This window comes from Calonectris borealis, chromosome Z (assembly GCF_964195595.1).
Source record: "Calonectris borealis chromosome Z, bCalBor7.hap1.2, whole genome shotgun sequence".
NCBI classification, from domain to species: Eukaryota; Metazoa; Chordata; class Aves; order Procellariiformes; family Procellariidae; genus Calonectris; species Calonectris borealis.
In genome coordinates, this window is record NC_134352.1 from 47,095,545 (window position 1) to 47,231,806 (window position 136,262).

The 136,262-nt window shown below is 40.0% G+C and overlaps 1 protein-coding gene across 1 annotated transcript; it reads left to right on the forward strand.

Moving 5' to 3' along the window:
* Positions 1–37,722: 37,722 nt before the first annotated feature.
* On the forward strand, positions 37,723–109,327 carry TMC1 (transmembrane channel like 1). Its single transcript, XM_075136329.1, has 20 exons — positions 37,723–37,762; positions 45,298–45,363; positions 45,473–45,845; positions 51,317–51,457; positions 65,355–65,445; positions 66,716–66,797; positions 73,732–73,838; positions 75,080–75,178; positions 78,972–79,114; positions 81,805–81,949; positions 82,484–82,678; positions 89,724–89,903; positions 90,117–90,269; positions 92,210–92,338; positions 98,290–98,357; positions 101,142–101,381; positions 105,993–106,118; positions 107,791–107,869; positions 107,966–108,101; positions 109,059–109,327. The coding sequence occupies exons 1-20, from the start codon at positions 37,723–37,725 to the stop codon at positions 109,325–109,327; spliced, it is 2,862 nt and encodes a 953-aa protein (XP_074992430.1).
* Positions 109,328–136,262: the final 26,935 nt, after the last annotated feature.

A 136,262-nucleotide genomic window follows, 5' to 3' on the forward strand; every position in this document is an offset into this window, starting at 1 on the left:
TTCTTCTAAGAAGTTTTAAGGGAATTTTTTTTTTTTTTTACATTTATGCAGGGCAGTTTCACTGGGCACAGTGCTGTTTTTTCTGCAGTTTTCGCTGAAGTACTCATTTCCAGCAACAAAGACATCAGTGACAAGGTGATAAAGCAACATGAGCAGAGAAGTAAAACAAAGGAGGAAGGAGAGGTGCTGAGGGAGATGAGCGTCCTTCCAATTCCCCTTGTTTCTTTCTCCTTCAGTAGCTGTGAATTTGCAGGAAATAAGTAAATAAATGAGAAACCCCAAAGCAGCCCTCCTTTCCTTGTCTTACTCCTGGGCCAAATGTCTGGTGCGTAAACATGACCTGAGAAGGATGTGCAGGCTGTTCTCCAGGACCATTCCAACCTGCCACCCATGTGTCTCCCAGGGGTTATTGGACAGGTCTCTTTGCTTGGCCATCCCTGTGTCAGCCCCGGGTGGAAAGGTGTGGGAGAGCATGTTGTTTTTTGATGCTGGTAACTAGGGAGTAACCTTCGCCACTTGCATCTGCCTCCAGCTCCGAAGCATTTGACCAGTAGAAACCTGTACGGGGTTCGCAGGGTTCAGATAAACAAGTTTCAGCTCATGCACTATACGTTAGTCAGCTGTCTTGAGGGAAGTTGTTTACAGCTTGTTCTGCCTACCTCTTGGCCTCTCTAGCCTTCTGCCCCCCCTTCCCCAAATTCTTGATTGATTTCCAAGGTATGACTAATGCATTTCTATAAATGCTTCAGGCTTCACACCCCAATTCTTTTACTTTGATGATTTGTTTCATCATATTCCTGTTTACTAATGTTTCAGTCAACAAGAGTTGTTTGCTGCCCGGAGGGAATGCAGGAGAAACAATGGCTTAAATTATTCCTAATCAAGTTCCAACTCCTACCTGATGGGAAAGATGAGAGATTTATTATTGTTAATTTAATCCTTGTGGAACATCAGGTGCTTTGGTGATGGCCATCAAGATAAGAGCTCAACTACATAAACAGTGAATGAGATTAAAGAATGATGGTATTAAGTATTAAAATGAAAGACTGTACCCTTCTGCCAGTGAATGCAAATCGGTTGTCAGAGCAGTCGCAAACACTTTCTGTTGTTTCATTTAGACTTGTCTAAGCCAGCATTTATCAAGAGATCTACCACTGTTACAGCTTCGTTACAGCGAGACTCAAGCTTCATAGTGCAGGAGAAATGATGTTATTTAATCAGTCCTAGCCCTGGTTTAAATACCATTGAATCCTGTCTGGTAAACTGGGCTGCAGGCGGGACAGGAAAGACACCCTCAAGAGACACAAAAGAGAAGCTGCAAACACTGGAAAATGGTCAGGTGTGTATCTCCCATCCGTGTCCAACAGAAAGGGCAGGCTGGGATCTGGCAGGGGTTAGTAGCTGGTAGGAGGCATCTGGGGAAGTGCAAAGGAGCCCTTGAGCTCCTTCTAATCCTTGGGGAGGTTCCTGCGGGTATGGGGTGATGGGTATGACGTGAGTGTGATCTGAGCTGGAGTTCAGGATCAGGGACTGGAAAGGTCACTGGACACTTTATATTCTTCCTCTACTCTCTTGTACTTGGCTGAAGCGGGAATCTTTCTCCATCCAGCATGTGCATGAATATTTGTATTCTTTTTGTGCTCTGTCACCCCAAAAGACATTGAGACCTTGCTGAGTTGTTCACAGAGACACGATCATGCAATCATTAACATCATTGCATGGAGGTCCACAATGTCATGATCAAGATATTGTCCGACAATACAGGCAAACCAAAAGCTTGTAGAAAAATTAATTAATTTCAACACAAATGAATAATGTGTTGAAAGTCATCTATCCAGCTGAGAAAGCAGGTGGGCATAGTCTACTAACAGGACTTCTGCATTGCTTCTCTTTAATCTCACAGTATAGGGAGATGCAATACTCCAGGGAGGATCCGATGAACACAGGAGAGACAGTGACTGAGCGTGGAACCTCAGCTGGGAGGAAAGGGTGCCATTTCCCGTAGAGGAAGATGGAATAAGACTCTCACAGCCTAGTGCATGCAGGCTGATGATGACAACGTGGGCGGTTATCTAGGAAGGTCTGAAGCCTTTGCTGATTTCCAGGCACATAAATTGGATTTGTGCAAGAGCTGTTCTCACATAGTTTTCGAAGTTCTAGCCTGTTTTAAAGACTACACTAATCCATGTAATTAATAAAAAGCACACTTCTGCTCCTGCTGAGATCAAAAAAGATCAGAAAGCAATTGCACCAAGAGTGTTTACCATTCCACCTCCTTTACTGCAGCTGCTGTTTTATCAGTTGTCATTCCCCGATATAAGCAGGTAAATCCTGTCCAATTTTTGCATTGCAATTGAGAAGCCCTAATTGGCTAAACTTTTCAGTTGCTGCTTTGCAGACATCATAGAACTGATAAGTAAAGAACACTGGTAATAGCAAGTGAAGCTTCAGTTGCTTTCTCCAAAAAACATATCGAAAGCCAAACAGTGTTTGCAAAAAAGGAACTATAGTGAAGTCTCTGCCACATCTAACCTAGCTTGTATCTCAGATGCTGATAGCAGTGTCACATCACTTAACAAAAAAAAAGTAAACTATATACTTTGCTTGATATTAATTAGGTGACATTTTATATCTGAAAGCCACCCCAAGATATTTTCAAGCCTGTTTACTGCTTTTGATACTCCTCTGTTTTAGATTAATTTGGAAGTAGTTGTTTTTGTAGCATTTCTCTTGTCAGGGGAAATAATTTTGCTGGTTGGTTGTGTGTTTCAACTGGCATTTAAAATCTCATCTTTTTTTTAAGAATTCCTCCATTAAATTGCACATGTTTATCAACAAAGGAAGTACATATTCTGCCATGTAATGTGCTAAAGTAAAACTAGTATATGCTGCTGCTGAAGGCCTTTATAGTACTCGGCTAAGGAACAAATTGTTCAGTGAGGTTTTGCCTTTTCTGTTCCCAAGCATTATTTAAAAAAAAAAAAAAAAGACAAAAAAAAGGACAAAAAAAAAAAGACTTAATCAGTCACCATGGCTTTTTAGGTTTGTGGCAAGGGTAAGATGTATCCGCACTGGAGTCAATGTGCTCATCAGTTAAGAGTCTGTATCCTTATCGAGCACATTCTTCCTCCGATTAGCACACATTTGCACATGGAAAGATGAAGTTTTCCTCCTGCAAGCCGTTCCCAAATCCCATCAAATATGAGTATGGACAAGTTGGAGTCATCCATGAGTAACCTTTTGCTGAACTCTTGCATGAATCTTCAGTAGTATGTGTATGAGGAGCGAGTGACACCCCCCCCCCACCCCCCCCCCCGTTAGACAGGGACTTCCCCATGGGATTCCCACACAATCCCCTCTATTTTCCAACTGAAGTTATATTGTGTGAGCTGCTCAGAAAATAATGGGTTATAAATGATGTGATAAGAGGCACTGGGTGGGCACTCTAGTCTGCTCCAGAGCTGCTGGCTGCTAGGAGTCCAGCTTGACCTCCTGCTGAGCACCTGGGGCCATTTCAGTCCAGCAGGCAATAGCTGGGGAACTGGCAGGAGCAGGGGACATGAGCAGTGAAAGGACTCCTGTTCTTGTTAGGGGTAGTTGCTAGGAAGTTGCTCAGCTTGTGAGAAGCACTTGCTGGGTTTCTTAAGAAGCTTGGTCTGGTTTTAGAGAGTGGCAGTGTGGCAGGAGAGGGCACCTGGACTTCAATCAAAGGTTTCTCAAATTGCAATCCAGTGACCTTTCCCTGACCTCTACCATGTGTTCCTGCAAGGTCACTGTGGTAGGAGTTCATGTGAAAAGAGATGAGTGCAGATTTTTTATTGTTTGAGGATTCCCTTTCTCAGAACGTCTTGTCTCTCCTGGTTAAACTACTTAAGGTATGAGAAGCCGGAGGGAATTCATGGCTGGTTGCAAACCCCCAAAGAGAAAAGCAAATTGCACAGCTATGCCAGCAAAGCAGACATGATAATTAACCAAACAGACAAATTCAAAGACTGGGAGAGTCAGAAACTTTCACATTTCCTGGTGAAAGTCAAGGGTCAAGAAGCTCAGAGATTTACTCAGGCACATAAAAAGGTTGACAGAAGAACAGGTGACTCTTCGATGAATTTCTTCTAAAGAGCATTTCTGTAGGAGAATAACACGGAATGAGGGAATGGGGAGTTGGGATGTTACTCTCTATTATTAGCAAGGGCTGTTCATACTAGGGATGATCCAAGTTGTTCAATATGGGAAAGCTTTTTTTTGTCCCAAGGATACTGAGGGCCCACAATACCCTCCTAACCCCAAGCCAAAATTCTTCAGTAAAGTCACCTCTGTCTCTGACAGACAGCTATCCTGTTTCCACTAAAGAAACAGTTAGTCACCGTTTCTTGGATGTCATTTGTGAATAGATCTGAATAAAATTAAAATGAAAAATTAGGGCATATCCCTATAGAGCTCTTGATGTTTCTCAGTGCTCTTTGCGTTTGGATACTCTAAACTTAAAAGTGAAATTTTAAAGGGTAGACTCTTGATTTCAAGTGCAGATGGTTATGATACTAATATTTTTATTTGACTGTGACTGAACTTGTTACAAATGTAATTTGTCCTTTATGTGTGTCCCCTGAAATGTTTTAGAGGCTTGACTGGTAAGACTCAGGTGACCACATGATTGTGTAAATTTCAGGAAGTATCATGGCATGATAGTGCATGGGGAATAGATTAAGAAGATTTTTACCTACCAGCAGTGACAACAACATGTTAGGTACTTTCCAGACACACCAGAAGAGTCTCTAGTGCAAGGGGTCGTCGTCTAAGAGGAAGACAAAGTGACAGAGAAGAGGGAAGTAGAACAGAAAAAGCTAATTTCTATTGAAACAGACAAGATTCTCCACAAGAAAAAACAAAACAAACAAAAAACCCCGAAGACCCCAGTCGTGTGTTTGTGTGTGGGGGGGTTGAAGACAGAATTAAAAGTGGAAATAATAATGGCCTATGGAGAAATTAATGCATGGGGTGGGGGATGGCTATCAAAGAAGGCATAGAAATGACTACGTGAAAGACATGGGTGATTGCTTAGCAGAGAGGTGTGCCATGAAAGACAATGAATGTAGAGAGACACTTTTACAGAATCTTGAAAATGAAAACAAGCCAACCCCAAACAATCCCAGAATTTCAGGAAGGAGTGAGGATTGAGCAAAGAAGAGGAAGGCACATTGGAAAGATAAATAGCAAATAAAATCCAGCATTCAGAACCTATATGTTTGTTTCTTCTGTGCCAGATCACATTTCCATTTTGCAGTCCTGTCCCACCAGTAACAGCAACAGCGAGAACACCAACACAAATAATGCACCACCAAAATTGCCCCAAAATTCTTCCTTATTTTCAGAGGCAAATCACCTTCAGATAGGGTACCCAGAACATCAGAAGAGGTGGATTGTATGGTGGGAGGACCCAGAGAGGCCCTGGAATAAAAAAGGCGCAGGAAGTTATAAAGAGAAATAAGCCAGTCACTGGCCACATTGCTGTTCCTATTCTAGCTGAATCATCTTTATTTTCCTCATCTTTACAGGTGATTCTGTGAAGACCTTGCCTATGGAGGAAAGATGTTCCAGTTAAACAACTAGAGACAAGGATCTTAATTTGTTCCAAAGGCTGAGGCTGTTAAATGTACTCTTAGGATGTCTCCAGTCTACTTTTTCCTCCTTCCATTTTGCATCCTTGCTTATTTCTCTTTGAAGTAAGTCTTATTTGATCTAGAGTGAGATGCAGCCTGGATAGAATATGAACCACCTCAATGTTCAGCTGCTTTGGTCCCATTCCCTGTGGCTACACAGCTGCAGGAGCAGACTTGACTTCTGTCCTATTAGTCCTGGCACTTTGTTCCACATGCGTTGTCGTGACTTCTGTGGGAAGTGGGTACTCTTCGGTGTAAGCAGCAGCAGCAGCAGCAGCAGCAGCGCCATTTGGCCCATATCCATGTGTCTGTGGAATAGTGAAGTAAGTGCATTACTTGAAGTTCTTCTGTCTTTGTGACCTTGGCAGCCCATTTTTCCTGTGGCTTTGTTCCTTCCCCTTTATACCAAACGGTGCCTAAACTTGGATTGCTAAAGCAGTGGAAGTGCAGAAAAAAAACAATTAACCCAAACCCCCAAAGGAAACAAAGTGCTGTAGTTCAGCATCACTTGGCTTTTTGCATAACTGTGTGAGGAGATCCCAGAAGATTGCACAGACAAAATGGACAGAGTTAGCCGTTCGCTTCTCACTGACCAATGAACACATGTAGCAGAGTTCCCTGAAGAAAAAAAAAGTGCTTCCAGTTTCTGTAACTGTGTGTTACCATACCCATTACCGCAGCAGCTCTAGAAGATAAGGCCAATCTTGCTGCCTGTATGCTTCTATCTGCTTATGTTATCATGACTGCATATGGCACTTTGACAAAGAAAATAGACAGGATGCCTGGAAAGTAATTTCTTTGGGGTCTAAAACTTATCAGTTGTGTTTTTCCTTTTTTTTTTTTTAATATGGCCACAATCATGGATGCGAGTTGTGAAGAGAAATGCAAAGGTGTAGAGGGTAAGCATGTGAATCAATTCAAGAAGTTGTTCAACAGATCATTAGCGTGGATGAAGGAGTAAAGATTTTCTGTGAGATAAAGTGTTTTGTGCAGCCAGAGGGGGAAGAAGAGCTATCATATTAGTAATATCTTTCTACAGGAGAGGAGATTAAGAAACAGGGCAAAAGCAAATTTGAAAAGGGAACAGAAGGTGAGGGCTGCAAGTACTTGAACTTCACACAGGGAAGCTGGAAAGTTCCAAACAAATGTAACACCAAGATAAAAGACCAGGCAAACAATTTTGCAGTGATGAAGGACAACCTAGGTATAGGAGAGGCTTGGAACAGGTTTGTTGTTCAGACATTACTAGAATGAAATCAACAGTATAATAGTCTGTCTTCCTCCCATAGCTCAAGACAATAGCTCAAGACATAGAAAATGGAGTCTGAGTAGGACGTCATGGGAGATCAGCAGAGAGATGGAAGTGGACATCATGTCAGGGGGTGAGAAGCACTGCCTAAAAAAGAAAACTGAAAACCCTTTGGTGCCTCAGTGAGAGTGGGAGAAGAAGGGGAAAGAAGACCTACTGAAGAATCATTGCAGTGCCTTCACTGCATCTTGCCACGGTGGACTTAGTTCCACTTTTTTCAAAAGTACTACGGAAAGGGATGCCTGGATTAACTGATTGCATCTATGACTAGCCTCATGTTTTTAATTTTTTTATCATAGATTCTGCTAGAAGTATTGAGATATTATTACAAATATATGCTGGATGGAATGATTCTTTTGGAACAAATAATTATGAAGTTGTTGGGGGCGGGGAGGGAGAGACAATGGAGGGAGGAAAAAAAAAAAGACTTCTTCAACTAATTGCACCCTAATAAGAGTCTTACATTTGTGTGAAAATATTTAGTAGTGTTTCTGTGCACCCCATTATATCACTAAGCTATATATCCTAATGGTCAACTCTATTGCTTTCTGGACAAGAAAGGATTGCCAAATCAGCCATTTATTGACTATGGTTAGTAGGATACACATATTTTAAGCTGTGTAAAGAACAGTAGTGTACCACAATTGTTTTCAAGAATAAATGAGCTTACACTGCAGTCTCCTCAGGGCAAGGATTTTGTGGCATATGCTGTGCTTGCCTAAAGAAGCCTTTGTAGAATAACATGTTCACCTGTGGTGCTGCTGAAATGCTTATAAATAATCACCTCTTTGTAGCTTAGTGAACCTTTTTTTATCGAAGACTTCTGGCTATTAAATGACTGAGTTACCTTATAAATATATCTTACTCTAGAGAGGACTTTTTCTTTTCTGAAGTGAATTCAGTGTTCAGGATTCACAGCCTTGAGGACTGCAACTCCCACAGAATAACAGATAATGGAAAACAGTAACTGCTAATCCTACCTGCTTGTATTTTTACATTGTGGTATTTTATGGTAGTGCTCCAACCAGCTTTACTTGATAGCAGGTGACTCTCTGGAGGTGCCTGCAGTATAATGTCCTCTTAATTTCAAGATGCTTGTTCAAGGACTTGGTTAATCTATAAAGATCTGAAAGAAATGGGTTTATATTACCAGGGAGGATCTTTTTTCTGTCAGTGCTTTCTCTTAACATTTGTGGTAGGTAGAGTGCTTTAGCCAGCACCTCCTAGTCCATCATCTGCAGAAGCTCTGCATCATCTAAAATGGAGACTGACCACTTCTGAACATTTCTCTGCCAGATGAGGAGATTATCGTTACCAGCTTTTTGCTACCATCTGCCCAGCAAAGGCTACCATCCAAAGGCTTGTACCAGTAGAAGGGATCCCGTGAGCTGCCAGTTATCCACATTAGGAAAAGTCAGGTAGGTCAACTCAAACCACCTGGCTGGAAAAACCAATTTTGAAATGGACAAGGGAGTGCTTCTGTAATCCCTTTTCCAACACTGGTTATGGCTGGCAGAGGATGTTAACAGCCAACTGTCGACCATAACACTCATTTGCCAGCTAAGCATCTGCCTAACCCCCCAGAATATTTAGTTTATTTGGGTTTTTTGCTTTCCCTGAGGGATCTGTGAGTCAGGTATACCAAACAAGAGCCTTCCGTATACGAACTATGCCCATATGATGTGTATTTTCTGCAGTCTTCATGACAGCTTATTCATACTTAATTGCATTTGCCATATTCAGCCAAGCTGAGAATGAAACCTGAAGTAAAATGCTCAAGTAGCTCATGATGGATTTGTTTGCCAGCACAATGCTTGCATAAATTAAATGCAGGATAATAATTTGTGCTCTTGAAATCTTAGAAGAATGATGAAAAGAGTGATGTAAGAGCTGAAGTTCACATGGAGCCAGACATATGTTTATTAAGCAGCCACGTACCAAAAGACCGTCACTGTCAAGGATGGGTTTGCTGAGAGTCTGGACAGGGCAACAAATAGCAGAAGCAATAGTTTCAGTATGCACCCAAACCAGCTATTCTGAGTTTGACCTTGGGGCCCTTTCTATTACCATTGCTTTTCTTGTCAATGTTAATAAGCAGATGCATTGCCCAACGGGCCTGATAAACAGGCTATCATCAGAAGGAGCTGGTATCGAAAGTATGAGTAAAGACAAGGAAGATAAAGATGATTCATCTAGAACTGGAAGGGCAATGTGGCTGGTGACTGTCATCACTGCACTTCCACTGTACAGCACATCGCCCTGGGCAAAGCATGGCCTTTTGTTATCATTATTAGCCTGTTTCATTCTGCTTAGCTCTGTTGGGTTTTTTTGCTTTGCTGCCCATTTTTATTATGACTTTAAAATATCTCTGAAAACATTGGGGAAAAAAAAAGTCCCATAATCATAACTGTCGCAATCCGGTACCACAAAAGACTTCACCTCATGGAGGAGAAAGAAGGGATACTTGTTACATCTCTCTTTGTTCCATGTTAACCTTCTGTCAGAAGATTGTCTCTCAGAAACCAATCACCATTAGGGAGGGTTTTCTTGGAAGAAGTTCTTTATTTGATGGTATCTTGGGAAAAAATAGGTGTAAGGCACAAGGACATTTTTAACTGCTCTAGATGATTTCACAGACAATAGAAAAACAATTCATTTACATTGTTCCATTTTCTGGGTTACTGGCTATAAGAACCACCCATTTGCTCTGCAGTATGACATTAGGTTCAGTTTCTGAACAGTAGATAGACAGTAAATTGAGGTCAAACCCTCAATTTGTTGTGCCAGTTTGTGTGGCTTTTTTCCTCTTCAAGGTGCTGTTCATTGCTTTATTGCTTTCCTACTGTGATCTTCACCCTTTTTCTTTAACAGTTCTCTTTCCTGCAGGGAAAATAAATAATAGATCATCTGGAGATTATGTTTTCCCTCCATGTCCTATGTGTAATATTTAGAAGAAGCTTAAACATCTCAATAACATACACTTTTTGAAAAAAAAAAATCTGGGTTTTCAGAGAGTCATTTCCTTGAAATCCTTGAGGATATTCAGTTTTGCCACTTGGAAAAACATGTACACATCTTCAGAAGACATGCAGAACAATTTTCAGGGTTGTTGATTGGAATTGATTATAACTGCCGTTATTTTGTGATATGTAGTCAGATTACATTTCAAGTTTTGTACTGCTTTTTTATACCACCAAGTAAACAATAGAAAAAAGAATGTGGTTCTTTAGCCAGTTGATCATGACTACATTTGCATAGCAAAACCTTTTCATAAATAGTCCTTGGAAATGAAGGAAAAAATATAATTTAATGACAGGTAGTTTTCATAAGGAAATTCAAACTATGACTTGATGAGCAGTGGTGCTGTTGTTAGAGGCTCTTACCCCTTGCATTTGTTCTTATCTTGGTGTACTTGAATAACCTTAACTCTGCCCTTTATTGTCACAAGTGAAATGAGTACCAACCCAAATGTTCCTTTATGAATGGGTTTAGTTCAATATAGTTATATACACTCTCAGTTGTAAAGATACAAACTGTTTGTGAGGCCATACAGTGGGTTGGATTAGAGAGCTCATCTGGGACAAAAACCTAAAGAAAGAAGAAAAAAATTCACAGGCATATCAGCTCCATGAGCTGTAAGAACTGAAGAGCTGAAACAAGGATGCTTCAAAAGAAATTGTTATTTTTTTAAGGTCCTTCAGCAGGTTAATTTCCCTGTGGCTGAATTTTGCCTTAACACTTTAGTACGGGGGTTTAAGTGCATTACCAACCCATTTCATACAGTGATTGGGATAATTTCTGCTTCCCTGGTGAAATGTGGTAAAAGTAACCAAGGGGTATCAGATACTGCCTGGAGGCTCAACATGCTTCTGTTGAAATAGTAATTGGCGATGTTTTGACGTACATGGTCATGTAATTTCCTTGCCAGCTTTTTGCTTGTCTGCCCAGCAAAGGTAGTAGACAACGCACACTTCACAGGATTTCAGCAGACCATTCTGGTGTGAGCAGGAGTGAATGGGACCTTGTCCTAACCCTGTCCCAATGTGTCCCATTGCTTCCATGCTGTCTTTGGAAGGGAGGTGTCCTTCACAGGGGCCCGAGTACTTCCATGTCCATGAGAAGAGGACAACGAACGCGCAGAGTCCTACCTGCACGAGAAGCCCCTATTCTTCCCTCTCTTGCAGATTTGCTTGTGATTTCTGTCCTCCTGAAGCTGATTTAGGCCAAGAAAAATGGTGTTACTCCTTGGTGCAACAAGCATAGGCAAATAGTGTGCCAGACTAGCATGATGGAGACAAAGGATATTATACTGATGCACTTCAGTCATTGTAATTATATATATCGATATACTTATTTTATTATTTGGTTTGTGATCCTTGGATGGAAGATACTAAAGAAATATTGAGAAAATGAAGCTATTCTCCATCTATTGGTGAAGACAATTGCTGCCAGGTAACCCTCAACATTCTGTAATGTGTCTCCATAACTTGCTTTTCCCTTTCCAAGGAAAAATAAAGCCTAAAAAAGTTGAACCCACTGAAATATATGCTCAGCAAGCTACAAAATGGGACCTGCTCATTTTCATTTTACCCAGTCCTCTTTGCCATTTCAGTCTGGCATGTAACACACTAAAAGAATTATTAATATAGCTGAGTAGTCCTGTTGTTGTCTCCGACCTTTTCCCCCTTCCATGACTTAATGCCTCATTCTAATAAACTTCTGAAGTAGCTTTGAAACCCTGCCAAGAATTCTTCTGTTCCATGATTAATTAAGTCTATTTTGGCAGGCATACGATGTCATGCAGCATTGCGTTTAGGCTGGATTTATTCAGATTTGATTGTGAGATCATTGCATATCACAGACACAGTGTACAACTCCTTGAGAAAATTTTTTGCTCATTTTGCTATATACTGAAAGAGACACACAAATCTGTATCTGAGATTTTAATAACTGGGATTGCTAAGTGATTCCAGCCATGATAACCAGAAATCATTCTGAGGTCCAGAGAAAGTTCTGAGGGGGTCTACCAAGAGAAGATGCCTCAAACTGCCATCTGAGAGTCATACCTCATTGGCAGATGGTGAAACCTCCAAACACAGCAGGAACTAAGGATTTGCTGAGTAAGACCTCCTATGTTCAAATGGAAAAGAGCTTCTTACTTTGCTTCCTGCCTGCCTATGCTCTACCCACCATAGCAACATGGCTTTGGACATCAGTTAGCATCTCTGCAGCTGTTCAGCACAGGTTTTGAAGGAATTAGTGGAGCTCAGTGACATATTAATTTTCACCTTGACTACTGCATAGAAATTACAGGGAGCAGGATGCGGGGACGAGGTGCTGAAGCAGTTTGTAGCTCTGCCTCAGCTCTTACTGGCATTAACAGCAAGTTGTGTTCCTACAATTGGACAGCAATCTCTCCTTTCTGAGCAGGCACTTCAGTGAGTGGTGCACACCTCTTCCCTCAGGTTGCAAACCGGAGTATGGAGTTTCTGTTAGCTAAAACTGAGACACGTGGTACATAACTGTTTGCAACTCATTATGCAAAGTTAATCAAAACAGATTTCAGCCTGGATTGCAAAGGTCTTTTTTCTGTCCCTGGCTTAACTACTTGAGATTTTGGGCAGGTTTCATGAGGTATGGGAACTGACTATACTAAAACCCCCAACCTGTTGTCTGGGGGTGGGAAAGGAGTGGTGGGAACCACCAGTGTTTTTGTGGACAAACCTGAAGGAACAGGCTTTTGAGAGGGTTTTGGGTTTTTTTTGGTAGCTAATATCCAGTCAATATTGAATATTCAGGATTTGCAACTTTATCTTGTAATAGTTCACTTGTTCTAGTGCTTTTCTTTCTATGACCTGCTTGGACAGTATTTATCAAATATTTCTGTTTCTATTTTAAATGAATTTTACTTCACCTCTCAGCAGATGTGTCTGTTTGATGAAAAGAAAATCAACCAGAAATGTGACATCTGGTGTTTCCAAACACATAATTGAGAGAACCTTTTATAAGATGAAAGTTTGTAAACATCCAACAATACAAGGGGCACAAGTAGTCTGAATCACAGTCTGTCTCCTTGTTCTCTGCTGGCTTAAAAGAATAGCGAAGTGCGTAGATCTTCATCCAGCACTGCTCTTCGCTAAACAATGGTTATGATCTGGTCCTTTTTCATTCTGTACAAGTTTAATTTTTTAAATGCAGTTAGATGCAATGCATAGTTTTGGGTCCCATTTGATGCAACTGCTTTGGCAACAGGACTATGATAGCGAAGAGGTGAGGTGCTTTGATAAGCATACTGTAAGGGTGTGAAAGGCTTCCTTGCTTGTGTTGTGCATTTGTGGCACAGCGAGTTGGAATTGTCATGCAGTATTCCCCAGGTGCACCGTACAGTCAGATGTGCACCGCTTCCCAACTCTGCTGGTGTCCTCGCAAAGTGCGCCTTGTGTGGATAGGGTTACAAAACAGATAAAGCCTTAATGATTACTGTGATTTCAGTGAAATCCACTTTGGGGAACTTTGACAAGTTGTTTGTATGAATATTTTCACACACTGGAGGTTTCCGTGAGCTGCAGCTATAACCAGTTTTAAAACAGGCTTACAGATTGGGGATAATTTCTCCTGCATTAATTCAGACTTGGTAAAAACAAGAAAACAAAGATATAGCTTTGGTCTGTGATATCTGAGTCAGTGGGTGGAGCAGTTTTGTGTATAGGTAGAATATTTTATTTAAGGAGATGACACAAAAAAGACAAAGTTTTTTTGACTAATAGGAGGAATACTTTCCTCCGGAGGCTGACCTGTGTGAGTGAAAGGAAAGCAGAACCCTAACCCTGTTTGCTGGTGGAAGGTGCTTATTAATTTGAAGCCGCAAATTAGTATAGCTTGATAATTTCCATTTTTTTTTGCTTTTATTGAATGTGAAGGAGGTGAAACTCTTAGTATCCTTTTTTCTAGGCTCAGGAATGTCAATCACTGTTCTCACTGTCAGCTCTTCCCACACAGCTGATGAGAGACAACTGGAAACTGTCTGAAGGATAAGGTGGATTCAGAGCTATACAGGTCTCTAGGACATATCTGTGTGCCTCTCATGCTGTGCCTGAGCACCACATGCCATTTTGCTATACTTCTCAGTTTATATCCTTCCCACCACAACATTATCTCAACAATATGGTAAAGGTCTCAGCTCTCCCCCCACATTTTGTTTTGTTTTGTTTTTTTTTTTGTATCTAGTTTGTAGGTGGGAATTTCTTATATGTAACACTACAGTGTAAAATCTGAGCACTCAATCTTCTACCTAAGAATTAAGGGCTTTATCTCAGTGAAAGCAGAAAGTATTTTAAGAACATTATGAGAAGGCTTGCTTCAGGCAGATTTTTAACTGAAGTTTTCTGTGCCCTAACATTGGGCACTATCGCTCCTTTATCTTAGCAAAGAGAGTGCCTAAGTTAGACAGGTGAAGATCTGCTGAATAAAACCAAAAGCATGTGGGTTCTTCAGACATTGTGAAAATCATGTATTGAGTGGCATTAGGCCTCCAAATCAAAGTTGCTAGTCTAAAAAGGTCACACCGAACAGGACAGAAGAACCAAAAGGTGCATCAAATGACCACAGATGTATTAGCCACATTCAGCACGAGTACTTAAAAAGGAAGGAACTGAAAACAGGCTTTTCACAGTGTAGACTTTTCAGGCACAGCTGTATTGAGACCGAGAGCTAGTGCCTGAGCCCTGGTTGCTTGTGGTGTCCTGTCCTGCGGGACCAGGCTTAGTGGAATGAGTGACATATAACTGTACACACAGCATCTTCAGCTCCTGCAAAACGACATAGTTTTGCTGAATTCAGCCAGGCTCGTTTGTCAGCTCATCTAATTCACTCCAAGATTATTGACTTCAGCAGAGCCCTCTTCATGTCCGTGTCGTCTAGTACAGCGTCTTAGCCTTTCCCTTTATTTCAGCTACTAATCAATAACCTGTTTTGGAGGGAGCTCTGCATTCATCATTCAGCTTTCCTTCCTGCTCACCCCCTGATACAAAGCGGAGAGACGCGGCTGGTGTCTTCGCCGTACCCCGTTTGGCAGTGCTGCCTCCTTTCAACGCTCCCGCAGTGCCTGCAGCCAGTGTGGTGGTGTAGAGGGGGAGGGAGGGAGGACGGCAGTTATCATGCTTTTCCTCAGGTTAACACTGAGCTCAGCTTTTGTAATTTAGAACATGAGGAGACATATTTTGCTAGCAAAGACTTAATAGGTAACAAACGGCTGCAAATGGCCCACGATTTTAACGCTGTTCATCCAAACTGCAGAGCTGGTTTTCTTGTTGAAATGAAGAATCCTCACATTGCCTTGATTGAAATCAGCAGAACTACATGGGTGTAAAGCTGGTGTAATGGCAAGAAGAATCAGGCCCACTCTTTAAAGAGGTATATAGCTGCTTTGGGGAGAAGCACTGGCATATTGCTTTTGCAGTCATTCGTAAATAGGAATGCTTTGGCTGTTAGGCAATACATTTAAAGCCAGAGTAGCAGCATGGAAAGCAGACACTTTGAGTGCCCCCCCGCTGTGTTTACTTAATATGCAGGCCAATTGAGAGCATCATCTGATATCTGCTCTGGGAAAAGATTGTTTGAAAATAGGTCAGGAGGAAACCTGGCATTTCCTTGACTACCTGATTGCTGTGCTTGCCAGTCCCGGCAGCCTTACTCAGAATATCTTCTGGGAATGAGAAATGAAAGAAGCGTTAAAGGGGCTGGGAGTCCTTACTCCACTAAATTCATTTACCAGTTTCAGCTTTCTGCTTTTTTTCCCCCCTAGAACAAATGACTCTCAGGCTTTGCAGCCGCAGTGTTGTAAGCATGTGATTAATTTCTTGGGTAATCCAGAGCAGAGAGGGGAAGTGGCTGGTTGGAGAGGGCTGTTTCTTACTGGCTGGGAGATACTGCGAGGTGTGGCTGCGATGACAGCTTCAGGGGTGACTCAGCAGACGCTCCTATTGTCGCTGGGTCGAAAAAGTCGTTCAAAAGCAGCTGGTTCTTCTCCTTCTATTTTTGTTCACTTCATCCAACTGCACCAGTGAAAAACCCTTGAATAACATGAATGAGTAATTTCTTACATTGCTCAATACTTGTTTTGAAATTCTCATGCAGATTTGAGCACCAGGCTACTCCTTCTTCCATGATGACTTGCTTTTAAAAACAAATGCAGAATTTTGAACACTTGGTTTAAGGAGTTACAACAGGCAACAGCTCTGATCAAACAGGAACACGCTTCTGTGTATCTGAGAGTAGGGTTACTCTCTGGGACGGCTCGAGGATTTTTTGTGTGTGGTGCAGCATACACTGGAGTGATACTCTGGTTGGAGTCTCAAAAAGAAGAGTTTTGTGGCCTCCAGGCACACAGAGTTACAGCATCCATGCATACAAGCAGACAGGGAACTTGTTTTTGTACACATACACGTACCTACTTGTGCAGTTGCAACAAGTGCTTTCTTAAAATAGTTAGGCATCAGCAAGCGATTTTGGAAGGCTTGCAAAGTTTCAAACCCCAAGTCCTCAGGGCTACCCACCTACCTTCTACGTAGCAGGAAAAGGAACAAAGTTCAATCTACTTTGTGCGCAAAGGCCATAATAAAAATGGAGCTGCACCCACCAAAAGATGGTTTGAAAGTCTACAGATTAGGGCTGGCCTTTTCCTCTCTGTCTTCTGAGCTTTCTCTGAGCTGACTACTCCATCTCAGATTACTTCCCCTCTCTCTCCCCCCTGCCTGCACTACAAGCAGGTGATACGAGATGATGGATGTGAAAGTCACAGGATGCTAGCAGCTGACTTGTCCAGGTCAGGACAACCCTCGCAGCTGTTTGGCATCTGCGATGTGCTGCCCTGTGTGGACCTGAGGAGTGGGGAGCTGGGACAGCTGCCACCACCCTCTTTTCAGTGCTCCACAGCAAGTCCTGGCAGCCCAAGGGAAGGGGATTAGAGGAAAGGCAGGTGTCTGTGACCATTAATAACACAACAGGGTTTGTTGTGTTGTTAAACTTGCTGGGCCTACTTCTTCCTGCTGAAGGGTGGCTGTTCAGGACAGCTGAGGCACGTGCTGTGGTTTCCTACGGCTGCCCCTGAGGGGATGGAGGCTCATGCGCTAACGTGGTTTCGCCCTGTTGGCGAGGTCTGACTAACCCCACAAGGAAGATGTAATCACTGGTGTGGCTTCGCCTGTATTTGTCTTGCAGTGAATTGGTACTTTCTAGTTACCCCAATCAGTAGCTATAGCTTCCTTTAGGAAGGCGAACCAATCTGGTGCATGCTGCAGCATCACGAATCATGGACTTTGCTGCTCCAAGCTACGTGTATCACGGATGGGTGAATGTGCTTAAAGGGTATAGGGACCCTGTTTAAAACTGCACTGTTCTGCTTTCTGCTTGCAGGACTCTGTATTGAAAGGTTTCAAGATTTGCAAACAGAGAGTGAGTAAATTTTCTGGAATACGGCCCTGTACTGAAGAATTCAGCTGTCCCATAAGGGCTGCCTAAAGCAAGTGACCAGAGATGTTCCCTGAGTGCACTGAGCAATTCCAGTGTCTCCTGCCTCTTTCTCCGAGTGGACCTGTGACTGTTACACAAAAAACACTGGCCAGGTGAACACAAAAGAGTGACAAAGACTTGCTGGACTTGGAGGAGAGACGTGCAGATCAGAGCTCTGTGATGGAGGAATCGCTTATTGCAGGGTAAGAAAAGGAGAGAGGAACTGAAGGGGGGGGAAAAAGGGGGAAGGGTAGTTAAAGATTTAGCCATGTGGTACAGGGTAGTTGAAAAAGGGAGAGAGCCAAGACAAAGAGGAAATACAGGGTGAGGCTGTGTTTCAGTAGTAGCACTTGTGTAAGGTCATTAATTTCCATCCCCATGCTACAGCATGCATAGCATAAACACCGTTACGCTTGGGATAAGGCCCTGCAGGGGTGGAGGGGGCTCAGCCCCATCCCCATCCAGTGAGTCTCAGCTGAGGACACCTGTCCAACTCCTTGGCGTCAACGAGACTTCACAAAATGCTTAACTAACCCTAAGCCTCTGTACCTGCGCCACTGAGTCTCAGCCAGGGAGACCACCCAAGGTCGAGAGAGAGAGGGGCGGGAGTGGGAGAGAGAGAAACCTTGTGGGACTGCAGACAGAGACCCTGGCAGCAGGAGCTTTTCCAGCGCGCACGCTTTAACTCACAGTGTTAAAGTGAGCTTTGAAAAATCACATTGCCAGCACACATGAACGTCGCAGTGTGAAGCAGATTGCTTTAGTCATTTTTTTGGCATGTAAAAAGCCAAACTCCCCCTCGCCCCTTGTAGAAAAAAAGAACATTGTTCATTAGGCTCAGTGGACGCTGGGGTTTTTTCTTCTCTTTTCAGCAATCAGTGAAAGAAAAAAGGCAGCAAGAATGAAAAATAAACAAACAAACAAACAAGAGCCAGCCTTTAAATTCCCAGCGGCAATGTGTGGCTTTTGCTCTGGGAATCATGCTTGTCTCCATACAGAGATCCCAAGATTCCAAATCGCCCCTGCTCCACTTTTCAGTAGGCATCACTGTAACTCGTGGTGACTCATCCCAGTGTGTCCCCACAGGATCTCACTGTTACTGTCTCAGGAAAAACTAGTAGTAGCTCCTTTCTCCTCATGCCATGCCACTATGTTAGTGGTATCAGTCCCATCAGAGGTCTGGATTGAGAATATTTCTTCGACTGATATAAAATCATTTTGTTGATTCACTGCCCAGCACACAAAATTAGCTCAAATTGAATCTTCCAAAAATAAAGCGTTTGAAATTCTTTCACATGTATGCTATTATCTAGCTCTTACCAGTTCTACATGCAAATTAAATAAGCCACTTAGAAAATAAAAGATTTTCAGAAAGCTGATGTTTGCGAAAAAGGGCAGAAAGAAGGGCAGAAAACCACCTTGCCGTGACCATGTTGCGACAGAGCTCCACGGCAACTCAATGGCAAACCTCCCGCTGGCCCATACACAGCAGTATGGCGCATGGCAGGACTTGGCAGAGGCTGTCCGTGTCTGAGATATCAGGCCGGTGTGGCTTGTCCTCAGGGATCTATCAAATCATGAGTGCAATGCATCAGGAAGGGTCATTTGCGGTCTCTTCCAATATGAGTGTTGGGGGGAACCAAAGCGGGCTGGATTTGGCACGAGCAGAGGCACTGGTTCATCAGGTTGATAGGGGTCAGGATGTGGAAGCCCAAAATAATGCATGGGCTGAGGGACAAATTCATGGAAGAGAGGTCCCCTGAGGACTGGATAATGCACAGGAACCACGTCAGGCTCAGGAGGTCTGTGAACTGAAGAGGGTTAGAGGCTGCAAGGTGGGCCCTAGAGGAAAGAGTCAGAGATGCCTGTCTTCCATAGCTTGTGCTTATGGCCACTGTTACAGGCAGGATGGACCTTTGGTCAGGTCCAGAAAAGTTGTTCTTATTTACGTATATGCAAAAGTACACAACATATTCTGAAATAACAAGCCATCAAAAGAATGGTGTGTTACTTTGAAAAATGCCTTAGGAATATTTTTGAAGTTGACAAAAATGACAGAGGAGCTTGATTTTCCTGATTATTTTTTAAAATATTGTTCTCTTGCTCACTCTTCTGAAATGTTTCTGAGATGTTCATACGTAGATGAGGAATAATGACATTGCTGGGGAGGTCTATCATGAGTAGGGATTGACCTTTGTCATGAGGAAACACTTTAACTCAGAATTTTTTATAGGCTTTTAGCATAAGTCATAAGTGTATAGTCGCACATTTTTTAGGAATTCCATGAGTTAGAAGGAAACTACAATACAAAATGTAGGTGGAATGGTTTCCAGAGGCAGTCTCTGTCTTTGCAATAAGCGTTCCCACATTTTAGTACCTGTGACTCACCGTGGAGGCTGATATTAATTGTTAGTGCCAGTGCTTTCATGAAAGCCCACTGATTTAGTGTGGCTCAGTGTTTGGGTGCTCAAATGAAGGTGTCATTGGGAACTGCCTCTAACTGACTAATTCCCACCAGCTCTAGTGGGTGTTAAGTGCCCAACTACATAAACATCCTTTGTGAATCTCACGGGCTATTCTGCATTTTAGTGAGTATCTTCCTTTGTGTGCTATGTTCTGGTTCTGTCCGGGGGAGAAACAAAGGTGTCTAGAGGACTTTATTTGCCCTCACACATGCTTCTGCTGTGGAAACCAACCTTAGAAGACCCCCATAACCTTTGCTCACCAAAAATTGATTTAGCTGAGGTCTTTGGGACGGCATTGATAGTCCAGCACAATGTTTTCTTAGCTCATGAGGCAATGAGTAACCTTGGCATCGTCTACAAGAGTGGCACAACTCTCACATGACAAATCAGTGTGGTTAAAACCAGGAAGGATGACTTCCATTTTTAAATCACGGAGCACTGTATAAACAGTAGCACATGTGAGCTTTTTATAGCTAGCACTGATCAGTGCAGTTAATTAATGTAACTGGCATAATGTCACAAGCTGCTAATTAGCCTGAAGCACATTTCATCATGGTTGTGTTCTTTATATTAACTCACAGTAAATCAGCACAAATAATGAGAGACCCATGATATAAAATTCGTATTTTTTGTTGCGACAAAACAAAACTCACGTGCTGGATTGTTTGCTAAGTCGTGAGAAACGGGAGGCAGAGCACAAATGATAACTCCTGGTTACAATTTTGTTCTGGGGCTTTCTGCCAGTTAGGAAGACATTGCTTTTTCTTGAGCATGCCCTCGATAAGAGCAACTGAGAGTTGGTATAATGTCATCACTGAAAATATTACACTGTCTGTGTGCTCTGCACTGGTTTGACTGCCTTACTGAAAGCAGTGATTTAATTAGTCTGAGACGCACAGAGTCCAGGTGCATACCCTTGCAAACGGTGTGTGTATATGAGTAAGTTCTTTTTTAATGGTGTGGTGGGTTGATCCTGGCTGGACTCCCCCTCCTCAGCTGGACAGGGGAGAGAAAATTGGCTCGTGGGTCGAGATAAGGACAAGGAGATCATTCAGCAATTACCATCATGGGCAAAACAGTCTCGACTTGGGGAAATTAGTTTAATTTATTACCAATCAAAATCGGAGTAGGATAATGAGAAAATAAAAACTAAATCTTAAAACACTTTCCCCCCACCCCTCCCTTCTTCCTGGGCTCAACTTCACTCCTGGCTTCTCTACCTCCTCCCATCCAGCAGTGCAGGGGGACGGGGAATGGGGGTTGTGGTCAGTTCATCACACGTTGTCTCGGCCACTCCTTCCTCCTCACTGTATTCCCCTGCTCCAGCGTGGGGTCCCTCCCACAGGAGACAGTCCTCTATGAACTTCTCCAATGTGGGTCCTTCCCACAGGCTGCAGTTCTTCATGAACTGCTCTGGCGTGGGTCCCTTCCATGGGGCGCAGTCCTTCAGGAACAGACTGCTCCAGCGTGGGTCCCCCCCAGGGCCACAAGCCCTGCCAGCAAACCTGCTCCAGCATGGGCTCCTCTCTCCACGAGTCCACAGGTCCTGCCAGGAGCCTGCTCCAGCATGGGCTTCCCATGGGGTCACAGCCTCCTTCGGGTGCATCCACCTGCTCCAGCATGGGGTCCTCCACAGGCTGCAGGGGAATCTCTGCTCTGGCGCCTGGAGCACCTCCTCCCCTCCTTCTTCATTGACCTTGGTGTCTGCAGAGCTGTTTCTCTCAAATATTCTTACTCCTCTCTCTGGCTGCAGTTCCTGTTGTGCAGCAGGTTTTTTTCCCCTTCTTAAATACGTTACCCCAGAGGTGCTACCACTGCCGCTGATGGGCTCAGCCTTGGCCATCTTGGAGCCAGCTGGCAGTGGCTCTCCTGGACGTGGGGAAGCTTCTGGCATCTTCTTACAGAAGCCACCTCTGTAGCCCCCCCACTACCAAAACCTTGCCACGCAAACCCAATACAAATGATTAGTGTAAAAAAAACCTAATAGAGAAATACACACCAATAGTTATACTAAATCTGACCAATTCAGGGTATACCAATTAGGCTTCTGCTTATGAAGGACCATTTCTGTTCTCTCTCCTTCAGAAAGAACTTAGGGAGATAAACTGATCATGTTAGTTCATTAATATAGATACTGAAATTTGGATGAAATATATACTACAGTATATAAACAGCGTCATCCACAGAAATGGGACTTTGTATGATTTTTTTCTCTTCTGCATTATGTCAATGAAATTTTGAATTTAAAAATGAAATCCAATGAAAAAGTAGCATATTAGTACAAAAGTAGCTTTTGTATTAGTCTGTCTCATTTTAAAATTCTAGCTGTGAAAATCATTTGATATACTGATATTCTGTTTTGGTTATTTGTCTGTCCATGTCCATTGTCCTGCCTGAGTAAATGCAGTAGGCGGCATACATAAAACACAGCACTACAAATTTGCAAGATTCCCCTGGTACATTTTATGATTGAACAGGCTCTACTGTGCAACTTCTTCAGATCTTTCAATAATGAAATCTATTCATATTTCATCTTAGCAAAAATCAATCTTTTGGGTTGAAAATATGTGATCCGTGTAGTATTTTTTAAAATTAAATTATGAGGGCAAGAAAAAGGAGTGAAAACAAAGGGAGCAAGGAGATACCACTCTCTTATAGGAGAATAAGCTGAAAAGAAGGTAAGAGAGAAATTTGAATTAGGTTCATCATTAATTCTAACTGAGTAAAATATTAAGATAAGGCAAAAATTATTCCCATAAAAGTTTTGAGATTTGCTCACTGCTTCACTGCTGAATTACATCACTTTTATAGGTTCAAAACTTGTTTTCAAAGGAGTTACAAATCCAAAACTAGAATAATGAAATGGTGAACTGCAACAGTGCCCTGCCATCTTGGGAAGCGTCCCACAAACCTCCACAGTCTGATTTGGGCACTCTTTGGAGCATGTGGTTGGGCTGATCCCTAGGTACTGACCTTGACGTGCTCTGTTCTTCATGAGGGTTTTGCTATTGTCTTTGCTGAGAATCAAACACCTCATGCTTATGCCATTTGGTAAGTAGGACAAGATTAGTCACTTAAACATCTAATGGCTGATTGTTTTCCTGGATGAGACTGCTCACATGCTTCAGGATAAGCATGTGCTTCAATGTTCACCTGAACCAGGGTCTCCACTAGTCATCTGGGCAACCTCTACTGCAGTCTGCTGGCTCTGATCGACAATGGCTCTTTGTAGCCCATGACAAGGTGGCTACACTTTCTGAAGGTTTCATTTCATGATCACAGAGTCTTAGCATATTTGCTGGTAACTGTACTTTTTATAGTGTTACGGGTCTTTAAGTTTGTGTATAATGAGGAACATGTAGCCCCATCTACTGTGGCAATTAAAATATGACAAGGGAAAGACTCTGGGACATCATAAAACATGACTGAACTTTGGGGTAGAGGTGGATGTTTTCATTTAAAGGCATCACTCTGTGTGCACTCCAGTGACAGACCAGCCTCTGTCTGCTGGGGAGCAAACCCTTTCCATAAATGGACGCATGAAAGAAGTTGCCTCTGTGGTTTTAATGCCAGTGAGGCAGAGCCTCTTGGTTACTTCCCTTCAGTCTGCAGTTCTGTTCTGCAGAAGGGGCAAGCGAAACCTGTGTCTTTTTAAATTTTCAAAACAACTTTTGAAGAACTTGGCCATGATCTGTTAGAAACAGAAATGTGCTGAAATCCCCCAATCAAAGGTCCTTTGTGATTTACGTGGAGAGTATCCTTAAATAGTAATCGCTAAGTGAATTGGAAGCACCTGCAATTGACCATGGCTGTTGCAAACGGCTGTGAAAAAGATTGTGTTTGGCAGACTGACTTGAATCAGCTGCATTTTGTCGTTACTTGTTGGTGTTAGTTTCTATATTAAAGGATCTGTGAGAGCGTCATCTAGGTCAAATGTGCTTTTGTTTACAGTACTGAAATTGAAGACTGTTTTGTATATGGGTGATACTGCAGAGAGCAGAACATGATCCATAAATATACATGCATATCCCCAAGGCAGATTTAAATGAAAATCCTGAATTTGAACATCATAAAAATTTTAGCGATGCTCCAGTGCGGTAACGAACTTCATGTCTTTCCTCCTTATGACAAAAGTCTGATCTCATTTGCACAGTTTACTGGATACGTCCTTTAGGGTAAGTAGGATTTACGCCAGTGAAAATGAAATTACGTTCCCTAGATTTAATACCTTGAACCTTGGAAAGATTTTGACCCTGTTTCAAACACAGACTCATTTAAATGACTTATATTTTGCGAGAGGACAATTTAAGTCTGCTTTGCTTGCAGAACCTTTCCAGAAAGCTCCAGAAAAAAAAGCCTTGTCGCCACACCACCGCTCAGCTTCTCCATCTTAAATTCATGTATTGTGTTTACATGAAGACAATTAAAAATATTCTTCATAATTAAAACAAGATAAAAATTTAAAGGAAATTTAAGCCTTCAGCAAGACCTTATTTAAAAAAAAAAAAAAAGGACAAGATGTGAAATGTTTGTTAAAGGAGCCTGTGGAAGAAACATGATACTTGACAGAAAAACTGATCCCCTCCCCAATTTTTTTATTTAGCTGCTACATGAAGCACAAAATTAAAGAAGTACTTGGATTTTATGAGCATTTTAATGTAAATGTCTTCACTGAAGGTATCAGAGCTCATTGAAATGATTTGGTGAAACCTGGGGCTGCTCCAGTGCTACCTCTCCACCTCTAGGTAGGTATGTGGCCAGGCACTGCAGGCTGCATCCTCAGTGCATTGCTTCTGCCCATTGAGCTATTTTGGTACTGCCCGACCACTGCTGCCCGAAGGGAGAAAAAAACAAGGGAGAAAAAAGCTGTAATTTTGAATTAATTGCTGTTGGTAAAAGAATACCCTTTAAAGCAGCACTACAAAAAGTTGGATCCTGTCAGAAGACAAGAAGGGTCTGTGCATTCAAAGCACAGCTATCCTCTGCTGGTTATTTTTCTAAAACACTTTCCTCTGTTAAGTTAACACCTACTCTGATTTGCATGTTGACTTTGACTAACTGACTTTTGCAGCTTGCCCAGTTGAGGGGTGAAACTTTGGTGATTCAGGGTAGAGGCCACAAGGTCCTTCCAGCACCTTGGAGATCATGGAGGCCTCCAGGAACAGACTTGTACGAACTGGTATGGAGATGCCTCGTTCCTGCGCCTGCATTTGCAACATCCCTAAGAGATTCAGATTTCCTCCTGCGTGTAAAAAGCAGCACACACCAACCCGTAGACATGTACAACAGCAAGTTTTATCTGTCTTCAACAGTCCCAGGAAGAATGCTACATATTCTTGAGTGCCAGCTACTGGCACTTTCCCTATGTCATGTATACAGTCATACTTTTCTTACAAGCACTTTCATATTAGCTCCTTCATAATAGCTTTCACTGCCAGCTTTGGTGGTGGGGGGTTACTTTATCCAGGACTGTAGGGTAAGTTCTTCACCACGCATCCCAAGGAGGACCCTCACATCTCTCACTGCATCCAGGACCCAGATCCCCAGAGACCTGCACCCAGCTCCTAGACCTACAAAGTCTTCATGCTGGTCCTCAGACAAACACCATACGTATTCCAGCATCCTAGTTCTTCACTTGTAATAGTTATTCCCTCTCATCCTTTCTGCTGCCTTTGAAGGTTATCTTGGGACAGAAGCTCAAGTGCCTCCACTGAGACCTATAAACAATGCACACATAGTTAGCTAATGACAAAACAGCTGATCATAGAATGATAGAATATCTCAAGTTGGGAGGGAACCGTAAGGATCATCGAGTCCAAATCCCTGCTCCTCACAGGACTACCTAAGAGCGTCGTCCAGATGCGCCTTGAACTCTGACAGGGTTGGTGGTATGACCACTTCCCTGGGGAGCCTGTTCCAGGGACCGACCACCCTCTCAGTGAAGAACCTTTTCCTAATGTCCAATCTGAACTTCCCCTGATGCAGCTTTATTTTGTGTCCTTGTGAACTATCGCTGGTTACCAGAGAGAGGAGATCAGCACGTCTGTCTCCGCTGCCCCCCTTGAGGCAGTTGTAGACTGCGATGAGGTCACCCCTCAGCCTTCTCTTCTCCAAGCTGGGCAAGCCAAGTGACCTCTGCCACTTCTCATAAGTCTTGCCCTTGAGGCCTTTCACCATTTGGTCGTCCTCCTCTGGACACACTCTAATAGTTTGATGTCCTTCTTATATTGAGGCACCCAAAACTGCACACAGTACTCGAGGTGGGCTGCAGTGCAGTACAGAGTGGGACAATCATCTCCCTCGACTGGCTAGCTATGCTTGATGCACCCCAGGACACGGTTGGCCCTTTTGGCTCATATTCAACCTGGCATCAAGCCAAACTCCCAGATCTCTTTCTGCAGGGCTGCTCTCCAGCCTCTCATCCCCCAATTTGTATGTATAACCATAATTCCCCCATCCTGGATGGAGAATCCGGCACTTGCTCTTTTTAAATTTCATGTGATTGGTGATTGCCCAGCTCTCTAGTCTATCCAGACCTCTCTGTAAGGCGTCTCTACCCTTGAGGGAGTCACAGCTCCTCCTGGTTTAGTATCGTTGGCAAACTTACTCAATTGTAGATTTGATTCCTGTGTCCAGATTATTTATAAAAACATTGAAGAGAACTGGCCCTAAAATAGAGCCCTGGGCAACACCACTGGTGACTGGCCGCCAGCCTGATGTAACGCCATTTGCTATAAGTCTTTAAGCCCGACCCGTCAGCCAATTACTCACCCAACATATTATGGACTTGTATAGCTGTGTGCTGGACATTTTGTCCAGAAGAATACTGTAAGAGATAGTATCAAAAGCTTTGCTAAAATCCAAAAAACCCCACATCTATTGGCTTCGCTTGGTCAACTAGATGGGTGACCTTGTCATAAAAGGAAATTAAGTTGATTAAGCAGGTCTTTCCCCTCGTGAACCCATGCTGGCTATGACCAATGACTGTGTTGTCTCTCAAGTGTTTTTCAGTAACTCCCTGAATAACCTTCTCCATAATTTCACCAGGCACTGAAGTGAGACTGACAGGCCTGTAATTACCAGGGTCTTCGTTCTTTCCCTTCTTGAAAATTGGGACAACGTTTGCCAGTTTTCAGTGGACTGAGACCTCTCCAGACTCCCAAGACCATTAAAAAATAATGGAGAGAGGTCCCGTGATGACATCGGCCAGCTGTACCCTGGAATGAATCCCATCGAGCCCCATAGATTTATGTGCATCCAGCTGGAGCAGCAAGTCTTGAACAAGTTCAGGATTGGCTGGAAATTTATCATCCCCCCAGGCATGGTCTTCCAACACAGAGCTCTGCGGGTTTCAGGGCCCATCATCAATGTTGAAGACAGAGGCGAAGAAGGCATTAAATGTATCTGCTTTGTCTACGTCCCTATTTGTGAGGTGACCTACTTCGTCAAGCAACGTGCCAATGTTATCTCTGATTCTCTTTTTGCTATTAACATATTTGAAAAGCCCTTTTTGTTGTCCTTCACAGTGCTGACCAGCTTGAACTCTAATTGAGCTTTGGCCACATATATTTTCTCCCTACAGCAGCAAACAGCATCTCTATAGTCCTCCTGTGTTGTCTGTCCTTGCTTCCAATGTCCATACACTTTCCTTTTCCACCTAAGCTCTAGAAGAAGAGCCCTGCTCAGCCAACCTGGCCTTCTGCTCCGCTTGCTTGACTTTTGACACTTTGGAATTGCCGGCTCCTGCGCTTTTAAGAGATGGCTTTTAAAAAGTGACCAGCATTCATGTATTCCAGTACCTTTAAAAGCAGATTTCCAGGGGACCTTACTAACTAGCTCCTTCAGCATAAGGAAGTCTGCTCTCCACATATCCAGGGCTGAAGCTTTGCTGGTAATTTTTCTCCTATCACCAACAATTTGAAACTCAACTACTTCATGGTCACTGTGATCAAGACAGCCACCAATCACCACTTTGCCCATGAGTCCCCCTCTGTTTACAAACAACAAATCTAGGAAGGCACCTTTCCTAGTTGCCTAGTTAGTACCTGCACCAAGAAGTTTTCCTCAACATGTTTCAGAAATTTCCTGGACCTCTTTGTGTCCACTGTTTGATATTGCCCGTTGATGTCTGGGAAGTTAAAATCACCCATAAGGACAAGGGCAGTTGATCTAGAGATATCCCTTAATTCCTTGTAGATTAGTTCATTGGTGTGGTCATCCTGGCTGGGTGGTTGATAGTAGGCTCCCACAACAACATTCGCTTTATTTGCTTTCCCCTTTATCCTTATCCAGAGGCTCTCAACTGTGTCATTGTCAGCTGCAAGTGCCATACAATCCAAGCCCTCCCTTACATACAGTGCCTTGCCTGCCCTGCCTATCCCTCCTGCCGACCCTATAACCATTCATCACAGCACCCCAGGCACAGGACTCATCCCACCAGGTTTTGCTTATGCCAATGGTGTCGTAGCTCTAGGACTGGGCCAAAGCTTCTAGCTGCTCTTGCTTATTCCTTATAGATCTATATACTTGAATAGAAATCTTCAAATGTGACAATGAGAATGGGAGTTATAGTCATAGATTTGGGGGGATGATAAATAAATAAAATTTTTAAAATTTATAAAATAAATGAAAAATAAAAAAAAATTAAAGGTAAATAAATTTATGTGACTGATTATTAGAGGAAAACTGGACTTTATTTGAGGGGACAGGTGAATGGCAAGGTCAGTATATTTGAAAATACTTATTTACTGCTGTCCACCTTCCTGTCTTTGTATTTATGTCTGTCTTCTCTGTATGAGGTTGTTGGTGCATGTTGTTCCTGTAAGGATAGGTTCACAAAATCACTGGTAGATGTTTAAGTCTTATAGCCACATTTAGGTTTTTGATTCATGTGTCTTATGAATATGTGGAGATAGAATTATGTTTCTAAACCCGCTTTTTCTCCCAGATGGAAGAAGAGATGGTATAAAGCATATATATCTGCTTGCTTTTCTTTCTAGTCCACTTTGTCGAGTGGTACATTTTGTGCACGTCAGTATGCATTTACTGTTAGAAACAACAGCCAAAGAAATGACGTTTGTGTGTAATACCAAAAATGGACTGTCTTCAGAGCCTTTATCTCCTGTAGATAGCTGCAGTCCCGGTGTCGTTCTGAACTTGTTTTGCTTAAGCCATACAAACACACAGAAACAAAAAAGAACATTGTTTATGTCACTGCCAAATTGACAAAAAATTGTATTTTATCTCTGCCATCCAAATGGTTGATCAATTTAAATCTAACAGGTCATGGAAAGTAGGGGCACAACTGACATGGTGCAAGATTAATGTGGTTTAATTTCGTGCTCTCTCTTTTGCTGCTTCTAAGCAAAACCTCTGTTGAGTGGTCCTCTGCTTTCTTAAGTCATGAGACCGTGATTTGTCTTTGACTGCAGGTTTTGTTGTGAATGGAGCCCTTGCTTTAAGGTGCGACTGACTCACGTGCATTGCCATCTGCTGATAGCAGCTGAAACTGCAGCTTCTCGGAGAGGTCTTCACGGCCAGAGTTTCTACAGCAAATTGTAATACAAACAGTTTAACAAAACCTCTATCTATCTATCTATCTATCTGTCTGTCTATCTATCTATCTATCTATCTATCTATCTATCTATCAATCATCTATCTCTATCTAACGAAAAACTAGAGATAGGAGATATCATTCATCAACACTGCCTATGTTTCTAGTTTTGTATATTTTTACAAACTGAGTGATATGTTTTGAAGACATATGAAGGCTCTTTCCTGACACTTTTCATTATTGTGATAGTCAAAGAATGACAGAAATAATAAACTAATAATCCTTCTCTACTTCTGCAGAAGTTAGGAGTATTAATTAAGTCAATTAATTTAATTTGACAGCTATGCATGTGTGTATGTGGAGAGCTGAAATTAATGAGTGAGTGTTGCATCACATAATAAAAACAAATATGTGCTAATAAAACTGTCATATTCTTTCCCTGAATTTGGCCCAGTGGCTTTGGCCAGGACTGTGCTACATGGTATGTTAGGCCCAGAAAGTGGATACTGAAACCTCCAAAGCATTAAGAAACATTAGGAGGAAAAGAAAAGAAAGCTCTTTCCATGCCTCATGCTCAGCTGCCTCACATCCTCTTGGGGATGGCTGGAAGGATGACCCAGGGTTTGGAGTACCAGGACCGTCACTGATACTAAACCTTTTCTTGTGTCGTCTTTTCGCAGTGGTGTTGGAGTCATCTTTGTTCAGCAATGCGAGGCTATGTTTTTCCCAAGGATCTTCCCTCGATAAAAGATGACACAATGCTGCCATGTTCTGGAAGAGGGACAAGGGTATTCTGCAAAAGCTCTTGCCAAGTTGCCTGTGTCTTTCAGCAACTACCAAAACTTATGCAAAGAAAAGCTCACTTGCAGGTCATAGTGCCGTAGTTTTCTGTAATTTGTTCAGTAGCTGATGATCTGCATTTTGCCCAAGTCATAGTAATTTTAAGATCAGCTTTAGTCTCTGCTACATTTACTGATATTTATTCAAAGGATCTTTGATGTTGCAAATCATTCTTTCAAGGGTGCTTAATTTTATAGCTTTGTTTTTAACGAGAATGTGATTTTATGGTCCCAAGCATATATTTCAAGCCTCAATTTGCGTGTCCAAGGTTGGAGCATACTAGTATTTTTCCAGTCATTGTTGCTTGTACATATGTGTGTATTTTTGCAGGCCTTCATGTTTCATTTTCAAAACATTTTATCTTATTTTATCCTTAGTTTGTTCTGTGTTCACTTGATATAAGCATATTTATTTCCTTCATCAGTTGTATTGCTGGATTTGTGTCTCAAGAGATCATTAATACTCTAGGGAACCCTTAGCCTTGTTAAACCTTTAACCTATTCTATGAGTATGCCAAATAATACAACTTATCACTGTTCAGCAGCTGTTCAAGAGGTCAGTAGCGAATGAGTTAATAGTTTCAAAATCTTTCGTAATGAAGGGATGTCCACGTATCAAAGACTGATATTATCACTGACACTGATTGGCATCCATTCTGGCCCATCAGCTCGCAAAATTAAGGCTGAATGTCTATGGAAGTTAAAAAATAACTTTTCACTTATATGTTCATATTCTCATAACAAACCTGAGGCAAATGGGTTTTATGGGAAGTTTGCCACATGAGTAGATGAAAAGACTGTAAGTAGTATGTTTTTGATTTTTTTTCCCCCTTCACGAAAGCAATATTCTTTTTATTCTTCTAGTACTAATCTTTTCCCAGTACTACAATAAAAACTGCTGGTGTGCTTAGCTTGTTTGATCTTGTTCTCTCAGGACACTTATTATCTCCTAGGAGCAGGCACTGATTGAGTGCATTGGGATACTATAGGCAGTGTTATTAATAATCTTTCATTCAGTGGCTGAAGAATTTGTCATTGAATTGACTGCTTGTTGCACTGTTCTTCCCTGGATGACTGCCTTTTATTTATATTGTATTCACTTGATTTTACAGGTAATGTGAAACGGAGAGGTATGAATAAACTGGTTCCTCTGGCTAGAGGCACCATGCCCTTGGTCTTTCTGCAGAATTTGCTTTTTTATCTCAGGGTTTTGTTATTTTGCTGAAGCTTCACATTCAAGATTTCACTTTCTAACTCCTGACTGTGATGGAATATGATTTCCCTGCAAAAAAATAAAAGAGGGGTCATTGTTGGTTTCATAGCATTTGCCACTTGCCATGACAACAGAGGAACCAGAGTGGTGTACAGATGCTAACTGGGGAATATGTGGAGCTCGTGACGATCCTAGTGCCTTCATGAGATATACTCAGGTCTGCTTCTCCTGGTTTTGACTGCGATAGAGTTAATTTCTTCCATATTAGCTTGTATGGGGCTATGTTTTGGATTTGTGCTAAAAACAGTGTTGATAATACAGTGCCGCTTTCGTTCCTGCTGAGCAGTGCTTACACAGAGTCAAGGCCTTTTCTGCTTCTCACACCACCCCACCAGCGAGTAGGCTGGGGGTGCAGAAGATGTTGGGAGGTGACACGGCTGGGACAGCTGACGCCAACTGACCAAAGGGACATTCCACGCCATATGACATCATGTCAGCAGTATAAAGCTGGTGGAAGAAGAAGGAAGGGGGGGGGCATTCGGAGTGATGGCGGAAGGAGGAAGTCTCAGGATTTTTTTGCTCCCAAGTACATCCTGCCTCAACCAGTCTGTGCAGGCTAAAAGACTTCTGTTCACCCCTTTTTGGCTGCTCCACCTGCACTTACTATACAAATAAGTATTTCAAGACATGTAACAATTAGTGGTTTTTTTAAATCTCATTTTAGAACAAATAAACAATAAACGGTTGCACTGAGAAGTAAATATGGAGTCCCTCCATTGAGTGCAGCCACAGCTAAGCAGCAAATGCAATTATCTGAGCAGTGTGCTCATTTGTCATCATAGCAGGTGCTGCGAGCAGTCAGACATAGCTGGCAGTGTGTGATATTGGATGTTATTAAAGAAAGCAGCTGTATAACGACCATTCAGTCAGCCATTCATTTTGGCTAGGATAAAGTCAAAAATATGATTCTAAGTAGAATTATCTAATTCTAAGTAGCATTATAGTTTGAGGAAATATATATACAGATATCTTCAGATGAGCTTCCCAAATACTTGTGGCTACAAATTTTCAGAAGTGATCTAAAGAACAAAGCATATGGATATATAGAAACTCTGCTAAATATTTCCCTTTCTAATAAAAAACTCATTTAGAAGAATTTTAATGAATATTTAGGAATTTAAAGCTGGTTTTGAGCTGTTAATAAAACATTCTGATTAATCATGGAGCAGGATAAATTCAGTGATCAAAAGCAATTTCAATAAATTCCTCTAAATCATATATATCACCCTAATTTCTTGTGATCCTCATTAATTGACTAGAAAATTTTAAAAAATGGCTTCTTCATGAGACTTTTAATGTTTTTCCTCTGAACCTGGTGATCATGTCTAGCAGGAGAGTGTAAAGCAACTAAGTATAACGAAAATTATATCCCTCTGTACTTTTGGCTTAACTTCCAGTTTTTCAGAGAAACTTGAAATACAGTATTTCAGAAATATCAGAAAAGCTACAAATGGATTCAGAAACAATAATTGAAGAAGTCTGTGGGAATTTCATGTAGTTTTTTGACTTAGCTTTTAGATTTTGTCATGGTTCAACCCCAAACAGCAACTAAGCCCCACACAGCCGCTCGCTCACTCCCCCTCGGTGGGATGGAGGAGAGAATCGGAAGGGTAAAAGTGAGAAAACTCGTGGGTTCAGATAAAGACAGTTTAATAGGTAAAGCAAAAGCTGTGCACACAAGTAAAGCAAAACAAAACAAGGAATTCATTCACTACTTCCGATCGGCAGGCAGGTGTTTAGCCATCTCCAGGAAAGCAGGGCTCCATCACAGGTAATGGTGTCTTGGGAAGACAAACGCCATCACTCCGAACGTCCGCCCCCTTCCTTCTTCTTCCACCAGCTTTATATGCTGAGCACGACGTCATATGGTATGGAATACCTCATTGGCCAGTTGGGTCAGCTGTCCTGGCTATGCTCCCTTCCAGCTTCTTGTGCACCTGGCAGAGCATGGGAAGCTGAAAAGTCCTTGACTATATAAAGACTACTTAGCAACAACTAAAACATCAGTGTGTTATCAACATTATTCTCATACTAAACCCATAGCACATAGCACTAAACACAGCCCTATACTAGCTACGAGGAAGAAAATTAACTCTATCCCAGCTGAAACCAGGACAGTTTTCCTTTTCATGAGCTGCTCAGACACCTCTGCTCAAATAAAGTTTTGTCTACAAGTAGATTTAAGCTGTAGCTGTTTTCTCTGTGAATACCAGTGTGGCATCAGAACAAGGTTACTTGTGTTTCTATTACATGGCATTCCCTAATCAGTGTTCAAGAGCTGAGATTTCAGAGTTAATATTTGAAAAGGATGCGAGTCAGCTTTTGAAAGGTTCTTGCATGAAATGAATCAATCTGATTTGTCATTTGACTGTGCCTGCCCATCGTTGCCAGGGTCCCCCCAGTGCCACTGTCACCATCCTGCTCTGCTTGCACTGCTGCGCAATGGTGCCCCTCGGGGAGGTTTTGACCCCTGTCCCACCTCAGCTCCCTCCTGGTCCAGCCTCCTGCTGCTCCCAGGCATGATCGGTGTAATCATCCACAGAGCTGTGAAAAGATGTGGGATAATGAGGATGGTAGGCACAGACTTACCCGCTAATGCTGTTCAGGCTCATCTGACTCATTTGGATGCAGCAGGTTAGGGAAAGATTGATGTAAGTATTACATTACATTACATAGAAAAAGGCGTTTTCACTGGCACAGCTACAGTGCTGTGACTTCAGCTTGTTTTCATATCTGCATCCAGAACTGCCTGATTCTACCACATGCTTCAACAAGGCTGAATGTACATTTTGTGTGCCTCAAAACAAAATGGCATTTTAAAATCCCATCCTGAAAAGAATCATGTTTAGCAACAAATTCTGACAGAAAATAATTTATTACCCTAAGTTTTGCACTTTGAAACATGGAAAAATCAACATTCAGGGCATTTCATCATGGTAGAAGGGGTTCGCAGCTGATGTGCAGAAGTGGCAGGAAAGAAATTACAGTGGTTATTTCTTTTTGAATAGGTTGTGGCACTTTAACTTAAAAGTTGATTACAAGCAAAATTGATGCTTGCAGATTTACTAAGGCACTAATGTTTGTACCAAACATAGTTATGTCATCATTCTTAAGTGTCATCTTTATTTCCCTTGGGTGGATTTATCTAGTTGGCAGATGGCTGTCAAATGGGTTATCAGTTTAGCGGTATGAGGAAGTGTATGCAGACCGATACTTTCCACTTCTCCTTCATTACAGGTTTTTCCATGAGTTTCAGCTGTGGTAAAGGGATACCTGTATTTCCGTCCTCATATTTTGTGTATCATGCATGCTTCGGCACTTTGAATATATAGTAAGTGTCTCTGACAAGGAGATACAGATTTGAACAAAGAAACAAAAATGTGGCATATTTGCTAACAACAGAAGTATTTGCAGTGTTCAACAAATTCATTTATGAACGAGCCCAGTTTTCTGAACCTGTCTGCGCTGAGGCCATTTTCGTCATTTATTTTATATTAAAACCACTCTGTGTTGTTCTGACTTTATTGCTATTAAATAGAGCTAAACTACATTAAAGGCCTTTTTTTTGCAAGACTGGTGTGCTGTAAAGAGAACCTTCTGTAAATGAAAACTCTCTATGCTCTCTATGCAGTCATTTATATTTGTGCTAGAGAAGCAGTAGGATGCTATGAAGTTACATTGGTGCATTTTGTCCTCAATCTCTGCTTAGTATTTGGTCTCCAAAGGTAAACAGAAACATAGGATGTAGCTCTGTGCTCTGTTATCTCTAGTGGCAAGTGTGTCTTCAAAGGTTTGCACCCTCTTTCTGCCTCCTGACCCTGACTGCCCTTTCCCATATCAGGTCACAATTTGACTCCCCCTTCTGTGCCAATACAATTGTTTGTGGGACCGTGCTGTGGATGGGATCGCTGCACTAAGCTGACTTAAGAAAATGATTATTTGCTTTGATTAGTGACCCAGTTTACAGGGCAGCCCCATGGACAGTTTTAGTGGTACACTGGTGAGGGCAGCAAGTGGTGGAACTCATGGAGACAGTTAACTCTTGCAGCCACAAAAGTAAACCACAAATCAGGCTGGATCTGGCTTGTCTACACTAAAAAGCTGCACTGTGGTAAAAGTATTTAACTAAATCTGATCACTGTTTGAGTCAGGAGAACTTGAGAAAAAAATAAAATGGAGTGTGCCATTCGCCTATATCATAGCAGATGTTCACCCAGAGACCACATTCAGATTGCGCATATGACCTTAATTCTTTTATTTATCTGTCTTTTTTAATACTACCTTTGCATCTTTGATGTTCATGTAATGTCATTTCTGTTGGCAAGATTAATAAATCAGCCCTCAATATATATCCCTTTCCTTTTCATATATCCAGTCAAATATTTTCCAATGTGGCTAATAAATGAAAGTGAGGTATTATTAACTTAAATTTCTGATGAAGACTTATACAGTTCCGTCAAGACTATGGTCCTGATTTGACTGCAACTGCAAAACATCTCGTTACAATGCTTTCACTGCTTCTTTTTGCAAGTACTTGCAGAATCATTAACTTGAATGCCATGCTCATCATTCTTCCCAAGATGTTATTCTCTCTGTTATTAAAGTAGTACAGAAGTCTACCAACTGAATATTTAGATGATGATTGTTCTTCTTCTGAGTTCTTAAAACCATGGCTTATTAGACATGGTCTAACTATGGATTTTTAGAGATGATTTGAATGTTTTCTTGCATTTCTTTTTTGCATTAGAAGTCTTTCCCAAGTATATAAAAACACAGGAGTTAGGTTGTTATATAATGACTACCAGGAGAATGCAGCAAAGGAAATAATAATAGTTCAGAAAACATGTTTTATTGACAAAGGCATAAGGTCTCTTGTACTTGTATATGTAGACTCAATCTCTTTGGGAATATTTGAAACATAGGATGTTCATGTTCTAATAGAAATAGGACTAAATACCAGGATGTGTTTTGTCTGTAAACTGAATTCCAAGTCAGTCTAAACAACACCCACAAACATTTTCAGCATTTCCAAAAAAACCCCAATGCTAAAATTTGAAAATGAAAAGGTAAGGTAGCCAGCATTGCTTCCAAATAAACTTCCTTCAGACACCTGAATGACAGGTCCAAAGAAAAACAAATGGCTTTCATAGTCATGTGGGTGAGAGGATCCAGAAACCAGGATCAGGAGCATCTGAGAATGTGGGGTATTCTACAGATGCTTACCCCTTTTTTCAAGACGGGTCACACTGAAAGAATTCGAGAGGAGGAATACTGGGGAAGCTATGAAGGAATTACCTATTAAATACAGATTGAGAATTGCATTTTATGTTGTTTTATTTGTAACATGTTGTTTTATTTGTAACATGTTGTTTTATTTGTAGCAAGTTTTTTCAAATCTTTTACTTCCAAGCCTGACCTGTCTTGTTAATTAAATTTTTGTTTTGTTTCACCATTAAGCTTGTCTGGTGTTGTAGATACAAGGTGAACCAGGGTAAAATGGGTAAACTTATGATGTAATATCTGCATAAAGGCAGAAGCAAGGAGTCTTAACAGAACTGTGAGGAGATGAAAATATAAACCAGCAGATATATCGGCATCTGGCTCCTTTTGCTAAGATGTTTTAAAGCAGCGTCAGGATGTTAAAGCCATGCAATTTAAATATGTCTAAGGTAAAAGCTGTCTTTCATGAGAAAACGTCCTCCATATGCCAAAGTGTAGACCTGTATACAGCATCAGAGTGTGCCAGTGTGGACAATGTGCAACATCCTTGCTCAGTAAGGCACTTGAGCATTTAAACATTAGTGTTAGTCATAAGTAACTACATTGCAGGAGAGTTTTTCTTTTTTCAGTAACAATAATAAAGAAGGTGAACAACTTCTTCCATTCTTTTGACTCTAGCATGCCAACCGTAAATAGTAAACTAAACATTCATGAAAGATTAATCACTTAGGAAATTAGTATCTTCTTATATTTCAGTCAGTGAAACTTCACCAGCGCCATCCGTTCAGTGACAGACAGGACAATGTTGATGTGGTACACTTCATCTTGAACCACTCAACCTTCAGACGATCTCTTATATAGGTAGCAGCTGGAGCAGCCCTGTAAAATACAGTCACGATGCCTAAACATGAAAAGCCAACCGCCATTGAAGGAGACGGTAATTACAACTATAATTATGCATCTTAAGCACATATTCATTTTCTGCATGTAGCTCAACAGTGTGCAAGTTTTGTTTTCTTCTTGTTCTTTCTAATACAAAATCTCCTTTGTCACAATTCATTATCTTTTGCTCAGAAATGTATTTTACTTGCCTTTTGAAAGCAGCTTTCCTGTGTAAGTTGGCTAGTTGTATAGCATGGCAGTGTGGCTTTCCACTGGTTAGTAAATCGAAAGAGTGCAACCACAGCCCTGTTACATGTCTTACATTTATATGTAGTTTACAGGGAAGATTGAGAAGACAAGGGTATTTTGTGGCTTCTGTAAGCTATACAAAGGCAGTATCTCCTTATTGCTTTTAGTTTCTGGTATGAAATGTCAAACATTCTTCATAGTAAGATTAACAGTATTTCTGTACTGGTACTGTGCTGTTCTGGATGTGAGAAATGTTTTTGTAGGATGATAGTACCTAATGGCTTATTCTGGCAAAGTGCAAGGCAACTCTTTGATATGGGAAGTGCTTTCAGTTCTCATGGGCAATACTACTCTTTCCAAAATATGGATATTTTTCATATGGAACAGGCATGACATTTCTGATGTTCAGCGTGGAAGAAAATTGCCAGGGAGCTTATTCTAGAATGGTTTCTGAATGAATTCTAAGAGCCAGAGCTGGTACTACTGAACAGTGCTTTCTATATTTTCAATCCATACTTGTAACATGCAATAGTAAGAAAATGGGTTCTGCTTCCATAGGAAACATCAGAAAGGACTGCTTAGCATTTCAGCAGAATATAACATGTAGTTCATTTTAAGAGTCCATCCTATTTTATTTCCTTTTGTTGTCTAAGCACCTTCATTGGGTTTTTTCCTCTATTTTTTTCCTACAAGTCCCTTTACTGATCAATTTAATTTTCAAGCAGTACATGCTAATGGAGTTCATTTTAACATGAGAGAAGGACAGAATTTAATGTAGCGTACGCAAAATACTTACCAGCTTCAGCAGAATTTTCATCTGAGTAAGAAATAAAATGAGCATGAACATAGAACATACACATTTTTATAAGCATCTCTAATGAACAAATTCTTAGCATATCAAGGTTCTAAGTTGCCATAAACATCTGCCTTCTACTTGCAGATATCTCACTGAATTGAGTTATCTTCTGATTCAGTGACTTTATTATTCATTAGAAGTACAGAGGTTAGCATTCCCACGATGAACAAAAACCACACATCTTTTAACTGGGGAAGATTGAGATCTTTATGTTGCAGAATCATGATCACTCTGACACATTTTGCATGAAAATTTATCCTGTACATAATTTACAATAAAATCTAACTACATTAATGACACTACGAGTATATTTGGAGATGAGCTCCTGTGAGTAAATTCAAGACTCAGTCTTGATTTAAGAAGACTTAAAAAGCTGGAGCTCCACTGTAAGTAATTATGAGACACTTTCAGAATGTGGTGCTGAGTCCACTTTTGACTTAAAATGTTCCAAAGGCTGGAGTTAGTCAGCACAGAGCTCAGGCACTAATCTAGTTGCAATTTCTTTGCAGGAGGTTTTGCTTCATCATTGCTGACTGTCCTGAGGAATATTCTTGCAAATAATGGACCACCCCAACAGTTGCAAAAATACAGTCTAGGGCCATACATTTTTGCTTTTTGATATCTTTAGTCCTAACGAAGCCCTGGTTTGGCCATTCTTCTTGTTTCATAGCATGTCTTCTGCAAAATCGATGATAGTAGGAGATGTATGGTTCATTATGCTAAGTTCATGAATGTGAATTCATTGTTCTAGGCTTCTCATACAGGAAAAGAAGACTTAGGGCACAAATCTTCAGAGTGGATGTTTAAAAGAGATCAGATGGAAGGTGCCTATTATCCTCTAAAAATAATAAATAGAATCTGTGGTAAGCTGGTCAGCTGTAGGTATCAATCTTAAAAGAGCTGTCTTCTCAGGAGGTAGTCAAAAATACAATTGACTTCAGATCCACTGAGGATGCTACATTTGTGACTTGAACATAAACTGTTTTCTCCATATTGGCCTGTGTTCTTCCCATGTTAACAGTACTATGAATGAATGACAATAAGCTGAGTAAATCACATTTCAGAACCTGAAAAGGTCAGATTGATACGATTTACTGTCTGGGAAGTCTCACACTTCCCAGAATGCATTGGAAATTAATATTCTGATCCTAATTCTTGCAGTAAAGACTGCAATGAACATGAAAAATTGCCGACCATCAAGCCAACTGTGTGATGAAGACACAATGCAAATGTGGCTTTTCCTTGTTGTTTTATTACAGTAACCAATGGGTCCTGCAAGCTTGTCAGATCTCTAGACTTGGATAGGACAAAGCACTACCTGCTTAGATCTTGTACCTAACACAAGTAGGTACCTGGCATGAGTAGGGAAATGTGGGTGTATCCACAGAGGTAGTGTAAGACACGGTGGCCTGGAAACTTTTATCCATGCTTTCCTGAAGAGCGTGAAACACTGAAAGGTTTCTCACTGAATTACCTTCCTCCTCTGCCTTCTGTAAGTTTTATAATAGCAAAATCAGATTTGGCCTAAAATTCTTGCACGAATTTGGCCTAAAATTGTGCAACAAACTTATTTATCCCTGACGGGGAACTTTGCCTAAGAGAAGTCCTGACCCACAAACAGAGACAACACTCAAACCTCGTGGTGTGTAAGTACAACTCTTCCTATTCTTTTTGACTAATACTTCACATGTTTTTGTTGTCTAATATGACCTTGCATTGCTAACATTTCTACATGTTGGGCACCCAGTTTATTAGCTATCTAGGCTTATGTCTTTCTAGCACCGAAAAAAGTCCAGCACGGTCCAGTCCAGAGGAAGTCACAATAATTGCTTGCAAAGCTCTATCTGCATATGATCCATTTCATTGGCTTGACAATTAATTAATAATGTAGAAATTTATTTTATAACATATACAAAAAGTCTGATAGCTTTTTTGGAATTACAGATTACTTTGCATACCACTTTTTTTTTATGGCACCAGCACGCAGAATTGCTTAGCAGCAGTCAGTTTTGCATAGTAGTAATGTGAGCAGTAACATTGCAACAGTGGGCCATATTTTACGGGGTAGTTCCAAGAATCATTATCCCTCTCACAGTGAAAAATCAAGGAAACTTTGTCAGTATAAAATAAGTTTAAAAAAAACCCAAAACATGAAATCTGACTAGTACCCTCTGATAAGGGGTGTATAAAAAATTTGGGAAAATAAGGTAAGGATATAACAGCCCCCACAATCTGCTAAATGGCCATCTCATACAGCAAAGACTCCTATGGTTTTATACATTTTTTTCTGTCCTTAATTTCCTCACCAGCCAACACATTAACGTTTTGAGCTCTCTCCTGAGCTTTCTGATGTTCTATCTTCACTGCAGTTTCTGACTTGCAGGTTAGTCTGAGCCCATATTCAGGACTCCCTCCTTTAGTCTTGTTGGCTTATTTGTGGCTATAGTCTAAAACATAAATAAGACTTCAAGTAAAATGGCAGCTTACTCAGACTACACTTTCCCTGCTCTTAGTCTAGAAAGATGAGAAAGTTTCCCTTAAAATACTGTAAGGAAAAAAAAATCAGAAAATTATTGGGTTTCCTAGAGCATAAGGAGTTATAGACTATAGCACCAAATATACCTAATCATATCTGTATCATTAGGGCAGGATGACGTATCCTGGAAGATGTAACAGCTGAGCAATAGTTTGCTCTGGGTCACATAAACTCAGGTTAACTGACTTAACACCTAATAACCTGATACGAGCTCTATGAATATTAATACCATGAAGAAATGAGGTCCTATCAACCCTTTTCTGGAACAACGAGTAATTCTAGACAGTGCTTTTGTGAGACTTAGTTGATTTTAGTGGAGGATTCACTGAACTTTTGATAAGTGGGATCACATGAAGATCTGTTTAAAAAAGCACAAGACGAGTATATAGATCTAAAAGGATCCCACATAGTGATGATTTTGTTCCTGCATCAAAGACTATCCATTTCTATTTTAACAAACCAGAACATCAAAAATGCTCTTTAGTTTTCCTGTAGGATGAAAATACAGTGCCTGAGGAATGCACTCTACTGTTTCTCTATGCTGTGATTTATAGAAGAACATTTATATTTAGTGCTAAGCTGCATTTAGATTTAGTGTCACCATGAAATGTAATTTGCGTATTGTTGAAATGCTTCTCCAATAATTCAGAAAGACAGGGTTTGCCACAAACAGCTGAAGTGCTGAGTTATGAGCTGCCTATCCTCTTGCTTTCCTCTTTGAAAAGTATTACAGAGTTAATGACCTGAAATAGCTTTCTAATAATAACAATAATGTTAAACATGGTAATAATTATTTATCTATCTCTCTTATTGCTCAAATACCCAACCAACTAACAACATTGGTCTTTTAATGACATGTGCAAAACCCCCAAACACAAAAAGACCATTATTAACACAGCTTGTCTGAATTACAAGTCTCCAGGGATAGCTGTAATGTGGGTGCGGTGTGACTATGTAGCTTACATGAACGCATGCATATACGCTGTTCAGGACAGACCTCAGGGGTGGTAAAACTCCTTTATCACCCCTCCTCAGTGACTTTGTTCCTCCTGAAGAGCACCAACTGCTATCACAACTGACACAAGTGAATAACTTTTAGTTCTACCCTGAGCTTCAGCTTTTATACTAGTGACACAGCTCATGACATAAAGTAGAGTGCAAGGAAACTGGAGGATTGGAGAGTCCTCCTTGGCTTCCAGCTTCTTTTAAAAATAAATTCTAGTACAATGCTTACTGCATCATACCCAAGACCTGGGAGAGATGTCTTATTCTGTGGATACACTCTTATTCTGTGGAATAAGAAGGACAAGCCTCTAACATTCTTCATATCACCATGTTTCATCTCTATATGAGCATGGAGCTGTGCAGGCAGGAATGTTCTGAAGCTCACTTTGGAGCAATTGTTTTAAATTTTTGCAGAAATAACTTTTGAAGCTGCACTTGTGCTTGTTGGATGTTTCTGTAGTACCCACTACTCATCTGGCTGCACGATTCCATGCAATTACTGATCATTTTTTCTAGGCTTGTTTTGTGGCAATATATATTTCTGTTTGATTTTATGCTTTTTCTTCATTTCTTTAAAAAAATCTTCTTCATGTGCCTGAGCATTTAGATGAAAAAAAGACATAAACACGCAGGAGCCAGTATTCAGAGACACTCCCCTCTAGTAGTGTTCCCACTATTTTCTTCAAGCAGCCTGAAATCTATTAATTAAACACTTTATTTTACCTGAAATGTTGGATTCAGACTAGCGCATTTGTTACCCTTATGCTATTAGAATGAATTAAAACCCAATAGCTACCTCTGCCCTGCTTAAGCCTCTGTGTTGCATAGTCCATTGTCACTTTCACTATTATGTCAATATGATGTCAACTTGAGCACGATACACTTTCACTGCTAATGCATGTTTCAGTATATATGATAAACCTCCAGCTGTTTGCTTGTTGTATGCGCTCATCAGAATCTGCAGTGAGGCCAATCTTGTACCATTAAAGTGCTTCCCTGGGAATTTCTGTTCAGCTGGAGGAGATCAGCAAAAGCATTAGTTGCAATAAAAGACTGTGCCCTATTGTTGCATGCAACATATCTCTTTAGAAGTGTCTGTCTTCATCTTTGCAAGCTTTCAATAGCAACGTAATGATCTTTGTCAAATGGATATCCTGTTACTGTCAGCAGCAGAAGGCATATGTCCAAACAGAACAAAGGAGTACTTATTTTCACATTTCACTGATGATACTGAATGATAACATTTTTGCATAGTCTTAAAAAATTATTGTGCAGGTGCTGTGGAAATGATAGAAAATGTAATTAAAATGAAATGTTTTGTGGAGGGAACTTAGACTCCCTACATATATCCCAGTTTTAAAATGCCTGTCAAATTCTGGATAATAACCCTTTGCCCATTATTACACAAACAATGTGAAACAAGACCCTAGATTCGTTCTTGTTTGCAGCCTCACATATTTTACTACTTTTCTCTGATACTGGGTAAAGATAAGAAGTTGTGCCTGATAGTTAGCTACAGCAGTCCCTAGATAAGTCAACTTGTCTATAAATTCTCGATGAATTACTAGTGGCTTAATGAAATTTATAAAAGGAACTAGGGAACTAAGGAATGGGTGGAGAAAGACAGAATATAAAGAAAAATTCAAAAGTGTTACAGGTGAGCGAATAAGGAAGATAACTGTAGTTTCTTCTTGCCTGAAAAATGCAACTATGACATGATCATGACATGTCACCTGTCCTGTCTGTAGAGAGGGGAAATTAGGCAACATACATCTTGAACATACATGGTATATAGGAGTGGAACGATAGCTGCCTATTTCTATTCTTAGTCTTCTCATTAATCTCCTATTACCATGTATTTCTATATATTTCACTGATGTGTCTCAAGTGCTATCCCACATGTACAAGCTCAAAGATACCTCAAGAGAGCCTATTAGCTCTTGGCTTCTCAGGTATTAGTTGGATTGCTTCTGAAGAAACATTGCTGGTGAATATCAGTAGCAGTTTCAGGAGTGACCGGTTAAATAATGTGTTCATACCAATATTTGCAGAGAGCATATTAATTAAATATCACGATGGATAGAATGCGTATGAAAGAGAGGAGTATTTTTCTTTCTTCTCTATATATGCATGATCCAAGTTTCAAAGTGTACCAGGCAAATGAATTGGATACTTTCCTGGTTATTGGGATGGATAGCAGAGACAGCATCTCTTATTGAACTTATTGAGACTGAAAAACTTAAGCAAGACATCCACCCCAAACCAAAGATGTTTCTGAGCAGAAATACTGCTTGCTTTTGTAAATAGGCTCTCTCTCTAGAGTCTCCAATGTTTTTATCATCTCCTGAGTGGTAGAAGAGGACTGTGGTACAGCATACAAGCAACCTGGGTCAACTTTTGTCACTACGCTTAGAGATTTGGTTGCTGGAACTAAGAGTATGTCTCCTCTTTCTTCTGGGACTGCATTCTTCAGCCATGCTGCAGCTATGAAGCCCTCCAGTCAGTCAAATTGGAAAATGATTCTTTTAATCTTCTTTAATCTCAGCTGGTGCTTATCTTTCACTTGTTTAAGAAAATCTCTGAGAATTGCCTGAGAAGCACTTTCATCTTCCTTGTTTTTTTCCTCAAATTGTAGGATATTGCTGTTGTGTTTCTTTTTGAGGGTTCTCCTGTCCTACGTATTTCTTCCATGAGAGGGAGTTCTTCATGGCATCACTTTGTGGCTTACTTATTTGAGTGCTGAAGGAAAGTGTAACTATTTTTGCTGTCTTCATCTTATTTCTTGATATTTCTTGACAACTACTTGCCATGTTCCAAAAAGCTGGGTTTGTGAAATGGTGCGAGGAAGTACAATGCAGTAATTGCCAAGAATTTCTTAAAACCCCTACATTCCTAATGACCGATCCACACTTCACATGCACTGGCCTTTGTTTTCACTCCACAGATGGCAGTGATGTTGACAAGGAAGAAGGCAGTACAGCTGAGAATGAAGAAAATGTCAAAGGAAAAGGTCAGTAATGTGGATACTTGGAGACCACACTCTGTATGAATGAAGCAGGAGGAAAGGTCACCCTCTAACATACTGCCTTCTCTCATGTGTTCTTTTTTCTCCATCACAGACAAATGGGGGAAGAGAGCAACACCAAGAACCAGAAGGGGACATGTCAGAGGGAGAGCCAGGCGTGGTGATGAGGAGGATGAGGATGATGAAGATGGGACAAGGAGAGCTGGGAATCGCAGGCACAGAAATCGTAGAGGACGGGGGCGAGCAGCTGGAAATGAGGGCAGTGATTCTGATGGGGATCCTGCAAAAGCCAGGAAGAACCAGGCAAATCAGAAATCCAAGGAAGATGATGAAGACGAGGAAGATGAGGAAGGGGCTAAAAGTGGGAAAGGCAAAAATGAGAAGAAACAGGACAAAAAGCCTGATAAGAAAGGGAAAAAAGAGAAGGCCAACAAGAAGAAAAAAGACAAAAAGAAATCAGGATCTGGGTAATTCAGTAAACTTTTTTTTAATATAAAACCATGGTTATCTTACATAAAACTTGCTTTTGTTTATAGCTGTGAAATACCAAGAGTCAGTATGACTCCCTTACTCATTACAGCCCAATTAGAGCTGGACAGACTTTTTTTTTCCTGCAGTGAGGAAATGCTGGCTGAGTGAAATGGAAACTTTCCACAAAGCCATATCCACTTTGGTGGAAGGAAGTCAGGGGTTTGTCACAAGTCCAGGGTGGGACGTTGGGAAATGACCAGCCAGGCCTTTCTTGGACTGCTGATACGCTGAGGACTAGGTCAAATCTGGTCAGGCAGAATGGGAACTCAAGCCAGGGTCACCCTTATTATAGTTAAATATCCTAAGTTTATGAGCTGTTCTCTGAAGAAAGGGAAGGAAAGTGATAGAGGAGGGGAGCAAATGACAGAGAGAGGTGAGAACAGGTGAGATCTCTCCTGCTTTTTCCTTTTCTCAAAACTAAAATCCCGCAAACCCTAAGCTGATAACCTTCCAGAAAGCCAAAGTCTAGTTTTATTTCCAGTGCAGAACTAAAATCTTGGCACTTTTCACAAGATTGAGTTCTTGTTTCCCAGCTAGGTTTGAGCCAGCTTTTTATAAAAAATCGGTGCCAAAATTTCAAGAACCCAGAACCAAGGACTGAGATGGGATTTTCCAGTCTGTCTCCCACTCACTCCCTCTGAAATATTACTGTTCACTTTTCCAAAGCATTTAATGCAACCTGGGATCTTTGGAAGACCCCACTGATACGGAGCACTTCAGAAAATTATTTTGTGTTTTTGTGCTATCCTGGCATTCTCTTGCTCCCTGTCCCTTCTTGTGCTATTGAAAGGAAACAACCCCTGTGAATGGTGTGTAATGGAGCAAATGGAACTAGGCATGCTTATCTCAGTAGAGAGGGAGAGAGATTCTCCTTCCCCCATTCAGCACTTGCTACAGCTGTTTGTGTTCCCAGAGGCATCACTGGAGAGCACAGCAGGAGTCAAAGGAAAGAAAAAAAGTACAGTGAGACATGCTGTTGCATTAATTTGTCCATGATCCCATTTCAATATACTTCTACTTCCTTTCCCTTCCCTACAAGAATGCCTAAAATCTTTCTTTGAGCTGGCTCTTCACTGTGGTGCCAATTATACCCCTCTGTGCAATTTCCTGTACTCATATAGCAACAGTCCTGAATGTGTCAATCCATGTTCCTTTGCTTGTTATTTAGAATGTTTCCATTCTAAACATTTATTGAGTGTTAATTAAAAAAAGACCACTGAAAATATAAAATTGAATGAGGGCACAATGTTTTTCATTGTCTTCCGAAGTTCTTAACATTAAAATACATATGTTTGGGCTAAATAATTAAAAAATGCTACCTGGATCAAAACTTTGTTCTTGAAGTAATAAGCATAACATTTGAGGAAAAACTGAGGATGCTCTGGAAGGTACCTCAAGAACATTATATTTTTAGACTTTTAGGAGACCAGCTGACAAGATTGCAGAGTAATAAATATACGAGTATTTTAAAAGATTTTGAAAAGAAAAACAAAAATAATGTAATAACAAAGGAAAATATGCTGATTATCTGTTCAGCTGTGTTTCAGACAACTGAAGGATTTGCAAATCTTTGGGACAGAAGAGGAGGGTGACAGCATAGAAATATAGCCTGTCTAGCAAGTCCATGAGGACCTATCACAACAAATACTATGTACTGTTTAAAAGTACATCTTGCTGATGTAGTTTTTTAATTGCCAAGACATTTCAGCATGAAAAAGCGTAAGAGTAAAATAAGAAGTTGAGAAAGAAAAAAAATGAAAAAACCCTGAAACAAAAAGAAAAGTAAAATTGAATGTGATATTATTCCACAGGGAGTTAATATTGTATTTGCTGCTGTCATTGTGGATTTTGCTAAACTTTACGAACACTGCCCTTTTTGGCTAGGTCACAGTACAAATTAGTAGAATGTGGTGCTGTTATCCTCTTCCTTCCCCCTACTTTTCACCTAAATGAGGAAAACATCTTTATCCCCTAATTATTCTACATAAAGGACATAAAGGAATCCTAGATGAACTCTGTGTTGATTCTTTTTTTTTTTTCCCAACCTGATTATCTTGATCTCTACTAATTTGTGGTAGTGAGTTTCACAGGGTAATTCCATGGAGAAAGGAGTTATTTGTGGGTGAGTTGTAAATCTTCTGCTCGTAGATGCTACTGGTTGTTGATGTGATTGATTCTTACCTGTTAATGAGGGTGTGAGGAGGGCCTGCTCTACGCTGTTCATAATCATCATCCCGAAAATATTCATAATAAATTGCTCCTTATAGTCTCACTGTGAAGATCTGTGATATTCCTAGGTTGAAAAACTATTTTGTTCTTTACTGGCTTGTCTAATTGTGACTAACTGGTCTTAGATAGAAACCTTATGCAGTCACTTGAGCTACAAATCCTCAGAGAAGGAATGTTATATTCTGCCTAGCCTGTGCAATTTCTGTTTTTAATGTATAGGTCTATATGTGAGCAAATCAACTGATTTTTGGTAGGATTACTCAAGAGTATAAAACTTATGCAAAAGTCCAGAGGTACATGGAAGATTACGACACTGCATCTTTTTGCTAGCAGGAAGATTGCTGAAGAGCACTAAGTGCCAGGGGATGTTACGGGGATTATCAACAAACAATAGAATTTTCACAAAAAACTAGGAGAAATGTAGTCAAATTTATTCACTTCTCACTCTAGACTCTTAAAGTCCTACTAGTCTTTTCCCTGAAAACATCCAAGCTCCAAGAAAACATTTTCATCTTAATTTTTACCTCTATAAAATGGCTTTTACCAAAATCATGAGAAAAATAGATTACATCCATAAAGAGGGAATGAAACTAAAATCAAAACACAGATGTATAATATGGGCATAAAACCAAAACACAGATTAGTAGTATAAGCAAGTTCATAATGTCTGTGATTTAAGGAGGCGCCATTGATTTCAAGAGCTCTGCTGACTTAGGAAAAGATGGATTATGTGAATTGAATTGGAGCCGGTGAAGATGGCAGCTTGATATGAAATTACTTAGTGATACTTTATGCTCTGTGTTAGCCTGAAGGTCACAGTGAACCCTTCTGGCCTTCAAATGTGTGAATCACAACCTTTCATGAAAGGCTAAGACTTTCGGTTGCAGAAGACAGGATTCTGATTTCCTGGCTTGAATCTCATGGTGTTCAACCACTCGAACTAAAGGAAAAATCTACTGTAACTGCATAAAGTTTGACTGTGTAGGGTAAACACTCTTGAAAATAGTGTTTTCTTAAAGATGCTTAGAAATTTGGAATTTTTATTATTTTCCTGGTCCCATAAGAAAGTGAAAAATGAAAGATGAGATGTGTTTGCAAAGACAAATTAAACAGTATTGGGCAATGGGCACAAGAGCAAATAGTATCCCTACTTTACCCCTTCTGTTCTGCTCAGCTTCCTTTCCTCAGTAAGCTCACTGTGTTAGCACCTACCCCGCATATTTCCCACCACTCTCGCTGCAGTCTCGTAAAACTGCATATTTCAATTTTGCATAACCCAGCAATCTTCTGTCAAAGGAAATCCTCAATATTGGGCATGTTGCTGTCTGCTTTGTAAAATGCAAAGCAGCTGATTGTAACAACCAAGGATTTAAAGCTCTCTCTAAACCAGACTCCTTTAGCCCTTCTGTTCTTCTTAAAGACATGACTCTTTTTGCATGATAATGCCTCAAAATTATATGCACAAATCTTTTTATTGACCTTCATCCGTTTGACTTAAATTTTCATATAGTTCTTCACTTGCTCGTTGCAATACCAGAATAACAATAAACATGTCCGGTGTTCGGTAGCAGTCTTTCTTTCTGTAGATATGTATTTTCTGTGGCACTGTTTTTTATCACAGGAAGTCTGAAATTTTATGGCTGATGGGTTCAACTTTCTAACGTGACAGTCTTTTCAATAAATAGCATTTGAGTCTTTAATACCAAGGCGTCTGATAACTATGAGAGACTCTTTCTTTCCTTTGCTAACTTACTCCTGTGTGTCTGAAATTTTTAAACTGATTCCCTGTAGCTTTTGCTGTAATGATATGTATTTCATGAAAACTAAAGGCAGATGACCAATGAGAAATTTGTACTTTGCTGTATTGCAGAAAGAATTTTGCTTTTATTGTATTTGTTTGTTTTGAAACTTTTCATAAATATTCTTGCTGATAAACCCTTTTGTCCTTTATGTCACACAAATAAACCCTTTGACCTTTGTCACACAAATCTTTAACTACAGCTGTGTTATCTGTTTTGGTAGAAGAAAAAGTTTATAATTCTTTAGTTATCCAGAAGAAAGAAACTATACAATTAGGTGACTTAGGTAATGAATCATTCAGTTCTGACGTCAGATTTTGAATATCAAACCCTCAGAAAGGTGAATTATAAGCAAAACAGCCTGAAAACTGCTTGCTTGATAAAGTCAGAATGAACTGTTCCCAAAATAAACTAGAAAACTATTTTAAAAAAACCTGCAATACATTTTCAAACATTTAAAACAGAAAAAAAATGCAAAAGAAAACACAAGAAGAAACAAATAGAAATGCATCAAACTGCTTTTACTAAGAGCTCACTTAGTGGTAGTCGTCACTGTCAGGTTTTTAGGGCAGGAAGTCAGAGTCTAATGATTTCCTTTTTATCATTTTCCTGTTTGCTGGCATAAGAAGAGAAAACACCTGTTGCTAATGATTTGCTATATGCCATTATAGGATATGTAAGATTGCTTACAGGGAAGGATACCTATGGAGGTTTTACGAAAGTGGACACTGCCTTAATCAGCAATGCTTTGCAAAGATAGTACAAACCAATGCATGGATTACAAACACAACACATCTGGAGATGCCATTATTGTTGCATCTGCTTACTCCGAGTGCTAGGATACATCACAGCCCTCCTGCAATGTGGCTTTGAATCTTTCCCATCTCTGAATTGTTACTGCCTTGATGAGTGGACAGGCTGTCATTTGGTGTTTAAACTTGTCTTTGCTGTGGTTGTGGTGTCTCTTCTTTCTCCTGTGGCACACTGAAGTGCGGTGAACAAGTTCATTTTTATGGCTGCAGTTATAGTGTCCTCACTTGCCCGTTGTGAGGTTGGGATGGACTCTTAGGAGGCTGGTTATTCCTGCAGGAACAGTCAATGGCTGTCAGGCACTTCCCCAAGAGCACTGCCCACCCTCCATGGGATGCTCTGGGTGTAGTGTTGGTTTAGCTGTGGCTCTGCATTATGTGCAGGCTTTGCCTTTCATAATAAAATTAATAACAAGTCTAAGTGAACTGTGTCCTCCCCTCTGTGCAACACTGAAGGCATTTGTCTAGGTCTGAAAGTTAACAAGAATTAACACCAAGTATGTGCTTTAGTGAAAACTTCTATCTTTTCTGTGTTTTGGTGATGGTTTTTGTTCCTGCTTTTGTTTGAAGCTCTGATTCTGATTCTGAGGAGGAGCCGATTACAGAGGAGGAACTGGCCAAGCTGAAGGAAGAGGTAGAAGAAAAAAAAAAACTAATCGCCACGCTACGAAACAAGCCATGGAAGATGAAAAAGAAGTTGTCTGTCCTGAAGTATGGTTTGATTTCCATAGTGAATATCTGCCATCCTGCTTTGCATTCTGCACTGTTTTTCTGAACTTTCACTTTATTTCTAGACCTACTGACACAATTAACTTCAAATCATCTCTAATCTCTCTTTCAGAGGATGTGCTTTCACAGAAAGTGGAGGCAAATGGCACTGCAGATCAATGCTTTCTTGTCTCTGTAGACCTGAAATCAAATACAAAAAACTCAGATCTTTTTCTTTTTTAAGTTTCCATTACATCCCCCTGCAAAATCTTTAATTTTTTTCAGTCAGGTGAATGTTGGTAAATTCTTCCATTGATAAGTTTAATATCTTATTCAAGAAAAATGATGCAATTTCAGGAATACCTTAAAATTACTGGGGTGGGAAGAGACAATTTGTATTTTTGTTCTAACTTTTTGGAAAGAAAAAGATTTTTTTTAACTTATGAAAACGCAAACTGATTGGAAACTGAGCTCACATTTTCATGCATTTTTAGGTATGCCACATATAAAACTGTATTTTGCCCTAGCAAACCTATCACTACATTTTCATTAAGGCTAAAAATTCAGTTTTCATTTACAGTTAAATTTCCACCAAGCACAGGAAATTGGGTAAACACAGAGAACTATTCTTTTGCCAAAACTGTTATGATCCTCTGTTTTGAATAACTCATTCACTGCAGTACTGCCCAAGCACCAACAAAACGTATGGTCATGTTTCATTATACACATCTAACAGAGAAAAGATGGTCTCTCCTGCAGACAGTTTTTGATTTGGATAGAAAACACAGACATAATGGTAGGAGAGAGCATATGAAATATGGTGTGGAAGGTCTACAAATTTTTCCTTCTAGAAGGTAAGGTCATTTTGGGAAGGATACATTTACAAAGAGGAAATGGAAGGTGTGTTGTGAAAGAAAGTGACATGGAAGGGGGTAAAAGAGAACAGAGTACCTCTAGGAGATTTAAAGTGGAAGCATTGTGAAGGTGAGAGAAATTTCAGAAAAAATAGATGAGCAGATTAGATAATCAGATAGCAATTACTTTATTTTACATAGTCTATAATTGAAGGGTCCCCACGCACATAAAGTTAAAATTTGTTGTATTTGTACTATGAACAGAGCTTCTATTTTTATAGCCATTCTTCTATCCCAGCATTCCTAGCAATTCCTAGTTCCTAGGAGACTTCCTAGCCTGGTACAGCACTCGGATTATTACCTTTTATTGCTTTTCCATGTGGGTGGTAATGAAGCTGCAATGTGTAGTCCAAGGGCAATCAAAAGAGTCTTCAGGGCCTTGGGATAGTTGGTAAGGGAAGCTGGAGCAGAGGTAATATTTTCCTCTATCCTTCCAGTTGCGGGCAGCGATATTGGAAGAAACAGATGGATCCAGTCTCTTAATACATGGCTCCGTGGTTGGTGTCACCGACAGAATTTTAGATTTCTCAGTAATGGGTTGGTCTACATGGCACCAGGCCTGCTGGTGTGGGATGGGATTCTGCTCTCTCAAAGGGGGAAGAGGGTCTTTGCTCACGAGCTAGTGGGGCTGATTGACAGAACTTTAAGCTAGACTTGAAGGGGGAAGGGGATAACATCAGGCTTGCCCATGACAAGCCATGGGACGATGCACCAAGGTTTGAGGGACGGTGTGCTAACGGGTGTCCTCAGTCTGTTGCTCTGTGACGTGCTGGGTACACTGGAGCACACTTGAAGTCTTACAGAGAGGAACCAGGGGCTCCTGAGGTAATAGGAAACACTGGTGAAATACCTCAAGGGAATTAAGATGTGCTCCTTGAAGAAGATGACACAGCCGACAGCCCAGCTGAAGTGCCTCTACACCAATGCATGCACCATGGGAAACAAACAGGAGGAGTTGGAAGCCACTGTGATGCTAGAAAGCTACAACCTACTTGCCATTACTGAAACTTGGTGGGATGAATCCCGTGACTGGAGTGCAGCTATCAATGGCTACAGGCTGTTTAGAAGGGACAGGTGAAGAAGGAAGGGCAGAGGGGTTGCCCTCTACATCAAGAAATGGATAGATTGTGAAGAGCTGTTTCTGAAGAATAGCCATGAGCAGGTTGAAAGCTTATGGGTAGGAATTAGAGACCGAGGCAACAAAGGGAACCTTGTGGTTGGCATTTACTACAGGCTGCCCAGTCAAGGGGAGCCTATTGACAAAGCCTTCTTACTCCAGCTGCAGGAGGCATCATGCTTGCAGGCTCTCGTCCTGCTGGGGACATCTGCTGGAAAAGTAGCACGGCAAACTGTAGGCAATCCTACTGTGAGGACTGTGAGACTCCTGGAGTGCATCGAGGATAACTTCTTCAGCCAGGTAATAGACAGCCTTACCAGAGGGGATGCGTTACTGGACCTGTTTGTCACCAACACAAATGAACTAATCAGAGATGTGAAGATTGGAGATGTGGAGTGATCATGCATTGGTGGAGTTTGTAGTCCTGAGGGATGTGGGACATGCAAAGAGTAAAGTCAGGACCCCGAATTTTAGGAAAGCAAAATTCCAGCTGTTCAAGGAATTAGTCAATGGGACCCCTTGGGAAACTGCCTTCAGGGACAAGGAAGCAGAACAGAGCTGGCAGATTTTTAAGGACGCTTTCCGTAGAGCACAAGAGCTCTCAATCTCCATGTGTAAGAAATCAGGAAAGGACAGCAAGAGACTGACATGGATGGTTGCATCCAGAGAGTTAGTGGTCAACGGCTCAATGTCCATATGGAGATCAGTGACGACTGGTTCCTGCAGGGGTCTGTATTGAGACCAGTACTCTTTAATATCTTCATCAATGACATAGACAGTGGGATCAAGTGCACGCTTAGCAAGTTTGCAGATGACACCAAGCTGAGCAGTGCAGTTGACACACCTGAGGGATGAGAAGCCATCTAGAGGGACCTGGACAAGCTCAAGAAGTGGGCCCATGTGAACCTCATGGTGGGGCCAAGTGCAAGGTCCTGCACCTGGGTCGGGGCAACCCCCAGTATCAACACAGGCTAGGGGATGAAGGGATTGAGAGTAGCCCTGCAGAGAAGGACTTGTGGGTACTGGTGGATGAAAAACAGGGCATGAGCCGGCAACGTGCGCTTGCAGCCTAGAAAGACAACCATATCCTGGGCTCCATCAAAAGAAGCATGGCAGCAGGTCAAGGGAAGTGATTCTGTCCCTCTACTCTGCTCTGGTGAGACCCCACCTGGAGTACTGCATCCAGCTCTGGAGTCCTCAGTATAAGAAAGACATGGACCTGTTGGAGCAGGTCCAGAGGAGAGCCACAAAAATGATCAGAGGGCTGGAACCCCTCTCCTACGAGGAAAGGCTGAGACACTTGGGGTTGTTTAGCTTGGAGGAGAGAAGGCTTCAGGGAGACCTTATTGAGGCCTTTCAATACTTAAAGGGTGCTTATACGAAAGATGGGGACAGACTTTTTAATAGGGTCTGTAGCGATAGGACAAGGGGTAATGGTTTTAAACTAAAAGAGGGTAGATTCAGATTAGATATAAAGAAGAAATTTTTTACTGTTAGGGTGGTGAAACACTGGGACAGGTTGCCCAGAGAGGTGGTAGATGCCCCATCCCTGGAAACATTCAAGGTCAGGTTGGATGGGGCTCTGAGCAACCTGATCTAATTGAAGATGTCCCTGCTCATTGCAGGGGGGTTGGACTAGATGACCTTTAAAGGTCCCTTCCAACCCAAACCATTCTATGATTCTATGATGAACATCATAGTTCTCTCAGTCTGCTTATATGACATTGTAAAAAAGATGTGTTTGAGAACAAATGGCAAACATATTTGCAGTGAGGGTAAATGGTAATTAGCTACAGACAGAAGCCTCTAAATCAGATGTGTAACTTTTTACATGATATGTTTTAGCTCAGCCACTAGTTGTGGGTTTGAATCAGGAGACCCTCAATGAACGTCTGCAGCCTGTGTCATCATTTCCAGGTCGGAGGGAGTGGGAATATCAATCTTTTCCGGCCTTAAAAATCTATGTTACTATGAAATGTTTGTAATTGGATGAGTGTTTCTAGTCATCCTCAGTGAATGCTAAATTACTGTGCTTCTTTTATTCTCTAAAGTGGGCTTTCTCAATTAAGCCAATAGTGAGTTTTCAAAATCCCACCCTTGTTATCTGCCTTTTGTCTCAACAATTTCTTTATTAATATTCAGGGTGAAATGGTCCTTGTATGTTTAGCATGGGCAGCAATTCTACATAAAATTCCATTAGTTTATCCACTTTAAAATTCTTATGTTTATGAAATCTAGACTGGGAGACTAGACATGCATTCAATTTTATTTGCTGACATCAGAAGATTTATTTTAATAAAAACTATGCATCAACGTGCACTTATGGCAGTGTGCAACAAGGGCTTTTTTTCTATGCTTTGCTACAGCCCTCTCTGGAGTAGGCTTGGAAGCATATTATGAGCTTATTTGCCCTAGAAAAATGTGTATTCCAAGAGCAAATGACAATTCTTCAGATTAGCTTATTTATTTTATTAACAGAAGAATTATATTTATTACTATGTTTCTCTGTCAAATAAGATTCCAAATAAAAGTCACCTTTTATTCCAGGCAATCCCATTCAGATTGTCACGGTTCTGTCAGAGTCATGCATATCTCAACAGACAAAACATAAATCCAGCAAAGAGCTGGAATAAAAAATAAAAGCTAAAAACTAATATTGGGTCACATTTTTAAATGTGTGAGCTGAGAATTAGACATTTAAATCTGTGTTTAGCATCTTAGATGAAAATGATGGAATTTGGAAGCACTCAGTACTTTTGAAAAAATCAAACCCGATCATTTACATACCAAAATACAGTCATAGACTAAGTTTTCTAGAGACCTGTTTTTGTAATTGGCTCTTTGGAGCCTAAGTTCAACTGAGTTGCAATGGAAGACCTGGTGTTATTATGCTGCTTAAAATAAGAAGTAACATCTTATCAGTGGGCACTCTGTCATGATTGTAGTTATAACAATACAGCAGTGTCTATATCAGCACATTTTAGGGTATCTGTGTATTTGTTTTGTATTTTAGCAAATTATTTAAGATTTATACCAGAATCATGAGTCTGATAGATTGGCCTTATTCTTGTACATGTGGAAAATGGATGCACACTGGCTTTAAGTGCCTCAAACTTGTAAATCAATAACAAGTGACTTTTGAATACTTTTATATTAGCATCTCTTGCTGTTGAAACTTTTGGTCAACCATTATTATTAGAGAGTATTTCCCTATGTCATCTGCTTCTTCCACTGTGCAGGTTTTAGAGTATTATGTGATGTGTGGGAAAAAAAAAAGAAGCCTGTCTTCTTAGAGGTAGAAGAAGAAATTTTCCTTTTCTTTGTCTTCCAGCTTCCCCAAAAGAGAGATGCTTCATTGGAGATTTCTTCTCAGCATTATGAGAAAGGTTCTTTACCATGAGCCAAACCCCACTTCCATGTTTGTTCTGTATCAGCACCTTTTTTTTTCCAAGAATGAAAAAAAAAATGCTTCCCAGGAATGCTCAAGGAGTTGTTACACATTCATGACAAAATAAGACCAAAAAAAAAATGCTTTTTTCATATTATTTTGAAAAGTCATTAGGGATGATTAGGACTTTTCATTCTAAATATTATTTTTTTAAAAGAAGTGTTAATTTGTCAGAACCAATTATTTTTGGGAAAGATTTAATTTCCACTAAATTTTGTGTTTTAAAAAGCGATAGGAAATTTCAAATTGTTGAAACATTTTGTTTAAGTATTTTCAAGACTGAACAACCCCCTCGCTTTGATGATTCAAAACCAGTTTCTCCCGAGGGAGTGTTTTTTCATAGCTTAAAAAGTATAGGGTGGAAAGGATGATTTCTACTTAGCTCTAGTGACTACTTTGTAAAAAGTTAATCTTTTCCTTCATTCTCTTGTTCTGTTCTGTGAATGAACAATAACTTTAGAACACAGATGCAAAACTTGTTGCTCTGTAGAAAATGGCTTCTGTCAAAACCTGGCTGAGATACTCATTGCTGAAATGGCATTCTTAATAGAGCTGCACTGGTAAATTAGATCAGCTCTAATGTCTAATTTACATCCCTGTGTCTAGAAAGCTGCATTTCAAACAGCCCCTGATTATTCTCTGAAGAACTGTGGCTGAGGATACTGCTCTGCTGAAGAGTGTCCCTCTGCAGTTTGAAGTCAAGCTGTACCGGCACTGTCAGACTCTAACCTCACCTTGGGACATCACGATCAGATCTTTACAGCTCTGGAGATGTGAAAAAAGTGAGGAAGAAGCCATGGAGAGGAATGAAAAGATGTTATGCAGGAAACAGCATCACCACTCTCCCAGGCCCTAAGCAATAGACATGTTAGGCTGCGGGCTGGGGACATACTGGTCCGTGCTGTTGAGAGCATGAGTGTGGCTGAAGTCCAGACCTTTTCTGATTTCCAAGACAAATATTCTCCTTCAGAAGAGTTTTCTTGTTCTTTTCATTTTCCTTCCACTGGTTTACATGGTTTGTGAGTACTGTTGTTGTGCCTTTTCTATGGGAGACGATAATTTGTGCACATTTCCTGTTGACACTGCCTACTCAGGCCACCACAAAATTACCTGAAGAGCCATCAGATGATAATGACATCAAGCATTATTCACAAGACTAAGATTTAGAGAGGGGGGTAAATTTTGAAAAGATTTTTGGATTAGGAAAAGGTACAAAAAAAAAAAAAACCACCTCATGGGCCACAGTTTCAGCTGTTGCAAATTGGAAAACCTACAGGGAAAGCTGTCCCAATTTACCTCTGAGGGTCTCATTTTGGGGACTGCATCCGTGTTTGTGCATTCTCCTGGTTGGGTTTTGCACAGATATGAAGGAAAGGGTAAGGTTTAAAAGCTGTGCTACTGTGTTTGGCTCTGGTATAGTAATCTCACTCCTCTTGTTAGTGCACATAACACTTTAGATATAGCTAAAATTTTGTGCTATAAAATAGCAAAGACTATTAACAGCTGCGTAGTTTATATCCACCAGCAAAGCCTATTATAGTATCATCTAATCAGAGCACAAGAATCCAGAAATGAGCCAACAGTGGTCTCACTTTGAAGCTATACCACAAGCCAATTAGCAAACTATCAAAACAAGTGAAATGACAATATAAAAAAAAAAAGACAGTCAAATGTCAAACTTAGGCTTTTTAAAGGACTTCCAATTAAATACAGACCATAAAGAGAGCCATGACAACTTTTTGGTTTTTCTAAGAAAAACAAAGCAGGGCAGAGCAGAGCAGAGGAGTCTCCTCTTCATCTGCCAGGGACAGAATATAATGTGGCGATTTTTCAGTATTTTTTTAGCATTATTTATTTTAGTACTTAGATTACCCATCAATCAGATGAATTGGAAACATAATATTTTATAAGTATACGAAACTCAAAGATACGTAAGGTACATGTGTGGGATGGTGGAAATTTCTCATCTTTGGATGCACTCTTTGTACTCCAACAAATCAGTATTTCATCTCTCTTACTGTGGACATACTGGCAGTCCTGGAGGCCAGCTGGGTATTAAATATCACTATAATTTGTCCATTATTACTGCTTTTCAAGTGAGCTGTGCCTGACAACAGTTGTTTTGCAGTCAGTTTTTAGCCAATCTTTTTAAGAGTTGGAGAAGTTCTGGGTGATCAATATTAATACAACATTTCTTTTTAGTGAGTCTTTATATCTTGGAGACTGAAACTTTCCTGAACTGTTAGTGAAACATGTGAGCAATCCACTTGAATCCTACTCATTAGCAACAACCTCTGAGAGCTGTAATTCATCCTCTCTCTGCAACACTGAAGTGCCCGAAGTACCGTACACCTAGCACTTTGGAAGCTGTAACTCCACACCTAGTATTAATAATTAACTCAGCCTTCTCTGGGACAATAATGCCTGGCCCCATGCAACATTTATTAGTTCCTTGTGTCTGTAATTCAATTAATAAGGTTTCTCTGAAGCTTCTTTAAATTCGCAGTTAGCTAACGGGGCACACTTTGGCCTATATTGTGATATAGATAATTTACCTATAACACATGATACCAGTGATTACAAAGCTCAGTTTTGTCTCTCTGTGGTTTTTTTGACATGTCCTCATGTCAGTGAAGTTGCCTTACTTTCAAGTAGGTATGCATATGTATGTATGTGGTTTTGGTTGTTGTAGTTTCTAAAAGAGTTCTATGGGTTTAGGACTACTTTTTATTGCTTGATCATTCTTCCTGTCCTCACATTTTATTTCTAGCACAAAAGAAATAGAGGAAAGGACAAAGTGTGGCCAAAGTCTGCAGGGATGTACAAATAGGGGTCTTTCAGTGAGATAGTTTAGACATCAAGGTAGAAACCTGAATTAAGTAACTTATTGGATTATATTTAACAGAAAAGAGCATGCGTCACAGACATGGAAAGGATATCGCAGGCCTGTTCCCTGACTGAATGGTGCCAAGTTGTTGCTGAACTTTAAAACCAGGAGGCTTAAGTAGAAGTCAGGGAAAGGTCTCCTTAACCTACAAATCACAGAGACCAGGAGTAACCCAGTGGGACTAACCTGCTGCAGAGCTGGTGAGGGAAGAAAAGTTGGGGGAAGAAGGAAAACGTGTTCTGTTTAATGGCTCAGCATCGTCTGGTAGTTATGGTTTCTCTATTACTTCCTTGCACATAACTGCACACATGTTTCTGCCTCATTACACATAGGCCCTCTTTCAAATTCTGCTTTGGCACTGAATTTGCTTTTCAGATATTTCATTACAACTCTGGTGGGAATTTTTCATAGAATCAAGTTGTTATTGAGCTTTGCATTTAACTACCAATTAAATAAGATCTTTAAGTCATGCAAATATTCATGGATGTAGCTAACAGATAGGCTGCTGTGGGGCACTTAATAACTCCTCTGTATATTTACATGTGGTGGGGTTCCCTTGTAAGACAGTCTCTCTAAATAAGCTGTATGAAAATGCTATTTAGAATGTTATTAGTAAAATCCATCACACACCAAAAGGTAAGACATGCTTGTAGAACATCAAATGTAACTTGATTTCATTTATTCCAAGAGTGGAAGAAAACTTCCACTCTTTCACAAAATAATTTCTTTTTTTAAAAAATAATTTCATTTCTTTCAACTGCATAATAATCATAGAATCATAGAATCATAGAATCATTTAGGTTGGAAAGGAGCCTTAAGATCATCAAGTCCAACTGTTAACCTAGCACTGCCAAGTCCACCACAAAATCATGTCCCTAAGTGCCACATCTACACATCTTCTAAATACCTCCAGGGATGGTAACTCAACCAACTTCCCTGGGCAGCCTGTCCAATGCTGGACAACCCTTTCAGTGAAGAAATTTTTCCTAATATCCAATCTAAATCTCCCCTCGCACAACTTGAGGCTGTTTCCTCTTGTCCTATCACTTGCTGCTTGGGAGAAGAGACCAACACCCACCCCACTACAACCTCCTTTCAGGTAGTTGTAAAGAGTGATAAAGTCTCCCCTCAGCCTCCTTTTCTCCAGGCTAAACAACCCCAGTTCCCTCAGCTGCTCCTCGTAAGACTTGTGCTCTAGACTCTTCAACAGCTCCGTTGCTCTTCTTTGGACACGCTCCATCACCTCAATGTAGTGAGGGGCCCAAAACTGAACACAGTATTCGAGGTGCGGCCTCACCAGTGCCGAGTACAGGGGCACGATCACCTCCCTGCTCCTGCTGGCCACACTATTTCTGATACAGGCCAGGATGCTGTTGGCCTTCTTGGCCACCTGGGCACACTGCTGACTCATGTTCAGCCGGCTGTCAACCAGCACTCCCTGGTCCTTTTCCTCTGGGCAGCTTTCCAGCCACTCTTCCCCAGGCCTGTAGCGTTGCCTGGGGTTGTTGTGGCCGAAGTGCAGGACTCGGCACTCGGCCTTTTTGAACCTCATACAGTTGGCCTTGGCCCATTGATCCAGCCTGTCCAGGTCCCTCTGCAGAGCCTTCCTACCCTCCAGCAGATCAACACTCCCACCCAGCTTGGCATTGTCTGCAAACTTACTGAGGGAGCACTCAATTCCCTCATCCAGATCATTGATAAAGATATTAAACAGAACTGGCCCCAACACTGAGCCCTGAGGAACACCGCTCGTGACCGGCCGCCAACTGGATTTAACTCTATTCACCACAACTCTTTGGGCCTTATAGCATGTGCTACTTTTTTATTAACTATGGGACAATTATTAACTGTGCAATGATTTTGGCTATCACTTCTCAAGAATGGGAAATATTAATAGCCACAGTTTTTAATGCATGTTTGAAACATCTTCTTGTCATGGACTTTGCATTAATACCAAAATTCCTATTAATTCAAAAAATGACAGTGTACTGTAACTAGACTAGAATGCAAATACGATGTAAATGGAAAACTAAAATAATACTGTAAGTCCACCATTTGGACTTAGTTGATTATTTTCTTCCCACAGCTTGATATGCTGAGCATGACATCATATGGTATGGAATACCCCATCGGCCATCTAGGCCAGCCATCCTGGCCACACTCCCTCCCAGTCCCCTGGCAGAGCACAGGAAGCTGAAAAGTCCTTGACTAGTGTAAACACTACTTAGCAACAAATAAAACATCAGTGTGTTATCAACATTATTCACATACTCAATCCAAAACACAGCACTATACCAGTTAATAGGAAGAAAATCAACTCCATCCCAGCCGAAACCAGGACAACAAATATTGTGCATGCATGGATCCAATTGGTTTTGTGCTCTGGTCTTGCTTGTGTAACTCAGCTGATTGCATGTGTAAACACCCAGTTAGAAGTTTAACTGGTCAAATCATCATCTGGTTTGTTTGTGCTGAATGATGAACTTAGTCCAATGCAGGCCAATGGAGTGAAAATCTGAGAAAAACAGACTATAAAGCGGTAAAATTTAGGGGCGGTTTATAACAGTTCTGCAACCAGCACACACTGGAGTGGGGCAGTGTTGCGGAAGAAGGGATGCAGGGAGAAAGGAAACCTCAACCATTGGCAAAGTAAAATCCAGGGAAGCATTCAGGAGAGTCAGCAGCATTAAACCTGGCGATCCAGATCACCACCTTCAAAAAGCAATCTTTTGGTTAGTCCTGGAGAAAAAGCTTAAATACTGCTAACACTCTAGCTTGAAAGATTGCTTGATAGAGAGTCCAAGAGGTGGAGAGGGATAAGAAATACTATTTTTTGTAGAAAACCTTGTAAAAGGACATTTCAAACAAGTGAACAGAAGGCTTGGATTAAGAGTTTAAAATAAATCTTTTTATGACTTTCATTGTGGAAAGTCCCTTCTTGTTTTGGCTTAGCTTAATTTTATAGCAGAACATGTTTGTAGAGAACTTCTGTGTTCAGCTACAAATACAAAATGTGTTCATATCTGCTATGGAGGACTTTTTATGTGTTAATGGTTATTTTCATATTATCCCCTTAAATTTCTAACTTACTGCTTCACTGTAAAAAAAAACAACCTACAATTTGAAATCTTCATATTCTGCAGCATAAGTGCACATAATTAGTGACTGAAAGCACAGGTCTTCTACAGCTCTGTAGGTTTTGATTTCAGCAATTTTTCATGAACAAGTTCCAATGCTTGAGCTACCTAGTGATAGAAGTGGTGGTAGAAGGTTTTCCTCTTAAGTCCAGAATACGATATACTGTTGAGATTGGTACATGTCCAGTTTGTTGATTCTGGCTGCTTTTATGGCACTGCTCCAGCACTGACGGCTGAGTTGTCGAGGAATCTGCCATCTGCTGTTAGGACTGCCTTATATTTCCTGATAGTGCAATAAAATTTTAAATCCTGAGTACATGGATTTAAAAGGGACTCTTGGACACAGGTTTCCTGAAGCCGAAAGAATCTGTTTTCTCTGATTTATTTAAGAGGGCTGAAATGTAAAAGTAGAATTTTTTGAGAATCAAAATGAAAGAATGAGATGTGAGCGCTGAGCCAGAAAATCTCTGAAGGACTCAAAGTGGCTTGGAAAATAAAGAAGGGTCAGTCAGTGTCAGAGTTAGCTGAAGTACAGAAAGAAAGACCAGACTCAAAAATCCAGAATACAAATGTGACCCAGAAGCGCAGAACTGAGAATAAGGGATCTAGAGCCTTAAAAAGACATTGACTCGATCTCCGAGGAACACTTTGAAGTGGTGAATAGGTGGGATGTGTGGCTGCGGTGGAGGCTGGGTATTTTATCTTTTTTTATCTGGATCTATGCATGTCTTGTGTCACAGGGAAAAGAAAAAAAAAAAGAGTGATTGGATTGGGATTCATGTCATTGTGTGTAGCTTTTTGCTTCTGCCAACCTATGCCTTTGAAGGAGAAAACGGGATCTCAGATGGTGGGAAAAGGCATGCTAAACGCCTGGGGAGGTCAGGTGAACTGGCACTGGTCCTGATGCCTCACCAGCTGCGTTTAGGTGTGAGCACTCGGAAGGTGAGAGGGCTCAGAGGGCTCTCAAAGAGGGAAAGCTCTCAAAGGGTGAAAGGTAAATTCAGTAACTTAATTTTGCACCGTCTTGGGAAGCATAGGAAAAAAAAGGCTATTTGAAGCCTTGGTACTGTGAGCTAAAGAGACTGGTGCAATGGGTGTCTACTGGTGAAAGGTTTTGATAGGTCTTCAAATGGTAGTATGAAGATCACCCTAAGTATTTACAGTTACTAAAAATACACTGTATTTTTAAAGGTGTTGAGATTTTTAACCATGAGTTGGGAGGAATTATGACACAGCTAATAGCCTTCTTCATACATAATTTTAATTCTCCTTTATCACAGCTACGCCACTATTATGCCAATGTCATTGTCAGATTTTGCAGTTTAACACAATCTTTTTGCTTGCTTACATAAAATATGTAAGCAGAAGATATAAGCATGATAATTAATTTCACTCAGTGAACTTATCTGTAGTGCTTCTGGAGAGACTTGCATCACAATTAACATTTTCCCAATAGTCTACCTTTTCTCAAGTGCTTAGTGTAATACCTAATATCATATACAATGTTTTGCAGTCATCTAGTGTGAGGAGAAAATAGTTATACAGTCTTGTACATACACTGACAACTAAGAATTCTTACTCTGGTTTCCAGTGGTTTAGATCAGGACATTTAGCCATTAGGGCACATTTTCTCAATAGAGCCACACACGAAAGTCATACTTAAAAATGAAAATTAGATGAAGTGGAGGAAATGTTAGTATGCTCTTGATCTCATCTGTTTATTTTTTTAATCCATGGACATTATGCCTTTTTAAAACAATTTAAAAATCTTCCTTTCATATTTGTATCAGCAGGGTATTATTTAACTTCCATATCTTTATAAGCAAAGTTTTAGTCTTTTGGGGATCACTGAAGCTACATTTCTAAGAAATGATTCTGGGAATGGTACAGTTAGAGATGATATATGCAGAAATTCTGAAGAGTTGAATTAAATCCGGTCTTAAGAAGGCTAGATGCAGGGGAACCAAGGCTCTAGTGTATACATATCTCCAAAATAAAAAATGAAAAGAAATTTCCCTTAGGTAGTGAGACAACAATTTATATTAGGTGGAACCAGGAGGAATAACGGTTTGTGAGTGGCACAAATGGGCAGCAAAAGAAAGTCACTGTGACTAAAAATATTTGATAATATTAACTGGATGTAGGCAGATCTCAGAGCTCCAAATACATTTGGGTTAGAGCAGATGACTGAAGTTGCTTGTTCTGTTTGCACTACATATGATTAGTCTTCTGTGAAATACAAAATCCCAGAGTTGTTCTTTCTAAACATTACTAAGGGAACAAGATTATAAAAGTCTATGAGGAGTTAGAACACATAAAAAATTACATTGTTTTTGAGAGACAATATCAAATTTACTGTAGCATCATCTATCTCTCTCTTTTACCCTCTTTTTCCAGGGAAGCCCAGCTTTTTGTTGAAAAGTTTGAGGGTGCTCTTGGAAAAGGAAAAGGAAAAAAATTCTATGCATACAAAGTGATGATGACGAAGGTAAATTTATTATTTCACTAACTTAATGTAATGCAAATGGAGAGCCTTTCCAGATTATTGCCGTATGTACCCATGTTCCAAAATAGAGTTCCTTGTCTTTCTTTGCATTTTAACACTTTTATTTCCACTGCACTCACATGAAAAGATTTCTAATGCAAGCTCACAGTTTGATTGAGACTTGTCATCAAAACAAAAATCAACTGTTTTGCAAGAGTTTGCAGGAGTTTAATATCTTGTGAAAGTTAATTTCTCTTGGTGTAGATTGGGTTTTTCTGTGGACTGAATCCAAAGTTCAGCCCTTCCTTTGAGACAGCCCTCTGTGAAGGATCAAAAAGTGTCTTTTTGCCCCACAGCAAAAATATTGTAGGCATGTCCACTGAGCCAAGCCTCTATGGCCACATATATCCTAGGAAGCAATATAGCTCTGTAGGATTGTGACCGAAGGCCGAACAGTGGTTGCTGTGGACCCAATATCCACACAATATGCGTTCTGGCAGGTCTTTCTTTGAGCTAAGTCCTGTGCGGTCCCAGAGACTAAATACCCAGTAGCAGTGGATGTGGATTAGCTTGCTCCTCAGGTACATTCCTCAGGTACATCTTTTGTCTTAGTTTTTTGCTCTGACACTGCTTTACAGTAGAAATGTAAGTGTGGTAATTTGGGATGGTTTGGGAGATTCACTTCAAAAGCACAGTCTTGCCTCAAACTAAAATGCTGATGCAGAATGATGCTAAGAATGTTTGGCAGGACTACTTGCTATGGCTAGGTTTACCCTTGGTGAGACTGGATTTTCTGCAAGCTGTTGTGTAGTCACATCTCATAAGCATTAATATTCACAAAAAATAATCAGGCTTTCAAACTCAGCTGGGCACAGGAAGCTCAATTTCAGAAGTTATACTTATCCAATAGATAAACTACTGGGTAGAGTAATTGTAATTAAACGACACAGCTTGAGCTCCAGATCTGAATTTTGAATAGCAAAGGAAATAACAAATTAAATTCTCAGAAACAATTCTAAAAAAAAATGAATCGATGAGAGGAAGGGATTATTTAATCGTTCTTCTTGCAGAAGAAATAAGGACTTCACACAAAGCTAGGAAATGTATTCAGAACAAACAAGAGGAGATGATTCTTCATGAGCTAGTGCTTCTATTGCAGTGGGCTCTGCCAAAGGATACTGTGGATAATTAAGGGGTTACATTAGCTCAAGGGGAAATTGAGCATCTGGGCACTGAGATGATGGTGGTTTTTTTTATCTGTCACCCTTTTCAGAAATGGATGAAATTTCAAAGAGACTTTGAGAATTTTAAGACAGCCTGCATACCCTGGGAAATGAAAATTAAGGAGATTGAAAGTAAGTACTTATGGAAGTTAATAAAGAATAGTATCTAGTATCATATTCCTGATGCATGTCAAAATGGTAAATTACTTTTCGATACTTTAGAAATACATGTTTGTATTCAATGTGTAGTATAAAATCAATGAATATTTATTTTTCATTAATATTTATTGAGCTTGATATTACAGCTAGTTGAAAATTTCCTTGAGAGAGTGTTAGTCAGCTTACAGATAAAAATCCTCAATACACAGGTAACAGTTCAGGAGCCAGTGTTGAAGTTAATCCTAGAAAAGAGGAACTGGGATTTAGCTATTACCTACCTTCACTTTATTTTGTCTGTATTTATACAATAATTATTTCTGTGATGTTTCTTCATCATCTTCAATCTTATGTAAGAGGTATTTTGGCATTATTACTCTCATTTTCAACCATGTAATACAACGTAGAGAAAATAATAGTGGTCTTGGATGTCCCCATATATTAGGCATAAATACAAACAAAACTACGGATATGTTTGAGAGTAGGTTTTTGGCACAAGTCGGTTTTGTGTTTCAGTTCCAGTGATGAATTTAAACTGTGGCCCCTGTTTGAAGGAAATTTGGCTTAACTACATGGGTACCTGAGTGAGGCTTTACCACTGATTGATGAAATGCAGATGAAAATGCAATGAAAACTGATTTTAGAGAAGTTGCCTTTGGAAGAATCTGTGGGTTGCATGAAAAGGCAATATACAGAACAGCAGAAGGACAAGAATATGATAAATTGTGAATTTTTTGGAGTTTTGGACTGCAGAATAACCCTTGAGCAGAACCTATATAATGTCCTTAAACATATGGTCTACAGTCTGCTGAACAGATAATCTACTCACTTGAGGTGGAGTTTAGAAAGAAGCTGCTGCATATGTGTAGTTAAAATCAAACTCAGCAGCAAGATGCACGTGGTCTTTTGCTGGTCTGGACACATAATAGACATCTTGAGGATTTGCGAGAGCGATGTTTCTGCAAATTTCTGTAAAGGATTAGTCCTGACACAAGCTGTTTTGTTAGTAATAACTTCCAATAGACTTTCTTGTAAAATCAGAATGTAAAAATAGAACCGGGTCATTTTTCCAGTCCTGCTTTTATATATATTTATTTTTTCATTTGAAACGAGTAACATTTTTGCTGTCACCTGGAAGGTCCTAAAATCACAGAGGGATAGTACCTTTCATGATCTCAAGGGATAAGATTGTGAAGTTTACTCTTTTTCTATTAATTTTTGTTCTCTTTAGTGTATTGCTAATTGCTAAGCTGCTATTGCTTTTACTTGCAGAAACAATCCTCTCTGTGAATATTAGTAATTTAAGAAGTACAGTTAAACCACAGTTTGGTCCAAAACTCTATAGTCTAGAAGGCGGCTTGATTTCAAGGGAACAGCTCTGAAATATTGCTGAGGAAAAGAATTTTAAGTCACAGTTTATTTGATTCTGGTTAATCCAAGCAGTAACTCTCAGCATGTACCTCATATTAGTGAATTTATAGGACTAAGATCAAGCTCATATTAATGATGACGCTGATAAAACTGCCAATTCCCAGAAAAAAAGGGGTTTTCGGTATTAAAAAAGGAGAAGTGAAGGAAACTCAAATGGAAGAAGGCTAGTCTGTGTATAAGGGAAGAGTAGAGATTAAGATACATTGAGTCGCAGAGACCAAAAAACTGCTGCTTCAACTTTTTCTAGAAACCTAATTGTCATCTAAATTTATATGTAAGTAAGAGGTGTACTACATTGGTCATACTGTATCAAGTTTAGTTTAACAAACTGTTGGTGCTGAGTCAAATATTAGCCTGCATTCTCCAGATTTCAGGTTAGCAGAGTCAGTATGAGATCTTTTGTAAAACCATTATTTATATCAAGCTCTGATCAAAATCTCCAAGTTTGATCAGAGATAAAATACAGAACATATTGGAGGAATCACCACTTTTTCAACAGAGTCAGCTTCAAGCTTGTATGCATGAACTCCAGGGAATGAAATGTTTTTAACAATTGCTGTCTTCAGACACACAGTTGTGTTAAAAAAGCAGAAGTAACTCGGCAAGGGGAGGCATGTTTCCGGATGGTTCCAAACTGAGTAAGGACCTGATTCCCCTTTGGCTCCTAGTAGCAATGGCTTTGTCTTCTGGGGCTCAGTTCAGCCCCTTGTAAAATGACAGTAACACTACTGATTTAAACACATGACATCAAACAATGAACAGAATGTGCCTGATACTGCTTATAAAGAATTTGGCAGAAAAATATCTTTGGTTGCTTAAGACTTTACATAAGACTTGCTAAATGCAGCACATTGAACACCTTAGAGAATCTTGCTGGCACAGGCAACACCTCGCATGTAACCACTGGATCCTTCAATCCACCCAAAGTACTGAAGAGTGGATGAAGAAAATGGTTGAACTCTAGGTTTGGACACCCGGATCAATGTTTAAAAAGACACCGTTGTTGGACAGCATTGTTTGTGGTGAGTCCTTAGTCATGTCAGTTCCCATGGGTTGCAGTCTCATCCGGCAAAAAATGGTTGCAAAAAGGAAATTAGAGGGAGCATTGTCTATGTGACAGCTCATTTCTGGAGAACACAGTTCAGTGAAACAAGCAGCAAATGACATCAGATTGTGACAGGTAAAGTAGGCTGCTTGAATCACTCTTGGAAACCTGATGATGTAAAATGCACTGGCTCAGTTCTCCGCCACAGAGTTGGGTCTGTACAACTGCTTTCCATGTCACTACACATTTTAGCGTTTTTAAACTAATGTTTCTTTTGTGATAATTTTTCCACCAGAACACATGCATACACACAGGTATGTATCTGGTATGTTTCATTCACCAGTTAAACATGTCTGAAAATGAAATGTTCATGGGTAGCTTCTGCTCCTTCCAACAGATGGGATTATAGTTAGATGAGCAGTCTCTTAGCCCAAAGAAGCTAGAGGTGAAACTTTTATATAATCCTCCATGATCACTGTTAATACTATGCTATAAGCTGTTTTCTTTCCAAAGGCAGGCACTAAGCACAGAAGTGTAAGTATTAACAGGGTATAAGTCATGTCAACAGCACCTAAAAAAGAGGCAAGAATTTCTGAAATTTCAAGTTCTGTTTGAATCTTTCGTGGTCTCAGCTAAAAGAAAGTGCAAGCAGCAGGAGCATGAAGGGAACAAAAGCCTGACACTTATGTGCAGACTACTCTGTATAGGAAACCTCTTCATTTGGCTAAATACCTTTGTGTGAGGGAATAGTTTATGCTCAGAAAACCTTTACAGTTTTTAGCTTTCAACCAGTTAACTTCTCATCATAAGTCATCTCTCTGCTCTTATGTGAAGATGATTTTCACTTTCTGATCTCAAAGTGAGCTCTTTATAAAAAAATCCCAAGCAAACAAGGCAGTAACCATTTACAGTAGAAAATGGGAGGAGTAAATATAATTTTCTAGCTGCTGAGAAACACTAAAGTTTATTCGTCAGTCCTTCTAAAAAACTGCATCTGACCAACCAAGCATGACTTGTCAAAAAGAAAACAGTTTCAGAGCACTAACAATCTTTGCCTTATAAATTAGCATTAGTGCAGGACTATCATGGTACCTACTTTGAAATCTAGAGGATCAACAAACCAAAGGAGATCAAGCCATATATTAATAGAATGGCAAAGATCTGTCTTCTTTGTGTTGCGGTTCAGGAGTTAACATGTAATAGAGGCTCTTTTACAGAAAACCTGATGCTTATACTGTAGTGTTGTTGGGTGTTGGTCCATTCTCAAAAGCAGCCAGGGTTGTAGACAGATTGCAAATGAAAAGTGGGTTAAGGTCCTGTATAGTGGCAAAAGATCAATTAGGTACTACTGGGGAAGATTTCTTTGACTTAAAAAGAAATACTGTACTGGTAAAACAATGTTAGATGACATAGAAAGTTTTCCCTCATGCAAACTGAAGAGGATAGGTAGCTGTGCCACCCTATCACTGCCAATTGAAAAGGAAAAAGCAAAGTGCTAAATACATTTAAGGCCTAGCAAAAAACCTCATCTTTAACCTCTGCTTAGTTTCATAATGCTTCCCACTATAACTAGTAGGGCACTTCTTATCACAGCCCTCTTCTCTTGGGTCGGACCCTTCCAGGCTGCCAGCTATCTAAGAAGACCAGGTATCAGCATGAAGTGCTGGGCTATCTCAGGTTGAAGATGAGCGTCCTTTCTAGCACAGGGAGCCCAGCTTTAGAATAACAGGCATCAAGCTCTGCTGTGCTGCACCCTTGTGTCAGAAATAGGTGAATCTGCTGTTGGGGTTTTGATGTTTAAGAGAGAGAGAAGTTGATAAATATAGGAAGTATTTACATTCAGAAAAGACATGCTTCTTTTCCTTGCAGAATAGACATTCAATAATATCTGTGCAACAGGACTTTATGGGAAACACACATTGCTGTGTTGGGACAGGGCGAGCCTCTTCATTCCACTGCTGAAATTACTATGCATGTCAATCTGCATACCAATGCATAGTATGGTGAGGCTGTGGATGCGAGAAAAGATGGCTAAAGTCTACTTTAAAGTATTACTCTTTCATTCATACCTGGAACATGTTGCACCCCAGAGTGGATTCAAAACACTGGTGAAGCTTGGACTGGTTTTGTTCACAGCTGGTGCAGGCTTTTTGTACCATTTTTCATGTTCCCTGTTGCCCCCTGTTTGGACCTGCCTATTCTGGAAATGTAGTTAAGGGTATCTATAGCTAAGTTATCCTCATCCACACCTAAGCTTTTCATTTATCAGAAGTTGCTGTTCTTGCCTCATTAGTGGAAAAGAATAAATCCCATGCACAGTCTGTGCATTGTGACTTGCAATAACTATACTGATGCATGTAATTCCAATGCAGTGCTGTCGTGGTTTAACCCCAGCCAGCAAAAATAAACTCCATGCAGCCGCTCGATCATGCCCCCCCCCCGGTGGGATGGGGGAGAGAATCGGGAGGGCACAAGTAGGAAAGCTCTCGGGTTGAGATAAAAACAGTTTAATAATTGAAATGAAACTAAGTAGAACAGTAATAATAACAATGAGAACAACAATAACAGAATACACAAAACACGCAATGCACAACGCAACCGCTCACCGACCGCGTGTCACGAACGGGGCGCGAGCCCCCCCCCACATCTGGTTTTTATACTGAGCGTGATGTCACATGGTATAGAATACCCCATTGGCCAGCTGGGTCCACCACCCCGGCTGTGCTCCCCCCTCCCGGTGCAAGCATCACCCAGCAACAGCCAAAGCATCAATGGGCCAAAGTGCCTTAATGCAGATGTTCCAGATGGATGCATGGCAGTGATTTCATGAGGATAACTGATAAAAGAACTATAACTCAATGCATGGAAAGAAGCTATTCCCAAAAGAATGGGGACATTAGGGTTTGAGCAAAAGAACTAATGCAGCATGGAGAGGTCTACACTATCAAAAGTGTCTTGAAATCAGAAATCTTCCTAATTTCCTGCACTTCATTTTGAGTCCGTAGCAACCCCAAAGGTTGTAGCTGGCTTGTAATTGGGTAATCGGCATATCAGAGCCAGATTGACTAACTCTTGCTTTATGCCTCTACCCAGGCTTCCGAATATGTAGGCCACTGCTAAGATTGGCTACTTCTTCATGCAAAATTTCAAAATTGTGGTTTAATTCTGAACTGTGAATAAGGCAGGTTTTGAAATGCTGAAATCCTTGACAGAATGGCTTGTTCCTCCCTTTGCACAGCCCTGATAAATGTCTCTTACTAGTCAGTCTCTGTTTATACTCTGGGGTTATATTAGTTTAAGTGTATTAAATTTTCTCCCAATTTTGTTGTTATAGTAACACGTGCATATACATGCCCTAAATAGCACCAGCCATGTTAACCTCATTTTACAGAATGGAAGAATCTGTTACAAGGCTTGCAAAACTGTATGGAAATACCAATGTAAACTCCTCTGAACAGAGAGATTTTCTTCTCATTATTTGCCATCAGAGTGCATCAGACTCCTTAACTAGACTGTGTGTGAAAAACCTGTTGAAAGGTCACCTTTTACCCTGCAAATGACTGGTAACAGGATTGAAATCTGGTATTTTGCTAACTGTGACAGACAGATGAGCATGACTGCGAGCTGTCGTATATTCAGCAGAGCTGTGCTGCAGCAAGCTGGGGTTCAATTTGAACTGTTATTTCTGTTTGGCCTGACTTGCAGTGTGTTGGTCAAATTAGCCCCTTAGTGCTCACTGCTTCCCCTGCAGCCTCTTCTTCTTTGCACAGGTCTGGGTCAGGGGTCTAGAGCGGTTAGAGGCCAAGGCTTCATCTGTGCACCAGGTGATGGGACTGCTTCCACACCTGGGTGCGGATGGAACACATAAATAGCAAAGTAAGAGAAAGAAAGGGTACAAACACTTGTAGGTATTTTTGTTCTTCCCTGGTGAACAACTCTGGTGAGCACTCGAATAACAGCACTTACAAGAATTTTGTAAGTATTTTGTAAGTATTTTGTGCCCTTGGAAAGACTATCCCCACTGGCTAATTCTGTGCTGCTTCCTATTAAAACTGGGCTGGTGTTGGTTTAACAGGTCAAGAATGCTTACAATCCACATCAGAAAAAAAAAAAAAAAAAAAAAAGAAGTGTGATTTGCTTTGAATTCTGCCGCTAGAGGATTTAATATTAGTAAATATCACAGCTTTTACATGACCCTAAATACTCTGTATAAATAATGCTTTTTACATTTTTTGTTTCTGTTTTCTCTGCCAGGTCAGTGAATGCTAATATGCAATCTGGAAAAAAGTTATTAGCATTATGGTAATAAAGAAAACGAAAAGCCTCCCCTGATTTTACTTATTTTAAATAAACTTTGAGCATCTTCATCTTAAGGTAAAATAACATTAAAGGACTAACTTATCTGCCCTTTTTTCACATCTGATATTTTCATAGGTCACTTTGGCTCATCAGTAGCATCTTATTTCATCTTCTTGCGATGGATGTATGGAATAAACATGATTCTCTTTGGACTGACCTTTGGACTTGTAATGGTGCCTGAGGTGGGAATCTTTTAAATTATCATTGGGAATTGTTATGTGAATTTCTGTCTTTGCAGTGAGCTTTCATAAGACTGGACCGTTAAATAAATTTATAATCTCTTTATGCTCCATTTAAAAGTATTAAGGTGTACTAAGGCTGTAAAGATATAGTTTCTTTGTGGACAGTTGTCTCTACAGAGAGATGTTTTGAAATAGACACGACAGGAAAATATATATAGGGTTGTGTCCTGAAGGTGTTTTCCCATGGTCTGGGATGGTGGTAAACTTCTCTTTTTTTCTATGGAGAACTAAGGAGAGGAACTGAGACTAAGAAGCATCTTGAGTAAAATATGCATATAGAAAGATACATTCCAGTCCTCTGAGGCACCATGGATCCTTTCCAATTGCCTTAACACTCACATACTGATAAGGCCCAACAGGCTGTAAAGTCACGAGAGAGACCCCATGTTCTGTGCAGTGGGCAGCATCACTGCTAATAATGTTGCTCAGAGCAGATGTAATTCAGGCAGAAATCATTTTGTGAAATGTAACATTTTTCTAGTTCCTTTGAGCCACCATATTGTCTTCCTAAAAAGAGGGCTTATACAGGATTAAAAGTATTGTGCCATCTCCCTGATTTCACTATTCCACATCCTCTTATTTATCTTCTTATAAGCAGATGGGAAAGAGTCAGGTAGGAATTTCCAGCAGGTTTCTAGTACAGCATTTCAACAGCATGATCCATCTCCCGTTGAAGCCAAAACAGAGAAAATGCCCAACAGTTTTCAGGGAAAAGCATGGAAAGGACCCTCTGAGCACATATACTGTGGCTGAGCAAGCATCTCATCAGCAGCAGAATCCAAAAACTGACTCCCTAGCATCTTCCCATACGTTTCAATTAAAAAACCAATAAAATCCATAATTCAAGAAAAATGAACCTTCTGGTCTTGTCTGTAAGACAAACACCACTTGGCGGAATTTGGACTTCTGTGTTGCCTTTGAATGTAAGAGGCATAGTTTGACAATCCATTGATACTAGTGGAACATCACTTCAAATTTAGAAAGCACCATTAATGCATACTTTAAGCATTATTTCAATCATTAATGTGAGGAGCAATGAAAAGAATTGGAGAAGTAGGTCATCCTTACTGAGGAGTTTAGGAGCATAAAACAAGTCTTCCTACGAAATGATAGATCACTGTCCATTTCCTTTGTTGGTATTTTACTTTAAAATGTAAATTGCTCTCATTTTTTGGTTCCAGGCTTTGATGGGGAAGCCATATGGCTCTTTACCTAGAAAAACTGTCCCAAGAGCTGAAGAAGCAAGTGCTATGAACTTTGCTACTCTCTGGGATTTTAGTGTAAGTGCATAAACTTGCAATACTGCATATTCACATGACTCTTCGATTATTATGGGCTTTTACTTCATTATTTAATATTCAGAGATTTAATATGAAATATTTCAGGAGAAAATGGCAATAGAACTAATTTACAAATTTTTTTTCACAAGTTCTAAGTATAGATGTTTCCTTCAGACAAAACATATAATGAAGCTCAATGTCCACACGCACATTTCAGTATATATAGCAATCCAAAGACACATGAGAAAAAGTCTCAAAGCTGGATTCACATCCCTGGGTACTGACTTTTCACTTCTTTAGGGGTGAATTTGGTCCTCTGTTTTTATATGATTAAGGTTCCAAATTTGAGGATGCAGTGTGAATTAGGAAAAAGGAAAGAAATTCCAATAATGTCCTCTGTAGGTGTTTTCTAAAACAAAGAATGCTATTTTTAGTTTTTCTCAGTCTTATAGAATATGCAGATATTTTAGCTGAATTGAGAAGCATGTCTTAAGTCTTTACTGTTGATGTGATGCCCAGTCTAGCCTGCAGATCTATACCTCCTGTATTGACAAGCTAATGGTATATTCCTAAATATGTCATACTGCTTTTTCTTCCTGAAAAAAACAGTGTTATCTACTTTTGCACGTGACATGTCTCTGTAGTCAGCCTCTTCATATAAAGATGATACAACTTTGCATAAAGTCAGCTGATGATAAATTTGGTATTACAATATGTTGCTTAGAAGGCAGTTAGGTTTCTCTATGGAGTGCAGTCAATGTCATCAAAAGGTACTCTTTACCCATGAAAGAGTGCAACCATCTAGTTAAGGTTTTCCTTCGGATTAATGGAAGCAGCATCCACTGAACTAAGTGTGATTTCTCCCTCAATCTGCTGCACTCTTTCCCTTCTTAAGAAGTATCAAGACTTTTAAAGAGTTATGCATATACATATCTTTTAACACTTGAGTTGTTTTAGCAACAGCAAGCATGAATGATATGAATATGACACCATATTTTGGTCCTTTATTTAGCTTCCTTGGCTCTATTTTCAATCTTCAGCTATCAGTGGAGGAAGAATCAGGTTGTAAGGTGACAGAACATTGGAAAAAACTTGACTAGATATACCGATTTTCTCATTTACAAGCAAAACTTTCAAGCTGATTAATTGTAGACAACTGAATTTAAAGAAAATAATATAATAATAGGTAGAAATTACAATGTTTGTCTGTCTTTTGACTATAAAAGTAAGTGAACAGATTACTTCTGCTTTATTTTGCCACATAAAGTGATGGACCCTCTTTGGATAAAAAAGGGTAGAAAGATCTTTCTAAAAAGCCATGTATGTAACATTTTGCAATGACCGCTGCATAAAATGACATTGTGTCTGGTTCACTGTACATTTGAGTGGCAGGAATAATACATCTAGACATGTAGCTGGGAAGTTAGATAATGATGACAACGTTATAAAATGAGAAATTAAAACATCAGGGAGATATTGGATAAAAAGGAATCATAGTAACTTGGAGATTTTGTAAAGAGAATAGAGACTAGAAAAACTTTAAACAGCAAATGGGAACAAAGTTTTTAAAAGAAATGTATTTGAGAAAAGATGAATGAACACAAATAGAGGAAAGAGAGGGGAAGTTTATAATAACTGTCAGAAACAGGATCTGACAGCTCTGAAGAAGAAGGTATAGGAAATAACAGAGTGGCAGTTAACACAAGGAGCAAATGCAAAGGCAGTGAAAGATTTGGATCCCCTGAAATATTGAGGGGAAAAAAGAATTTTCTTGAGGCATGTCAGATTGACAAACACTCCCTGAAGACAATGACATCTTTAATTAAACAGCACAGGAAATAGTACCTTTCATCTGCTAGCAGTTCTTGTATGCTACCAAGTTACAAATAAATAAGCCCACATCAGCAAATATTATTTAATCCTAAAAAACTCCAAACCCCCACCAATCTTTAAGACAGTAAAGAAAAGACGAGCTCAACATATCTTTTGCTTTTTTGCACTTGAAATTGTACTCATTTTACTGACATGGCAAAGAAAAACAGTTTTGGATTTTGATATATTTTACTTGGAATTCAGTTTTAACATTGTATATTTTACAGTTCAGATAATAATCCAAACTGAAAAAAATCAGACTTGCAAGGCTCATTATAATAAATCTTTTGACCAATATTCTTATCTCACCCCTCTTTTATATTAGACTCAGAAAGGAGTGAAAGAGGTCTTCCATGCATGCCTACCTTTACACAGCTAAAGATATTTCAAGTCTCATGGTGAAATACAGTAGGCAAAGCCCAGGAAACAACATACTGAGTGACATGCAGCGGAGGAATTATCTCTGACTTTGCAGAACATAGCAACTTAAAAAGCATTTTAATAATCTGAGGGATCCAAAAGGCTCTCCAGACCCACGTAGGACTGTATTGAAACCTGGGCTAAAATGGAATTCTAGGATGCTTTAATGAGCAAAAAGATGCAAAAGACATACTATTGAGTTTGAATGTGTTGAACCTGACTGGGTAGTTGTTTTACTAGTAATTAGTAATAAATGTGTTCTATAACAATATTTCCCTGATCAGAGAGGAACATACTGTTATCTGTTTTGTGTGGGCACGTCTCTCAAAGCTAGTCTGATATGAAGAAAAATGTTGATTATCGAGTCAAGACATTTTGAATAATACTTCTGTTTAACATATATTAATATTTCATTTTCAGCTTAGAATTGTAAATTAGGTTTTCCAGATAAGAATGTGACTCATTTAATATATAGTAAGAGCTAGAATAAATTAATTGCATTTTTTGCAATAATATATAAGAGAAAGATGTTATTTATTTTAAGTAAAATGAGCAACTGAAAAGCAAAAGGAAAGTAAATGGCTTTTTTAATTCACAAACCCCTCAGCTTGCTGTATTAGTGTCAAAATAATGCATGGTCTATCCACCAATTACATGGTCAAATACTCTGTATTTGACTTGGAATCATTACATCCAGCTGGATCTGTGCATGTGCTGAGCTGTCCTTGTAAAGGCTCTGGATACATTAGTCTTCTAGGAGGTGAGTTCTTGCTCTAACCTGATTATCAGGAAGTTTTAGCTATCTGGATCATTTTAGGTACCAGCAATTGCTTACAGTTAATAAAGTACTAGTAAATTATTTTGAAAAATCAGCAATCCAACCAGTAGAAGAGAGGGTAATTCTCATTAAGATTTTTTGAATTGCTGAGAAAGAAGATACACTTACATTGTACCTTTTATAGCCTTGGAGTCTAAGTGTTAAAAAACCCTGCATACTGAATATCATCCATAAAATGCAACTAACTATTAGTTAATGTGTATTGAATGATCACTCAATTAACAGCAGACAACATTACTAGACAGAGAAGGCATGTGAGAATTTTATATCAAATAGGCTATGCAAGCAAATTTTAGAAATGTGAAAATTAAGTTAAAAATTTGGCATTTTATCTGCAAGTACTTTGTAAAAAAAATTTTGTAAACTGAAATGGTTTTGTCTTTACAGCTTGTCTTTGTTATCCACAAATCCAATACTCATTAAATTGTAGATGGATTGCCTATGAAGAGTTTTAAAGATAAAAGTTTTGAAATTTGACATGAAATATTCTAAGTCTTTCTAAATGAAAGGAGAGATTTTCTACCCTGTGGGATTTATTATAGTCATGCTTACAACTGTTTTGAATGCATTGAAATGAATGTTTCAGTACATTGCTATTGGTACAATTTCTGATCACGTGCATATTTAACAAACGTGACATTGTAATTTTTGCTGGCTTTTCAGGGCTTTGCACAGTATTCTGTACTCTTTTATGGTTATTACAATAACCAGAGGACAATTGGATGGCTCAAGTTCAGAATGCCTCTTTCCTATTTCCTTGTTGGAGTTGGGACTATTGGCTACAGCTTTATGATTGTCATTCGAACGTAAGTTCTCCTTGGCTCTGGGATAAAGTACATTCAAAAAGGCAGATAATTCCACTGTTGACCACTGAGACTATTTTTTTAAAAATATGATAATTGTAAAGGCAGGAAAATGCAAGATCAAGTGCAAGGTCAAAGTCATGTAAGATTCTTTCAGCCTGTATTTATTTATCTATTGTTCTGCACCAGCAGCTGTGTTGCAGCGTTGTGGAAGTGGGAAAAAATCTTTACTGAAATAACGTAACACTTCCCTCCTGCAACTTCAAAATGAAAAATGAATGCATAAAGTAAGGAACTGAGCTTTCAGCCCATCTTTTCATAGTATTCTGCATCTAGCAGAATGTGAGCTAACATCCAGGAAGTTTAATTGTTCTACCTTTAATGATAGCTTGTGTGAGTTAAATTCTTTTACGAAGGAAGAACACAAGAAAGAAAGAAACATACGGCAAATAATTCTGTGTGTAACTCACAGCAGCAAATGATTCTCAGCAAGACTATAGTGGTTAGGTCACATTTGCACAGTGATGTAGAAGAGTTAATGCTACTGGCCATGGTAAGGATTTAATGTTCTGTGGAATGCAAAATAATCTCCAGCAGTGTGAAAACTATACTTAATATAGTGTTAAGAATATAACATTAAAAAACTAGGAAGCATAGGGGTAAGTGAAACAGGGCCTAGGCAGTACAACTGGCCCAGAATCAGTATTTAAATTAAATAAAACCAGAGTTTAAATGAAATAAAATCATTATTTTGTAGCCAAATTCACTGTTGGAATAAACTGTGATAATTCTGATAGTTTCTAAGATAGGCCGCCAATGAATATAATCTTTAATACTCTTGATTCAAGCAAAGTGACCACCTACCACAATAATAGGGTCAGCTATAATGGTGGCTTTAAAAGGTGCCTATGGTGAAAAAAATCAGAGCACTGCAGGTCAAGATTCAAGGACACGTGTGAATATAGAGAAAACTGCAGTTAATCTATCTCCTCTGTTTCATGCTAAAATCAGTATTTTTCACTTGCATGAGCACTAGATTAATTCATGTTCTGTTTTTCAATTATTACATGGTTTCCTGCATAGGGCAAGAAGCATTTCAGAAGGAAAAAAAATGTCTTCAGTTACATATATGTAGTTTTGGAGGAGGAACAAATTACTACAATAAAAAAGTAATTGGTTTAGCTCGAAAATATATTTCAAAATATTTTTTGATAATGTAGCTGTGAAGATTAGAAAAGTCTTGGTCTCAGACAATTGTATTTCAATGACTGTCACCCAGACCAAAAAAAAAATATTCCTTCTAGCAGAAAATCCTTGTGGCCCAAACAAAGGAATATCCTTGAGGAAAAAAATACACTGTATGTGCTAACTTCTCATCTGGCCACATGACACTAGTGCTGATGAATATTTAGGCAACCTTGTGACAGTTCTTGCAGTCTTCTGCTCTTTGCTGTTTCTGCAGAAAGCAACAGAGTGGGCACAGAAACTAAAAGCAGTGTAATAGGAGGTGCTACCATTTTTCTGCTGTTGACAGAGATCTGGGAAAAGGAATGTCTATGTGAAAGAGGTAGTGAGGATTATAAGCACTATTAGTCTATTTAGGGGAAATATTTAGATTTAGGGCTCCTCTCTGCAGCTCTTCCAGTACATCACATAAAATGGAAAAATTTCTGGTCTCAAAGAAATGATATCCCAACCACAAGACTGTTCACTATTTCATTAGGAACTCTTGAGAAGGAATTATCTTAGTCTAGAAACCAGCAGCAGGGCAGATCCTAACAAGAACCTTTCATGATCTCTGTCCGTTCTGTATCTGAGCAGTAAAACAAACAAACCCAAACCTGGTATTGGTTTATGACAGCTCAGAAGGATTTTCTGTATTATTTACTTACTATTCTCTTCCTGGATTTGAGAATATGTCTTTTACTGGACTGTTAAAAATGTGGTATGTAGAATGTATTGATATTAATAACATAACTCTGCTGCATTACTGAGCTTTAAAATAGGCATTGCCTTTTCCTGATCAAGAAATCTATACAATACTGAACGCTAATGATCCTTGTGCTTAATTGTTTAAATTAAGTGATAAAGTATGCAGAAGCAGACCACTATCATTACATGAATGACAACACTTTGAAATAGAGAAGTTAGCTGTCAAGATTAAGTCAAATCACTGAAGAAACAATTTGATGTTTCTGGATACTGTTCTAAATGTTGCTTATAAGTGCATAGGAGATGAAAGGGAAAATAGAAAGTTGTATTAGTGATACTTTTGTATGGTATAACCAGGTTTTGTTCTGGCTTGTTATTTTAGAGTTTTTTTTTTCTCTTTGTGAAGTCTCTAATAAAATCTATTGCAGTTCAGGATGTTCTGCAGCTTTCTAATTGAGTCATCTTCTTGATATTGTTTTCCGATTGAGTTTCTTATCCAGCAGAGTTTCTCTGAGGTGTTAAGAATTCATTTTTTCTCATCAAAATGTGTGTTGTGAGCTCATAAATTATCTAAATATGAAAATCTTCATCCTTCTCTCTTGTTTCAGACTGGACTTTCCAGATTTAGTATAACATGACTGACTAATAATAATGTAGGTTTTTTCAGAACAATGTTAGAATTTAAGAACAATTTAAAAATCATGCTCACATAGCAGAACTAGTTCTAACAAGATCTTCCTGTGTCTTTCTGGCTTTTGTAGAATGGCAAGGAATGCAAATGAAGAAGGTGGTGGGGATGATACTAGTTTTAATTTCAGCTGGAAAATGTTCACAAGCTGGGACTACCTGATTGGCAATCCTGAGACAGCAGATAATAAGTTTGCCTCCATCACAACAAGCTTTAAGGTAAAATAGAGCTCACTAAGGAGAGGTAACCTTATTTGTCTTTCACACTGGTGTGAATCAGATGGAACTAAGGTCAAGTATTAGCTGTGCCTGGGGCCTAGAAGCTTAAACTAGAATTGGTAACTCTATAAAATGTTTTGCTCTTTTCTCACAAATGCACATTTTTAAAGTGTGACAGTTCCTTTTCTGGCAGCTAATCACACATCTACTGGGTCACCCAACCTTATAGCACCTCACAAGCTGACAGAACATGCTGCCAAAATTTCTTTTTGGCGCATGAGTGCAGGTGTAACAAGACTCAGTGGGGACACACTCAACAGAAGCAAGGTGAACTCTGGGGGGCCAAAACCTGAGGGTCTGCCAGGGTCCAAAACAGATTTTATGAGACAATATAAGCTCGTCTCAAAACATGATGCCCAGGTGTGCATTCGCATCTTTGTAATTTATTTAACTGACTTCTAACAACTGGGGAAGCAATGTGGATTCTTGACCATTAAAGTACTCATAATATTCTTTTCTTTCTAACAAGTGCAGGAAGCTATCGTGGAGGAGCAGGAAAGCCGAAAAGAGGAAAATATTCACTTGACTAGATTCCTGAGGGTTCTTGCTAACTTCTTAGCCCTATGCACACTTGCTGGGAGTGGCTACCTCATCTTTTTTGTTGTCAGAAGATCCCAGAAATTTGCCCTGGAAGGTCTGGAGAACTACGGGTGGTGGGAAAGAAATGAAGTTCGTGCTAGCACATTTCTAAAATAGATGTGGTTTGAAACTGTGTTCCTCTACTCTGCATGTTGCCTTTTTTCCCTGAGAATTTAAATGCTCTGAGTGTGCGTGGTGAATGTCTAACCAAAGAATTGTTCTTGTCTCTCTGCTTCCTGCGTCATTAAAATGATTACTCCTTGGTTGGTTCTTTCAAGTGTCCCTTTGAATTTACTTTTCATTTGAGGCATTTACCTTTCCTTCTCTGTGCTCTTAAGATTGTTTTCCAGCCACTCTATGGACTCACAAGATCTCTTCAAGGAGCCCACTCTCCTGTTGCTTTCCTCCTGAGACTGGCCCAAGCAAAGTGACTGGTGTGTGCGCATATCTAAGGTTGCTTGGGGCCTCATGGGTACAACTCTGCAGTGTAGCAACAGGATGAAACTCATGCCTTCCAGCTCCAGCTGCCCAGTCCAAGAGTCCAATACCATTTTTTTGTGCTTAATCTGCTTTTTTCTAGAGCAGATGCAGCCTTGCCTGATAGAGGTGTATAGCAATAGAGATTGTGTTTGCTGTAACAGTACGCGGTAAGCACCTGAAGTCAGTGTTGCTATATGAAAACCTGGGCAGGTTTTACTTTCTTAGCAAAGACACTGCTGTGTATGTTGTAAAACTAGCTGTTTGTTATTTAAAGCTCATCTTCTGAGCTGGAGTGTAAAGTAGATATCTGATTTAAGGTAAAGCAAAAAGATGCTAGCCTCACAAAGATGCTTGGATTGGGGACAATGGAATGAGGAAAGTCAATCCTTAATTTTCAACACCAAAACCTGACTAAGAAAGTAACTTAAAAAACTCCAGCAATCCACTTCCGGAATCCAGAGAAATGGGGCTGTTGAAACTGGGTTAAGTTATTTAATAAAAGTTATTACATTTTGATCTGATGGGAAAGAAAAGTCATGTACAAAACTGCTTGGCTTAAAGCAACACGAGCTCTAAGTGTGGCAACAGACTAGCAGATGAAGACAGTTCAGGAGGAATTCAGCTTTCTCTCAGTTGAAAGATGTGGTAACAGATTTGTCTAAGAAGAACTGTGCTACCAAAACCTGTTATATTAGCTTATGCTGCAATCTGGAAAGTAGTTAAGCATATGCATGTTTACATTCATTGTTTTAGTTTTGTTTGCTTTAGGAAAAAAATACTTCTAAGGAGACTCTGTATCACAGAACTAAGATCTGGAGCAGTTGTGTCTCTAAAGGAAAGTGGATAAGGCAACATTGCTGTTATTTGGCTGAAGAATGGTAGTGAATATATTTGTGAGGTATAAATATTGCACTTGATTGGATATAAATATTTAATTACATAAATATATTTGGCTTCTATGTAACAGCCATTTAAACATTTTTCTTATTTTCTAGATCAAGCTCTTTTATGTTTGTATCATTAATAAATGAATTGAGATTTTGATCAGAAAAAAAACCTAGAAACACTTAATGTACTATTTAGAGCAAATGAAAGTGCAGCTCTTACATACAATTCAAGCAACAGTATGTAAAAATTGACACTCTTCATAAAAATACTAAACTCCTTTGGTAATAAATTTCTTTTCATCACACTGGATGTATTAAGGGATTAAAAAATGTTTACATGTAATTATGGTGTCCTTGGAGCAACCCGAGGTAAATACATTTTATATCATCTGTTCCTGAAGCTCACAGCCTAATAAAGTGCCACTGGTGACTTTGTGGACAAGACCTTTTTCTCTCTGACTATCCCCCTCTGTCATAGTGTTGTAAATTTTTAAACTCCCTCTCCATATCAGCAGTACCTAGTTCTGTCAGATGGCAGTTCAGATAAAATTGTCTAGTGTGTCATGGAGAGCAGGAAACTAGTGGAAACAGGCAGACTGGGACTGTTAAGCCCTAGCCTTTGCATCGCTCCTCATACATGGCTGTGGTCTGATGGTTGGTCATGGATGAATGATGATTCTGCTCCATGCGACAATTTCCCCATGACTGTGGAAATTTTAGTGGAGAATAACGCCACTGATTCCCTTGGTAAAGTGCTCTGAAATTGGATGAAAATTGCTGAACAAAATTGACTTTTCTCATTTGATAGAAGGTTGCAGAGCTAGAAGGTAGTATGAGCATCTCTCTGGTTCTGAGGTACTCAGAATATACTCCTGTATATTTTTTCTCAAATATACTCCTGTACTGTTTAAAAATAAAGCTACTTAAAAGCTGAGAAAACTTACGAGGAGACGGACTGATTTCTTTGAATCAGAATGATTAACAACATTTGGGCAAAGAGGAGATAAGTTTTACACATAAATTTTTTTTTCCAGCAACAAAAAGGTATAGCTTTAACATTCCAGATCTTGCAAGCTGAAACAACCCCATAGATCTTTTACTAAAACTATCCTGTTATTTATCTTAACGTTCCTAGTAGTGGATATGGAGTACATTTATATTGAAGTTGTTAAGCCATGTTGCCAATGATCTTTTTAATTCTGGAAATCATCAGGCAGCTTTTATTAGTATGAAATATAATTTCTAAATCTAATTTCTTTTTAAAAAATGAAGGTGTATTTACTAGAAAAATAGGTTTTTATTAGTGCTTTCTGCAGCAGATGCTAGACAAATCTATGACTACTGCAATCATTGTTATTGGAAAATATAATTTATTTTAGCTAGACTACTTACTCTTAATGAACTTATCATTTAACAAACAAGCAGTCAGTGTTCAATATTTAATGTTGTGTTGGCACAGTTTGATATGCCGGGGGGCTGGTGTTTAGCTGTGATTGCAATCACAGGATTTCCTACCAGATTCACAGCAGCTGGAAAAGCTTGTGTAAGCAGTAATTTTCTAGCTTTTATAGTGTAATGTGGGGACTTGGTATCTGGAGTAGTTAATGTCAGAGAGAGATTAAAAACTGTGTTTTTAACCAGATTTTTAATAATTACTGGGTACCTCTTGGTTGTTGTTCCTTTCTTAGGGAAAATTCTATCTCAGTAGGGCAGAGAGGGCTTTTGAAATTCACTCAGCAGATAGCCATTATAAGACCACATTGACCATCAACCGTAACTCTACCATGTATGCACACTGGCATGTTGTCCCTCTTCTGGCATATCATGCCACAATTTTTAAGTCACACAAAGCAGTGAAACTGTCACTGATAAAAACAGGGGAACGAAATCTGCTCCAGCACCTGAGCTTCAAGATAGCAAGAAGTCCAGAATATAAATCAGCTCCTTTCTGAAACCAAACTAGATTGAAGTGGCTAAAATTCAATGGATGATTCAATGGATGATTTCTTTGTCCAGCAAAATCCTTCACAAGAAACTAAAAAGTATAATGATAATATATCTATGAAACTATATGAGAAATGTTTATGCTTTTGAAATATAGAACCCATCATAGTTTTTGGATTTTGAAAACTCAATGTACTACATTTTGTCTCAGTAAAACATTGCATTTTTGGTTGTAATAATTTCTCACTTTTCAGCTTTGCAAGTTTCTGTGCCTCATTTCACCTCTTATCTTAATAACGTTTTTTCTCCAGAATTAGAAATGCTCTTGAAATGGGGAGCATGAATAGTCAAGGCATGGAAAAATGCAGATAGAAAGCAAATGAGAAAGAATATGCTTGCTTCAGATAAGCGGTGAAAAAGGCAGAACGTGACAAAAATATAGAAAATATTGAATGTTCAAGAGAAAGAAATGCAGTGATTTCTGTCCTGCCTCTCCCATGCGGCAACAAGGAAACTTTCAATAAAGTTAGCAGGTACTATATTTAAAACTGCCCAAAGGACATACCTTTTCTTCCAAACCACATATTCACCACATCTTCCAGTATGAGAATTGAGGGACATCAAATGAACTGAGTAGAAACCAGGTTCAAAAAAAGCAAAAGGGAAGGAATGGTAGATATTGGGTGCCAGTGCTATGAATGCCAAAATTTACATCCATCTGAAGGAAGACTGATCTAAGGCATGAAAGAGAAATCCTCTGGGAGTTACTAAATAAATAAAAAACACACCTGACTGAACAAGTACCCAAACTGAATATAGTTGGAGTATAGGACTTATTATTCATATATGTTTGCCCCTGTTCTTGCTTATCCCTGGGCATCTGTTGGGCTAGGCCAACCTTTAGTGTGACCCAGGACATCTCTTCTTATGAACACGTTTGCCCCTGGAACTTGTTGCGGCAGGAGGGTATGATACACCATAGTCAGTGAGGATTCTGAGGATTGAAGTTCAGCAGTTTCACAACAGGACTGAACATTACTATTGTTAAACAGGATATACAGCTTGTTACAATAAGTTTGAATTTTAAGAATCCATGATTGGTTGTGTTGGTTGTAGTTGACTCCTGCAGGTTTGCCATCTTGGGCTATATTGGGTATAATTCTTTGGTTTAATGGTGACTGAGACAATATGTGTTATAAACTATGTCAGATACGCTGAAGACTTCTCTTAAAAAAAAGTTCATTATGAAGAAAAAATAACCAATATTTTGATCACGAACATCTCATCCCCTTCTAGAAGTACCAAAAAATAGGAATATCCACAATTCTCATAAGAGAAAATTTATTCAAGGCATTAACATATGAAACCCAAAACAGCTAGTATAATAAGGTAATATAATATAATATAATAAGGTTAATATAATATAATATAATATAATATAATATAATATAATATAATATAATACAATTATAATAAGGTAAAAGGTGGCAGGAGATTCAAATATAAATTCCGCCTTTTTCAGTTATAAACCCAAGTGCTGCAAGAGATGATAGCTACAGGTTTTTGGTTGGTTGTTTCTTTTTTGAGTGTTATGAGGTGACTTCTTGTTATTTTAACAAGATAATCCTAGTTACAAATAACACTATCTAAATGCATAGGAAACATCAGTGAATTCCTGTAATCATTAAAAAAAATCTACATACTTCTTACAGGGTGCCACAAGCCATGCACAGAATGCACTACTGATTGCCTACAAATGCAAAAATCCATTAGCTCTAGAACTCATTAAAAATCAAGAACGGAAAAACAGCAGAAAGCAAGCCGTTGATTTATTTTCATTAAGAACACCAGTCTTATGGATGAAATGTTTTTATATATTTGTAAGTGAGTGAATTTATTTGTTGGTGTAGTGCCTTTCTGCTGCCATATTATTTCTGCAAAGCAAGAGCAAGCCTAACTCTCTTGGTAGCACAAAGTTAGAAATTTATTAAAATTTATAATAGTTCTAGCAAAATGGATTCCAGCATGGCTGAGAAATGCTATTTCAGAGCAACCGGAAGACTAGAGTTCTGTGAACAATTATGTTTTTTGTGACTAAATCAATTATTTGTACTTAATTAATCTCAAATAAACATGTTTGTGTTTTGCAACAAGCTTTGTGACTTAGATTGAGACAATGTTTTCTGTTTCTTGTTTGTTGTTTTTAGTTCCTTACAGACACACTTTGTGTAATGAAATTTTATTTTAAATTGAAATTGAATAACTGCATTCTTAAAATTTTTCAATTATTTTCATTTTTGGCTGACACAATGAATTAGAACCAAAAGGTTCAAGTAGACCTGAAATAATTTTCAGCAATCACTTAGGAATGTTACATTACTAGAATGTCTCACTTGTCTGTAGAATTTGTAACCTATATTGTATTTCAAACTTTCTATAAAAGCTAGTTATCTGTTTTTCTCAGTCTGCTTTCAGTAAACTTTTTCCATTTCCATACTGCTATGGTGATGAGATAATTTTATTAGAGGTTTCTAAGAAAATCAGACAGAAAGAAGTAGGATTGATTTGAATTTGCTTATGCAGTGACAACATTAGATCTGAGAGAGTCTAGAGAGCTGGGCAATCACAAACTGTATGAAATTTAAAAAGAGCAAGTGCTGGATTCACCACCCGGGGTGGAGTAATCCTGGTTATATGTACAAATTGGGGTATGAGAGGCTGGAGAGCACCCCTGCAGAAAGACATGTGGGGTTTTGGGTTGGTGGCAAGTTGAATATGAGTCAACAGTGTGCTCCGGCAGCCAAAAAGGTCAACCGTGTCCTGGGGTGCATCAAGCATAGCTAGCCAGTCGAGGGAGGTGATTGTCCCAATCTACACTGCACTAGTGTGGCCCCACCTCGAGTACTGTGTGCAGTTTTGGGCGCCTCAATATAAAAAGGACATCAAACTACTAGAGTGTGTCCAGAGGAGGACGACCAAGGCCTCAAGGGCAAGACTTAAGAGGAGTGGCAGAGGTCACTTGGCTTGTTCAGCTTGGAGAAGAGAAGGCGGAGATGTGACCATAGCAGAGTTGGATGTGCTGATCTCCTCTTTCTGGTGACCAGCAATAGGACATGAGGACACGGAATGAAGCTGCATCAGGGGAACTTCAGGTTGGATATTAGGAAAAGGTTCTTCACTGAGGGGGTGGTTGGTCACTGGGACAGGCTCCCCAGGGAAGTGGTCATAGCACCAAGCCTGTCAGAGTTCAAGGAGCGCCTGGACGATGCTCTTAGTCATATGGTTTAGTGTTAGGTAGTGCTGTGAGGATCCTTTCCAACTCGAGATATTCTGTTATTCTATGATCTGTGAAATACAGAATTAAGTTCAGGTGAGATCTCAGTTAAATTTAATTTAGTGCAGTACTTTTGTAGGAATGCTTTTTATAGAACATCTATGTGTCTATTGGGAAGATGTGGTAGAGACGTAGCATAAAACAGTACTGGAAAAAGGTTTTGCTAAGTTCTCTAATAGTAGAATTTTGGTTAGAACGTAGGTTCTAGTCAGAATAACTAACATTTCATTATTTCAGAGGTTCAAGTGAAATGTAAAATGAAAAAAAGATCTCATATATCCACCTGCAGTAGTTTGCAACTGCCTTTTCATCCCTTTCTTCCTTTGTGAAAACATCTTGTGACTCCCAGAGTGGATTTTGTTCTTCATTAAATCAAAAACCAAATAAAAATGGAAATACATCCTCCACCCAAATCAATAATAATAAAAGAACTTGCCTCTAACATTTCACTGTAAACTTTGTTTTTCTTTTTTCTTTTTCCCCTTCTCAGGTGAACATGGTTATGTCACTTTTAGGAATGTTCTGCCCAACTTTATTTGATGTAATCAGTTCTCTGGAAAACTACCACCCTCGAATAGCTCTAAGATGGCAGCTGGGAAGAATCTTTGCTCTTTTTCTTGGCAATCTCTACACTTTCATTATCGCCCTAATGGATGAAATCAATCTCAAGGCAAGCTGTTTACTTCCCTTCGCTATTTTTAACATGTAGCTGGGCAAGGGTGAGTATTTCCAGCCAGACATGTCAGCAAAAGACGTTCTTTTCTTTCTGTACTATAAATCACATCCATGTCTGAGCTGGTAATAGAGTCTTGCAGTAAAAAGGTTGAGAATTGGTAACAAGCTCATGTTGGTTTTTTTTTTCCCAATTTATTTCTTTGCTTAGTTGGAAGAAGAAAAGATAGTCAAGTATAACATGTCAATATGGGAAGCCAGCCTGTACAACGGTACTATTCCAGAAAATTCGACTGCTCCTCCAATACAGGTGGACCCTGCAGATGTCCCCAGAGGACCATGCTGGGAAACAATGGTAGGACAGGTAATGTAACTGCTTTGAGTTCGTATTTGAAAATAGATCATAGTCTGTTACAAGATATGATATCTAAACCCTCTTTATTTCTGCTAAGTGGTATTAAGTTGGGAAAATGTGAGGAAAAGCAGATGTGGGACTTTTTCTTGAGCTAAAAAGTTGAGAAAAAATTATTTGAGCTTCTTTGGACCTTATCTAATAGGGAATTCTTTCTTCTAGCTTGACAGCATTGAAAGCATTTCCTCTCCTCTCCCCTGCCCCCCCCCCCCGCCCTTCCACTATTCTCTTAGAATCATAGAATCATAGAATCATAAAGTTTGGAAAAGACCTTTAAGATCATCGAGTCCAACCATCAACCCAACACCACTATGCCTACTACACCATGTCCCTCATCTACACGTCTTTTAAATACTTCCAGGGACGGTTACTCAACCACTTCCCGGGGCAGCCTTTTCCAAGGCTTGACCACTCTTTCAGTAAAGAAATTTTTCCTAATGTCCAATCTAAACCTCCTTGGCACAACTTGAGACCATTTCCTCTTGTCCTACTGCTAGTTACTTGGGAGAAGAGATCAACACCCACCTCGCTACAACCTCCTTTCAGGTAGTTGTAGAGCGCAGTAAGGTCTCCCCTCAGCCTCCTCTTCTCCAGACTAAACAACCCCAGTTCCCTCAGCCGTTCCTCATAAGACTTGTGCTCCAGGCCCTTCACCAGCTTTGTTGCCCTCCTCTGGCCACCCTCCAGCACCTCAATGTCCTTGTTGTAGTGAGGGACCCAAAACTGAACATAGTATTTGAGGTGTATTTACCTTCATTTACCTTTCTCTTCCCCATCGCATCTTGTCTTGCAAAATCTGTTTAACAATTTTGAAAAGCAGGATTCATCACAACTCCTAATAAATGTGGCAATACTGATTAGAATTTTGATCAGACAATATCAATTTCTGACTACAACAGACCTATAGAAAAGATGAAAAAAAGGAGTACCTCAACAAGGAAATACATGTAAGATAGCTCTTACAGCAGTGTGCTTTTGAGAAGGCTTCTCTGTCTTTAGCCAAGTACCATAATGCAAAAGAACTATAGTGGTTTAATGGTAAATCTGCTCAGTCATTTTATTTGATTCAGTTGAACATTTATTTTTATTGACCTATTAATATAAAATGTCATTTCCAAATAATTTTCTGACATCCCCCTTTCCTCTATTTGATCATACCCCATTGTTTTGTGCATGAAAATGAATTCACCACTGAATCACAACTTTCGCTGTTGCTCCATCACTTTGACAATCTCACCTCCTGACTGAGTAAATCACCAGCAGGGAGCAGACAGGCAGGATAAACAGCACCTCTATTCATTTCGCGGATGCTGAATAATAAACTAAGAACACCAAGAGCTCATCACTGCATTAATTTTCTCCTTAATTTCAGCTCAGGGAGAGTAATAGCCTTTTGGGCTACTGGGGTAAGACCAGTTAGAGTATGGTTTAGTGGGACTTACTAAAATGTAAGTAGAGGATTGAGGGTTTCCATTAAGATTTTCTTCTTTCCTCTCCATATTCACTGGGAGTTGGTGCTCCTTGAGAAAGCAAGCCGTTCACTTTTTTTTTTCTTTTAATCTTCTCAAAGTCAAAAGGATCAAAAGCAGTTTAAGATATCAGCTCAGATTTCTGTTGCAATGGTGATCTTGGCTGGAAGCCTTTCCCAGTCTAATCATACCCTGGAAGTCTCATCTGACAATATGAGCACAAATTAGAGCAAAGGATACCTCTAGCAAACAAGGGGCAGTTTTTCTCCTGGCATTTTTCAGAATCAGTGAATGTAGAGGAGGAGCAGTCTTCTCCATGTTGAAGCAGGGTAAGCATAATTAGGGATCTAGTCCAGTATTTCATGATTATTGTAATTATTGATTTCTTAAATATATTCTTAAAAGAAAATATTGCTCCAACAGGAATTCGTGCGGCTGACAGTCTCTGATACAATGACAACATACATCACAATTCTAATTGGTGATTTCTTGAGAGCTGTCTTCGTTAGATTTTTCAATTACTGCTGGTGCTGGGACTTGGAGTATGGATTTGTAAGTATCTGAGTTTCTATTTTAAATGTCTTTATCAGATTATCACTTCACATTTTTGTAGTAAGTTACACTTTCTTTTCAATCCTACAGAGTTAACAGTTGGCTAGACGCATCACCTTCAAATTCCCTGAACAATATTTTGCTAGTTTTTCTCAGAATTTGTTTATGCCTTGATATTTGTTTTGTTCTTTCAACTTCTGTAACTTTAGGAAATTTTTTTTTTTTCATTTGATTGTGTAGGAAAACTGGGTACACATTTTTCACACATTTCCAATTTAAAAGACTCATTCCCTGTTCCACAGAACACAATCTCATTGATTTCTCTGAGATTTTGTATAAGTTCTTCTAGCACACAGTGTTTGTGGAGAAAAATATTGTTCTAGAAATATTATGTATATTTTTTACTAGAATTAGCTTAGCTGAAATAAAGTTAGTAAATCCCATAACATAAGCAGGTGTAGAGCTCTTCACTTTGGAGTTGAGACTTTCACTCTTTTATACAGATCTGAGGTTAGGTTAACTTAGCTAGCTAATATTCCTACACGGTAAGGTCTGATGTTGTTTTTTTACCTGTTATGTAGTAGTCAGGGTACTGGTAAAGCTTGTGAAGCTCCTGAAGCCTCTTTTGTACTTACTGAGAGGTATGGAAAAGAGGGAAGTCATTTAAAGCTATCTTGGGTACATCTGCATGAGCACCCATTGAAGCTGTTCTGCCACCCTTTTGTCCTCCTTTCCTCAAAGTTTTACCTTCATACAGGTACAAATTTCTTGTTTTACTGAAAGCAGCCTCTCGGGAAATGATAATTTTCCAGAGAAAGAGAAAATTTTGGTGTTTTCTATACAAAAACCAGTTTTCTGGTATAGCAATCTCATTGCTATTGTCTGGCTCCTATGAAATTTTGGCCTTTATAGCAAGGTTCAGATTTCTCCCTGTTAATTCTACAATGTGTCTCAAACAGGACTGGTGTAGGGCTGGAGACAAAGACTACCAGTTGGCCAGGTTGTAGAATATGCAATATGAAAATGAAATGCAGGAATTTGAATACAGCATGGGCAGAGAGCCAGCACAACATGTGGAACTGTGTATTTTCATATATTTAAATTGCATCCGGAGCGTCCTTACATTTTCAGATGTTTCACAGCCAATGCAATAGCTAAGGCTGGATGTGGGGAACACATGAATCATTGTAGCCAGTGCTACATCTGACAGGAAATAGCTCGGACATTGTATTTTTCAAAGATGTTGAAATGATAGCCTGGATCTTTTCCCTCTCAGGATATCCACAATCAATGAAAGGGCCTGAATGAATGCAAGTCTGAAAGCCATTCTGAAGACTGTAAGACAGACTCTTTACCTGGGATGATTTGGCTTCCATTTGGGTTTCCTGAAGCCTTTCCGCCCTTGCTATTTACTCTGAATATGCTGCCTTTTATGCAGGGACGTTTTGTTTCATGACCTGCCCAACTACAGGAGCCTAGTGCTATTTGAGATGAGCCTGGGTATGCAGAACAGCTGGATGGGGCTACTAGATGTATTTTTTGTGAGACACCTGCAGTCTCCCGGTGTTGGGAGCCACACAGTGAACTGTAGGACAGCTTGGCTTGAACTGGGAGTGCTAGTTGTCAGGTGAATTGTCATTCACCCATTAAAAATTCAGACTTAATTTTTGCTTCGTTTTTTGTTACCATTAGGGATGTTAATGGAATATAATACAGTAATTCAATCAATATAGCAGAGCCTATAAAGGAAAGAGCTTTAATTAAGGATCTGGACTAAAGAGCTGTGCAGATACAATCCTTCTTTCCAGCCATTCATCTGTATACAAAGTAAAGAACATAGACAATAAGCAGTGAGAGTGAACCTCACAGCCCACACAAGGGCTTCAACACTGTTAATGGAAACAGTGGCATGTTTATCCAGCAATGAGGGGACACTTATTTCCAAGATATATATGTTCTCAAAGTGTCAACAACACATCTGCTGGTAAGAGATGCTGAAACCAACTTATCATTGACATTTTTATTTGGCAGTATATAAGAATGGCTATAACGGGCCTGGTCAATTATGGTCCTCAGGTCCAGTAAGCTGCCTGAAACAACAGCCAGAAGTGGAAGTGCAAACTGGAAATCATTGAATTTATGGAAATATCTGAGCTTAAAATCTTCCCTAGGAAGTAGCTATACCTGTGTCTCTGTGGTTAGTGGCTATGATGTACCTATCATCCATTAATTTTTAGACTTTTTTTATACCCTAAATATTTTTGACAACCAAAATGTCCTTTGGCAAAGAATTCCAGAAATTAACTTGCATGTTGTGTGGAAAAACACTTCCTTTTTGTCATTTAAAAATTAAATCTCAAATTATTTTATTTGTTAATGCAACCCCCTATGTTATGAAGAACAGTCACACATTTTTTGATTCTGTATGAGCCTATTTATTTCTCCATGTTACTTATGATATTCTATCCCTCTATTCAGCTCTCCTTAGTCAACTGCTTTCCAGGTTGAATACTACTAATCTACTTAATCTTTCCTCTTATGGAAGCAGATTCATAAATACGTGCAACATAAATATAGCAGTTTGCTGTAAACATATACATATGTATCTGTACGTATACACAAAACTACACAGAAAGAGTGTAGGGGCTCCAAGTATTCCAACAATATAACATAGTACAATTCAAAATTGTGACTTTAATTTGTGATTTTAATAGAATAACTTTGTCTTGGCTCAGCCATAAGGGCATAGTTATTTTTGTATCTCATCCCCCTTCCTCTATCAGTCATCCATGTAATTAATACCTGGAAGATACAAATTACGCATGACCTTTTTGTCCACCCACTATGGTGAATCATGCAAGTCACCAGCCATGGTGTAGCAAAACTCTCTTTTATGAGAAGGCTGATTAAACAAAATCTTGTGACAATGCAAAACCATATGAATAATATGCTTGAATAAGACATATAAGTGTAAACCAAAAGTTTATAGCAATAATTTCTTACCAGAAAGTTTTGTTCTGGTGCATATACACACAAATATGTATGTGTGTATTTCAATCGCTGCTGAAATTCAGTGTATTTAATGTTTGCAGATGGAAGTGTTTATGAATTAGAGACTAATAAATAGGGTAAAAGAAGAGATGTGGAAATGATTAAAGCTTTGGAAAAACAGAATGAAAGTGTCAGATGAATAGCTCAGAAATATAATACTAAAGAATTATTTGTTTACGGTATTTATGTGTGTATACTGGAAACAAAAATGTATGATACAGTGCTTTCTTCAGCAGACAAAGCAATAATGAGACCCCATGGCTGAATCGTGAAGTAAAAATTAGAATCAAACACACTCAAATTAGAAATAAGATATTCATATTAAACAGGGAAGACAATAATTGGCAACATCTATCGATGTTTAAAAAGAATTCTTCAACAGTGTAACTGTTAAACTCAAAATATGAAAGATAGCGTTCTAGTTCAAACAGGAATTAAATCACAGCAGCCTCATGGCTGGTACTGTATTGGAGGATACATGAGATGACCACCATTAACCACTGCAATGGAAAATTTACGAACTGTTGTTTTAAAATTGATTCAGTACCCAGAACTATTTTTAATTCTCCATTAGCACCTTCTTCTGAACAAATCTCAAAAAGATTTTCAGTAAAATACCACAAGCTGTATTAAAGTCTGTCTGTTGGCCTTGAGTCATATTAATTCATTTCATGATTCACTGATAAGATGCAACAAGGGGCCTTACAACACAATGCAGCATGCTGCTGCTGTTGGAAGTGACAGTTTTAATATACTGTAATCATAGAATCATAGAATCATAGAATCATTAAGGTTAGAAAAGACCTCTAAGATCATCGAGTCCAACCATCAACTCAACACCACCATGCCCACTAAATGATGTCCCTAAGCGCCTCATCTACACGTCTTTTAAATACTTCCAGGGATGGTGACTCAACCAATTCCCTGGGCAGCCTGTTCCAAGGCTTCACCACTCTTTCAGTAAAGAAATTTCTCCTAACGTCCAGTCTAAACCTCCCTTGGTACAACTTGAGGCCATTTCCTCTCATCCTATCGCTAGTTACTTGGCAGAAGAGACCAACACCCACCTCGCTACAACCTCCTTTCAGGTAGTTGTAGAGCACAATGAGGTCTCCCCTCAGCCTCCTCTTCTCCAGACTAAACAACCCCAGTTCCCTCAGCCGCTCCTCATAAGACTTGTGCTCCAGGCCCTTCACCAGCTTCGTTGCCCTCCTCTGGCCACCCTCCAGCACCTCCATGTCCTTCCTGTAGTGAGGGGCCCAAAACTGAATACAGTATTCGAGGTGCGGCCTCACCAGTGCCGAGTACAGGGGCACGATCACCTCCCTGCTCCTGCTGGCCACACTATTTCTGATACAGGCCAGGATGCCGTTGGCCTTCTTGGCCACCTGGGCACACTGCTGGCTCATGTTCAGCCGACTGTCAACCAGCATCCCCAGGTCCTTTTCCTCTGGGCAGCTTTCCAGCCACTCTTCCCCAAGCCTGTAGCGTTGCCTGGGGTTGTTGTGGCCGAAGTGCAGGACCCGGCACCTGGCCTTTTTGAATCTCATACAGTTGGCCTCAGCCCATCAATCCAGCCTGTCCAGGTTCCTCTGCAGAGCCTTCCTACCCTCCAGCAGATCAACACTCCCGCCCAACTTGGTGTCGTCTGCAAACTTACTGAGGGAGCACTCAATCCCCTCATCCAGATCATTGATAAAGATATTGAACAGGATCGGCCCCTAAATTGAGCCCTGGGGAACACCGCTTGTGACCGACCGCCACCTGGATTTAACTCCGTTCACCACAATTCTCTGGGCTCGGCCGTCCAACCAGTTTTTTACCCAGCGAAGAGAGTACCTGTCTAAGCCGTGAGCCGCCAGCTTCTCTAGGAGAATGCCATGGGAGACAGTGTCAAAGGCTTTACTGAAGTCCAGGAAGACCACATCCACAGCCTTTCCCTCATCCACGAGGCGGGTCATCTGGTCATAGAAGGAGATCAGGTTGGTCAAGCAGGACCTGCCTTCCATGAACCTGTGCTGGCTGGGCCTGATCCCCTGGTTGTCCCGGACATGGCTTGTGAGCGCCCTCAAAATGAACCGCTCCATAATCTTCCCTGGCACCGAGGTCAGACTGACCGGCCTGTAGTTCCCTGGATCCTCCTTCCGGCCCTTCTTGTAGATGGGTGTCACATTGGCAAGCCTCCAGTCACCTGGGACCTCCCCTGTTAACCAGGACTGCTGGCAAATGACGGAGAGCAGCTTCGCAAGCTCCTCCGCCAGCTCCCTCAGTACCCTCGGGTGGATCCCATCCGGCCCCATAGACTTGTGAGTGTCCAGGAGGCGTAGCAGGTCATTAACTTCTGCCTCTTGGATTATGGGGGGTTTATCCAGCTCTCCGTCCCTGTCTTCTAGCTGAGGAGGCTGAGTATACCCTGAGGATAACTGCTCTGACTATTAAAGACTGGCAAAGAAGGCATTAAGTACCTCAGCCTTATCCTCGTCCTTGGTGGCAACGTTCCCCCCCGCATCCAATAGAGGATGGAGATTCTCCTTGGCTCTCCTTTTGTCATTAAAATACTTGTAAAAGCATTTTTGTTGTCTCTCACGACAGTGGCCAGGTTGAGTTCTAGCTGGGCTTTTGCCTTTCTAATTTCTACTCTGCATGACCTAACGAGATCCCTGTACTCTTCTTGAGTTGCCTGCCCCTTTTTCCAAAGGTGATAAACTCTCCTTTTCTTCCCCGCCCGTTCTTCTTACAGCACATGGGGACAGCCCGCTCCTGTGCCTTTAAGACTTCCTTCTTGAAGAATGTCCAGCCTTCCTGGACTCTTTTGCCCTTCAGGACTGTCTCCCAAGGGAGTAGTCATCCTAAAACTCTTTTTGCAAGCCTACTGAAAGCACCTGTATTATTTCTTTCAGCCATCATATTCTGAATTCGATATAAGTGGAAATGTGCTGGGACTGATCTTCAACCAAGGCATGATCTGGTAGGTATGGCAAAGCATGTTGCATCTGCAGGACTGCAGAATTTAGCTGTATCTGTGAAAGATTCTTCTGAAATGCTGACCCTGTCCCATTGCTTTAGTTTGATGGAAGTGTAATGCAATATATATCAAACTCTGGTACACTGCAATCAGTGGGACCACTTCAAAACTGGTTCTGGGCTAAGATTATTGGACCAGATGCATCAGGATTTTGCAATGAGCTGGTAAGACCAACCAGTAAAAAGCTGTGTAGATGAATCTTATCTTTTTGTTGACTGACTGTTTGCTAGAGCAAGCAGCTGGCCTGTAATGTTTTGCTTTGAATTTCAGCCTTTCAAAATACTTTACCACTCTTTTCCCATGCGTCCTGTGAAAAAAGGCCTTAAAACAAATGTATGTACACTTATCTGTGCAGGCATGTGAATATGCACAAAATGCTACTGCTGCAGTATTAGTCCTTAGCTCTAGAGGAGAAGTCGTCTATGTTTCATCCCATTTTTTGACTTTACATAAGTGGTAAAGAATACCAGCATGTAGAGTCCTCATTCAAGATGCTCAGTCTTCCTCAGGAACTGTCCTCCTCAAGCACTGTTGACTTCTCAAAGTTAATTCTTGCTAAGACCTAATTTTTCACCCTTAATATGACTTTGCTGATCAGACTTTTTGCTTGGTGAAAGCTCTTGCTTCTGTAAAGCCCAAAGGTTGTGTGTTGCGTGCATGTCAAAGAAATGCCACAGAAATATGGCAAAGAAAGATAGCCCCCACAAGCAATCCCTAAGGGAGGGACGCACTGAAGGACCCAACAGCATCACTGTGGGCTTGCTCAGAAGGAGGGTATATTGCATGGCACCACCTATGGCTTCGTAGTAATGGCATGCCATAAGACTGTGGCTGGAGGGAGTCCAGCCCTGCTGCTGGCATGTAAGGCACCTAAATTGTGTCCCGCACCTTAAAAAAGTGACTTAGCTTTGCAATTGGCATGTTGCTATCTGCCTTGGGACTGGCATTCTAATTTCTGATAGGTAACATTTCTCGGGCTGCTGTTCATCAAAATGATGAGGCTGCAACATAAAATCTGCTTGCAATTTTATACACAATTGATGGCACTAATACTTTCTACTGCTGTAACTAACACTTTGGAAGATAAGTTGGAAATCATTCTCTACCTGATAGACGTTGAGGACTGGGTGAAGGAGTCGATTCCTGATTATTCTCTAACAAAACTTCTATACATACCTATCATTTTTATACTTCATTACATGTACAGACTCTGTGCACTTCTAAGCTGCCATGCCCCAATATACACGTTCTGGCACAGAAACTGTGACTTGTGCTTTTGTGATGCTATTTAGATAAAGCATTCTTCAGCTTACTGCTTATTGCAGTTTTGGGACCACATTTACGTGCTAATTGATATTTGCAGTGCCAAGTAAGGCACTAGTGTTGTAGTGTTTTTCAAAATAATGTCTGATGATTCAAACTGAACCAAATACATCAGATGAATAAAAAAAAGGTTGACTGAATTATAATAAACATACACTGCCAAAACCATGTTTATCATTAATACATACATAGGATGAATTGGTTTCTGTTTTATGTGAGCTTTACAAATTGTATTGCACATGCTTGTGCTCTTCTGAAAAAGAATACAAAAGAGTTTCAGGTGCAGCTGGTGAGCTGGCACTATCACAGAACTAAAAAAGATACAAGAGACATGTATGTGTGCATTTATTTTTGTGTATAACAGAGAGACCATGTGATTAGGAAAACTCCTCTCTTCTCTTTGTGTTTTCACAAAGCAAGAGGGATGCAAATCACTTGCAAGTCTTCTCTGTATTAATAAGCTTTGGCAAGAATTTGTCTACCGTATAATAAATGTATACTGAAATACTATGATAACGGCCATAAATTACCCAGATTCTGAACTTGTTGAAATTGATGAGTATTTTGCAACTGATTTCCATGAGGGTAAGGAACAGGGCCATGAATTGCTCTTTCCCTTCAACTGTAGACTAGCAAACCCTTTATTATTTCATTGAAGCTATATGAAAAGAGGAAGGAGAGATATTAATATAATAGAGTCTGTCATAATATTTCTGTACTCAGAAGGTCTTTCAAACCATGTAGATCTATTTCCTGGTTTTTAGGCCAGGAAAACAAAAGTAATTATTCTTCAGTCAGCATCGCACAAGAAACAAGGTGTGATAAAAGTGAAATGGTCCCAACTGTTTCAGTGTCATAACCATGCAACTATACATCATAAGGAAAAAACTGTATTTAGCAGAATCAATAAGCGGTTTGTTGGAATGAAGCACTAAATAACCATGGTAATAGAAGTAAAATAAATGTCAACTAAGCAAAAATATCCTTCCTAAAATGGTGCTAGTATATTAAGAAAAACAATGAAGAATAAATCAGGTTAATTTGGTAATACCTAGCTTTAGGGCTATCCTTTTTTACACCACACAAATGAGATGCTACCTGAACTAAAGGGACGAAACAAGAGTGGATAACATTTCATCAGGTGACTATTTAATTGCAGAGAGAGAGGGCTTTGTAACTTTGAAACAAAAAGTTCATACGGAGAATTCTCTCCATAAGCCTGCAGTTCTTAAAGGAAGATTGAAGAGACAAGACCAGTAAAAAAATATAAAGATGGTTTTATGTACTTGATTTCTGAGGGCACAATGTGTATGGTTGCAAAGCACATTGATATGGGGAACGGGTGGCATATCTAGGAAGACAGAAGTCCTACAACAAAGTGGTTATTTTTTTCTTCTTTTCTAGGATGGGATCTTTTTATGCTCCATGTCTCCCAGCGATCAACGTGTTCCGCCTCCACACTTCAATGTACCTGCAGTGCTGGGCAGTGATGTGCTGCAATGTCCCCCAAGAGAGGGTCTTCAAGGCTTCCAGATCTAATAACTTCTACATGGCCATGCTGCTTTTCATCCTCTTTCTTTCCACACTGCCTGCTGTGTACACCATTGTCTCCATCCCACCATCTTTTGACTGTGGTCCTTTCAGGTTTTTTGCATTTTACTTCCATCTTTTGTTATTGATGTAATGAACTGCCTCATCACATCACAGTGAATGATGCAGTAATGAAAAAGAGCTTCTATAATAAGTGTTAGCACCTGATAGGCTGAGTGTTTAATTGTGTCACATTTCTCATTGTGGATAATTCCTGAAGCTGGAATCCTAGAAAACTGTGTAATTCTTTAGAAAGTTTTATCTGAAGTGTAGAACAGAAAATCCTTTCTTTTAGTTACTTGTAATGTGAAAAACTGTCATTACTGTTGTAATTAAGCCAGAAATTATTCTTAAGGAGTAGAGCAGTGACCTGTGATGCATCTCTGGTCTGCTGGCTTGAGAGTGGTGGCTTTCAGGAAATGTCTGCATATGCTCTGTAGGAGGGGCATATCAGAATGTATGGTGGTGTGCTAACCGTACGGTAGTGCAGTCTTGCTTGACTGCTGTGATTCTCTCCAGCTGACACAGTATTTCATGCATCGGTATTACCACTGTGAAGCTGATTCTGTTTCTGAAGTCTTCAAGACCTCCACGTTCATTAGTCCCTTCTAAAAACTTAGGCCTGCCTTGCCTGTGCAAACATATGCCTTGCATTCAAGCTAGTTTAGATGTTGCCACGCTTTCTTCTTTTGTGCACACTACCTGGAAAGTCCAGGACTATTTTCATCATCTTTACTTGCCAGGTAGCATGACATACAACTATAATTAGTACACAACAACAGTCAATATATGAAATTAAAATTTTTGAAAGACTTTATTCTTTGGTTTTGATTAAAGTATTAGCAAAGCAAGAGTAGGACAATAGTAAAAGAGACATCCTGACTCCAATGAAATGTTTGAATAAGTTTCATAATAGATGGGACACTGAGTTACCAACAGGAAAATATTTTCTTTTTTTTTAATATAGAGCCATGCTCTACCAATATTTATCCACTGGCTACTCAAGAAGAGTACAGGGATCTCCTTAGGTCATGCAGAGAGGAAATTACAAAGGCAAAAGCCCAGCTAGAACTCAACCTGGCCACTGTCGTGAGAGACAACAAAAAATGTTTTTACAAACATATTAATGACAAAAAGAGAGCCAAGGAGAATCTCCATCCTTTATTGGATGTGGGGGGGAACATTGCCACTGAGGATGAGGATAAGACCTTTTATGCCTCAGTCTTTAATAGTCAGAGCAGTTATCCTCAGGGTACTCAGCCTCCTGAGCTGGAAGACAGGTATGAAGAGCAGAATAAACCCCCCATAATCCAAGAGGAAGAAGTTAATGACCTGCTACGCCACCTGGACACTCACAAGTCTATGGGGCTGGATGGGATCCACCTGAGGGTACTGAGGGAGCTGGCGGAGGAGCTTGCGAAGTCACTCTCCATCATTTGCCAGCAGTCCTGGTTAACAGGGGAGGTCCCAGGTGACTGGAGGCTTGCCAATGTGACACCCATCTACAAGAAGGGCCGGAAGGAGGATCCAGGGAACTACAGGCCGGTCAGTCTGACCTTGGTGCCAGGGAAGATTATGGAGCAGTTCGTCTTGAGGGCGCTCACAAGCCATGTCCGGGACAACCAGGGGATCAGGCCCAGCCAGCACAGGTTCATGGAAGGCAGGTCCTGCTTGACCAACCTGATCTCCTTCTATGACCAGATGACCCGCCTCGTGGATGAGGGAAAGGCTGTGGATGTGGTCTTCCTGGACTTCAGTAAAGCCTTTGACACTGTCTCCCATGGCATTCTCCTAGAGAAGCTGGCGGCTCACGGCTTAGACAAGTACTCTCTTCGCTGGGTAAAAAACTGGTTGGACGGCCGAGCCCAGAGAATTGTGGTGAACGGAGTTAAATCCAGGTGGCGGTCGGTCACAAGCGGTGTTCCCCAGGGCTCAATTTAGGGGTCGGTCCTGTTCAATATCTTTATCAATGATCTGGATGAGGGGATTGAGTGCTCCCTCAGTAAGTTTGCAGACGACACCAAGTTGGGCGGGAGTGTTGATCTGCTGGAGGGTAGGAAGGCTCTGCAGAGGAACCTGGACAGGCTGGATCGATGGGCTGAGGCCAACTGTATGAGATTCAAAAAGGCCAGGTGCCGGGTCCTGCACTTCGGCCACAACAACCCCAAGCAATGCTACAGGCTTGGGGAAGAGTGGCTGGAAAGCTGCCTCGTTGAAAAGGACCTGGGGATGCTGGTTGACAGTCGGCTGAACATGAGCCAGCAGTGTGCCCAGGTGGCCAAGAAGGCCAACGGCATCCTGGCCTGTATCAGAAACAGTGTGGCCAGCAGGAGTAGGGAGGTGATAGTGCCCCTGTACTTGGCACTGGTGAGGCCACACCTCGAATACTGTGTTCAGTTTTGGGCCCCTCACTACAAGAAAGACATGGAGGTGCTGGAGGGTGGCCAGAGGAGGGCAACGAAGCTGGTGAAGGGCCTGGAGCACAAGTCTTATGAGGAACGGCTGAGGGAACTGGGGTTGTTTAGTCTGGAGAAGAGGAGGCTGAGGGGAGACCTCATTGTGCTCTACAACTACCTGAAAGGAGGTTGTAGCGAGGTGGGTGTTGGTCTCTTCTGCCAAGTAACTAGCGATAGGACGAGAGCAAATGGCCTCAAGTTGTACCAAGGGAGGTTTAGACTGGACGTTAGGAGAAATTTCTTTACTGAAAGAGTGGTGAAGCCTTGGAACAGGCTGCCCAGGGAAGTGGTTGAGTCATCATCCCTGGAAGTATTTAAAAGACGTGTAGATGAGGCTCTTAGGGACATCATTTAGTGGGCATGGTGGTGTTGAGTTGATGGTTGGACTCAATGATCTTAGAAGTCTTTTCCAACCTTAATGATTCCATTATTCTATGATTACTCTTGTGAGTAAAATGATATCTGCATAATCCCCAGTGCACTTTGTAAAGGAGCAGAAGTCTTGCCACATTAACTTTGGCCAAACGTGAAGTATCTGAGAGATTGTTTCTAGCCACCTGCAATAGTCACAGTCACCTAAGAGGGAGAATTGCATGACATGCCAAAAATTCTGATGAGACAGAAAATTACTTGAATTTACGGAAGCAATGATAACAAAGCAAGTAATGCAAAGTAAGGTTTTTTATTTAAGTCATAGCAAAGAAAGTACAGAGGGAGACATCTAGAGTCAGATCTGAGTAGCTGCAGTTATTAAATTGGATATTACTGAAATGGTAAGATTACTGTTCAAAATGAGAAAGATAATAGTGCCTGTAACTTTTTCTCTGTCAAATGCAGAGATACTTTTTTCTTCATAAAAAATGTGAAATCTTCAATGTAACATTTAATGAGGGAGGACTTGAAATGAAGGTCCATTCAACCTGGGTGTAGGTAATGCTACTGTTGAGCAGCCGGTGGATAAATACTGGAAGTGCATGGCTCTATATTAAAAAAAGAAAATATTTTCCTATTGGTAACTCAGTGTCCCATCTATTATGAAACTTCTGAGTCTTTTGGGTTTTTTTCTCTTTTGTTTTTGTTTGGTTTTTTTAATCCATCATTAAAGGTAACATATATAACTGAACAGAGACCTGCCAGGAGTAGGGAAGCCAGGACAAAATTAGGGAAGTTGCAACAGAAGAAGCTTTGTGCCTGCTGGGGAAAAGACAAGGAGAGCACAGAGTGGAATTTCTCATTTACCATGGGTGGGTGGGGGAAGTGGAGAGAAAGAATTGGTCTGAAGAAGAATGCCGCCTGCAACCTTTCTACATTACTGGGAAGAAGGTAAATGTTGAGAACAATGAGTTAAGAAAAAGACCTGATTGTCAGAAATGCTTTACAAGAACTGAAAAGAGGTGACAGGACACCTCAATGACTGGAATATCAGGTGGCAATTTGGTGACAATTCCTTTAACTAACTAAAACTAGCAATTAGTCTCAATAAACATAAAGACCTATTTTGCTGGTCTTGTTCAGATAAAAAACTTCAAACTCTACATTGTGAGGCACAACCAAAAGTAAAATAAACAGAAAGAGACTTTAGGAACATCTGTTAAAATGCTTCTGCAAGAAATACTTATTGTTAATGGTCTAGGGAGAAAATACTTTCTAGATAAGCTGGCCATGGAACAATTATGCATGAAGGTCATGCTGAAACATGATTGCTGAAACAATAACAAAAATCTCCTAAAACACAGTCACTGACTTCTATACCATTGGTACACAGCAAAGAGAGAGAGGAATTAGGCTGAACAGTGCTGAACAGAAACCAATTGCAAGCAGACCATTGTTTGCTTATCAACCATACAAAAATGGGATTTGAATTTTTCACCAGGACTTCATAGAGCACAAATTGCATTTCACTCTTTGTTTTGTGGTATTGAGGTCACCTCTCAGTACACTGTTTGAGGAGTAATCTTGGTGACAACTGCAAGCAAAATCTATAAGCATACAATAAAAATATTGGTAACTATTTTCCCCCTTAAAATACATAAATACTATTTTAAATAACATTCATTTCAGAATGTCAAATTTTAAATAATGTTAACATATAGTTTATTGTCCTTTTCCCAGGTTTGATGTGATGTGATTAATCTATATATTCATACTACTGCATTGCCATTGCCATAATATTTGTATGTGATATATTGTCAACTTTTCTGTTTAATAGTGGGAAGACTAGAATGTTTGAAGTCATATCAGAAACTCTGGAGCATGACTTCCCTTCCTGGTTCGGGAAGGTGTTTGGTTATGCCTCTAACCCTGGACTCATCCTACCTTTTATATTGCTGATGGTGTACGTATAGAATATCAACTCAAGGCTTGCTTAATCTAAGGTCTGTTAAGTTTCTTTCACTCTGAATCTTCACCGCCTGAATATCTAATTAAATACAGTGCTGACTGGCCTGTGGTAAGGGACTTGAAGAATTCATAAACCTTTTATTTGATCATGATTAATGTGTCTTTGCACAAAGCGTAATACCTCTTTCTCGTTCAAAGTCTTTCTTTTTGTTTTTGTTATTGCTTTTCAAAAATGATGTTGTTGCCACAATAATGGCAAAGCTATTAAAATGCAAAAGCCTAAGGGGATCTGAAATGCTGTGACTTTGATCAGCTTGTCCACTAGGCAGAACAGCACATCATAAATCCTTAGCAAGTTCAATAGGAACATGACCACCATGAAGCAGAGTTATTTCTCAGTAATTTTCAGTGAGTCTGATCTTCAGTGCCTTGGCCTTTCCTTGATAAACAATGTACTCTATGCTGTTGGGACAGGAGTGTGAGACAGGGTGTTGGAGACTTTATGAAATAGGGCTAGTAGAGATTTTTTGTAAGTCAGTACCTGGTAAAGAATAATGACCCCAGAATAGTCTTTCTCAGAGACTGTATTGAGTCCTGCTGTATAAAGGCATTTTAAACTGCTATATACATATATTGGATTATTTAACATATTACTGAACTAAAAGTTAATTCTATGTAAAGATGAGCTGGGATTTAACCCTGTATTGTAGAATTACCAATAAACGTAGGGAAGATTACAGAATACAACAGAAATTGCAGAAGGATTTTACATGAGCAAAATGAAATTCTGAGATGAAATTTTGCCAGGGTTCACTTAACATAATATTCTGTTTTAACCCTTGGCTAGAAAAACAAAGAATCCAGGCTGTCCTCTGAAATACATGGTCAACTCCTACTGATATTTTTTTGAGTGCTATTCCTTTCTTTGAATGGTCCAAGGCAAAGATACTAAAAATAAATAAAGAAAATAAAAAAAAAAAGAAGGAAAATACAAGGCAAAATCAGGCAAAGGAGAGAAAACAGCATATGCAGATTAATTATTTACTGCTTACATTAATAAAAGACTTCATATCAGAATTTCTCTAATTAAATCAGGATGGTGAAAAATACTAATTTCATAGAGTTATCACAAAAGTAATACAATACACTGAAAAATGAAAATCACGTTATGCCGTCATGTTTTTGTTGAGTAGAGGGAGGAGCTCGTAATTTAAAACAAAAACAAAAACCTATGCTTTTGGCTGTTTTCTGGGCAGTACCTGAGTTTGCCTATTTTATTAGTTCAAAAGCTTTTATAAATATGATTTTCTCATTTTTAAAGTATGTCATAGAAGTTAATTAGCTTTTATAAGTTATTCTTTAGAACACACTTCATAGTGAGGCATAGCTTTATGGAACATCTTTAACTACTATGAGATTGATGTAAAGTATTAATAGACAGAATAATTTCTTTCAGCTTTTTTCCCCCCTGAAATAATAGTGCCTTCTTCATACTCTAAGGAAGCACATTGTTTGTTGTCAAAATACTACTACTGATTAGACATGATAAATGAGGAAAAGGTACAGACTTTATATTAGCACAACTGTAGTCGTTGCTATAGGAATGTTTTAAGAGTCTTTATATTTAAATCATTACCTAACAAGAAATTATTTTTCTTTAAATTTAGCCTGAGTATTTATTATCTCAATGCTACATCTAAATCATACAAGGAAGCGAACTTGGAACTTAAAAAGAAGCTACAAAGTGTAAGGAATAGGGAATTATTAATTTTCGGTTTTACTAAATATTAGAGAAGCAGTTCAGGTTACTGAAAGATGCCCTCTCTCTCTCCCCATCGTTAGCAAGCAGAAGAAAATAAAAGAAGAAATAAACAAAAGGCACAAAAATCAAATGAACAAGAGGAAAATCCATTTGAGACAGAATCACCACAGCCAAAGCAAAAAGGAGGCAAGCAAGATGAATCCACTCCAAACCAAGGTAAGGACTGCTTTGAACTCCTCAGGAGGAGGAATTCATGTATATCAGACCATAGCCTTCCTCCCTGCCTTGACTGTTTCCTTTGCAATAATCTCCTGAAGGATATTCACAATACTGAATCACAAGTATTAGCCTAATGTCCAGTCCATTTTTCTTTCTTCAGCTCATTTAAGAAATACTGTAAAATTATTCTACACCAGGCAACACCAAAGGAAAAAAACTTGTAATAGAGCTATAATGAATCACAAAATCCCAGCTCCGAAAAAAAACCCACTTAAAGCCTGGTCTGAATGTCAGTGATTCGTCTTACCTATCACAAACCAGTCGGGTCCAAATCTTGCACCCTCCTATTGTATTTTGTTGATCCAGGACTGCTTAGGACAGCATTTGTCCTCTGCCAGGTTCATCAGGAGAAGGTGTAGTGAAAACACAGTATGGTAGCAATCCTCATCAGAAAGTCTAGCTTGATGAGGCTGGTTTCAGTCTGTCCTGAAGGATTTCACAGGCTATTTCCTTTCTTCTGGACACTGCTAGACTTTCCCCATCATGCATGTATGCCATACGACCAGTATAGGCTCAAGCCTAGCAGAGAAACCCAGATTAGAGAAGACTGTCTTTGGAAGAACCACGTGCAAGGCATGTCTGCAGCCTCAAAATCTGCTGGCTTAACTTAGAAATTGCTACCTTCATTGTCATTTATAGATGATATCTAAGTGCATCTAGATACTTGGGAAAAGCCTCCACTTTCCTCCATTGGGGCCTTGCAGAAAGGACTGGAGGGAAAATACGGTGCAAAGAATGTGAAGGTGCATTACCCCAGATTTCAGGCTGTTGGCAGGGGAGGTCCCAGGTTTTCCACCACACTCTGGAGTGGACAGGCGGCGGCAGGATTTCCCTCTTAGGGAATTTCTGGTTTGCATGTTCATTTTTTAATTCTGTTCTCCAAACACGCTTCAGACAACAAGAAAGGACGGGGTGGCAATGAAGTGAAGAAGACAGGCCAGCCACAAGAAGCCAGCTCCTCTAAGCCACTCCAGCATCCAGGCCCTGCCCTGAACGGCCACTATGCCCTGCAGAGCAGAGGAGGACACCTTCCCCCACCAGCCATAGCTGTGACGAGGCCACCGGGGCCCGGGGGGTATGGAGTGCCAGGCTATCCACCCGGAAACCCACGCTTCCCGGAGGTGCAGCCAGGAATGCCCAGGGGCCCTCCCAACTACAGATAAGGAGCCTCAAGCACATTGTGATATGATGAACGATGCTGAGGGACAGAAGAGTGGTCGTAAACCCAAACACACTCCTGCAAATGTAGAACCCTGCCGTGTTCATTGTAAATCTTCATGTGCATAGAAGTTACCCATGCGCTTGAGTTTTTGCAGGATGGGAGGCTTCAGAAGAAAACATTGCATATGTCTTCTTGCATTTGAAGGCATTGCAAAAATGCGTTATCTGTGTCAATAGGTTACTAAACTTATGGATATTTATTGGAAGAACGTTTTGTATTCACTTGATTATTTTCTTAAAAGCCTGAAAATGTGTCCCTAACATCTTTTCCTTTTTCTTGGAAGCACAGTTCACTGAAAACATAGCTTTGTACAAAGTGCGTGAGAGTCAGTTATATTTAAACACTGCGTATAGCTTGTCTTCTGCAGGTCAGATATGCTTACCCAAAGATTTCAGATTGTGCATGGGAAAACTAGTATCTTTTCAAAAGCTGGATGATTACCTCTAAAGTCTTTGGGAAAGTATTAAAAAGGTAAAAGAAAAGCAATATTCTGCCTGTTGCTATGAAGAATATTTAACTCCTGTGAGAGTACCACTTTTAGCTAATAATGGTTTTATCACATTCTGAAAGATTAAAAATATTAAAAAAGATGAAGAAATCAAAGTGGTGAAGAAATATCTAGAGGAATAGAGGTAAGAAGTTATGCAATATTTTCCCCCAAATACTCACCAGGATTGTGTTATGGCATAGAGACACTTATTATTGCATGAGAATATGTGCTGTCTAATCTGCTCTGTGCATCATTCTATACTTGTATTGACCTCTATAGAGTCCAAGATGGAACAGGTCCTTAGTCTGATAAGTCTTGTGGAAACACAGGATAGATGAAAGCCCAGGTGCGAGCTAATGTTACTTATTCCAATGAGACAGCTTTATTTTTATGTATGTTCTGATTTTATTTCCTTGTCCAGAATTTGGGCCTTGATAATTATTTTATGACTCGCAAGATTAACAACAACAAAGTTAGTCAACCGTCTGTCTTCTAAAAGATAAATGTGATTCCATCGGGGGCCTTCTAAGAGGCCCATTTTGTACAGTAGTAAAACTTTAACCATATCTCCATATAAAACAAGTCTGTGACATCACCTCCATGTAACAACCTCTATGTAACTAAATTGTGGAACTTATTGAAAAAGGTTTACCAAAAAACTCATTATAGTCTATGTATCCCCATAAAACACAATGATCCAGATGCAATTTCCAGCTCAAGCAGTCTTTAAATCAATTGCCAGAACCTGGGAGGATGAACGAAGGGAAAGTTCGCTTTATACTTGACTTGACTCTTGTACTGCTTCCATAAGCATCTGCTATCAGCTGGAGATAAGATATTAGATCAATCAGACCTTTAGTGAGCACCAGCATGGCTGTTCTGTGTGTAAACACTAAGCACTGATAACTAAATCAAGAGATAAGTGTATTGCAATAACTACAAGGGAGGGTATTTTCTAGCAAACAGACTGGAAGTGTGTTGTTACTAAGGGAGAGGACAAATGAGTTAAGACTGGATCTCGAGACATGTCTGCATCTGGGGTGCAGCGAGTCTCGTATTTTAAATTAGAGAAAGTACGGCTAAGTGCAGTGTAAGTTGTTTCATCTTTCTCAGATATGATTTCTAATCTATGAACTTCTGATATGTGGAAAAAAGTATAGTAGTTCAAACTATCTATTAATTTGAAGTCTTTTTCTAACATGATTAATTTTTAAACTGCATATGTTTTTAGCCCAGAAACTTGTAAGATTGTCAATAGTCTTACTGAAGTTAAGCATGGGCCCCAGTGCTCTAGAGCTTCCATGCTTTTAAGATAAACTTTTTCCTGCAAGCTGAGATTGATCTGTCATGAGGCACTGATTTGCATAAAGGTTTTAGCTCACTGTTTGTTAGCATTTCATAATAAGAAAGCACTGGTTATACCTTAGAAAAAGGAAGATTGTTTATAGAACAAGTGAAGAAACTGATTTTAAGGGTGCTTATGGCTTGGTGATCTATCTGAGTTTTTCAAGGGGTGTTGGAGTAAATTCGAGTTGTAAACTGGTTTTGATGCAGTCTGGTTCCCTGAAATGTAGAGGGAAGTTTATGCTATGTACACAGATCTTAATAAGGATTCCTTGTTCTGTTAGGAGTGAAAATTTTCTGTGAGTATTAAAGGCTTTCTCATTATTAGTAGGCTTAGTATTTCATTCTGTGGGATTGTTTTACTTCGTGAATGGGAGAGACACAGCAAGGAATCCGCCAGCTGAAATTATTCTGAGGAACTTTCTGTTAGATCTGTATGCTGTAATGATTTTCAACAATAAATGTGTTCTCAGAATGCACCTGTATATGCAGTGATGAGCATGTAATAGCCAACATGAATAACAATAACAAGACTAGATGTTGCTTATTCCCTGTGAGCAGCATCAAACTGCTGTGACTGAAAATGAAATGTTTATTCTTATTCTTTGGTACTTCTAAGTAAAGGTCTTTCACCACTGTGTTTTATGAAGCTGTGTTTTCAATGCTTCCTAGCTTAGTTCTGTTTAATTGCCTGCCATCTTATTGATAACGTAACATCAACTTAGCAGACAAGATGTGACCTTATATATTTCAATGTTCTATACTAAGTCCACTTGAAGCAAACATGTTGTTTGCTTGGTAAAAGTGATTTTGAGATTGCTACAATAATTTTGCATGATCAAGTTTTGAGTCACATTTCCTTTCTCTACAACCTTTCTCTATCCCTCCTGTATTTTGGATCTTTCAGTTCAAATTTTTTGTCTCTGTTTTTTTTGAAAAAGCACCTCAAGAAACCTTCATCCACTTACCTACACAGCTTCTCCTCTGTTTGAGTCTTGTACTGTGCTGAACAGGTAACAAATACTCTTGACAGCAGATAATACTTACTGTGATTCAAATCATGGCAAATGATCTTGCTTATAGAAAGAGAATATATTTTGTTTTCATTAGTGACATATACTATTTTCTTTCTTCTATGTTGTTAGACCTGCAAATTGAGCTAGGGATACCTCAGAGCTCTATTATCCAATTACTTTCGGTGAAAGCAGGGCTCAGTGCATCTTACTGTGTCCCACATCTTCCTCTGCACAATTTACATGCTGTCTTCATAACGTTTGGCTGAGCATTTTGTATAATTTTCTGCGTAATAAAACTGCACTTCACTGTATTAGTGTACTGGTACAGAGGGCCCTTCAAAATATTTTGAAGTTCCTGCCAAAGATTTAATTTCTCACTGATCTGTGAACATTATAATTACTGTAAAATGATGGTTATTGAATATATCTCCCTTCTCCTATTCGTTTTTTTTTTTTTTTCTGCTGTTGAATTAAATATTTTTACTCGATGACAAAGTCCTACCCTCAGATAAGCAGGAAGCAAAAGGATGAAAATAAAGTCTAGACTTGACTGAATTCACAGCAAGTGAGAGACAGGACTTTTTATAACATATCCTTTTCAACACTTTTCAACACAACTACCACAGATTTGTGGTAGCTGGGACCTGAAAAAGCAAGTATAATACAGGCAATAATAACATCCATGGAGTTCTGCAGAAATTTAGAGCTGTTGTAAAACTGATAGAGTTTTAAATCCAAGGAATCCTTTCCCACAAAATGCTCATTGGAAAATTAGGTGCAGTTTTTGTTGTGCAGAATCCTTTGCTTCACTTTTTAGAACTTTGTGAAAAACCAGGCTGTTAAATCCATTATGGCTAGAGATTAACTTCAAAATCAGTTAACATCTCCTCTGTCTATCCTTCGTTGAAAAATGAAGCTGTATGAGTTCACTATGAACTTTATGCTTTCCATGATACATAACAAGTCTATTAATTCCTTGAAATCACTGAATGGACCAAAAAAAAATAATTATAACGATATGGTGACACAAACAATATTCCCCTACCTCTAGTCATTATAATCTGAGGAGCACCCATGCCCAGTGGTTATAAAAAGGCTATGAAAAACACTATTTCCCTAAGCTAAAGAATGACCCGGGGGTCGTGACAGAAGGCTCCGTATGGATTTGGCAAACTCTGCTTTGCCTGATGTTTACAGTCTATAAAGACTGGACTATAAAAATATCTGTGTTTGATTGGCCTATATAACTGGTGTTACCTACCAGGTTACAAGCATACTGTCGTGGTTTAACCTGGCAGGCAGCCAAATACCACGCAGCCGCTCACTCACTCCCCCCGCCCCCCCAGTGGGACGGGGAGAGAATCGGAAGGGTAAGAGTGAGAAAAACTCGTGGGTTGAGATAAAGACAGTTTAATAGAACAGAAAAGGGAGAATAATGATAATAAATAATGATAGAATATACAAAATGAGTGATGTACAATGCAATTGCTCACCACCCGCGCTGACCGATAACCAAGTAGCGATCGGCACTTCCTGGATCACGCCTACCCTTCATATACTGAGCATGACGTCACATGGTATGGAATACCCCATTGGCCAGCTGGGCTGGCTGTCCTGATTATGTTCCCTCCCATCTTGTGTACCTAGCTCAGTCAGTAGGCACGGGAGCTGTCCTTGGACTAGAAGGGCACTTAGCAACAACTGAAAACATCAGTGTGTTATCAACATTCTTCTCATACTAAATCCAAAACACAGCACTAGGAAGAAATTTAACCCTATCCCAGCCGAAACCAGGACAGTATCCACCCCTTATTCCATACCATTTACGTTATGCTTAGGTCTCACATTTTTCGATACCTTTCAATTAATCACCACTATCTTTTTTATATATATACATATATAATACATATACATACATATATACATATAATACATATACATACATATATACACATAAATATATATAAATGTCCATTGAGTTCTTTTAGTCCACAACTTTGGGCTCCATCTGTCATAACAGTCTTTCAGGGCCAGAAGGATGGTGTGTGGTGTTGGGCTGTTGCATCCTGAAGCCAGTTCTCATTTCGGTACTGCTGCGCTCGTCCAGTTCTATCATCGTTGCACTTTGCTCGGTTTCTTCGGAGTTAGTTCATTCTTCATTAATCTGGGTGATTTTCACTGCTATACCATTGATAGCAACCATAGAAATAATGATATACAATATCATATAACAATTGACATCATAAAATTCAGTTCACTGGCTATTTTCACCCAAAATCAAATCCCCTTGAGGTACACACCGGACTTGCCCATCCTTTCGCATCACCCACCAAGTGCACCCAGGTCCTTGAGCAAAAGCAATCCCATGGATGGGTTTTCCCTTGCCAGAGGCAGGAGTAACCCAGACTGTCTTCCCCAGCATATTTCTTATGTGCACGACAGGGACTTTATCTCCATCTACAGTACGTAAAAGTCTTGATTGGGCAGGGCCAGCTCGATTAACAGACCCCCTAGTGTTGACTAACCAGGTGGCTTTTGCTAAATGTGTGTCCCAATGCTTGAATGTCCCACCACCCATTGCCCTCAGTGTTGTCTTTAGCAGCCCGTTGTATCGTTCGATTTTCCCGGAGGCTGGTGCGTGGTAGGGGATGTGATAGACCCACTCAATGCCATGCTCTTTGGCCCAGGTGTCTATGAGGGTGTTTCGGAAATGAGTCCCGTTGTCTGACTCAATTCTTTCTGGGGTGCCATGTCGCCACAGGACTTGCTTTTCAAGACCCAGGATGGTGTTCCGGGCAGTGGCATGAGGCACAGGGTATGTTTCTAGCCAGCCGGTGGTTGCTTCCACCATGGTGAGCACATAGCGTTTGCCGTGGCGGGTTTGTGGGAGTGTGATATAATCAATCTGCCAGGCCTCCCCATATTTGTATTTCAACCATCGTCCCCCATACCAAAGAGGCTTTACTCGCTTGGCTTGTTTGATTGCAGCGCACGTTTCACATTCATGGATAACCTGTGCAATAGCGTCCATGGTTAAGTCCACCCCTCGATCACGAGCCCATCTATATGTTGCATCTCTTCCTTGATGGCCTGAGGCATCATGGGCCCACCGAGCTATAAATAATTCACCCTTATGTTGCCAGTCCAGATCCACCTGAGCCACTTCAATCTTAGCAGCCCGGTCCACCTGCTGGTTGTTTTGATGTTCTTCAGTGGCCCGACTCTTGGGTACGTGAGCATCTACGTGACGTACTCTTACAACCAGGTTCTCTACTCGGGCAGCAATATCTTGCCACAATGCGGCAGCCCAGATGGGTTTACCTCTGCGCTGCCAGTTGTTCTGCTTCCACTGCTGCAACCACCCCCACAGGGCATTTGCCACCATCCATGAGTCAGTATAGAGATAAAGTACTGGCCATTTTTCTCGTTCAGCAATGTCCAAGGCCAGCTGGATGGCTTTTACCTCTGCAAACTGGCTCGATTCACCTTCTCCTTCAGCAGTTTCTGCAACTTGGCGTATAGGACTCCATACAGCAGCTTTCCACCTCCGATGCTTTCCCACAAGGCGACAGGACCCATCAGTGAACAGGGCATATTGCTTCTCATTTTCTGGTAGTTTATTATACAGTGGGGCTTCTTCAGCACGTATCACCTCCTCCTCTGGGGATATTCCAAAATCTTTGCCTTCTGGCCAGTTCGTGATCACCTCCAAGATTCCTGGGCGACTGGGGTTTCCTATTCGGGCCCGTTGTGTGATCAGTGCGACCCACTTACTCCACGTAGCATCGGTTGCATGATGTGTAGAGGGGACCCTCCCTTTGAACATCCAGCCCAGCACTGGCAGTCGGGGTGCCAGGAGGAGCTGTGCTTCAGTACCAACCACTTCCGAAGCAGCTCGAATCCCTTCATATGCTGCCAATATCTCTTTCTCAGTTGGAGTGTAGCGGGCCTCGGATCCTCTGTATCCCCGACTCCAGAACCCTAAGGGTCGACCTCGAGTCTCCCCTGGTGCTTTCTGCCAGAGGCTCCAGGTAGGACCACTCTCCCCGGCTGCGGTGTAGAGCACATTCTTCACATCTTGTCCTGCCCGGACTGGCCCAAGGGCTACTGCATGAACTATCTCCTGTTTAATTTGTTCAAAGGCTTGTTGTTGCTCAGGGCCCCATTTGAAGTCGTTCTTCTTCCTGGTCACTTGATAGAGAGGGCTTACGATCTGACTGTAATTTGGAATATGCATTCTCCAAAAGCCCACAACGCCTAAGAAAGCTTGTGTTTCCCTTTTGCTAGTCGGTGGGGACATGGCTGTTATTTTGTTGATCACATCCATTGGGATCTGACGACGTCCATCTTGCCATTTTATTCCTAAAAACTGGATCTCCTGTGCAGGTCCCTTGACCTTACTTTGTTTTATGGCAAAACCGGCTTTCAGAAGGATTTGAATTATTCTCTCCCCTTTCTCAAAAACTTCTTCTGCTGTGTTGCCCCACACGATGATGTCATCAATGTATTGCAGGTGTTCTGGAGCCTCACCTTGTTCCAGTGCGGTGTGGATCAGTCCATGGCAAATGGTAGGGCTGTGTTTCCACCCCTGGGGCAGTCGGTTCCAGGTGTACTGGACGCCCCTCCAAATGAAAGCAAACTGTGGCCTGCACTCTGCAGCCAAAGGGATGGAGAAGAAGGCATTAGCAATGTCAATGGTGGCGTACCACTTGGCTGCCTTTGACTCCAGTTCGTATTGAAGTTCTAGCATGTCCGGCACGGCAGCACTCAGTGGCGGCGTGACTTCGTTCAGGCCACGGTAGTCTACTGTTAGTCTCCACTCTCCATTAGACTTTCGCACTGGCCATATGGGACTGTTGAAGGGTGAGCGAGTCTTGCTGATCACTCCTTGGCTCTCCAGTCGACGAATCAGCTCATGGATAGGGATCAGGGAATCTCGGTTGGTGCGGTATTGTCGCCGATGCACTGTTGTGGTAGCGATTGGTACTTGTTGTTCTTCAACCCTCAACAACCCCACAACAGAAGGGTCCTCTGAGAGACCGGGCAAGGTGGACAGCTGTTTAATTTCCTCCGTCTCCAGGGCAGCTATACCAAAAGCCCACCGATACCCTTTTGGGTCCTTAAAATACCCTCTCTTGAGGTAGTCTATGCCAAGGATGCACGGAGCCTCTGGGCCAGTCACAATGGGGTGCTTCTGCCACTCGTTCCCGGTCAGGCTCACTTCGGCCTCCAACACAGTTAACTCTTGGGATCCCCCTGTCACTCCAGAAATACAGATGGGTTCTGCCCCTTTATAGCTTGATGGCATTAGGGTGCACTGTGCACCAGTGTCTACGAGAGCCTTATACTCCTGTGGCTCTGATGTGCCAGGCCATCGAATCCACACAGTCCAGTAAACCCGGTTGTCCCTTTCCTCCACCTGGCCGGAGGCAGGGCCCCTCTAGTTCTGGTCATAGTATCCGCTTCTCACTTCTTGCAAACGTGAGTCAAGAATTCCTTCATTACAGTCCAAAGTAAGATCAGCCCTTCTACTCTGTCTGGGGAACTGTTCACTGGAAACTGGACCGTCGTGAGACAGGGTTTTCCTGAAAACTGGAGCAGCATTTTTCCTGAGAGAACCCCCTTGTGTGATTGTTTTTCCTTGCAACTCACGTACACGTGCCTCTAGGGTCAAGGTAGGTTTTCCATCCCACTGCCTCATGTCCTCTCCGTGGTCACGCAGGTAAAACCACAGGGTGCCCCGTGGTGTGTACTTTCTATATCCTCTCTCTTGAGGAGAAAAACGCTGACTCCTAATGGCTGAGATACTGGTCTGTACAGGTGGAGAATAGGACCTATTGTCTTTGAGTTGCTGGACCTCTCGGGACAGCTTCTCTACAGCCGAGACAAGGGAGGAGGAGATAGTTTCTTCAAAATCCCGAAGTCTGCTAACCACCTCATCCACCGTTGGTGCTTCTTCCTCTTTCCAGCACAGTACTGCCAACGAACTGGCGTACGATGCAGGTGCGCTCCGTACCAACTTCCGCCACATGGGTCGCGTGCACTGGACGTCATCTGGATCTTTGGGCGTTTGGTTGTCGTTCAGGTCACTATAAACCACCTCCAGCACGCCTAGTTCTCTCAGGTACTGGATACCTCTCTCCATAGTGGTCCATTTGCTTGGGCGATATATAACATCTTCCTTGAAGGGATACCTTTCCTTTACGCCTGACAGCAGTCGCCTCCAGAGGCTGAGGACCTGTGTCCCTTTTCCAATTGCTTTGTCAATGCCTCCTTCCCTAGCAAGGGATCCCAGCTGTTTGGCTTCCTTCCCCTCCAATTCCAGGCTACTGGCCCCATTATCCCAGCATCGGAGCAGCCAGGTAACAATATGCTCGCCTGGACGACGGCTGAAATCTTTCCGCATATCTCGCAGCTCACTCAGGGATAGGGATCGGGTGGTTTCCGTCTCGTTTATGAGTTCTTCCTCTTCCTCCTCCTCTCCTTGTGATGGCCCTGCTCTTTCATCATCCCTTTCTAAACGACCTGATCTCCGCTTCCAAGATTTCCTCTTCTGTACAGGGGCAACAGATACCAGCAAGGGTTGGTCCTCTGGTTCAGCTGTAGTGCCTGTTGCTGGGGTTTGGGTAGCTGCAGTGCTTGTCATGGGGGTTGGAGTAACTGTAGTGCCTGTTGCCGGAGCTTGAGTGGCTGCAGTGCTTGTCGCAGGGGTTGGAGAAGCTACGGTGACTGTTGCCGGGGTTTGAGTAGCCACAGGGGTTGTCGTGGGGGTTGGAGTAGCCGCAGTGCCTGTCGTGGGGTTTTGAGTAGCCACCGTGTCTGTAGCCGCCCCCGAGACTCGCCGCTCCGCCTGCCCCAATGAGGCACCGCTGCTTGCCCTCCCTCTTTTCTTGTTCCTGAGGGTTGATCTCTGGACAGTATTCCTGAATAGTTGTTTAACCCTAAACAAGGCCTGAACCACATTCAGGAGACATAGCAATATGAACATGCTTGTTTGAGCATCCCAAGGATATTCAAAATTCTCAGGGAATATTGTGGACATCTTTGTGAAGAGGATAGAAGAAAAAGGAGTTTCTGACGATATGGAAGGGAAGATGAACAAGTGGGAGAGAGTGTCCCAACCCGTCTCCCCCTTAAATTCATTCTCCGAGGAGAAACAAGTGCAATTACCAATAATCTCTAAGAGGTGGTTCCCGAGGTACAGAAATGATGGCAGTGCCGAGTACAGATACCAGATTAGACTTACGACCAATGATTTTATCACCTCATAAAACAGCAACAAAATGATAATCTTGGCCCAGTTCCGAATAATGGTAAACAGCACAAACGGGAACATATACTGCAAGCAAGGTATTACATGACCCAACATTGAGAGCCAGCCCCACAACTTTGACAGCCAATACATCAACATTGTGACCAATCAATATAATGGATGCTTATAACAATTTTGCCTTAACACACTTTGGTCAGATCTATCGTTATCTCAACCCTTCGAGCCCCACGTTGGGCGCCAAAAAGGACTGTCGTGGTTTAACCTGGCAGGCAGCCAAATACCACGCAGCCGCTCACTCACTCCCCCCGCCCCCCCAGTGGGACGGGGAGAGAATCGGAAGGGTAAGAGTGAGAAAAACTCGTGGGTTGAGATAAAGACAGTTTAATAGAACAGAAAAGGGAGAATAATGATAATAAATAATGATAGAATATACAAAATGAGTGATGTACAATGCAATTGCTCACCACCCGCGCTGACCGATAACCAAGTAGCGATCGGCACTTCCTGGATCACGCCTACCCTTCATATACTGAGCATGACGTCACATGGTATGGAATACCCCATTGGCCAGCTGGGCTGGCTGTCCTGATTATGTTCCCTCCCATCTTGTGTACCTAGCTCAGTCAGTAGGCACGGGAGCTGTCCTTGGACTAGAAGGGCACTTAGCAACAACTGAAAACATCAGTGTGTTATCAACATTCTTCTCATACTAAATCCAAAACACAGCACTAGGAAGAAATTTAACCCTATCCCAGCCGAAACCAGGACACATACTTAGTGGTAGCTGTGCTTCAAGTTATTAAAGTCAGGTTAATAATGGAGTGTATGCTTTTCTGTGAGTTCTCCGTTTTCTCCATCTATTTCAGATCAGCTAGTATCTCTAATGCATTCTTGAGCCTAGTTATCACCCGGTAATCAGGAAGTAGCATTCACCTTTGAGGTCTCTGGTTATGTGACAGTTGTGGGACCTAACTATAGCATAGTTTGGAGAGACAAAACACATAAGCACCTATGTGCTATGATAAGCACTGCCTGTCTTGTACGTGTGAGGGAAAGGATGCAGTTCTCATTCCCCTGGCACAGGGAGGTTGTGGTAGTCCTTGGAGAAACACTGCTACACCCCTTTGGTGCATCAGCTACCACTGGGAGAAACTTTTTTGCTTTTTATTGCCCTGGGTGGAAATAAAGGTGTTTCCAGGGTGTTGTGTCAGAGAAAACAGTGAGGCAGAAGGGTGCAACTCCCTGGTAGCCCGGCTGTGGCTCAGCCTGCTGGCTCAAGAGAAGATGGGTGTGATTTCAGCAGCAGGCTTCTTCCAGAGGGGCATAGTGCAGAGGGCAGGAGACTCAGAGAGCTTCCTCTGACAGCTCTGTGACGCTGCCCGGCAGCACTGGGGTGGGAGACTCAGGTCCTTGGGTCACAGCTGTGTGCAGATGAGCTCTGTCTCACACAGCTGATTCATGCAGTGGCGCTAAGGCTGTGCACAAGGGAAAGGAGAGTCACTAGGATGCCATGGTAATGGTTTGTGAGATTCAAATGCCGGCATGGTTGCTTGTCAGATACTCACTGAAATATTTCCCTGGGTGAAACTGGACTGTGTGAAACTGCAGGGCTTTGGCTGCTGCAGTATCGCCTTTGGACGGGAGCAGGAGCTCTGAAGAAAGGCTGCCACATCTTGGTCCCAGCCAGCTGTTCTCCCTTGGTCTCATCAAAGGAAACGAGTCACAGCGTGTCCCCCTCTTTCCTGTCCTGTTTTAGTTTAGCTTCTTTCACTCAGTACCACAAGCAAGAAGCCGTCTCTCCATGGCCGTACTCCACCACAGACAGCCACCAAGTCCTACGTACAGCTCCTGTGTACATAGTATATTTGACAGGTGGCCATTTCCATAAATAGCAAGGTTAACCAGGGAATTCACATGTGTTTGTGTTAACAAAAGCCACAGAACCAAGATATTTTTATCTCAGTAAGTTTTTGTCTTATTGCCTAAATTCTGTGGGAGGAGACTGTGTCATAAATCACAGATCCAATTGACAGCTTGCAAATAGATATGTTGCTAAGGTTAGGATCCAAATGTACTACCAGTATTATACATGGGTATAAACGTTCTTGGTGGAGTATTTGCTTGTATTTAGAGTATTCGAAGATTTTAGGTTAGTGTAAAGAGCTGAAAGATGTTTGGTATTAATAATAATTCAAGGTAGGAATAAATATCAGCTCCCTACATGTCTGGGGAACACTTGCATACACTGACCTGCACTTCAGGGGTCTGATTCTTTTATCCTGCTTAGCATGAAGTTCTAAAGAAAAGAGCTTGTATACCACATCAGAATTTTTTTCTTTCCTTTGAGACATAACATCTCAGCCGCAGTGCATAGTCATAGAAAACTGTGAACTACATCTGCTGAAGTGTTAGCAAAATAATAAAAAAGAGAGTGTTGCACACTTTATCTAAGGCTTTTTTTTGGTCCTTGACTTTTTGTTGGAAGATCGTTTGTGTATTTGTAACTACTCTGTACAGTTAATGTCGCAGTTACATACATTTTGAAAAAATATTGGTTATTTAATTTCGAAATTGAACAAGAAAAGAGAATTTCCAAAACTTGTGGCTGATTTTCTGCTTAAGTCCATTCTTATCATGTGAACATTGCTATCATACAATAACTAATGTGTTTTGCAGTACATCATGTTTATCACTTACCATTTGACTCTTTTGTCTGTGTCCTTGCCAGTTCTCCATGGCTGTGGGGAGAGATTTTAATGTTTCAAACTTTTAATCCATTGTGAAGAACTTCCTAAAAAATAAGAACAGAATATTTTTTCCCTGTCTTTCTTGGAATTAGATCAGAAAAAAAATTCCAGTATGTAATCTGTAATCAATAATAGTTATAATCCATTATCTCAAAATACTGGAGCAGGAAACAAAACAATTATATTGGAGATATTTATTTTGCATAATTCTTAGAGCAAATAGTTTTCAATCAATACAAATTCTACTCATAAAAACTATTAATTTAAAATTTTGAACTTTCTGACTACAAAACTTTACCTGTGCTTATCCCAAGTGATTGTCTCCACAAACTACTTTTATGCAGCAAGCTAATGAAAAGAGAGTCAAATGACTAACAGACCATTAAAACCATTAGTTTGCGTCTCTGATAAGGGACGAGTCTTGTTTTTTCCACTAGATAAAACCTTTTTTAAGACCTGGAAAAATGAATAGAAGAAAGAGAAAAAATGTTATGTAATAATTGTAGGGAAAAAAAATCTTCTAAAATACTTTCAGCAGTTCTCAAAGTATGAAGGCCAAATCTTCAGCAAAACACCAATATCCATGGGTAAGATGATATCAATCTAATACATATCTTATATAAAGTAACAATTCGATCCTTATAATGTGACAGTATGAAGCACAATTTCATTGTAATCAACATAGTATTAATTTCTTGTTAGTTGAAGGTAAATGTGATCTTTCAAAACCTTTACTTTTCTTTCTCTCTTCCTTTTTGCTAGAAGAATGAAGGTCTCAGGGCTCAGTGTCCTGTTTACACAATTTCATGTAGGTCTCTCTTTTTTCCTTCTTTTGTATGTAATGTGCACAATGTAATTAACAAAACAAGTTTTTCTTTTGGACTGCATTTTGATGAAGAAACCCTGGCAATTCAAAATGACTTTTTTCCCCACATCCAGATCGTAATTTCTTTGTCTGCAGACTTCTCCAAGTCATTCCCACATGGTAGGATCCAGCATTTCACTCCTGTTTTGATGAACAGTTGAGAGAAGCCCCAGTACTTTTGTTCTTGCTCTTTTGCTATTGTTTCACTTTTCAGTTCACAGCAGAATTTAACAGAGTCAGAGACTAAAATTATATTTGCTTAATGTATGAGTTTACCTCACTGCCTTATACTTCCCATACTCACCTCCATGCTGCAATTTTGCAGAATATCATTAGAAAAAAAGCCACTGGTTATACATAGGGTTATTTAAGCCTTTACCTGAGCAAGCCCAGGCTGGATAGATTTACTTTTAAAGATTATATGATATCTCTGACATGACTCTAATGTTTTCTAAAAGGCACTGAATCCTTTAGCCTGTTTCTTTATTAGATGTGCTCCTAAACCAAATTAAATTACATTGGTAAAATCCCTTTTGTATTTTTATATTCCAGAATGTTTGAACTAGGAGATAGTTTATCTCAGTAGTTCATCAGCTTTAACTGAAGAAAGACAAGTATGTTACATTTTTCTTTTCAGTATCTGAACTTAATGAAATTGTGTCCCTGGATTCTTCCTTGTCTTTCTTTCAACCTTCAACCCTTTTCTGAAATCCTGCTCTTTGCCTTTCCTCCTTGCTAACTGTGGACATCGCTTGTAGTTTAGCTTCTACCCTATTCACTCTATCACTACAAAATATAGATACAGAGATCATAATCCAGCATTTAAGTATGAATTTAATAAATACTTCACTGACCCTGTGTACTCAATTTAATAACTGCTGAATTTAAGTTAAAGTTAACTCATGAAAAACTAATAATTTTTTATTGCCTTCATCTGCCTAGCCACTTCCTTTTCAGCTATTTTTCTTTGTCAAACTTACTGGCTGCATCATGTCCTAAGCTATATGTAAACTCTTTGGGGTAGCTTAGCCTTTTAATCTGTTTGTGAGACTCCCACTGCAGAGCTGCTTCAAATCTGACTAGGATCTCTGAGTGCTACAAGTAAAGTGAACATCTAGGTGTGCGAATACTTAATCATTATTTTTACATTGATATGTGCCACAGATATGAATTAATCTATTACCTGAATGCATAATAAGAAATGGTTTTAAAGCTTACAGTGAAGTAAAAAGTGCTGCCTTCTTTTCCTATCCAGTTGACGCAAAAAAGAAAAAAAAAAAATTACATGTGCCTTGGTCTTTTCTCCAGCAGAGGTCACAACAACATAAGATATCGCCCTGCATCAATGTGAGCAATGTGTGCCTTAGGAGAGGCTAAATCCTTACTATTGGATCCCGTAAAAGTTGAGAGAACTAAGACTGCTAGTAGAATTTCAAATTAACTGGGAATTTGTGGGAACGCCAGAAGTTTGCTGATGTGATGTTTGGACTAATGCCAATAGTACAAGCTCTGCTATGCTGTGGCTATCTAAAAGGAACAAAGAATTTAATAGGCCATCTGAAATAGTACATGGGAAAATTCAGTGAAAAAAATAATCTTTCCAACATTTGTGTGTTTTTCAGATATAATAGCTGGTAGTATGACTGTTTGAGAATAAGTCTGTTGGTTTCTGTTTTTAAAAGCAGCATTGCTGAATCTTACAGTCTGACCTATAGGTATTTTGCAGGTCAAAATCGTCTGTCTATTCTCTCATTTCAAATATGACAATATGTAATGCTTGTTCAAAAAGCCAGTTTAAACATTATTTATAAGTACACAGAAAAGGCAAACTGGAAACTTATCAAAGTGAATTTTTATTTCAGGAGCCTCTATTTGGGAAGGAAAAATGATACCCTCTGTTTTATGTGTCTTGTTTAAAGTAGCTGAGTAATGATTTTCATTTTGCTGGATAAATGCGTAGATATGTGGTGATATTCAGATAGAAAAGTCTTATCCAGAATAATTTGGGAAACATTTTTGCAAAGCAAATATATTTGGGCAAACTGTAAATCGTTATTGCCTCAGTGCAGGTAGCAAACAGCTCTGCAGAGGATCCAGAAGTACTCCATATCATGGAGCATCTGTAGTGGCCCAAACACCACAATGACAGATCACATGCAGAGATATGATTAAAGAGAAAGCCACAGCCTTTACTGTGACACAGTAGGGCGGAGGGAGAGATGGTCCTGCCTCACACAAACTGCCATGTAGGTAAGCTTAACACAGCTTCAAAAGCTGAGACATCCGTTGCAGGAGGTTACAGGTGCCTATCCCTTCTTTTCCACATCATGGATGAACAGGATCAGAATACCTCAGACTACACCTTTCCATTCCCTAACACAAAACAAGTATGAAGGTGCAGGAAGGATCTTGTTTCCAACACAATATAAGGCAGTGGGACAGCCAGGTTTTGTGCACAGCAGTGGTATATCCAATCCCCACTTTGTATTTCAGTTAGCTACAACAAATAAATGTACAGCGGCAAACAATACTCCCCTTAGACAACCTCTAGCATTGCACTAGAAAAGACAAATATCACCTTAACTCCACTGTGCAATGTGGAGTAAATTCTTTGTGTCTCCTAAGAGTCACAGGCAAACTAAAATAGTATGGGAATCTCGCAGCAAGAAACAAGGAAAGTTAACTCCAGGGAAGTATGAATACAAAAGCCAGCATCGTCAGGATAATTTTCTTCACTGTATTCATTGCTAGCAATATTTTATTACTTATATAGGATTGTTCTTCTGTGGTGTTTTATGATGTGCCAAAGATACATAGCAAAATAGCTCATACTATATTTCAAGTGATGATACTGTCTCTGCACATGTGGTGAACTGTGGTTACATCCCAGCAAGGCTGCAGGAGACTCTGCTGCTTGAAACCGCTCTTTTAGTTTGGCTTCAAAACAAATACATGGCCATCCAAAGTGACTCAGTTGAGACCTCCCTGCTGGATGGTCAAGGAGTTAGTGGATACTTTTCCTCTGTCAGCTGCGCCTAGCTGAGAGATACAAAGTAAGGAGCAGTAGCGGAATCCACAAAGATAGGCATTTAACTTCCACTTTCATCGTGTGTATTCAGAATTACAGAATAAAAAATTTCCCTGTCTTGCTGCCTTGCCTGAAGTTATCTGAAGTTTCTGTGAAAACATCTTTCCATTAGCAAAGTTACCCTGGGACCCAAATGTCTACTAGGGCATGAATAGACCTGCTTAAAACTTGATTGTTACGAGTGCCAAAAGCCAGGTCACCCAGTATATGCCTAAATTATACTGAGAGTAACAAACTCAGATTCAGGCTTAAACCCTACCATCTTTAAGTGTCTAAGCATTGCAGAGCGTAATTAGAACTGTGTGAACAGTCAGGCCAGCGCTCCCCTTTTTCTGTCCTAGTGTCCTGGTGGTGAGTGGATTTTGTTATGCAGGACTTCCGTTTCAAATCTCTGGTACCAGTCTTTTCCCAATGTCTTTTCTCTCTCCAGGAAATGCTGATACAGCAGCCTGCTCTTGTAGATGGCACTTTCTCCTTTTCTCCTGTTTCGCTTGCAACAAAGCATCTTTGTGCCAGAGATTGAGCCAGAATGACTCCAGAGCCCAGTGACTATAGCAGCTATTCCCTGCAAATGCAGGAAGCTGGCCGCTAGTCTGTGCTATGTTTAGTAGCCCCATTACTCTTGACTGTTTTGCAATTAGCATTGGTGCTTAGCATACAAGGTTTTGCAGATTTCATTTCGATATTCTTAATATGCCCACTTGGATACTGAGAGACCAGGATGCCTCCTGGAAACATTTGGCGACAGCAGGGTGCCTTCCAGTTAGACTGCAGCCCTGAGCAGAATAACTTTTATGCTATTTTGTCAACCTCCTAGGAGTTCACAGGTATGTTCTAGGAGGGATTTCAATGAAGAGTAAACTAAAAAAAAAAAAAAAGTTGTTTTTAAAAAATGTTTTAACTCAATTGTACTGTAGCTCTACACAAAATTTATATGGGATTGTCGCATAAATAGTATGATTTTCTCCCAAGCAGATAATAAAATAAAGAATATTTCAATCCTAGGTTAAAATAGGATCCTTCCTGGTTCTGCAGTAACTATATAATTGTTCATTCATGTGTTTCTTGTTTCACTGACAGGTGAGGCGAGTTAAAATAATGTTGTGCCATCACCTTCTTGGCTAGGAACATTTCCTTTATATAAACCCTTCTGCAGGTATTCTTTTGACAGATGATTTTTCTTCATATATAGATATATATTTTTTTGTTGAGGAATTGTTTGTATTGCATTATGGAAAATGTGAAGAGAAAACAACACCCATCTGTCACAAATGTCATAGCAGTAGAATCAAATTTCACAGATAAGCCATTGTTCAAAGCCTTCTTGAGATCCACATTAATAACTACATCAAAGATTGAGCTGAGTGACATCCTACCCATTTGTAGGTTATCTGTGGATTCTCTCTGCTCTTTTATGCAGCTATTTCTTGAATATTAACAAGAAGGGAGAAAATATAAAAAGTTGAAACACAAATTAAATTAAATAAATTAGTTCCTCTAATCTGGCTACATAGGTTCTCAAATGGTTTCTTCTCCTTTGCTAACTACAGAGTATCACTGTAAATATTACTGATATCTGAGGGACACATTGTCACTTTTCTGCCTTATGTAGTTGCATTTCCTTAAGTCTAATCTTAACTATGAATTCTCTGAATCTGTCCATTATACCGAGTTTGTTCTGTGTAATTTTTTTTCTCAGTCCTAAATTCTTCATATATACGCTGATCTCTAACCTTCTGGGATATGTAATCCTTAAGGAAATAGATAAGGAAGAGCTATAAAGCTTACGAGCTGGACTTTTTAGAAGATGACTGAAAAATTTCATGGGGTGGAATGTTTAATTTATTGTCACTTTCAAATGTTGTAACCAAAAGTTCATTTTCACAAATGCTAAAATATCTTAATTGCTTATTTTTCCAGCCTATTACATAATATGAGACATTTTCTTCCTATGTCTGCAAAAGGTTCAGTGCGTTTTTCTGCATCAAATCCCTATTGACTTTTCTGCTAGCATATCTTTTCTGCAGGCATATATATTTTCTCCCTTCTCAGTAAGGATTCTTAATTTACTCTATATCTTTGCTCCTGATTATTTTTTCAAGCTTTACTTTTTAGGCCCATAAAGGTTTGGGGAGACAAAATCTTTTCCACCTTATTCACTGGAGTCCCTCTGCCTTCATCTGATTATTATGAAAAAGATTTGACCTTGGCATTATGGATTTTACTAGGTGATTGTAGTCCACTCACAGATTTGTGTAGCACAGTCACAGATTTGTGCATCAGTACTTTAGAGCAGCAACTTTTCTAATAGAGAGCACAAAGACTAAAAAGTAAACAGATATTTTCTGTTTAATCATGTAATGTCTTATTTATATAATGAGAATTTTAGTTTTAAATATTTAACTTGTTTCTGGATTCTCTCAACTGGTGTGCTCTTTTTTCTGTCCTCACATTTGTTATACATTTCCCTGGTTGAATACGATTATTAAAAGTCTCACCTTCAAAATAATTTATTCTATGCAGCATTGAAGAGAAAGATTAGTTTTAAAGATGTCCATTTGGTTTGTTTAAAAATTAAAGAGCTAAAATGCATCTTTCAGATAAAACATGCTTTTGGAAGTTAAAGTAGTAACGTCACGCATGCAGCCCTGAGGCCGTAAAGCGCCAGACCACGATGAATAGCTGGTTCTTCTATTCAGAGCATAGCAATGCTCACAGGAGATGTTTACCTGAATCACATGGATATCTGGAGCTGTCAAAATTAATGGTAGTGACAGCTGACACTGGAAGAAATCTTCAGTTTAAAAAGTCTTTTCGTGGTTGAGACTGAAATTTTTGTATAGGCTATAGAGTGTTCAGGCTGGTCTCTGTCGTCTACAAGGCAGTGCCAGCATGGACAATGCTGAGTGCTTGATTTAACAGTCAAAAATTATGTCAGACTCTGCTAGATTTGCTGCTAATGGAAATTTTCACTTTAATACACAGCTAGCTTCTCCCATACAGCTCTTCATATGACATGAAGGAACGCCTAATAAGCTGTGAATCTCTTCTTTCCAGCTGCAATAGTGATATAAAACCACACAAAAATCTGAGTCAAACTGATTCACCCCACTCTCCTCCTAGGCAGCTGCTTGTGTGCTAGGGAAGTAGGCACAGAAGGAGGTAGTGGAACTGCTCTGACCTCGATCTGGACAGGTATGTTTGGTGTGAAGGGGAAGGCATATGTATTTTTCTTCCTATGTATCTAGTATGTCAAAGTTTTTAATTTTCATAATCTCCTTTTATGAAATAAAATTCTGCCATGTTCTGTTCATAGAAATATACTTCAAAATACAATGACTTACATACAAGCTTATATTTGCATATCTGTTGCACAGAATTAATACTTAAATGTAGCTTATTGCAAGCAAAGTATTTACTGGAAAAAATAAGAATGAAGCACATAGGCGGTAAACGTGCGACAAAAACATCTCATTAAAAAATTAGTCATTTGGCTAAATAAAGTTTATTATTTAAAAGGCTAAATAAAGCAACATATCGTCAGACATGATCTGTCTTGTATCGGTGAATAGTGTAATACATGGACATTTTTCCTTTTGTTAAAGATAATTAAGACCTCTCTGGGGGGGGAGCCCACCTGTGCTGACCGATAACCAAGTAGCGATCACTACTTCCTGGAACATGCTTACCATTCATATACTGAGCATGATGTCACATGGTATGGAATACCCCATTGGCCAGCTGGGCCAGCTGTCCCAGCTTTGATCCCCCCACAGTGCCTGTTTTGTTTTGTTTTGTTTGGTTTTTTTTTTAAGCTGAATGTCCTTGACTAGCAGGATACTTAGCAACAACTGAAAACATCAGTGCGTTATCAACATTCTTCTCATACTAAATACAAAACACAGCACTAGGAAGAAATTTAACTCTATCCCAGCTGAAACCAGGACATCTCTGAAGAAGAGTACAGTGACACAGTACAGGCTGAGGAAACATACTGTGGATGAAACACACACCTTGCTTTGCTGAGTGTAAGGTTTATGTTCCTAGGATACTTTCTCATGGAGATTGACCTCTCTTTAGTGTTAATTGCACCAATTCTTTGCTTCTCTTTGTTTGCTGAGGTCTAGAGAGAAACATAATAAAACCTAATCTTTCCATCAACAGATCAGCAAAATACAAGACATGAAACATGCTGTTTATTAGACTGTGAAGTTTGTTTAGCTCTGTAGAGAGGACTGTTTTTTTTTTTACCCATTTCTATAATATCGTGGCTAATTGTCCATGTAAATAACTCCACAACTGTATTTCTCAATCATATTGAAATTATTTATTATGGCATTCAACACGGAAAGCTAATTTCATATTAAACACCTCCTTTATATAGGTGCTAACAGAGAGGTAGCCACGGAGCACAGGGGAGTATGCGCATCAAGAGAAGGAAGCTGAAGTAGTAGAAACCTTACTCCTTTTCCCATTGCACGTTAGATGCCATAAGGGGAGACTAACAAAGAAGTTATACAGTTTTTTTTTTTGCTGACATGCAATTTGGGTATGTGAGCTGGGAGTGCTCATCTCCTCTACCTCCTTACTTTGACTGTGATTGTTCCCTCTCATTTGTGATCAAGCCTGAGAACAGGCAGCCAGCAGGTGGCATGGAGAAGGCACTTTGTACCCAAGAGCTTCTTTGTTGTTCTGCTATTTAACTTGGTCTTGTAAAAGATTTCGTCTCTTTCTAATCAGGTTCTTTTGCCTTCAGACTTCTACAGTCACAACAGCATTAATGGTGAGTGCTTGTATCTCCTTCCTGCTTCAGACTGAATCTCCCTCGTGACACATGGATATGTGGAGCTGTGACTTCAGATTCCTTCTGCTAGCTGAAGTTAACCTATGCCCAAGGCTTCCCATATTCAACAAACAGAACCCCTTTATTGCTCAGAACATTAAAAAATAAATGCTTACATTTATTTTATTTTAGGGAATTTTGACTTAATATACATAGAAGAAATAGAAGACCAATTTTCCCTGGAAATTCCCCACTAGGAGAAAACAATAGGTTGAGAATATTGAATATTAATTAGTATATTAATATTTAATAAGTAATTTACAATGAGTGTTTACTGTACATATTCATCATACTCCTCAGCTGGATAAATACCTGTAGACAGATTATGATTTTCTTGTCTTCATTCATCATCCAAATGCATGCATTGATATTTTTCCCAAGTAGTTTGAACTTGACCAATGTGCTGTATGAGGGCCCATGCATTGTGCTGAAAATAAGTGTTCTGTTGATTGGTGATGAGGTTTTATAGGAGATAATTTGCATGGATTCTTTTCCTTGAGGGTTTCTGGAGATGGAGAAGGCCACACAATCTTATGTCTTTTAAAGATTGCCACCAACACAGTGGATAAGCAGGGTCAAAGATTCTTTGTCTAAGAGTCAGCTCTCTAATAGGCACTGTGCTTAGCAATACAGGCTGTTTGTCCATAGTAAGAGTTCTAAAATATGTGTTGATGTGTCTATGCCTGGGACATATTTATAGTCCAAATACAGTGTTCATGTGACACATTTCTTCCTTTACACTCATAAAAAGTCTTTCTTGGTTTTTGATTATAGTTAATTGTAGACAGTGTTGCTTGTTCTCATTTGGTTCACTTATTTGCTTGTCAGACATTCTTCTCTTCCAAGGGCAATAAATCTCTCATCTTGCTCAAATTTTGCCAGTCTCATTCTTGCTGTCACCACATGGTGTGCTCCTCGGTCCTAAGCATGATCACTATGTGTAATAAGGAGCTATATTCAGAGTGAATGTAGAATCTGTATTACTAGAGTCACCAGCCTGCAAGGAGCCCATAGGTGAGGCCTTGACAGCTTGTACCATTTGGTGAGGTATGGTGATACAAAGGCATTATTCTGTTTGCCACAGCTAGATTTGTGCTGTATGGATCATGCCATGTTATCAAAGCTTCTTAATAGTCCATGAAAGAGGTACTGGTATCTAAGGGTTTTTTCGGCGCTGACAGTGAGAGCATGGTGCCCAGTTGCAGTGGTTTGTTTAATAACTTGAAATGTTTGTCAGAGTTTGTCAAATTGCTCTTTATGTCCAGAGCCATCTTGGATGAGGGTGTATTGAGCATTTGTAATAGCCAAGCTATTATTTAGTCATAATATTATACTCCACATAGAACTATAAGCAATATGAGGATATAAACTAAAATAATAAAACAAACCCTCTCCTTGCTGCTGTCTTTTCTAGCTTGCTTGCTTCTAAATAATCCTCAGTCTAATAATTTTTCTTGGAAGAGTTAGCTACTTCTATTCTGCTCCCATTGAGGACAACCATATTGTATTTTTGTTAATACTTCTCCCAAATCTCTCTGCAATGCCTGCTAGTAACGTGTAAAAGCAGCTGTGGTGTCTTCCTCTTGCATGACCAGTTTATTATACTGTATATGAATCATCTTTGTTGCTGCCTTTTGAGGACTGTTTCACGAGTTAGATTTTCAACAGTCAAACCACCCAATACTCAGTTCTGTTTATTGGATCTTTATGCCTGTCCAATTTTTCATGCAACAAGTGATTTATGTCCTTCCTACAAGACTATGCAGCATTTTATTTGACTGAGTCAGTTTACGTTGTGCTTCCAGATCCTTAACTTTTGTTTCCAGAGCAGTATATTCATCAAGCCACTGTTTTTCTCTCAGCATAGCAAAGGTTATAATTCAGTCCTTTGGGCCTCCCACTAAGTTCACAGGGAACTATTATTCCCAAATTTTCCCAGACTTTTTTTTTGCTACTTTATTTTAAAGTGGACTTTTCCTAATAAGGAGTTATTTAAATCTCACTTTTCAGTAGGGGAATAAATGGAAGGCAATATTAACACCAAGAGAACAGGAGCATGACTTGCATGAGAAGAGCGAGAGCAGAAGGATCAGGCAGGACAAATGCAATCTGACAGCAGACATGATGATGGAGGGGCTGGGGAAGGACACTTCATCTATTGAAGCCCTTCATGTTAACTCTTACAGAATTATAATGAGATCTTACAGTGAGATCTTTCAGAATCTCAAGGTGATCCTTAGCTTTGCTTTCATTCCGTGTCAAACTTCTATACACCTGCTGTTGCTTCCTTCCTTTCTCCCTCTTTTTCTTGCACTTGCCTTTTCTGCACTTATCTTTTGTGTCCCAGATGGAATATCCCAGTCTCCTCCCCCCAAGCCCTTTTGCCTGCCAAGATCTCACATCTTTCAAATTCCTCCCTAAAACCTACTTCGTCAGGGAATTTTCACTCCTTATCCGGGCCAGATGCCTTTCTTGCTCTGAATATTTTTTCCATATCTGCTCTTGTCTGTTTTAAGACCTGGATATCTGGCAGTTGAGGATTATCAATAATTTTATTTCTTGAGACAGAATGAGAATTCCTTACAGCTTTGCTATTTTGACTGAAATTGCCTGAGGGTCCCTCTATCTGGCTGTTGCCATTCAACAACTTCCCCTCTCTTAAAAAAATAGTGTGTCAGGAGCAGGGAAGGGGGCAGGGATGACCTCCGTGATGGCAAGACAATGGCTTTAAGGACCCCAAGTTTCTAGGACTTGCTTTTCTATATGGTATAAAATTGCCTGAAACAGATAACTTTCCAAGAAGGCTGCAAAAGCATCTCCTTGGTCATACTTTCATGAACATTAAAGGTATGCATTCAATAGTGTTAAGAGGATAGAAAGATAGTTCACTGGAAAAAGAAATAGTTCTATTCAAATCTGCTGGGATTTTGCTGTATGTTATTTACTCAGGCACCCACTGCCTTGGAGAAGTATATGGAAAATATCACTGTTTCAATTCAAACATAAAATATAAATTTAGTAATTGCTGCTGACTATGACAGTCAGTTTTCAGGGGCTTTGAAAGGAAGTGCAGCAAGTTCACTTCTCTTGTTAATTTTTATTCTCTGTGACATGTTGACTACAACCTCACTAATATTATAAGCAATATTTACATAGAGATCAACTATTGCTCTTCTTGTGTTTCATGCCTGTAAATTTCAATGGCACTGCTTTGGCATGTAACAGGAGTAACATGATAGTGATTCAAGACCAGAAGGAAAGAGCCTCCTTAATTACCTGTGCAATATTTGCAGAGTTTAAGTCGTCCTTTATTCCTGCCCGGACTGGGTGATCACAAGCCACTGTACCCATGTGCAGATATAATGCAAAGACATAGCAAAGATATTTCACTGTCAGATGGAGTCTTTAATACTATGAACACAGTTACAAACACTCTTAATTGTGAAAGGACATTTCTTGTACTCACAGAGAGATTGTATTAGTACTAATAGGGTGTGCATTGTGGAGGGAAATTGTCTCCTGACCTCTGAGTTAATAACTGAGCGGTTGAGGAACGAATGGGACCATATTCTGAAATTTTTCTGGGTTGGACGCTTTGCCATGCACTGTGAACAAATATGCTCTTGTAAGGTAAACCGGACTATGCAATTTATTGAGCCCTTGTTTGCCTCCTTCAAATATATCTCAAGTGCTTTAGGCAAACACACACATAATGAATTGCTTAAACTTACTGGATGCCAAAAGGTGTATCTCTTTACATTGGCATCTCTTAGGAAAAACTTCAGTGTGTCATCAGATTAACCCAAAGATATACTTGGCTCTGATTAAAAAGTTGTGTGTTTCACCTTTTTCTTTTACCTGTTAATAAAAGAAAGGCTCTGTCAAAGAATAACTAAAATAGTTTTACAATATTGCTGAGAACAGTATTAAAATATTTTAGGCATTGTAAAGAAGAATACATATATGCATGCAAGGGTTGACTTGATCCTTCTCCTATACCCCTCTATTTATGTTGGGTTTTCCCTTTCCTTGGATTATATTTCAAAGTCTTTCTTTGCTTGTGCTTGCAATTGCAGGCAGCATAGCCTGGTAGGACTGGATTTGCAGTCCTGTGCTGCCAAAGGACATTGTGAGGAGATGAGAACCAGCTGCCCATATAGTACACATTCAGAAGGGTGTTGCTTCAGACTAGACCTAGTCTGTTTCTAAGAGCTGAATGGTTATTGGCAGTTGGATCATACCAAACACAGGCCAAGTGACCATCTGGCTTAGTGTTATCGAAAAGACACCCAATTTTGCTCCCCTGTATCACTCTTCCATGTGAACCAAAGAAGGTAAGTGGGGATGATCAGGAATAGAATTTCAGAAGTGCACCCCTGATCCAAACCAAAATGCAAATGTAGACTTAGTGTCATTTGGCTTCCTTATCTTCCCTTGAGACTTCTACAACTGACTTCAGCAAAAGCAGAATTCGGACAGTAGAAGACCCATACCTGCTCTACATGTTGCTTTTCATCTCTTTTTAAATATTTAATCTTTCATTATATCCAAGTTTTCTCTAATACTATGTTCATTACCACTTTTAAACTCTTTTGGAGTGTTTTGCCATTCTTTTCTTCCTTGCAGCTTATTCCTTTAGGATTTTTTTTCCCTTTTCCCTTTATTTGGCATTTATTTTGATTTCTGTGCTTTCTTCTGTACAGTTTCCTCTGCTGAACAATCTCTGCTAATTATTACCACAGTACATTTTTACTTTTGATTTACTCTTCTTTCTTTTCCTTCTTCTATTATTTTGTTACTTGTTTCTTGATATGGGACCAGGATTGGGTTTGTTTGACAACTATGGCTAATGAAATTATTTCGGAGGCATAAATGTGGGATTTGGAACTGACATCTTTCAAGAACAGATAATGTAGAGGCCTGTGGAGAGATATACCTGTGCCACAAGTCTTATGTCCAGTTCCTAACTTCATGAAAAAAGGCATACAGAGAAGAGTCATAGAGTGAAAGCCTGATGGTTTTGTTTTAACCATCTTATAACGCCCCTCCAAAAAAAACAATTGACAAGCATATCCAAATGAACAAAACCTCTTTCTTTTCAATACTGTGCAAATTCTCCATACTTTGTGGTGTGCTATGTTCTTACTAATGGGCAGATCTTGTACATAAGGTTGTATATAAGACTGACCCTCTCTAACAAGAGTTGAATC

Coding starts and splice junctions, on each gene's coding strand:
- TMC1 (XM_075136329.1), top strand. CDS start 37,723: ATGCCTAAACATGAAAAGCCAACCGCCATTGAAGGAGACG. Junction 45,846..51,316: donor AAAAAGAAATCAGGATCTGG/GTAATTCAGTAA, acceptor TTTTGTTTGAAG/CTCTGATTCTGATTCTGAGG. Junction 90,270..92,209: donor GGGAAACAATGGTAGGACAG/GTAATGTAACTG, acceptor TTGCTCCAACAG/GAATTCGTGCGGCTGACAGT.